At 39.2% G+C, this 144,179-nt stretch overlaps 3 protein-coding genes and 1 long non-coding RNA gene across 11 annotated transcripts in view; 3 read left to right on the top strand and 1 right to left on the bottom strand.

Moving 5' to 3' along the window:
* Positions 1–80,191, top strand: part of PLD5 (phospholipase D family member 5) — a 174,628-nt gene extending 94,437 nt beyond the window's left edge. For all 5 annotated transcript variants that reach the window (XM_027887319.1, XM_027887321.1, XM_027887322.1 and 2 more), the window contains exons 3-10: positions 17,820–17,988; positions 25,380–25,494; positions 44,097–44,224; positions 65,889–66,086; positions 69,585–69,724; positions 70,715–70,880; positions 77,763–77,877; positions 79,869–80,191. In XM_027887319.1, the coding sequence (XP_027743120.1) occupies positions 17,820–17,988; positions 25,380–25,494; positions 44,097–44,224; positions 65,889–66,086; positions 69,585–69,724; positions 70,715–70,880; positions 77,763–77,877; positions 79,869–80,104 (1,267 nt within the window). In that variant the 3' untranslated portion in view covers positions 80,105–80,191. The remainder of the gene's footprint in view (positions 1–17,819; positions 17,989–25,379; positions 25,495–44,096; positions 44,225–65,888; positions 66,087–69,584; positions 69,725–70,714; positions 70,881–77,762; positions 77,878–79,868) is intronic.
* A 3,488-nt stretch (positions 80,192–83,679) lies between these two features.
* LOC114059177 lies at positions 83,680–92,386 on the bottom strand. Its single transcript, XR_003571602.1, has 3 exons — positions 92,374–92,386; positions 90,237–90,239; positions 83,680–83,787 (listed from the first exon to the last, which is right to left on the bottom strand). It is a non-coding gene; the product is annotated as an uncharacterized LOC114059177 (long non-coding RNA).
* Positions 92,387–94,454: 2,068 nt separating this feature from the next.
* Positions 94,455–125,797, top strand: LOC114059174. 4 transcript variants are annotated; one of them, XM_027887327.1, is made up of 5 exons: positions 94,455–94,460; positions 96,095–96,100; positions 116,465–117,474; positions 118,103–118,216; positions 125,771–125,797. In XM_027887327.1, exons 3-5 carry the CDS (start codon positions 116,467–116,469, stop codon positions 125,780–125,782), a joined length of 1,134 nt encoding a protein of 377 aa, XP_027743128.1. In that variant the 5' UTR covers positions 94,455–94,460; positions 96,095–96,100; positions 116,465–116,466; the 3' UTR covers positions 125,783–125,797. The 4 variants fall into 4 exon arrangements, with proteins under 4 accessions (XP_027743128.1, XP_027743126.1, XP_027743127.1 ...); XM_027887325.1 differs by lacking the exon at positions 125,771–125,797 and adding an exon at positions 124,029–124,091; XM_027887326.1 differs by lacking the exon at positions 125,771–125,797 and adding an exon at positions 119,672–119,766.
* A 9,811-nt stretch (positions 125,798–135,608) lies between these two features.
* On the top strand, positions 135,609–137,606 carry MAP1LC3C (microtubule associated protein 1 light chain 3 gamma). The gene is made up of 4 exons (XM_027887293.1): positions 135,609–135,699; positions 135,794–135,849; positions 135,982–136,088; positions 137,065–137,606. Exons 1-4 carry the CDS (start codon positions 135,642–135,644, stop codon positions 137,273–137,275), a joined length of 432 nt encoding a protein of 143 aa, XP_027743094.1. The 5' UTR covers positions 135,609–135,641; the 3' UTR covers positions 137,276–137,606.
* Positions 137,607–144,179: the final 6,573 nt, after the last annotated feature.

The following is a 144,179-nucleotide window of genomic DNA, read 5'->3' as shown; positions in this document are numbered from 1 at the left end:
GGAAAGGCAAAATGATTAATTGGTAGAGAGATCTAACTTCATATTAAAATAATTCTTTTAGGAAAGCGTTGTAAAGTAAAGAAAGTATTGATGAGTGGTGAACCGAGTCAGAAAACAGCTAATAGGATAGTTTGTGGTCAGTTCATCACACATTAGCTCTGGCACTTGTTCTTCCTCAGGCGGAGAACTCCTTACACTCTTCCCCTGCTCCAGTATGGATCCCTCCCACACGGTGCAGTCCTTCAGGAACAGGCTGCTCCAGTGTGGTTTCCCTGCAGGGGTCGCAAGTCCTTCCAGAAAACCTGCTCCAGCACGGGGAGGGCTCCTCTTTCTATAGGTTCACACATCCTGCCAGGAGCCTGCTCCAGTTCCTACAGGGCAAGAGCCTCCTTTGGGCACATCCACCTGCTTTGGTGTGAGGTCCTCTGCGGGCTGCAGGTGGATCTCTGCTCCCCTGTGGACTTCCACAGGCTGCAGGGGAAGAGCCTGCCTCACCATGGGCTGCAGGGGAATCTCAGCTCCAGTGCCTGGGGCTCCTCCTGCCCCTCCTTCTCCACTGACCTTGGTGTCTGCAGGGCTGTTTCTCTCACATTATCTCACTCCTCTCTCTTGACAGCAGTAATTTTTCCCCTTCTTAACTATGTTATCCTCGAGGTGCTACCACAATTGCTGAGGGGCTTGGCCTTGGCCAGTGGTGGGTCTGTCTTGCAACTGGCTGGCGTTGGCTCCATTGGACATTGGGGAAACTTGTAGCAGCTTCTCACAGAAGCCACCCCAGTAGCCAATCCCCCTTCTACCAAAACCTTGCCACGCAAACCTGATATTATTATAGCAGCATCATGTTGTTTTTAAAATTATTTTGAGAACTCTAAGTGGCTTGTGATAGTTCCGTCCTCTTACTTTGGCTTATTATAACATTTGCTAGAAATGACCTTTGAAAACTCATGCAGGTATCCCAAACCAAACCTTATGTACTGAAATGCAAATTTTACGGAAATTAGGAGCTGAAGTTCAGAACATAATCCATTAGAATTACTTTTTTTAAAAAATCTCTTAAAAAAATTACTCCAATAAAAAATATACCCCAACCAGGCAAGGTTTCTTCTATTCTGCATTTCTAACACTGCTACCATTTTAGCAGAGTTCCCCATCTTGTCCTTCATCAAAATTTGGTTTCACAGTTAAAGTGTTCCTCTGGGTAATTACTGATCTGGGAGACATGCTCAGACAGAACCAGGCAGAGCTTACATCTTACCAGATGAGGATGTTTGTGCCTCTCTTTATAGAGGGAGCAGTCGATGGAAAGAAGAGCTGAGCTGTAAGCTTTTCCATGCTTCTTCCCTGTCAGACAAGGATCTTAATCACCATATCACCACTTAATCACCGCATCACCAGCTCTGTGTGTGGTGCTTTTTGTGCTGTCTGTGAAAACTGTCGGTAGGAAATAATGCAGAGTTCATAAGACCCATAGAATGAGCAACTGTGTAAAGAGAAAGCATGTGATTTATTACATTTTGTGTGTGTGTGTGCCCACTGATGAAGCTAGTTCCGATAGATACTGCCCCTTACATCAGATATTAAACAGCATCAGATGTTTTTTTTTGTAAAATACTTTTGATCATCAGTAACCATTTAAACTAGGCTGTTAAAAGCATTCACTTGTAATTTTCATTCCTGCAAATTAAACAGTTGTGATCCTTCTACATGCTAATTATTTATTCTTTTTTTATATGCATAAACTCTTGAGGCATGTAAAATCACTGGGCCAGAATTAACAAAATTTGAGTATTAATGAGATCAAACAGACAATTAATGGGTTTAAAAAGTGAACTATGGTAGAATCCCTTATGTGCAGTCTTTTTTGGAGGTTATTTAAAATGAATAAGTTAGAGCTAAGTTCTGTTCCAACTGAAGTGTTAGGAATTTTGTTATTCACTTTAGGGAGTCTGGATTTTAATTTGTTTTGCTTCACTACAGTCCACCATCTGCCTCCTCAGGTGAGGGACACATGAGGAATCTGTGAACAGTTTCCATAAACAGTTGGCTTGCACCAGGGAGGTCAAGAGGAAATTATCACTTTTGTGAGAAGTTCTTGCTTGACAGTGGACAAATAGGGGAGGCAAAGAGCTGGTACTTTGTTGCTGATTTTCCATCTTCCATCACCCTTACTATGAAACTTTTTAGAGTCTCTTGTTCTCTGTAGCTTTATCTCCATTTCTCTCCTTGGAGCGTCAATAGGGAGAGCTTTGTTTTGAAGCTGCTGTGCAGCTTAACAGTCGTTTGTGTTATTTGTTGTGAAGCACTTGAGCAAATAAATAGAGATATACTTTAAGACATTTTTTGTGCCATAGCATCTCTGTTGATATGCCTAGTTTGGTTAAAAAACAAAACAAAAAGTCCTCAGAATTCTTCAAAAGAAATATTGTTGGAGCATTTATAAGCAGTTATAACTGAAATACCAGTCCACAGAAACAAACTCCTCCATTCCTTCCCATCCCTGAGGTTTCTCTGGTTTTTGAAACAGAGATGTGGAATTTTCAGATCAATATCCTCTTTTCAAAACATCTTCCTCTCGCTGTAGTGGTAGACCAGGGAAGTGGTTTTGAAAGATTGCATGTTGGAAAGATGGTGATAGGAATCTACTCTGAGTTGTAGGTTATTTATCGAGGGTCCAAATGTTTCTGCTGGTAAAGATTAGGAGTGATAAATTAATCCAATAGTAGCCTATTGGTTTTATCTGTCCTTGCATCTATTTAACTTCACATAATCCTAATATGGTTTGTAATATATCATTGTCCAGAATATCACAGAATCACAGAGTAGTTAGGGTTGGAAGGGACCTCTGGAAATCTTCTAGAATATGTTAGATGTTGCACAAAAACAGAAGATGACACAATCTGTACCCTAAAGAACTTAGTCTTGAACTTGTAAGATTGTTAGTTGTAGTAAGCTTTCATTATGTCTCTGAAGTATCCACCAGAGGAATTATGCTAGAGTGGATGGAGCTCCTGACAAGATTCGCATGGGGCAAGGCAATTTATATTTTAAAATGTTGAGTTTTCATAAGATGTTTCTATTTTGCAATGGAAAAATAAAATTTCATAAATTTAAACTTGTCAGTAAACCTGAAAAAATTGTTTACCATAAGATGCTGTAGAAGACAGTTTATGGTAAGCATCAGAAACAGAACAAGAAAAGAATGAGTGGTAGTTTAGCCCGTATGGGTGCTGCAGGCAGTCCCAATGAACTTACCTTTAGTTATGTTAACTTAGAAACTGTAGGTCCAGAAAATACTGGAAATGGGAAAATGAAATACTGAGGGTTTTTTCAAATGGAAAAGGAATAGCCTGAGTAGTGAGTAACCAATAAATATGGTGGGTTTTCTCTTTTTTGAATCAAGACAAGATGGCTTCATATCCAATCACTTAGTATAAGGTAATAGGACATTTTGTGTTTCTCTCTTCTTGAAACTATTTTTATTTAGAGATTTCTAGCTGTAAATGTCCAAATTAATTTATAAACGCAACTGCTGAACTGGAGTACATTAGGGAATATTTCTGCTTTACTACTTAGCGTTCCTATTGAAGTTCCTTTGAAATAAACTTTACTTTTAGTTTTATGTATGTACCTTTCTTGTCTTATAGTTGGTTTTGTTCTATAATAATTTAACTGATCATTTTCATATATCTCATTCACTGTAGCAAGTAAATTTTCCATATCCCATCTGTATTGCTTTAATTTACTGATTATAATTTGCTCATTAGAAATTATGATTCAGTAAAGAAAAATTCTTTTCATCTGTTGTGATGAAAGTCTGGTCCCTTTGGAATAGGTTACTTGAAGTTTTATGCTTTCCCAGGTTGGATTTTTAAGCTGACACACCCTCTGCTTAAAAAATAGAAAGATCTCAGCCTGTAAATCTTACTTCAATGTAATACAGTATTTTAGCACAGAGATGTTGGAAAGAGCGACAAATATTTCCCTTGATTTTGTAAAAGATAGCTTGTACCAGACTAATGTATTTCCATTTCCACTGATAATTTAATTGACTACTTAAGCAATATAAGCCATTAGATCTACTCTGTATTAGTCTGAGCAACCCAGTTGTTGGATGAGAAATTACATAACGGAAAGGCAGCAGTGGGTACTGTAAAATCACAAACAGGGAGTGTACAGCAGTGTTGTTTGAGAATCACTGATCCTCAAGATCAACGCCATTTGTGTTCTAACTAGCATGCTCAAAAACTAGCTTGAGAAGTGTAGTGACTGTTAGGAAGAACCTGGGAATTCTGCAAATGAATCGGGTAATATCATAGGAGGCAAAAGGTGATTTTATGGTCTGGAGTTACAGAAATGTTGCTTAATAGCGCAAAGCACAAAATCATTCATTTGCAGATGAAAAGCAAGAATGGGTGCTACAAATGAAGAACTGAAAGAGCATGGATATTAGAGAAGGGCATCTTTACTATTGGCCTAGGCTCTTCGACTTTTTGTAGAATAGGATTAAGTGAAAAGCTTTATTAGATTTCTCGGGTTGCTGTTCATTCAAAATAGGTGTAAAAATCACTAACCTTTATCAATGTATTACTCCATTGTGAGTGTGGTCAAATTTTAAAACAGGCACTGAGAGATGATTGCATAGTCTCCATCCTTGGAGATACTCAAAACTTAACCAGACAAAGTGCTGAGCAACCTGATCTAAGTAGACCTGTTTTGAGCAGGTTAGACTAGATGACCTCCAGAGGTGTCATCTAACCTGAGTTATTTAATAATTCTCTCTGCTGATTTGTTTCCTGGAATGCCAGTTGGTGCTCCATATTCCTTTCTGCAGTGGTGCTCTTCCTTATGGTCGTGTGAGCTTTTTATGTCCACTTCTCAAAGGGGTGCCTGCCTTCCCTAGGATTCAGTATGGCACAGGTGATTCTGGCAATCACTTATCTCCTGCTAAGGGTTAATCCTCGACCTTTCAGTAGAATTTCTTCAAGTTTTTTTTCTGCAGATCCCACCATGCAATTTCTTATCAGAGACAGGGTTAACACCTCAAAATTGTTCTTTGCAGACTTTCTGTATTTTCACCTTCTTTTTGTCGTCTCTGCTTAACAATATTTCTGATGTTTCATTTTTCATGGATTTATCACTCCTGATGTTCTGCAGTTAGTCTGGTCTTGAATTAGTTGAAAGTAATAATAAAACATCCTCAGAAGCACCTTTGAAAGAAATAGAGCTACATCAACTGTTGACTGTTTTGTTGGACCGTGCTACTTAATGTTTTAGAAAAGTGTTGTGAAAAGATTTTTTTCTTATGCCCATTACATGTTTCAACAGTTATCTGGCTTTTAATTCGTCTGTTTCTTTAGTCTTGGTATCTTTTTACTTTGTTTTACTCTTTGAATTTCACAAATTACAGCAGTCATATGGAGGTAGGGAATGACAGAGGTCTGGTTTAGTCAGTTTTCTGACAAATACGTGACAAAAATAACAACTGACTGTAGAGCCTCCTAAAGGTACATTTCCCTACAGAGATCATTAGAATTAAATTCAAACACGAAGATACATGATCTGAAGGCAGAAAATAGTTGAGTGATCAAAAAATGCCCTTTCCTCAGACTGAGAATGGAAAAACACTTTTTAAAATTTGTGAGGCTATAATGAATCTTGAATGTATCTTTTGGTTTCTCATGGGGATATAAGTACCAGTTTGATTTTTGTCACTCCCAGGCATTAGTCCAACTGCAATTTTGCTAGATTTTCCATCTTTATACTCTTTATGGGAAACAATTCCTTAGGGAAACTGTAACAAAAGAAGACAGAATTGTTTAGAGATAGATGCAATGCTATTTACATCAGGCAGGATGTAACTAGAAGTGCCAAGTATTTAATGCCATCTTGAAAGGCATTGATAAGTTTTAATCTGGAATAATATGTGTAAATGACCATCAGTAATCAAGAAGGTTGAACTCGTGCCTAGTGGGAGAAGGTTTTAGGAATGATAAGTCACTATAATAAAAAAGACCCTTAAGGCATTTGGCTGTGCAGGGTGAAAGCTAAAAAGGGAAATTATTGTCATCTATGAAAATACAACAGGAGAGAGAAATTATAGGGTGGAAACTGGGTTATTGAGGATAAAGGATAGAGCAGGTAAAAGAATATCAAAAGAATCAGGTTTCTACCTATGAAAGCAGCAGGATAAAAAATATTCCAGCATGACAAGTGGTGGTAAAATCCCTTCCTTGCCCTACTATCTTTTCCTTATCTGGATAATGTAAGAATAAAAGCATATGAAACATGGTCTGAAGTAGCAAAGAGAGAGACTTGATCACCCAGGAAACCTTTCCCATTTGAGTTTGGAACTTCTACTTAAAAAACTGTTCATGGCTTAGATTTTTAAAGCACTCTATCTATATTTCTATTTTCTATCCACAGCTAAAGGTAAGCTGCAACAAACTATCAAAGAGTTATCATTAGAAATAGTACTTAGAAATCTTAGTTGTCACTGCTGTGTCTCTTTTTTATTAGGAAGCTGCCAAAGTATCTGTAAACTCCCTTAAAAAACTAAACCAACCAACCAACAAAACCAACCAAAAACAAACAAACAAAACAAAAAACACCAACCATCAAAAAGCCCCATATACCCAAAACTCTCACCCAAAACAGTAAGCCAAATTAGATTTGCATGAGGCCTCTGATGTAAAAAGTTTGAATGATGACAATTTAGGTAGCAGTACTTAAAAGTATGTCCCTGGAAATTTTATATTGTCAGTGGAATTTTTCAGAGCCCCTGCTGCTTCTGAAAAGCTCAATGCTGCTTAATGCAGTAATTCCTAGGAATTTACTAAAGATGAATCCTACTGTGTTTGTCACTACTGCTTGACTAACAAGAAGTGCCACTAATTAAGAGCTTTCAGTCTACCTGGACAAAATCAGATATGGTGGAGGAACAGGACAGAATGCACAGAACTGTGTCTTGAAGGTTTAATACCAGTACTATGCTTTCTGCCAATTAAGTAATTCTACCAATCAATTTAGAAGAAATTTATTGAGAGGAAGACTAATCAGAAAGAGCAAAACAAAAGAGGTCATCCTAGATGTAATGCATAGAAGAGAGAGTCAAGGGGAGGAGGAACCAGGGAAATAGAAGAGTTCAGATTAGGGAATAGCTAGAGCAAAAGATGGTGGGGAAAAAAGATGGCACGTGGGTGGAGCAAGCTTTTCTGATGCAGAAAATGCCCAGGAATAAAATTCAGGAGTAGGTCTGTTGTCTTTAGAAAGCCCAATGACCCCCACAGAAGGATGCTGTTGATTCTACTCTGGCTTCTTCTTAGTGTGTTTTTTCTCAAGAAAAAAAAGAAAGAAAATCTCACAAGAATGAACTGTTCATTCAAAATGATACATTTTTAACATTGATACATTACTGGCAAAGTTTAAATTTCATTATATAAAACATCATCACAGTGGAGGGTAACCATGAGAGGATTGTCTTTGTTCCCTATCACAGAGTGCTCCACAATGAGCTTGAATGAATGAATAAACATCTGGGAAAAAAAAATTAGGGAAATGATGAGAAAAAAGAGAACTGAAGAATGAAGTTGTGAGGATTGTAGAGAATCTTTTTATGCTACTTGAAGTTTGACAGAGCAGATATGAGCTCTTGCAGTGCTGTTGTGACTCCAAATAAATTTCAGTCTGCAAATGTTGATACAACATTCTTCTTTGTCAATGTATTTTTTTAATAAGATCAAAACGCAAGCTGTTTTCCCTCTGTTGTTTTTAAACACTATTGTGAAATCACAGTCTAAAGGGAAGTTATTTTGGCGCGCGATAAGGGGCTGAAAAATTTTGTAGTATGTTTTAGACATGATGAGGACAGAGGTGTACCACAGATAAATTTTAGAGCTTCTTATCATGATTTGCCATACCCTAACAATAGTGTAATGGGAGCGTCTTACAGAAATATATATGAGGAACAGATGGCAGTTTCTGTTTTTAGTCTGTGTCCATTAAATATATTTCACACATATACCCAAAGCTTATGTATGTTGTGCATAAAGAGAGCCAGAAGCAGAACACTGCAACTTTTAGCCTCTGTGTGGGGCCTTCTTGTATATGAAATTCAGCTTCAGCATGCTCTGAAGTGAATGATGATTAATGTCTAGAGATACTTTTGCTTTTTTTGATATAAAAGTGCCTCAGCGTTTCATTTGAGAAAAACTCTTGAGTATTTCAATCAAGTGATAGTTCAGTGAAATAAGATTTACTTGAACCTTAAGAAATTTTTTTCTGATTAAAATATAGGAATTATTCCATTAAAAAAGGGTGCAAAACAGAGCTTTGACATCAAGCAAAGAATAGCAAGGATCTAGAAATGTGGTATATGATGCCTTTTCTATTGATTATGAATTTTGAAATGCCAATTTCCATCAGAAAAGTCAGATGATGGATGTGCCAATTTGGTTCAAATTACATCTTTTTTTGACATCTCTAGTGGCCTTGTCAAACAATCCAGGCACATTTTTGCATTACAATGCAATGTAAATAAATGTATTTTTCTCAGTGCTGAGCACGGGGGGCTTCAAGAGCTGCTGACACAGGCTGGATTTAGAAATTGATGACCAGATGCTCATCAGTTCTTGCAAGATTTCACCTGAAATTAAACAATTTAATAAGACCCCTGAGTGTTTCCTAAAATGAAGCTGCGTTCTGTCTCTTGGGAATCCAGATGTAGGTGTCACTATTGCAGCCCTTTCCTCTAGCAAATAATTCTTTCCTCATAGAATAGGGCACTAGTTCTCATAGATGAAGATGGGAAAGCTCAAACCATAAGGCAGAAAGTTTTCTTTGGAATAGCGTAGTGGTTTTCTTGTCCAAGCAGCCGTGATTAAGTCTGTGGTTAATTTGTCATTAATTTCAGGTATTAAGTTGGGTACTTTTTTCTTCATGGACTGAATTCATATACAAATTTGAAATTAAGAGTAGTACAAGACCTCTATTGTAAAGATTTTAACTTTGTTATATTTTTACACTTGTCTTTATTAAATGTAGGCATCCTTGTTTCTGGTTTGATGGCTTGGCTGCTCACTTCATAATGTACTTCTCTTTAGCCCGTATCAAAAAAATTCTATCCCAATCATAAAAAATGAGATATTTAGAATTACTCCTATGATTATTCTGTAAAGCATTTATGTGTTCTGACATACTGGGTCTTTATCTGTTTGGTCTGAATGTATATAAGTGGTTAAAAAAGGTATAAAAAAGAGGATAACTTGTTCTGAGAATTTAGGAACTGTAACTATTCTGGGATTTATCATAGGATTGTGAAGCAGAAAGTTACAGTAAAATATTTTCATTTTGTTTATACTCAATGTTTGCATTTAAATCTGGAAGAATTAGATTTGCATGTTCAAGACCTGTGAAATATCTTGTCTGCTGAATTGCAGAGAAATGCCAGAAGTCTAGAAGGACAAAACTCCACATCCTGTCTGTTCAGTAAATTACAGTCAATTCAGTAACTTAAAGATTTCTTTGGTCCTCTGCATTCTTATGATGATAATTCTACCAGATAGAGAGAGATTTCAGTCTCAGCTGATGATACCTATTAGTGATTACTATCTTACTAAATTAGTTCTGAGCTTTATTTTGCTTATATGTGTAGACTTTAACAATCAGTAAAATTAATTTTCTTTTGAAATAGTTTAAAAATGTCTAAGTTGTCTAGGTATTTTCAAATGTGTGCTAGTGTAATGGTACAGGCATAACATAACAGAACTAGAAACCTAAAGCAAAGCACCTGAAGCAAAACCACATAGTATATTATCCCAAAATGGTCTTTACACATATCTTATTCTTTTATGAGAGATTTGTCCTTGAGTCCTAATGATACTAAATAGTTTTATACAATGGAAGCAACAGTCTTCATTGCAGCATCCAATTCCGGGAGCAAGGGTGGTTGATAAGGATTATTTTGGTATGCACCTGGATATGTAAAAGTGTAGGGAAAAGACCATTATTGAGCTGGACTGACCTGCATAATTCATGAAAAATGCTAAGCCTTCATAAAGAATACGAGAAGTCCTAAGAAAATCAATAAGGCTACTGAAAGGCTCGGTGCTCATTGCGCTTTATTTATGTGTTTTTTTTGAACTGAGGCAAATATCAGTCATGTCGGTAAAATAAATGAAGACCTTTACTGTTTGCTAATTATTCCTCCTTGTGCTCCTTTTTCATTTGATACTTTATATGAGTGCTGTCTTGGTTCCAGTATTAAAATGATCCTGACAGGCTAGATTGAATTTATGATTAAAGTTCAGATTTTCTTTGGCACCAGGGAAATACTGTCCCTAGTAGGGTGAAGTAACATTATGAAACATCTGGTCAGTTTTTTCCCTCTTTTGGATGCCTTTGAGAACTAAAACCTGCCTCTGAAATGTAACTGTGAAAACTTCATTTTATCACCTAAAATATGTTTAATTAGAGGTTTAAATGAACCTTGTGAATTTGTATAGTGGGTTCTTCTTTCGAAACTTATGTGTGTATGGTATGTTACAACAACACAAAGGTCTTCCTGATGGTATGAAATGGGGGAAGGGATCATCTCTTTCTTACCTAAGAATCCTTGAGGCAGTCCAAAGAGAAGAGGTAGTCCTGGAGTGCTTCTAGCTATTTATTTTAAAGACCAAGAGAATTGAGTCTATTCTTGAACTGGTAAAAACAAATATTGTTCCCCTGGCATAGGTGCTGGCTGAAAATCTTATTTTTTTTATATTGTACCAACCATGAATCTGGCACATGAAATCTGCCAAGCTAAATGGAGGCATTGTGCATGTCTGCATGCTGTATTTGGCTTGTAGACATCACGATGAGTGGGCACAAAAATCATTATGTGGGCACAGTAATTTCCAAGTTGATTATGGAAAATATAAAAAGGCCTAACTGGTGAGGAATTAATATGTGTTGGAATACAGTTAGGAGACTTCCATTTTTTCTGTGGACTGATAAGAAAAAATGAAAGGAGACTAAGTGCAAAGAAGAGGCAGCCATGGAAGGGGGAGGTTAAAAGGCAATTTCTAGTTGTAGGCATTAGCTGAAGAGCTTAAGGCTGGAGTTCAGTGAACACTTGAAGTTGTCAGGGCTTTTTATTCTCACTCTTGTGCCACAGCCACCTTCTGCAGCTGCATATTAAACAGCATAAGGCCACTCACTTGGCTCAAGGGGCCTGTCTTCTGAGTCCAGTCACAGATGGTACTCACAGAATTTAGGCCACTTTTTAGGAGATCTGTCAAAATGTTTGAAGTAGGTGTGGGCCAGCTTGAGTGGCTCTAGCTACATTTTACTTAGCAAAGCATCTGCATCTCTTGCATTTGTAATGTAAACTGCTGTGAACCTTTCTTCTGTCAGGGTGCCCTAGTGCCACACTGGCCCACATGAGCAGTGTGAGTGAGGAGTCACTGGCTGACTCCTGTGATGATGAGCAGAAGCCCAGGACCCGTGTGTCCTCCTTGGCTTAAGGAAGCACAGCTAGAAGGCGTGCTGCCTTGCTGTACCCTCTAGCCATAGCTCTGTTTCATTCTATGCTCCAACACAACAGTCTAGTAGTCCCAAACACATTCATATTATCAACCCTCTTACCCCACTGCTTTGCAGTTTGCGTGTCCAGGAACAGGGAAGTTAGGAAACTTGCTTTAGACTGTCTAGTTGGGCTTCCTGTACAACAGGTTTTTACATTTTTACCCTTCTATCTCATGACTGGTTACCAGATTCTGAATATAAAGACTATCAAAAAATGAAGAAACTTCCTTTAAAACAGAGACTGCTGCTATGCGTCTCTAAAATTCCAGAGCAGTTTGATTTCTCAAAATAATAAGTGTTAATATGCTCATTGCAGTGTTTTAGCATTGAGTGCATGGAACCATCTTGAAAATACGTATTCATTGTGGAGGTACTGAGAGTGGCCTTTGATTTTAAACAACACACTACTCTGCTTTATCACATATTTAGAAGCATTCAAATAAAGCTCTGTACCTCACATGCCTGAAGAAAAATATATTTTAATACCAAAAATCTGAATTTATCTACATTCACTGCAGATCTAATTCAAAGAATAATCTTGAACCAAGCATTCTGCATCCCAGGATTTTGTCTCTGCACATCTCTGGACTAACATTCAAGAAGCAGTCAACTCATGAATGTGTGCGTATACGAGCACACGTACATGTGCCTCACTAGTCGAGACTGTCAGTGTTAGAGGACTGTTATAGAGCTTGTGATACATTCTCAGGCGCTAATAATCTAGGTCCTTTTGAGTACTAAGTTTGAGCTTATGGTCCATTTTAAGTTCAGTCATAGCTGCTTTGCATTTCACTGTTAACTCTTGAGTTCTGTCTTGAATTTGCTTTAATGGGTGACACATATTTTGTTTAAAATTGAAATCCACAGCATAAGTATGTGAGAGCTAGCAGATTTTGTAACTTCTTATACTGGAAGAATTAGATGTAATTAATTACAGAGTAAATATTACATATAATGCACAGTTGGATTTTTCCTTACTGGATATACCATGTAATTATCCAAATACACTGCATACCTTTATGCTCTGCAATCTGATCTCGAGTAGAATTGTTGCGTTCAATCTTCCAAATCCTTACCACTGACTTTAGGTAGAATATCCAAATTTAGTTGAGGTGTACTTTCTTTTTTTTCTTTTTTTTTCTTTTTTTTTTTTAGGACATTTTCTCTCTTGCCCCATAAAACATTTTGTTCATCATGTTTTTGAAATCATAATTATACACTGCCTGGAAGGGTGTTTCTTAATCCCTTGCAGAAACAAGACCTGTTGCTGTGGTTCTGTTGCGAAGCTAAAGAGAAGATGTTCTTGGTCAGCACGACAGCTAATGAGTAGATCTGAGGGAGAAGAGTGGTAGGAGTGATGTAATGTAGAATGATGTGGAGGGCTTGAAAGTGAGATGGTGAAAGCCTTAATTGAAATTAAATGTCAAAGGCTTTGGTCATCTTTTATTTCTTTATTGTCTCATACAAATCACTGTAGAGATTTCTTACCACGTTTTTTCCTTTTAATGGTGAGTAAATTCAGGTGATGTAGAGATGCTCAAGTACATATTACCTGGGTTTTCTTTAGTGGATAACTCTGGATTGAGAGAAACTGGAGTGAATAATGTTTTACAGTTTATAATTTTAATATGGTTTGAAGTATGAACCATCAGAAAACCCTTTCCTTTTATATTAGTATAATTATTACAGCTAAACTTTTCAACAGAGCTATAGATTTTTGCCAATAGCCCCAAGTTTGTTCAACAGACACACATATAGCATCTGTCTATTTTCACTGTCCTAACCCTTTTTCTACTCTAATTAACCCATATGCTGAGTTAAGAGTCTCTGTTTCCTTCAGAGAAAGAAATTGGTGTGAGATCAGAAACAAATCTTCTTGCTTTCTGGTCAAAGAACTGTCAAAGATGAAGAAGAACCCTTAACCGGGTACAGAATTCACTTGGAAATGCTAAATGCATGTCTTGTGGCTGAGCTCAGAAGTGTCTTATTATTGAGGTCGTGGTCTATTCTTTGGTAGATGTTAAATACCATTCCATTTGCCACATTTCTGTTAGCTAAGAAGAGCTTGAATCTCAGCTCTGACCCTTGTCTCTCTCTCTAACTTCACAGAAATTGTGTGACATTACTTTCAGGCTTCTCAGTCTCTATGAGGTAGTTTTGAGAATAATCAGCTATAAACCTGAAGAGACTAGCCTATGTTGGCATTATCAGATGAAACAGAGCACCAGGAAATCAGAGAGGGAAAGGACATCTCATTCAACAGGTGTAAGGTTATCTGCTAATGATTTTGAGGGTAGAAGAATCCTGTTTTAATCACCATGGTACATTTGTTCTGTTTTGCTTTGTTAATATGCCATTTTTGCAGAATAAATTATGTCACAATATCTAACCTCCCTCAAGGTCTGTGAACAACCTTCTCTCCTGGAAGTTTTTATTAAACTAAATTTGAAAAACCTCTTTGTGGGTCATGTTGGAACAAAAATGAAAGCTAAATTTAGCTTTTATTGATGGAATTGGGACTTGCAAACTCAAATTTTTGCACAGAAGTTTTAACAAAACTCATCTTGACTAAGCACTGGAACTTTGCTATTGTGCCAAAGAAGAAGGGAAGATTATAAAGGCAAAATCACTTTGTGTAAAAACTTGGTGCTTGACTTTTTTTTATAACTTCTGAGCTTGCTGTTGAGTTTTGATTCGGTAAGGGAACATATTGTAAGGTTTTGACAGAATCAGTTCATTTTTAAAGGTATGTTTAAGCTCTGAAAGCAACTTTTTAACTACTGCCTCAGCTAGATTAAATGTGGGTGAGTTTTTTTAGGTTTAGTTGTGGGGTTTTTTTGGTTTGGTTGTTTTTTTGTTCTTTGTGGTTTTTTTCTGTTAAAGAACAAAAAGGAGAATCGTAGAATATGCTTAGTTGGAAGGGACCCACCAGGATCCTTGAGTCCAACTCCTGGCCCTGCACAAGACACCTCAAGAATCCACCATATGCCTGAGAGCCGTTGTCCAAATGCTTCTTGAATTTGGACAGGCTTTGTGCTGTGACCACTTCCCTTTGTTTATTATTTGGCTAAACAGAAGACTAGGAAATATAATACCAGATAATATCTGTTCTAAATTACAGTTCTGCTAACTGGAACGCATTTGCCTTCTACTGGATTATCAAACCCATATCATAAAATGGCAAGATTTGTGTAGTCACATGCCTTATTTAGTACTGGTGCTGTAGCCTACTGAATGCTGTGCAGATTTAAGAGCTTGGAGCTGTTGTCCTAGCGAAGAGCAAGTTCATTCCAACAGTCAGGATAACCTTCCTTATCAAGAGGCACCTTGTCCTTGACAAGGACCCTTTTAAGAGGGAGTTGAATTCCTCTTTGCCCAGTAAATTTGCCTTGCTACTTTCTTTGAATAAGTAAATGGTTTTAACCCATGAAACAGGAGAAGAGCCCAATTTTTTGCATATCTGGATGGTATCTGTACCAAAATATATGTATAGAGCAATGACCCACAACTATAGCTCTTTCTCCATTACATTTTAAGGTATAGATTCCAGTGACTTTTGGAATCAGTGTTTGTAATATATAGATACATTTTCCCCTACTTCAGACCTAAACAATGTGAAGTCACAAATGAACATGTATGTGTTTGATTGGATCAGGTCCCCAGTCTCAAATATGGTGGTGTTGGGACTTGGAGATATTGGAGATATGCAAAAACCTGACTGGACAGTGTCCTGATCAACCTGCTGTTATTGACCCTCCTTTGACAAGCAGGGTTGAGCTACGTTGTCTCCAGATCATCTCAGCCCTTCTGTGACGACAGTGTTACTTTTTTGGCAACTTTCAAAGATAGAGATAGGAAAAATGGAAGTTAAGCTGATGCTTTCCAGTGAGATACCAGTTCAGTAGGAAACTGCCCATAGGAAACACTGCTAAAAGCCACTGGAAATGACTGTGACAGATTCAGTCGTATCAGGTATTTTGTGGGCTCCTGTGTATTCATTTGCATTAGTTCCACTGGAAAATGCTGTGCTGTGTCAGACAATATTCTAATGTTGAGAAATTTTGGTCAGAACTTGTGTCAAGGGAACGATAAACACTTTTAAATTTTAGCTAAGTCAGAACTACGTTTGACAGATTACTTTATTTCTGTAAAATCATTTGATATGAAGAATGTCTTTGAAGAATATTCAGAAAAACTCTTTCCTCTATGTAGGCATGATTGGGTAGGGGATGGAAGATGTCAGAAAGATGTGGATTCATGTTTTATCTTTGCCATGGATTATTCAGGGTGTTTTTATGTCCTTGTAGAGATCACTTTAGCTTCTGAGCTTAAATTTCTTGCTCTTTGAAGGTGGCCATCCTACAACTCTCCATAAAATTCTTCTGGAAGCATTGGACATGCTACGAGCTGCAATATGATTATTAATGTTAACTACTGAGAAAGAACTAACCAGGCTCTCAAGGGATCTAAGTTTTATTAACTTTTCTAACAGGATTATAGGCAGCAGAAATAAGCCTAAAATCTTGAGTGTTAGAGTAAAATAGTTTTCTTTTTTTTTTTTTTTTAATGGCTTAATAAAGCACTAAATTTTTAGAGTACTAGTTATTTCAAAAAGTTTGTAAAAATGTGGGTAGGATATTTTAGAGTAAAATATACTTTCAAGATATTAAAAATTAAGTTGTGTTTTAACATTTTGCAGTCTATTTGCTGGTGTTACATCTTCATTTCTGTAACGTAGAGAAGTTTAATGTTAAAAAATAGAATAGTCTTCATAGTAAGTTGTGGAGAGCATCGCTGGTAATTACAGCTTAGTGCTATGTGTTGTTTGACAGATTTCAGGGAATAAGAGAACATGCTTGAATGTTTAATGAAAGGAAGAGCTGTGCCTGTTCTAATTTGGTGGGGGATTTTTTGCCAGGTCAGGAGATTAAGAATACTATAATGACCACAGGTTTACTTATTTACAATTCTTACTGGGTTTTCTTTACATTGTTTAAGAGTACTAATTTTCTATCTTTTAATGGGTTCACTTTACAAACATGCTTGATAATCTGAAATAGTTGTAAAAGTTCCCATGTAAACCCTTTAGGGTCCACTGGGTTAACAGAAGACTAGACACTAGAATTTTGCAGTAATAATTTACTTAAAGTTTACAAGTTATATTCCTATTGCTGGAGTTGATAATTAACTCTAGGAACAAGTACAAAAACAGTGTGGAAATGCTTGATGTACTTGGATACAATGAAGAGGAGTATTCTCCAAGTTCCTATTACAGCTTTTCTACATTTGGTTTGTATGATTCACAGTAAAAGCGGCAGATGTTGGGGGCACTTATAGAAGTGCCTCTTGGATAAGCTGAAAATTTAATCTTTTTACCTAAAGACAAAACTGGGGGTCTTGTTTGAATTGTGTTTAATTTTAAAATTCCTGTATTGAGTGTAGAGAGAAGTTTTATCTGCTGCATTTTAAGGAAATTCAGTGATGGGGCACTATGCTGAATGAAACACATCATTTCCCTGAAGCAGAGGAGCATATTTTCAACTGTCAGTTTACTACAATGTTTGTTTCACTTCTTGGATGTGATTGTATCCGTATGATTGTATGTAATCTCTTTTACAAATGTTTTGTGTACTATAGGCAGTTAGATCAAAGAGCCTTTCAGAAAAAAACAGGAAATTAGAAGGGCATAGTTCTTCTTTTTTAACCACTGGATCCCAGTTAGAGCCTTACACAGGTAAAAGCAGAACAATTAGGTAGCTTAGAACAACTGGAAAGGGAGAGTTCGTATTTAGAGACTGCAGTGTAATAAAATGTCAGCTGGAAAAGCAAACCTAAGAGAATGCCAAGTTTACATCTTGCCATATTCCTTAGAGAGAAGAGACTAAATGCAGAGATGAGAGGGCAAAACAAGAAAAGATTGTTTCATTCTTCCCATCCTCACTTTAAGGACTGATTCCCACTTAGTGTGTTAAAAAAGTAAGCTTTTCTACGTTTAAGCTAATTTTGCAGAGCTTCAAAAGCTTAATTGGCTTTGCTGCATTACCAGTAGGTCATTTCTCCACTCTATTGTTTTGAGAAGCGTGGAGTATGACAGTCAGCAACTTCAGAGGGAGTTGTGGGTGGCACACGGCTGAAAGCTTCTGGGAGCAGATGCTGAACTTCAGGCCTGAAACCTGACATTCTTTAAAATTTTGAATTTTTTTTAATAAAGAAAAGTGCTTTTGTTAAGTGGTTATTTTTTCCTTATCTATTCTCAGGGTTGCTCTTGTGGAAAATATTCCTGAAGGGATCAACTATTCAGACAATGCACCATCCCATTTGTCTCTTTTCCAAGGCTGGATGAATTTGCTTAATATGGCTGAAAAGTCTGTTGACATAGTATCTTCCCAGTGGGACCTCAATCACAGTCATCCATCAGCATGCCAGGTATGTTCTAGCCTAACAAAAGAGTGGGACTTTAACAGTCTGTTCTTGTTGCTACAGTATTAATTTTATAGAACTATGACCCTTCCCTGTAGCAGACCTATTTGTTCAGGTAGTCTAAAAAATCATTTTCTTGTGGGAATTTTCCTGCCAGTACAATAGTTTTCTGAGAGTGGTGGTGTGCTTGGACTAGATAACATTCAACATGTACTCATATCACTTCCATCTTAGGAAAAGATATAATTGTGTAATCTTAAGAAAGCTGCCAAATTGTACCTATATTAGCACATCCATAATTTAGGAATATTCATAAATCTATAGTTATTTTCTACTTGATGCAACCGATGAAATAAAAGAGCAAGCATGTGGATTAATTCTGCTGCCAAATAGATGGATAGAATTACACTTATAAAAAACAATATAGTATCAGATGATTCATAGCTTTTCAAAATTAATCTTGGGAGGGACTGGTATTCAAGATCCTGCAATTAAGAACAATAGGAAAAATCATAAATCACAGTGAATAAGACAGACATGCATTACAATGATGCTATGCCAACAAAAACTTAATTCTTGAGAGCTATCCTCTTAGAAATATGGTTAGGGCAGGTTTCCATTTAGTATCAGTTGTAAAACTAAGACATCAAAGAATTGATAGGCTGTGAGAATATCTCCTCTTTTCCGCTAAATAGATTTTTAGCTGAGAGAAGCAGCTCAACTGACATGAAATGAAGTTAAAATGACAGCCAGGTAACTGTAATGAATCAACTTTATTATACTGTGCCATAAACTCTTGCCTTTCCTCTCTAATTCTGTTGATGCTGTGCAGTTAAGAAAATGCCTTTTGGTGGATAATAGACAAAACCTGGTATTTTGAGCAACTAAATTCTACTTCTTTTGAAAGAGGCTGTAGCCTAGTTCCACAGCATACATTAACTTTTCTTCAGAATAAATTTGCTGCATGTCCATTTAAAATAGTAAAAATCTAAGGTGAGAAGACAAATAGAAAATTTAATGCAAACTCTTCCTTTTAGAATGCTTATAAATGTTGGAGTATAGTTTGTGAATAAGTCATGGAATATCAAAGTATTGACTTTTTCACAATGTAATTATGCAGCTAAACTTTATTTAAATTTATTGCCTAAGTAACTTCAAAAACCATGTACTGTCATTCAAGCAGATGTATTCAAAGAGACAGTGCCTCAGATGTTTCTAAGGTGTGCATGAATTGATATGTGCATGAATCTTTTAAAAGTGTTTTGTCTGAAAAAAAATTCAACGTGTCGTTTGCTTCAAAACCAGCAGAGCCTAATAAATCCCAAACAAAGGACAAGAAATAGGAAACTAGAAGTTGGGATTTCAATAGTTAAGTATCAAATCCATTCACTGTTCCACATTCACATGCAAAGTAAAAATTGGAAGATATTATTCAGCAGGGAAAGAAAGAAGAGACATCTAAGAAGTGGATTTGTTCTTTCATCCTCAAATACACAGTTAAAGCCAGAAACATGGAACATTTTTCATAATATTCTATTCTAGTTATCTATTTCTGTCTGCTAGTAGTCTTACAAAAGTGAGTAATTACTTCTGTTTAACAGCAATTAATATTCCAGTCATCTCCTCATTTGTACAGCAGTGTGAACTGAACAGCTGATAGATTTTTCTGTCAAGCTTGTCTATTCATGCTAAAACACTATATTGTTATTGGCTGGTCTGATTGCTAAAAAATTGCCAAGAAGCAATGTTTCTTAGCAAATCACTGCCCCAGAGAATGTACACAAAGCTTGGTCTGTGAAAGGGAAGGGAGGAAACTTGTATCCTTACATCTGCTTTCTCCACTTGTGAAATGAAAGTGGAGTTTCAGAGGAGCTTCACTAGCTGTAATCTAGTAATGGTCTGAATAATAAGTTGAATGGCCTCAAGTCTCTGCAATTTTAGGAAAATTTGCCCCCAAATAGCAGAAGCATTATGAAAGGTAAGGATATAGTACAGTGCTTAGTGAGTAAGTCTTAGTTCCTTGAATTATTCTCGTTTTTTAGAAATTAAGGACAAAATCATTTTCCATATGGACCCACACCCTGCTCTGTAACTAGCAATTTTCATTTTATGAATATTCAAGGCATATTAAAAAGCAAGGTTCTCCGCAAGAGCGCTTGAACAGACATGGATTTTTGGAAGAGAAAAGCAGAATAGGCTAGATTGCTTTTTTTCAGTTAGTTACAAAGTTTAACTACATTCTCTATATATCTTCGTGTAGTCAAATACATACATTTATATGTCCAATATACATCTTGAAGAAAAATACAGCAGGAAATTTTGCAACTTTATATACATGCATACATACATATGATCAATATACGTATCATCCTTATATATACATATTGTCTATCTTGTCTAAATGTGTATTGGACATATGTATATATGTATATATCTGCGTATATGAAATTGCAGAATTTCCTGCTCTATTTTTCTTCATTTTTTGTTTATGGGTACGTTACCTAGTGTCCTTGACTCTCACCTCTCCATATTTTGTTGCTATAAATCTAAATAAACATTTATTGCTGGTTGAGCTGTCTGGGTCACAACACCTTGCTCAGTCATCTGAGATCATGAGTCTTGCTAAATTGGATTCCCTAAAAGCAGACAGATGATGATACAGTATTTCTATGCTTCTATTGCATAAGTGGTCAACTAAAAAAATATTTGTTTGGCAAAAGAGTGAGTAGGCTTTCTACACTTGCCTTTCTCATTCAAAAGAAAACCACATATTTTGGCAGCTTTGTGTTGTCATAGCTGTGTTTTCAAGATAACAGGGTAGTTGTCATGTAGAAGCATTGAGGTTATTGTGGAATGTGAATGTGTGACTCTTCCTGTGGCAATCTGATGTTTAGAGATATTACAGGATAACAGAAAAAAATTGTTTGATTGCTTTTAATTCATTTGCAGTGAAAAGAGAGAGGTGAATGCAAGATCATGCCAGTTTCACGATTTTCACAGTTCATTTCCTCTGGCTCATCTCATGTTTAGAAACTTTAATTTAGAACGACCTTTTAGATTTCCAGCAAGTCCTTCACAAACTTTGGTTTATTTTTCATAAATAAGAATTAATGTTATTTTGCCTTATTGGTACTGCCTGTTCTTATTGGTACAGTTCTTCCTCGATGGCTATTTGGATGAATATAAGATGATCTAAGAGTAGACCTGTATCTGAGTTTTAAAATGATCACATAAAAAGTAGAGATTTCTAACTTTATTCACCCACCTGTTGTGCATCTCCCAAATGGTTTGATGGGAGAGGTCCCCCACTCCACCTGATACTCTGTCTCATGTAAGCCAGCTTTGTAGTGAGTCTCTGATGACGAGTCATGCGTCACTCACACATGCATTGGCCAAGGATCTTTAGTGATTTGTTTGTTAAAACAAATGTTAGTGCAAGAGCTTAAATTCCCTTCTTTGACAATTATTTTAAAAAATTACAAATAAATACCAAGAAGGACACACCTCCAAACCTAGCAGCTACCAGCAGAAATTTGCTGCCATCAGCTACAGAGATTGCAGTGTGTTTTCTTTCCCATAAGCTCATCTATACATAAACATCTCTCTTCTTGGTGGTATTTCCCTGGTGCAGCTGGTACAGACTGAGGCAGAGAAAATAAGTGCAAAAAGAAGAGATTTTAAAATGAAAGCACATTCCCTCCTTCTTCATTAGCTGTTTCACTTAGAAGAATTTGAGGAGAGCATTAATTTTCTCTATTCTGTATTAAACAGAAGAATTTAAAGTTAGGATTTCTTGATTTATTTGCTCTATTGGTTTCTGCCGGCATGTTACGATTTTTAGTGATGTTTTTAAATATACTCAGAGGCTTGATTATAGGAAAACTTTTTTAAAATATTAGTAAAACTTTAGAGAAAAACCTGAGAAGAAAAGTCTACAACATAACCAGGTTTATGTCTGTGGGAAGAAAAAGCTAGACATTGTTTAAACTATAGGAATGCAAGTTACTGAAGAGCACAATAATTCAGTTTTAGAGTACTTCAGTAAATACTGCATTTTCATGTTTGTATCTCCCCATTTTATTTCTAATAAGGAATGCATGCTGACAGAGACAACAGCAGGCAAGGGAAATCAGCCAGGCTAGAATCTGCCTGTCATGAGACTGCCAATAAATTGCTTTGGGGGCAATTTCAGGGTCTTTTGATAATGACAACAACAAGAGTTTGTGTGGCAGGTACAGTTGGGATTATGTTTGAGATGTATAGTAATTTACAGCTACCTTGTGAATGTCAGTTTGTTCATGTTATAAGTACATTTTACATCCTATTTTGTCACTTTTGGTAGGTTTTTTGAAACAGCCCAGTGAAAAGCGTATGAGAATATTTTATCAGGAGAAGCAGATTTCTGGTGGCAGTGTTTGTTAAAATGCAGATATGCTGTAAGGTAGCATGCCAGTTTCATAGCAGTTGGCTGCTACTGTTTCTCAGTCCTCACAAGCTGGATATATAGAAATGATTCTGATCATTGTCACGTAGTTGTGCAGCAGCCTGGTATTGTCTCGCAAAGGGAATGTGGTCTGAATGACAGCATGAGGGTTTGTATTCAACAGAAGCATTTCAAATGTGCTGACAGCAGTGACAAAACTCTTTAGACCTTCCATCCCTTCTTTTTTCCTTTTCATAGGGAAAAAACAGTAACATTGCAAGTAAACATGTCAGAAAGTACAGAAACTGAGTTTCAAATTAATATTAATAGGGACGGAGACCAGATTCTTCAGCAATGAAGGAAGAACTAAAGTGTGTACAGATTTTTAAAAGCAAGTTGTGAATTTTTCATAGTTTAGAGTGTCTTGATTAAACCTTGGTGAGGAAATGAATGCCTGCTGAGAGATGAGACAGAGGGAATTCTTTCCAATTCTGTCACTGGGTGGTGGGTTTTTGTGTACCTGTATAAATACAAATATTTGTGGTGTGTACACTCCTAGACTTAACCATCAGTACTTAGAGATACTTTGAATGTTGAATCAATTTTGAGGTTCTATCCCTTATGAAAATAATTGGAAAAAAAAGTATATTAACTAATAGCTTATAGTGTCCATGATGCAGAAATAGGTGTATTTGCAGAGAAAATGGCATCATTGGAATGCAGGGCTGCACTTCAAGTGATACATTCACCCATAGGATAGACTCTTCAGCAGGCAGCATGGCCTGTAAGAGACAGCTATGTTGATCACATCAGGGCATACTAAGATCAGGCAAAACTCAGGAAGAGGTGCCAGGAAGAGATACTTGTTTATCAAGGAGAGGCTTGTTTATCCAAGCTTTTGTAAATCATATGTAAATATATTCTTATGCAGGTAGAAGAGACAATAAGGTCCAAAAATAATTACCATAGGGAAAAAACTGTAAGAACCATCCCCTGAAGCAATTAATTTTATCAGCTTGAGAAGTAAACTTTCTAAATATTTTTTCAGCAGAACAGTTAATGAATTAATTTGTATTGATGATGCTAATCAATATCACTCAAATTTATTAACAATTTTTTGATGGGTATTTTTATATGCTAGACCTTTCTACCATGCTTCCAGACAAAATCAGTTTTTACACATAACCTAAACAAAAATAGTATTTATATTTCTACTTAGTAAATTAAATAAACACAGAGTACCTTTCTGAGTAGCTGTTTCTACCTATATGTATATTAATTCATTTCCATAATGCAAGCCTTTTAGTCCTTAATTTCCCCAGCTTACTTTTGCAAAGATATAGCTAAGGAAAATCAAAACTGCTGGTTTCTCCAGTTGGGGGACCCATATGTATGTCCAAAGGCTGGCTGAGCTCTGCCATACCAGGAGGCTCTCACTCTGGAGGATGGGGCATGGTTTGGGAATTCAGCAGACACGAGGACAGTGATTTCTGTTCCTGGATTTTCTTAGAGTCTAGCAGTGCCAGACTGCAGCAATTGCAGGAGAAACACTCTTGGAGGGAGCAGGGCACCCAGAAATACTGATCAGTGCTCCTCTGCTCTCCTAGAATCATGCTGGAGCTGCTGCATAACTGTATGTTCAGCATCCATCTCCTCCATGCTATTATCTCTTTAATTCTTACATTTTCTATTAACATCTGTCCTTTTTTTAAAAAAAAAGACTCAGCACAATCTGTGGTGTGAGAATTAATGATTCTTTTAGCTTCATGAGGTATGTGAGGGAAAGCCACTTGATTTGCACAGCAATGTGTGGAGAGGGCCTTTGTCTGGGGTTTTGTTGGTCCATGCTACGTCATATTGTATCATCCCAAATTGCTTTGTTTTGGTCATTTTGTTAAATAGGTTCTGTGAAGAGCTTTATCTTCTACCTGTTTGTTTCAAAGTTGATATATGACTGTTACTTTTTTTTTTGGTTTTGCTTTACATTCGGGCCAGCATTAAATTGAATCTAAAGTGAATCTAAAGGCAGGGCAGGCACTTTGTCAGCTGCATAAACCCAAAGTCTTTGTGTACTGGACTGCTAATTGAAAGTAGTGTCCACTGTAGTAAGCTAGAATGGCAGCAAGGAAATGAGATCTGGCTGTGGCTGTACTAACAGCACAGTAGTGATACGCTGGAGAGTTTATTTTTGACCTTATCTAGTTAGATGTTTGTAACTAAACTTTTTTATTTCATTGAAAATATTGACTCTAAAAATTAAGCATTTACTGTGCAATTGGAAGTTCTACTTGCTCTTTGTTTCTTGGATACGGAAAAATCTGACAATTTAAAATTTTATTTTTCATGTGAAGCAAGCATCTTGATTTCTGTTTTGACATATATCTAGCTCAGTATGAGATTCTCTTTTTTGTTCTGTGTTAGAAATTGGTCTTTACTATGTAAGTTTTATAAGAGTGTAAAAAGGAAAAGCATATAAAATACCCATAGATAATTGTTTTCCTTCCTGGTATAACTCATCTAAAGTAGAGCATGAAACCACTTGAAAATGTTGTATACTATGGTTAGAACCACTTACAAAAATATCACTCAACACAGAATAAGTGTAACAAACTATTTTCCTGGAACTTTTTGTCCTAAGTCAACAGAATGTAATTCGTTAGAAGTAAGTTAATGTCAAAATGTGCTTATGCAGCATAAAAAACCTGGACACTCTCTTCCGCCTGGCACCTGCAATGAATAGTGTTGTGCAATCTGGGCAAAGGAAGAAATCATTTTGGCCTTCAGAACAGTATTTCTCCAAGAAGAAGTATTTAAGTTGCTAACCTTTAGGGTAGGTTTGATCATATCTAGGAACATATTTACTTGGCTGTTGTATATAATGCTTTTGTTTTTACACCCCTCTTTAATTTGTTGATACACAGTTTGAACAATTCTGTATCTTACAACTTCTGCTTTCCATTAATGTTCTTCCCAGGGGCAGCGTCTTTTTGAAAAGTTGCTTGAACTGGCATCCCGAAATATTGAGATAAAGCTAGTGAGTGATATACTGCCCATGGAATCAAAGGTATTAAACGACTTGAAAACAAAGGGTAAGACCAAGGTCTTTATGTTGTTACTCCATTGACTGCTACAGGATATTGCTTTTACTTAAAATGCAGACTCAAGTGATCTATTAAATGTACCCTATTGGTATTGTAGTACTACCCTGCAATTACCTTCAGCTTTCTCTGGTTCATAGTTGTCTGAAACTGTTACTGTAGTTGATGTTTGCAGTTTGCAAGCAATTAAAAAGGTGTTTAAATTCACTATTGCCATTTTTAAAGGTAGGCAATGTAACCTGAGAGACTGCTGTAATGCCTTGCGGGACAAGATAGTTTCCTTCTTTGAGGAATATCAAATTAATAAAGCAACATGTCTATGGTATTGATGATTCTGAAGCACTGGAAAATAGGCCATTGGTCAGATTCAGCCAGCTGACAAGGTTTTCTGTGCTATGTGTGTTTCTTTGGTATCTGTTTTCCTAATCATTGTTTTTAAGGCTCAAAAATCCCTGTCAAAAGAGGGATTGCACACTGGCACTACATGAATAAATTTGTTTTATGTAAAACTGTGTGGAAAAATAGTAAAGAGAATTTAAGAAATGCTGAAAGAAATTAAACTCACAAGTTTTAGCTATCTCATACACATTTCTCCTGAATATGTTAGTTATGTATAAAATCTGATAAAAGCATGATTTTAAGGCTAGGATACACTTTTCAAAGGGCAAAAAGAGCCTATATATTTTGATGGTGATAATTTTTGACACAGATAACAATATGGATCACAAAGGGAACTCTCAAAAAATAGACTAAGGAAAGGAGTTGCTATGTGTAGTGGCACCCTAACACAACATGTCTGTTTATGGTAAAGAATAAAGAACACCCTCTTCCAAAAAATATCAATCTATATTTGTTTAAATTCCTTGTATCCTCCTCTATGACAGGAAATTTTACAATATTCAAATGAAATTATCGATATATCATGTGCTCTTAGCTACAAAGAATCAGAGAAAGTTGCTATCATTTAGTAATTCTTGTGAATTTTTCTGTCGTCATCTTTGAACCCTGGAATTGTAGCTTTCATTGTGTACCTTTTTCAAAGGTCGAAGTTATAACTTCTTGCTTTTCTCACTATGATTTTATTTTCTAATTCCATGCTTTGTTTTGCTTATTTCTACAAATTCTGATATTTTCATTAGAATGTCTTGATTATGACGTGGTGATTGCCAGCTCTGTTGCAAGTCTTTGGGTTTGTTGTTTGGCTTTTATCTCCCTGAAAGCCAGATAAGTCTTTATTTGTCTTTGTATTCCTTAAAAGAAGTAGGTTAGTTTTAAATTCTGTCAGATTAAGTTGTCTTAATTTTATGTTGAAATGAGCAGACCTTGTATGAATAGTTCATGGTATGTCCTGCTCACGTCAAATAGAAGCGAAGTGGTAGGCTAGCTTAAAAAAAAACAAAAACAAAAACAACAATGATAAAACCAAAACAAAAAAACCACACATAACAAAAACAAAAAACCACCAAAACTTAACATCAAGCTTTCCTATGCTATCCTGGAAGACCTATCTACTAAAATTATTATTCTCTTTGCTTGTGAGGTGATGCATCCTCAGAATTCAGTCATAATTGATCCTTGAACTTATTCATGAAGACATCTTTTTTTTCCTGCAACTGTCAGATTTGTCTGTAAAGAAAGAGGTAAATATATCAATAGTTCAGCCAAGCTGTGAAGCATCTCAAGATAGAGAACCAAAATGTATTTGTCTGAACAGGCTCAAACCCACACTTGTGGTATCTATCATAATTAGGCAGAGAGTCCAAGCACTACTCTGTGGTTCATCAGCTTATTAAGCTAAGCTGATTGATCCTAAGCAGCAAATATGCTTGGCACCTGAGCCATGGGCAGTAGAATGGACAGAAAGTGCATTACATAGCGAGTGGAGCTCTGGAAATTCCGTGCACTCCTGAGTCCACCTTCGCCTTGCTAGGTGGGCAGGGGCTGGGCTCTTCTTTCCAAGGCAGATTGTATGCAGGAGTTGAACTATCTCCAGTAGTGGGCTGTCCTACTAAATACGAGGATGAGTTGCTATTGCACGGAGAGGGTGGAAAAGCCTTGCCTTTCTTTTCAGCAGACTGGATGACCAGAACCCGTGAGCTATTGCCCTCATGTGGTACAGACTGGTTCCTAGGGTCAGGATGAGGGATAATTTGGCTGTCAGCCACAGGAGGTACATGTTAATATACTGATCAGGAACCTTGAAAGGATGCTGCAATTCCTCAGCCACTGATTACCTACCTCATGCTGCATCTTCAGGTAGCATGTCCTTTCTGACTTAAGTGGCCTCAACAAAATGGCATGGGTTTATCTGGAGTCGCTTTAAGAACTGTACTCGGGCATTCATAGTCTCATGCAGTGTTGGTTTTTTTGGACAAGGAACCAAAAAGATACAAGGATAGGCTACTGTACTGCTGCATCTCAGCACAGATGTTGAGACTTCTTATGCCAGCCAAATTATTCTAGCACATCTTTCGTTTTTCTAGACAGGCATGCCTAGAGCCTTGCCTCTTCTCCCCATTTCTGAAGTACTGTAGAAAGCAGTTTTGATAAACCTTTTCCAACCCAAGGGTTGGAAGAGCCTTCCCTACACATCCTTCCTCTCCAGCTGATTAACTCTCTCCTTACTGATTAACAGAGGAGAAGATTGAAATCTGACTTCAGATTTGAGCTGATGGGGTAAGATAAAGCATAACTTCTGTTGATGGGAGAGCAGAACTGAACTCACGTAGAGTAAAATAAAATTAGTAATTTGCATTTGCAATGTTAGTACAGACATATGAGCCAGCTGTGAACCTCCAGGTTTGTCATTACTCTGATGCCTTTTTTTGTCCTGTTTGTGCTATCCTGACTCACTTGAGCTGGCTGTTAACAGGGGAGCTTGATTACAGAAGTCCAGCAACTGCAGTGTGGAAGATTGATTGATTTACTGTGCAAACACATATCACACCTAGAGCTGCGGTGACAGGAGACTCAGAGTACTCAGATAATGTACATTTGTTAATAATTGCTAACTGTGGGAGTGTTATTTAGCTGCAAAATTAAGCATGTGGAAATGAGGAAATACTAGTCCCAAAACTTACATTTATGATAAACTTTAATTACATTATCAGATTCTATATTTTGCATAGAATACCTGGCTGGTACTTGTTACAGTCTTACCATATTAATCAGAGGTTTTTCCCTTGTGTGAGTGAGAATACATCAAACATTTAATGTCTGATGCAGTTGATGTTCATTCAGGGGATATTATTTCTGCTGGTAATGGCTAGAATCTTTTTTTATCTTCATATTTAATGTATGTCTCCAGGCTTTCTTCATTGCATATCTGCCAGATCCTGCGCTGAATGCAAAATGATTAATTTCCTCATAGGCTTTTCCATGCTGCTTCTCACTGTGGTATCTGAGTGCTCTGCAAATACAGTATTAATGAATTTCTTTTTACAACATCACTGTTATGTGAGGTTGCTTGCTGCTTCTGTCTCCTGGGGACAACCAGTGATTATTAATGGCAGCACAGGCACCAGAAGCTAGACCTGAACATTTATATTCTGTAGTCACAATGAAAAAGAAAAAGTATATAATAATTTTTAAAAAATCAGCCACATGTAAGTTCTCCCAGCTCGTGTTGTCTCAATCATTACTAAACAGATTATAAACTATGATGTTATTTTTACAGGAAATATGTATATGAGTCTCTTGTGAAAGGTAGGTCTGTCTGTAGGCAAAATTTGGCTCATTATGTAAACAAACATGTTCTTCTTTATACTCTTTGTGCTGTGACAGTAGATTATTAATGCTTGTTTTCAAGGTTATTGTTTTAGCTTTTTCTCAGCTGCGGCTCAGTCTACTAGATTGAAACATTTCTTGTAACCCTCCCCCTCCTTACACATAATTATGTACCAGTCTTTGTTCCTCAGCAACATTTGAATAGTATTGTCTCCAATTAGCAGGTTGTTGTATCGTTTCTTACGTATACAGAATATGAATCCCTTACTAATTATGATCTTATTTTAGCTGACAGTGTTCATACATTTTAAGACATACCAATGGATTTTCTTCCTTCAATTTGCATTGCTTCCTTCCTTTTCCATTTGCTTTTTTCCCCAATATTCTCTTTTCATGAAGCATTTTTGACATATTTGCAAGGAATGTTTTCTGTTTTGCCAGTGCTGGCTGAAGTAGATATAAGAAGAGGAGTCTGTCCATCTCACAAATATCTCTGTATTAAACACCATAATCAATCATAGTGTAAAACATCTTATTTTCTCTTATGAGTCTGAAGTGCACTAATTTTAAAAAGATTTAGGCATGGCCTGCCTTGTGTGAGCGAATTAGCAGTATGAGGCTGTCACATCCACAGCCAATAGAGGGAAAAAAACCAAACCAAAACAGCCCTCACTATAATTTAAATTCTGAAGGGCCTTGGGTTGCACTGGCGTGTTTTGCAAAGAGGGAGAGAGAAAAAAGTTCACTTAAGCCAAAAATTCTGTGTCTATTACAGCCAGATATGCAACAAATAAATTCTGATTCTAAGCTCTACAACATGTGTCTGTATATTTAGAAATTAATGCTTTTGCTGAGAGGAATAGCTGTGTACCCAAGGACAATACCTTCCAGCTGATAACGTGTACTTTTGCATTATGAAATATTGATGATGTGCTTTTCACTACCTGCAGTCACTATTTCAAAGATGCATAGGTAAAAAAATAATACATTTTTTTTCCTGTTGAATTAAGGCTAGAGGTACTGTGAGGCATGTTTAAGATGCTAGGTGTTTAGTAGAAACAATATCCTAATTCTTCAGCTTTGAAATTTGTAATAGAAAAGGTCTTTCTTGGTAGATTGATCAGTATTTAAGTAGATAATTTCAGTTTGCAAATATCATTTCCCTCAAGTCCATTTCTAATGTGTGTGGATTCATGGATTTGGCAGAAATGGGCACTTTTGTATTTGATAAGTTCCAGCACAACTAGAGATGTTTGCAATGTAGCCATCTTGTGAACAGCCAAAGTGCTCTTGTCTGGTAGTAGTTAGTCAGGTCCAGCATAGCAGGTTAGTACCACAGGGATCATCTCCAAATCTTGCAGGACTGTTTACACGCTGGAATGGATTTTTCCTATATGGCAGTAGTTAGTGTGAGCTGCTGACACTGTTTAGTACAGAGGAGCCAATAACGGATGGCATTAGCAGAAATTAGTTGTGACATTTTTAGAACATATGGATAGTATGCAAGTTCCTACCTACAGTTACTGAAAGAGGTGGTAAGAGCTGCCTGGGCCATCTGAGCTCAGAAAGCATTTGTTAGGTCGCTGTGCTCCCTTTGCAGAGATTTTGGCACCCCATGCTTTCTCCTGTATGCAAAAGCACTAACATTATCTCATCCTGAAAAGAGATGAATCGTCCTACAAAGGAGTCCAAGGAAAACAAGGTAATTTATTTTGGGTCAATTTTGTTTTGTCAGTTCATGTGATTTCCACATATTTCACATCCACTTTAGGCCTGACTGTCTTCCTAGTGCAGTGCCTTGGTCAGTCACAGCAGTCTTGCTGGCACAATTTGGTATATTATTCATTGCTACTGTTTTGCAAGCAGGCTTCAGCCTTCTCAGTGATGCTGAGTGTTTTGTCCCTCACCTTGTTCAAGTTTTTTGTGTCATCTAGACTGAAGTGTAACTTCAAATCTGGGCAGCTCTGAGAAGACCATTATCCGAAGTGACATGACATGGACACACAGATTACATTCTTTTAACTTCTTCACTGCTTATGTCAATCAATATAATATTTCTGCTTCAAACTTGTGATTAAATTATTGTGGTCTCAAAGTTATATAAGCATTTAAGGGCATTAATAAATGTCCAAACCAAACTGACGTTCTTTGAATGACACCATTTGGTTTTCATTTGATGAACACCTTGGAAAAGCTACTCAGCTGTGCCTTCTCTTGGGTTGTTGCATACAACACAATTATAGCATTTAGTAAACTCATGTGATCAAATCTTACTGGTTTATACAACATCAGGTACCAAACGTGATCTTTCTAAAAAGGATTTGCCACTGTCATGCTAAATAGTGATCTTTCTCTTAATCACTTACAGCAGTTTCCCAATTAACCTTAGGCTTGTACAGCACTTTGATGTGCTAAGAATTTTTACACAGCCTAGTGGCTGGAAAGCTGAATTTAGGCTTCTTCTAAAGGAATTCAACTGGAAGTGAAGTTCCTAGATTGATATCTTTGCATTACTCTCCATCATTTCCATCTCTTACTGTATGCCCTTATAGAGTCATTCTTTCTCACTTTTATGCCTGAGAACAGTGTGCATTCAGCCTTTTTTCCTTGCTTTGGACAGAATAGTAACTATATACAGTGTGTAAGTATTAGTAATTATGTAGTGCAGCAATTGACAGTGATTTCAGTGACTCAAAACAAAACAGATCCCTGCTCTTGATGCTTTGAATCTCAGTAGTCTTGTTTGTATAAAGTGATGGAGAAAAGTGCCAGCAGAGTTATAGGACCACATAATACCTGTACTACACTTCAGAATCATGTCAAAAGAACACTATGATGGTTGTAATTAGAAGATTTAAAAATAACAGTTCCTAAGCAAAGGATCACAGAGCAGCTGTTCTCAGCCAGAAGACAAGGGATTGTCACAAAATCCATGATGTGATTACTGGGACTTGAAGTGCACGGGCTGCCTTCTGGTCTCACTTTTGTTGAGATCTCAGTGGGCAGCTGCAAGCAGTCCAGTTACACAGCCCCTGTCCTGTACCTACTGTCATCCCAGATGGCTCTGTACTGGTCTGTCTCTGTCTCTTATTGTCCTCGAGCTAATTTTGTCTGTCCTGTGAGGTTTGGAGAAGACAAAGAAGTCCCACAGACCTGGTTCTCCACCAGTTCAAAATGTCACAGGGGAGTAATATACGTATATTCCTGTCCTTCACAGATAGTTGCTGATATTTACTCTGGAGAAAGGAGATTATATTTGTGGTCTAGTCCTTCTGGAACACTAAAATCCTCTGTTATTTCAGTGTGCTGTCACTTTTATTGACTGTATACTTGTGTGTGTCCTTCACCTGGCTAATAACATAGCATCCGTGGAGTTGTGGCTTCCTTTTATTTGCTTTCCACATTTCAAATAGGCTGTTTGGAGGAAAGTCAATCTGTGTTAAAAAGCTGCTAACGGACAAGGTAATTTTTTGTATCCCCTATATGTTTCCTCAAAATACAGCTTTTTTTCCTCAACCACTGTGTGGGTTTTTCTGCTTTTGACATCAGGCCATGTCCATTTGTCTCTTTAAAATGTCTCCATTTTATTATATGAAGTATCTGGGTGACCAAGCCAGTATGCTGAAGCCCTCAAAAATGCATCTGACAGGCTGGTCAGAACAATAGTGAATCAAGCGTGAGACTTTTCAGTGTGCTACAGCAGAACTGTAGTGTCTATTCTACATGCTTACTTTCATAAGAGGCTGTAGAAGTGTCTTGTTCTTTCAAGAACCTTAGACCCGTGGTAACAAAGAAAAAGCTCAGTTTCATTTGTTGTTTGGACTAGGAAAGCAAGAAGAAATTCCCAGAGTCCCAATCTGCAAGAACACTCAGTAATCTTTGTCTACTTTTGGTATATATATCATGAGTTAATACCTGCAGAAGGTCTAGCATGTGCTAAATAAAATTAGATTAGGACAAATCTATGTATCTCAAAACTGTGGTTAGCCTTAAAATTCTTAAGAAAATAAATTTTTTCTTCACAGAAATTTATTTGTAAAGGCTTGGAGAATATATCATAATGCTTATGTAGTTAGAAAATAAAATATGTTTCCCAAGTAACTGGAGAGTGGGGGAGTGAATGAATAACTGAATGAATATATATGATAAATGAAATAATGAGTGAGTAGGTAAGGACAAGAGTAAAATTATGAACTGAGTATGAAGTGGAAGAGTGTGAAAGAGAGGGAAGAAGAATGACATCAAGGGAAAGTAGTGGGGAAAGTGAAATAGAAGGGAGTAATGAATCAGATGAAAGAGAAGGGCAGAAAATGAAAACTGAGTAATTAATTTAGGAAAAGATCAGAACAGAGTGTTGTCAAAAGGTGAAGCATATTCTTGGTGGGCTTGTGACAACATAGATGGAGAGAAGAATAATTGGAATTGAGATAGGAATGAGCTGGAAAAAAAATAGAAAAGTCAAAGGCCAACTTGCCAGGATAACAGGATAAAATCAAAGGAAAAAGATAAGAAAATATGCTGGAGAGAAGGCAGAGTAAGTAGTAAAAGGAAATGGCTGCTCCACTGGCAGACCTGGGTTACTTCTGGCTGTGCTTCTGGTTTTTTTGTATGGCATGGCCAGGTCAGTCAGTGCTCTTAGGTTTTGGTAGCCTGCAGATAATAGTCTAGGGCTGCTCAGAGAATTAGCTAATGAAAAGCACAGAAAAAAAAAATTCTGTTATGAAGATATTGTAAAAATTAAAAGCAGTAGCCATCTGAGGAGGTATAATCCATTCTCACCTCTTTCTCTGCCCTGCAGTGTGCTTTCTTACCTTCTAGAATTGAGGTTTCTCCTTCAGGGGGAGGAAACCAACAGCACCCAAAGCAGAGCTCCAAATGTCTGAGGACCACATTTAGAGAATGATGCGCAAGTGTTGTTACTGCTCGTCAGCACATTTAGAAATGGCTATTGCCAATACTGATGGTTTTAGAATATATAAATATCAGAATGAAATCATATTGCTAAGTTAAAAAGACCGATTGGAATAAATAGTCACTGCATTTTTCTTGGTAGGGATTTAGCCTTGTTCATTCATAGAAGGTTGTGATTTTAATTCCTCATATGTTAGGATGAAAAAATGTCCCTGAATTCTTGGATGTTTCAGCTAAAAATATATATAAATAAATGTAGTGCTTCATAATGCTAAACTAAGTGAAGAAAAGGATCTTTGAAGGGAGGTGGAGTAAGCTGTGTGCAAGTTTAAAAATCTCTCTGTTATATTTAAAATAGCTTTCTAGTGCAAAACATATGCAATTAAAATTAGGCAAAGAAAGAAGGCCACAACCCGGCTTTATTAATGTTTTTCCTGGCTGTATTGCAGTCTTCCTTTAAGCAGTAATATCCTTTGTCGCCTGAATCATCTAAGTCAGAAAATTACTTTTCCCCATCTCTGAAGCAATCACTTTTATAGCTTTGTCTAGTAAATGAGCAGCCTACTCTCCAATAATGAGGGGCAAAAAAAAGATGTGGAAAAATTGTTTTAATATTCCAGCAAACTTTGTTGTACATTAGTTCTCTTACAGACTGTACCGAATCATCAGACTCTCGAAACAGATTTGTACTCATAAAAGGCTATTTAGAGGAATGCTGAGTTCTGCTAACGGGAAAGAATTGAGCTGATCATCAGTGCTCTCATTATTCAAAATTTTATTCAAATAATCTATGACTATTGATATGAAATACCTCAAATAGCTCAAAAAGAAGTAAAAATTTTATTGGAAAACACTGATATCAGAGTCAAGGCAGTATAAATAAAGATTTTTCACAGGTTTGCTACATCAGGCAGCAATACTTGTTAAAAGAGGAAGGAAATGTTTGCTACTTTCAATACAATTAATTAGAAGGAAAGGAAAAGCTGTTTGGAGCTTTTTGACTTACACTGAATTCTTGTGCACAGACTCAGTTGTTTTGTTTTTTTAAGACAGGCTAAAATGGGAGTCCTAAACTTTGGCCTGAACAGTAAAGGATACTATGGCAAATGTGGTACAGAAATCACTGACTTCAGAGGCCAAATCTAGGTGGGAAAGTGTAGAGTTGACGCATGCCTGCTTTCCTGTCTTGTTCTGTGTAGTGAGCTGTAGTGTTGGCTGCTTGCATTTTCTACTGGTGGCAGCATGTGCCTCTCAAGGACATTGGATTTTCATCTTTGGAAGGACCAGAGATCTGTAGTTGTATGAGTTTATTCCCTGTTTGCAGTCTAAAATTCTGTCCAGATGAAAAAACATACCCACACATTTATGAGGGTGGTGAGGCACTGGAACAGGTTGCCCAGAGGAGTTGTGGATGCTCCAGCCTTGGAAGTGTTCACGGCCAGGTTGGATGAAGCTTTGAGCAACCTGGTTTACTGGGAGGTGTCCCTGCCCACAGTAGGGGGATTGGAACTAGATGACCTTTAATGTTTCTTTCCACCCAAACCATTTTATGATTCCATTCACAGGGAAGCTCAAGTAGAGAGTGCCTGTGCTGTATCTATTCTGTGAGTAATGAGGACATTTTTTATCTCTATGGTGTTGAATTCAGGATTGACCCTTGGCATTTTGCCAGGGAATCAGTAACGAGATGTAGTCGAGTGGGTAAGTATTGCAAAGAAACATTGCCAGACCTCTCTTTTGCCTCACCTCTGAGAAGAGGTCGGAAGCACTTTCGTTATATTTCTGGGGTTTTTCTCTGCTGAGTAAATGAAAAGGGCTCAGCAGGCAGCACAAAATGCATTCACATGGTGAGAGCTGTAATATTTCTATGCTGAACTCCAGCTACACCTGGGTACTTAGCTGAGAAATCAGGGTTTTCATTACTTGGACTAGCAACAAAGGTCAGCATTTGACACCTTCAAAGCCACTGTGAGAGTATTTAGATAAATGTTACTTTGGGAACTAACTAGCTCTCAAGATGTCACTGAAGTTCAGCAAGCAATTGGAAAAAATTAATTCCGACCTTTCCTTTGTTCTCAAAAATTTGCCATTCTGCATCCAGTGAGCAAACTCTGCACACACGAGGGTCCTCTAACGGGTCTTTTCTGGATCTTCTGTGTCAGTGTGGACCCCTGTTTAAGCACATGGAAAATGTCATCCCAAGCAAATGCCAGCATTGCCCTCCTATTCACTGTGTTTGCACAAGGCAAATGGTTATACAAGATAAAAGGCAAAAAAATACTGGAGGTTGCCACCCAGAATTTCTGAGGCCTGATTTTGAAAGGAATGGAGGCTGAGAGTACGTGGGTGTACCTTTAAATGGCAGCACTGGTATATGCAGATCCTGCATCTTGTTTCACCCAGCCACAGCCACTCATTCTCACACGCTGTACCTTCAGTTGTGATGGAAAAATTGTTTACTGCCACATGGTGAGCGGGACTAGTGAATTGTTCTACATTTGAAACAACCTAGTTATTTTTATTAATTTTTAACCTGTATTGATTTTCTGATCTAGCTCATTCCCTGGACCCTGAGAAAGCTACTTTGGCACAACTGAGGAGGTGATGGAGGGAGGGAAAAGGGCTGCTGAAGATGAGACCTGTTAATCTGATCACTCGGGGGGAGGGGTTCATGTTGTGGTTTTGGTTTTGTGCTTTGTTTGTTTTTTTCCCTTTTATAAACATAACAGTTGTAATTCTGTATACTTCGGTTTCAGTCAGAGAGCTGGGTTTTTAAATGCTTATTTTATACTATTTCTTTTTCTTTCTGCTCTTTCCTGTCCCCATACTCAGCTCTTGGCTTCCACAGCTGCGTGTATAGAGCAGTGTCTGGCGCTGTTCTGCCTCGCAGAAATTATTTTAATCCACTGAATGAGTTAAAAACAGAGCAAAAAAAACAATAGTTGAGTGCAGAGGGTATTTGTTCCCCCTGACCGTGCAGGGCAGAGCCGAGCCCAACAGTGTGTTTACAGTCTGCTGGGGAGGGAAGGGAGCCAGGCAAGAAGCTGGCTCGGTGCCTGGAGAGGGGGCTGGGAAGTCAGCTGGCAGTGATGGAGACCTTTCTCTTCTCACATCCTCAGCTCCACGGGGAGATCCTTGACTGCAGCCTGTCTGCTTAGGGGAGCTCTCTTGTAGCAGTCTTTCTTCCAAGCTCCAGCCAGACATGGACACGTGAGCTGGCTGGGGAGCGTGCCAGTGGAGATGAGCGGTGGCAGCACGTAGGAGGCAGAGAGTGACTGCTTGTTGTCCCTGAACCACCCACGCCACAGCCCCAAGCATGTGAGCCCATCGACTGCAATTCCAGTGGGTGCTGCAGGCACCTGTGTCTTTACAGAGAGAGACCAGAGGGGCTCATGGAGATTCAGATTCCTCTCCTGGGTATTGATTTCCTCAAAATTATCTTTGTGTCAGTGATATCAGATGCTGTAAAATAAGACAATAAGCATTACGGTAAATTTAATGAAAAACAACTGCATCAGAAACAGCCTAGTTTTCCCAAAGACAGCATAAACTTTTGGGGGCCAGGGCAGTTTTGAGAAGCTGCATGTGCACCTAGCTAATGGCTGGGTGCGAGTACATTGGGAGTGAGTGCTTGTCATGCGGGTAGTTTGAATGCAACAGTCTAAGGCAGGCTACGGTGGTCTGAATGTAAATTGTATTGCAAAAGCTTTCTGAGGATTACTTGGACTTGTGCTAAAATGTAATCTCTTTAAATATGATTTCATTTTTTGCATGTGTGACAGTTGAATGTAGAGCTGCTAAAGAAAAAGCAGCAAGGTTTTTATTCCATGCTGGGTTGATTTTAAATTATTATGGGTTTAGACTGATGAATAGCACATAATCCCAGAGTGGCAGGATTCAGTCCTGGTGGTTTTTAAAAAGGACAGGGGTGTGCGTGTGTGAGAAGCAGAGGGCAATGTAAAGAAAACAGCTGATTCAAAGTTAAGGTATTACCATCAAAGATTTCCCTAAAAGTCCCCGAGTGTTCTCTCTTTAGAATAAGTCTGAATCATTAATCTTTCTGGGGCCAGGCAGACTTTTAAATTGCATTTCAGACCCAATATTCCATAAAGAGCACAGAAATAATAAATAGTCTAGTTTGTCTTTTAATCATTCAGAGACTTAGTAAAAATAACTTTGTTGTTAAGCTGTGCATTCCTCTGTTTTGTACATGTCCTCCTCTGAGTGCTGACAGGTCACACTAATGGGGCTTCTGGAACAACTCCATGCTTTTTCCAATCAGCTGAGAAAAAAGCATGAAAATTCATGGGGAGATATCCTCTGCCTGGCTCACTCGTGCCTGCCCTAAACGAGACAGCTCCTCTGCTGCTTGTGACCACTTGTGTTGAAAACTCTGAATCTCTGTTTCAGAGGAATAAAAATTATTTTTATTCATGGGTGTACTTTGTGCTAAGGCTTTTATCAAAAGCAAATTAATAAAATGAAAGTGTATATTGCAAAATGTAGGGAAGGAGCCATTTACTTTATGTATCTGCATGTGGACACATGTATATCCTAATGAGCAAATTGTATCTTGAAAAATAAGCTTGGGACCTCAGGGCAATAAAGGATCTTTTGTTGAACTTGCTGAGTAAGCACATGGCGATTAACTGCATCTATACTGATCTGAAAATGCAGTTTAGCTGAAAGAATACAGAAGGTCTATGGTGCAATGGCAGGTGCTGCACGTGCTGCTTCCCACCCATGTGGTAGCCCCCCAGAGAGGCCATGAAAGGTGTCATGCAGGCATCTCGAGCACTCTCTGTTCTCAAGTGGGCATGAGCTTGGTATGGACTAGTTAAGTCTGCTCTTGACTCTGACTTCACAGCTGCCCTCCAAAGTATAGATAAAAATATGTATCTATGTGTGCCAAGTGACTGTCACCGGTGGGGTGAAGCAAAGAGGCCACAGCTCACATTCTCAGACTCCTTTTCAAAGGTCTTGTTACTTAGAGTATTTGCTTGGGAACACACAGAATTATGAGAGGGGGAAAAACTGTGCTGTGAGCAAAGTGTACGGACATGGTGATGAGGAGCATGAAGGGATGACAAGAATGGGGTAAGCAGGGGAGGGCAGTTGTTTCTGTTGTGGCCAGTTTTGCGGTGACATGGGGAACAGTGTCTGGAAGATGCAGAGTAGATTGGATGTGCAGGTGCGTTTGTTAGGTTCAAACTGCAAATGTATAAGAGCTGTAAGCAGTGGTATTTTCACTGGCCAGACTCATTTCATATGAGAGCTTCCTTGTACCCTGCTGTCCCTTCTCCTCTGTGATCCCTCTACAAACTTCCCACTCCCCTGTCCTAGTTCCCCCTGCCCCAATGTGTTCACCTCCCTTATCTGCTGTACCTCTGAAGCCTGTACTTGATAAGCTTTGTTTTCCCAAAACAATTCTAAAGCCCTTGTTCTTGTCCTCCACCTTTACAACTTTCCTGTCCTAACAGGAGGTAGCAGAGCCTTGTCTGGCTCCATGACCTTTCTCCTAGGGCTCTGCACAATACACTCCCAACATGTGCCATCAGATAATGTATCTCCATCTCTCTTCACCCTCTTTTCTGCTGCAGCACTGTTTCCTACTGTCAGGGCTAATGAGGTCATGGCTCTCAGTGCTTTTCTCATCCTTGCTCTGGCTCTTATGTATTGCCCATCACTGTTGCTGCAACTTCCCAAATAACTCTGGCTCTTCTGTCACTCCTTGAGTTCTTCCCCTTATTTTTCTTTCTCTCTGCTTTTAAAAACACTATAGTGAAAGTAAGAAAGTTGTGAAGACAGAAGACCAATTTTAGCCGTGGTAAAAGCAAATGCAGCTTCTGTTTCTTGGGCGTTATGTTTGCTAACTCCAGAGTGAGTTTAGCCTGTAACTGGTGCTGTTTAAAACTGTGGCAGGCAGAATTTGCATGTTTGCTTTCAAGGCAGCTGTGATAATAGCAGCCTAAACAGTTGCTCTTTCTGGGTCTTCTTTGCAAAAATGCTTTACTGTATCCACTGGAGAGGTGATTTGGCACAATGATGTTGCCCCTGCATAAGGACAATATCCTAGGCTGCTCACAGGCACTGGATCCAAAGCCTCATGGTGCACCTTCTCCAGACTGTTGCATAAACTCAGATGTGGAGGCCAAGTGGCAGCCCTGTGCGTTCCAGCCTCCTGCAGTCTCCCATAAAGAAGAGTCTCCCAGTTGGTGTAGCTGCCTGGTGACTTTGCTTGAGCAGCAGTAAAATCCACAGCTAGGATATGCCACAACACAAGTGTGCCAAGAATGTGTCTTGATGACATACAGTTTTTCATGACAGTGTGTATGTGATGAGCTCTTAATTAAAGGCTCCTGCTAACAGCTTAGTGCTTAGACTCAAATACATTAAAAAAGTCCTAGCCTTAGGTTCACAGAATCGTAGAACAGCTTGGGTCTCAAGGGATCTTAAAGATCATCTAGTTCCAATCTCCCTTCTGTGGGCAGGGACACCTTTCACTAGAACACATTGCTCAGAGCCCTGTCCAACCTGGCCTTGAACACTTTCAGAGATGGGGCAACCTGTTTCAGTCTGTCATCACCCTCACATTTTCTCCTAATATCTGATCTAAACCTATTCTCTTTCAATCTGTAGCCATTTCCCCTTGTCCTTCCCCCTTTCCAACATGCCCTTGGAAAAAGTCACTCTCTGTCTTTCTTGTAGGCTCCCTTCAAGCACTGGAAGGCCACAACTGGGTGATCATGAAGCCTTCTCTTCTCCAGGCTGAACGATCCCAATTCTCTCCAAGCTCCAATTCTCGAAGACAAGCTTGCCCTGTAGCTTTCATGACACTGTTATTGAAGTATCTGAGAGCGGGCAGCTAGACCAAACAGGATGTTGAAAGCCTTGAAATAGTAAATAGCATTTGCTTGTGACATCCTTCTTCTTTGGGATTACTTTGGGAATTGGATTTTTTTTTTTTTTTGAAAGGGATGAAAAATCAGTCTTTTTTGCAGTACTACTGATATCTTGTTTTTTTCCTCCATTATGAGACAAAGCGAGAGTTTAAGTGGTAGCCTGGCACTTCCTAGGGCTGTGTTCACATTAAATGGAAAAGGTCTGGGTTGTCGGTGGCAGATTTCCCTCTGTGCATCCCAGACTGCATCAGTCATCTCCCTTTTACAGTGTGCAAAACCTCCCCACCTAGAAGAAAAAGTACTCAGATAAATATCTGTAACTTAAAACATCCCTACAGTGGTCTTCCCCCCCCCCCCCACCCCCGCAGAAAATGTATTATCTGTCCAACCTTTAGAATGTACAGTTTTACGGGATAGACAAATCTACTTGAGTTTTAAGTGACAGCACTGGTTTTCTCTAAGTTCTCACCCTGCATTTTAATCTTCAGTGAAACAAAATAGTTAGCTTTATTTGGCATGTTTATAAGCAATCAAGACTACCAAAGTGCTTTCTGGTTGAACTCAGTAAACCCTCAGCTTTGTGTAATTGGGACTGCAGCATGACAGAGAGTTCTGTTATGGCTTCACATATTGATCAGTCCAATTTAATTTCCTCAGGGGACCTGGACTACGCTAGGGATGGGGGATTGTGTTGAAGGCTTGATAAGCCTATTTTAACAAAGCATCTCAAGGGCTTCTGGAACAGAAGCAATTATCAATACTGATACATGTTTCCTTTCATCAAAAGGTAAGGGCTCATTAATAAGCTGCACAACAGCTGCTGTTTGCAACATGACTTTTTTTTTTTTTTTTTAATTAACTTGGAGATACTGCTTCCTCAGCTTTACCAGTTTCCAGAAAGAAAAGAAATTGCGTTGCAGGTTTTAATTTTAGTGGTATATGTGATAGCAGTATCTTCTGCATTTCTATATTCACTATTTTGGTAATTGAAGCCTAGATTACATTTTAGAGAGGTGGTTTCATTCCACTAATTCTGCCCATGTCTGAATTACCCACACTAACAAATTTCGGTGTTTTGCAACTTTTGAATTGTTTGTCAAGTTACTGATGGCGTCTGCTATTTTAATGTTAGTATTATTGATTAGATAGTCTCCTGTTACAGCTCTGGAAATCAGCATTCTTGTTTGTCATTGGATATTTCAAAAATGTTTTTAAATTGTGTTTATTTTAGGCTCTCAGTTATGAGAAGGAAGTTCGTTGTTGCTTCCCACTCTTTTATCTTTCCTATGCAAAAATCTTAGCATTTCATTTATAACCTATTTGATGTAGGTGTGTTGTGGGTGTTAAATTCATACTGCTATTTAATGTTGCAAATTGGATGTATGGAAAGAAAACATCATCAAGGCAAACTGCTATGTTAAACTTGATTTTAAGCACAGTTACTGAATAGAAGTTTAGTTCCTTACAGAATGGCTATCCTTAGCTAATAGCAGTTGCTTTTGGTTTGTTTATTTACCAATAAACAATTTAAACCATTTAACACCTGCTATAGTGTTTTCTGATTTCTTTTTCATTTCACACACATTATCTCAATAATTAGCGTGGTTCTGCTCATTAATGCATGGATTGAAAGTAGTAGCTATACATTCCAGGGAAATTGGAAAAAACCCTTTGTTTCTAAGCACAGATGAGTGTGGATGTGTGAAACAGAAAAAAAAGGGAAAGGTAGATGGATTACACCAAGTGTAATTGACCAATGAAGCAAATTCTGTACTGTGCTCAAAATCCTGTATTTCTTGTTTGGTGGATCATGCTAAGTGGCACCTTACCTGATTTTTCTTCTTGTCTTGATGTCTAAACTTCCAGAATCATTTGTTCAAGGGAAAATTAGAGTTTTTATGATAAAATAGAACTATTTAGCACTGGTAATTGTTGCCTAAAATTGCAAGTGTTTCTTAGGAGGTCAGAAATAGGAAGTTGAAAAGAAATACATTTTAGTTATTTATGTATTCTAGAATTCTTTTGAAGTTGTGACTCAACCATTACTGGAATTCCTGATACTGAAGATCCCATAAATGTTTAATGGGAAATGGCTAGAACCATTACTGTTTAGTGTCACTTCTCTCCCCCGGTTAGTCATGACTGAAGTGTGAAGATGAGTGGGTAAATTACCTTCAGCAATAATTAATTAAGAATAATTACCTAGTTTTGCAAACACTAGAGCACTGAAAGAACAATAATGGTGTGACAAATACCCTAAACTTACCTAATATTAGGTATATTCTGGATTCAATTCTTCAAACATACTGATGGGGCCAATTCAGACACTCTTAGTGATGTGATGGAGCCAACACGCCAACAAGTAGCTCCTTTGATTTCAGTGGCCTATAATCCTTATTAAAACTGTGCAGTTCAAAGTGAAAGTTCATTGTCCCAGATTAGTGGGATTAAGAGCAATTTCATCTTACTTTAGGCCTTTACTTACTTCCCTGCTCCTTAATTCTCCAGCCATGTTCCTCTTGTCGAGGTCTGTTCCATGCAACAGTCACTGTAGCTACCTGCTCAAACCATTGCACAGGGCAAAGGAGCAGAGGCTGCTTTTTAGGAAGGGGCTTTACTTACATTCGTATTTTAAAGGTCATTATTACAATATGTAGTTGGTTTGTGCTACAGAATAGATATTTAAAAATGAACTATTTTTATGAACATACAGTGCTGAAAAAGGATGGGAAAAATGATGGGAAAAAAATCAATTATCTGATTCTAAAATGGAAGAAAGATAAATATTATAATGCATGGGACTGTTCCCTATACACAGAACATGTGTTAATTAAATATTTTCTGTGTAACTGGAATATGTGTTAATTAAATTCTTACATAGTGGGACAGTAACGCTGTTTATCATTGATTTTATACCTTAATGATATGCTTAATTACATTCCTCACTAGTTTTAGAAACTGAGGCCATGAAATGTGAAGTTGTTTCTTTTTGTAATAAAGTAAATTACCTTATATTAAGTAATGCTATTTATTATTTTATCCTTAAATCTCTAGGTGCTGAAGTGTTGTATATGAACATGTCAGCATATAATGAAGGTCGGCTTCAGTCATCTTTCTGGATTGTTGATAAACAGCATGTATACATTGGAAGTGCCAGCCTAGACTGGAGATCGTTGGGACAGGTAATTTAATTGAAAAAATAATCCTATACCCTTGGAGGGTATAATGAGGAAAAAAAAAAAAAAGAAAAAGTAGTGTTTGGAAGCCACTTGGATAACTCTATTTTCTGAGAGTTTACTGGCAAAGGTGCCAGCATCAAAAACTGTATTGCCACAGTTCTGATGACTCTGCTGTGTTGGCTAAAGTATATTACTATAAATTTTGCTTCTCTTCATTGCAACAGCTCTCTTCCATGGTTATGCTTAGATTTTAAAAATTTGATTGCTTTTATCCATTTCTGTGTATTGTAAGTTCCAGTTTAGTTATTTTATTAAAGAAAAAAAAATAAAAATTGAGCAAACCTTCTAGCAAACAAACCACTATGGAAACTCTTAGGTCATATCATGTGAATGACCTCATCTCTCTGAACTGCCATTCAAAAAAGCAAAACTAATATTTGGACGGACTTCCACATAGATAGTGGGTATTGTCCTGGAATACCCACTGCTTTTGGAGAGGGAGGGATTTGACAGAAAGTCAAATAGTGTAATGTTTTTCAAGGCTGTATGTGTTAGAGAGAATTCCATATTTTTATTCTTGATAAACATCAGAGTTGAAGGCCTCTGCCAACAACCAGTGCTGCAACTATTTTGAAGAAGTAGTTCATCAGTGATTCAGCTTATTTGGCTTTTTGTAGGTATCCATGTGTTTTTTCTTTCTGCAACAGTCTCAGGGTTATTAACGGCTGTCATGTTCATTTTTGCTATACCACTGACTGTGTGAGGTTGCTGTCAATCACATTTATGGAGTGAAACCTGTGCTTTTAGGTCTCAGTAACTGAAATGCATAACAGAGGAGGGAAAGAAGCGGTCCTAGGTAGGTAGTTATTAGTTGCAGTAAAAATGCTTACTTTCTAAATACAAGCAGACTCTGAGAAGCACAGGAATAACCATGAACATAGATTCTAATGACTTTGTAAAGAAGAATGTGTGTTGATTGGGTTGAATGTTTTGATCTAAGAGACTGAATAAAAACAAATCACCGTTTTAGTAAAGGAAGAGTGGATACATGCATTTTTGCTGTTCCTATTATATTAATTTATTTAAAAGGTAACCTTTTGAATGTTTACAAAGGAATCTGGAATATTGGTAGAAAAGAGTATATTGTTAGCAAACTAGAAAAAATCTTGGCTGAGAGGATGTTGTATTTTCAGTCAATGTAAGAACATACAGTTTGGGCTCTTGGACAGTTTAGAAAATGTTTGTAAATTGTCTGTGCCTCATGAGCTAACCTATCCTCATGTCATAACAAAATAGCTTGTCACAGGGTTTATTTGGCTTATAAATATTTTAGCTTTGAAGCCCCTTCTAACTGAGGCTTTGAATACTGGTGAAAATAATAAATGTGAACAAAAGAAGCACATCTAACACACAGATTACTATTTATGTACTTATGATCTTTATCAGAGATGCTACAATTCCATATAGGATTGGTCTTCTCATCCTGAAGTAAATCTTAAACCTTGTAATATAACTATGTTAAATTTTGATGCCAGTTACTCGTGGGCCAGTGTTTCAAATGGGATTCCTCACTGTTAATTTTATCACACTTTTCTGCATGCATTTTCTTGAATCTTGTTGCCATATAACAGTATATTTTTATATGTAGTTATAAGATGAAGCCCAGAAGAATATTTGGTAAGAGCAAAAAGAAATCTCTCTGAATTACAGTAAAAGAGAATCTGCTTTCAATTAGTTGAGAAATGTATGCTGGGGCTTCAGAAGAGCCTAAGGAAATTAGATGCTTGGCTCCTGTTGATGTTAGATATGAGTATCCAATTCCCTTACTCCAGAGTTACAAGTTAACCTGTCAAAGAGATCTGATATGCCTTCCTAAAATAATAATCTGTCTTGAACTTTTCACATAAGAAGCAAAATAAGCTTCGAACTGTTGTCATTTTATTCTGAGTGCTTTCCTTAAGCAAAATGCTTCACACATGCGTGGGACCTTATCTTAAAACCCACGGTGAGCTGAGCCTTCATGGGGGATACACATCTCCCAAGGGTTCTCATTACCAGAGTCCCAGTGTGGCTGCAAATGAAGGATCCAGGTCCCTCTTTTCTTCTCTCAAAGCAACCTAAATGAGTTAGGACTGAGTACCTGGTAAATGGCGGAGCAGATAGTGCCTGTCCTGACCCATGTCCTTGCACTTGCCCTGCCTGCAGTAGTGGGATAAGGCTTCTGCAGTTTTGCAGCAAGAGGTAGGGGGCTCGCTGCGGATGCCACTGCATGTTTCCCATTACATCCTGTTTTGCCTGCAGGGAAAGGACCATGAAAAGACAGCCTGGGCTGTTGATTAGTTGCATATGGTCTCTTTGTTGGACTTGCAGAGTATCAGAACTGGTGATTATTGAAACAGCAAGCCACTTTGGCCAGTATTACTAGATCTTGACAGCAAATCACAGAACAAAGTAGGTCTCTCCTATTCTAGAAACATATGATACTTTGGCCTGTCAAGCACAGCAGTTGTCTTCTCACTCAACAAAATATCCAGTGTGAGTCAGTCACCTTGTAGCTAACAGTGTCTCATTATTTATCAGCAGAGTTCCACTGTAAATTATGTGACTGCATCCATTTTCACATCTAATAATATATAAAGTGTAATGAAAAGCTTCAGATTTTAACTGTACATGGTTGTCATATCTTTTCACATGCCTTCCCCTGTATTTTCTGCATGTGCTGCTTCCTCTGTGGTGAAGCTTTGCATAATTCAGGCCAGTGCACTGCATAATTCATACAGGAGCACTTACCTGCTTCACTGGTGTGGCAACCATGCTAAAGATGCAGCAGGTCTCTATGGTACCTCACCCTAGGCTATAGTTCCAGAGTAGACCTACATCTTGCTTCCCAAGGGCCTGAGATGTAGAAATGCTTCTGTGACGTGGAAGGACAGAGCGTTTGACATATGCGAGTGCTAGAGAATATTTACACAAAGTTACTGCAGGAGATATGACTGGGGCTCACTGTTATTTTGTCCCTTTGCCTGGGCCTCAAAAAAAAAAAAAATAGTCTGTTAGCATAATTTGTCTCTTATGAGGCTAGATCTAAAGCTTAAACAGCGATTTAACTTTTAACAGCTCCTTGGAAAACAACATCAGGACTTACATGCTTTGGCTTTGCAGTGTTTGTGGAGAATTCTTCTCTGTGTTTATAAACTGGACACTAGAAATCAATCTCATATGAAGCTCACTGAGCTTTGTTGCCATTTTCTTGACTTGCCAGCACTGACAAGAAGTAATACAAGTATTTTCTTTAAAACTAAATTTTCCACATCAAGGAGAGATTTTCATATGCTGCATATATTACTTAGGAATAACCTTTAAAGTTACATTCTTGTGCCTCCACTGTCAAAGTTTTAATACTTGCCAGACTCTCAGCTTTGAAATTATAGATAAGGCTGAGAACACTTCCTTACTTTTCAAGTAAAACTATGTTTCAGTTCAATTGTCAGTTTGTCAAAACTAGTAATTCTAGCTGAAATCATGTGTGCCAGCTATCTGCTTGAGTTTGAAATCAAATCCCATAGGCTATGGGGGTTTAGAGTCCCTGAAAACAGGATTTTACAAAAACTGGATGTTTTTTCATTCGTAGTGAAATATTTTGATCTTTTCCTCAAACAGGTCTAAATTTTGTGTCAGGAAGGCATCTTTATCTGTTGTTATCAATATAGCCAAATATTGCCCAATTACATAATTGATTGAAAATTGAAGGTTATGAACAACCAGAGCTTTTTGCCCCTTTCTTAGGTCTAGTAAGCTAGGTAAGATTTTACCAGTGAAATAATCTGGTTTCTTGCTGGTAAATTTTTCATAAACTGATAAAATGGTGCAAAATTTGTATAAACAGTGTGTCTTATGAGTTTACCAGCTTGATGAAGGACATCTGGAGAGATGGTCTCTAATTCTTTGTGGTGCCATTCTGACTTCAATATGTCATTTATGGGGGGCACTAGAAGAGGAAAATTATTAAGCTAACATTTTAAATTATATTTTGAGCTTTTTATTTCATGTAGGAGATGTATGTGATCAACTGTACAACTTCGATCTTGCATTTCACTGACATGCATTTGGTAAGGGATGCAATTGATAAAGTATTTTCCCAGAGTTCCCAGACTCTCACCTACTAAGAAGTTGTTCTTATGACCACTGAACAAGCCAAGGAACATCTTTGGGCCATAGCTGTGCAACCTACTTAAGTATATATTTAAGATAACAATGTGTTGAAGTCTTTGTGGCTTTTTTCTGCAAAATGCATGCATCTATGTTAAAATGTTTGGCTGAAAAATGAGATCACTCAAACATGCCTAAAATTGAGTATGTATACTGATTAATTTTTGCCTATAGCTTGAACTAATAACAATCGAGATAGCTATGGTGCTATATTGTAGTTATTAGTTCCTTGACCTTAATAAGGTAGCTTGTTAATATATTTAATAAAAGAAAATTGTTACATAACAATTTTTATAATCTATAATATTAATGCAGCACAATAGTTAATAAAATTTTTCATTTATATCGTTTGTGCCATGACTCCCTCCAACAGTTCCAGCAAAGCTTGAAAATGCATTTCGCTCCTTAATTCAGTTAACGAGCATTAGGTTTGTAACACATACCCAGTTTTAATCAGCTCAAGAAACACTTCTGGAGCTCTTTATACTAACAACATTTTTGGAAAAGTTTTATTCACACATGAATAATCGAATCCAGTGGGCAAAAAACTGTAATGGATTAGCTGAACCACTTCAGAAAAATACATTTATGTGCAACAAATAATCAGCTCTTGGAAAATTCTGCTACTGAAAATTACTGAAACAAGTAAAAGTAATCCAATTGTCTTCACTTGAAGTGAAATCAGGCTACTATTAACTTGTCTTGTAGGGGGAAAAAAAAAAAAAAAAAAAAAAAAAAAAAGCTTAAATCATGAATACTAACAGGTTCCGGGTAGTTGAGTGTATGTGTGGAGGTTAGTATCAAATTTGAATGTTCAAGGTCTCAAGTAGAAGCTTGCTGATTGCTCCTTGGAATTCTGGAGTCTGACTGTAAACACATGGACTGAATGAAAGTGTCATATCAGGAGTCCTCCAATTCCTGAAGAGACATGAGAGAGAACCACAGAGGTAGGAAGCTGCTCAGGCCCTGTGCTTGTGAGTAGAAACTGTTTAGATTGGGGGATGAGTCTTGGGGTACCAGAAAGAAGTGGTCTTGAAGCAAAGAAGGGGACCCAACCAGAAGAAGGTGAAGTTCCTGGCTGTGGGAAAAGTCCTTGAAATGGGAGAGATCCTGGAGATAAGAGAGCTGTGGGGAAGATGGAAGCCTGGGGATGCAAAAAAAGCAATGACTGGTGATGGCTGAAACAGGTAACAGTGAGCAGCCGTGCAGCAGGGACAGACCCAACTTTCTGCTCAGTATGTGGGGCCAGCAGCCACCTCCCTGCAGGAAGGGAAGGTATGGATGGAAAGTGTGAAATATAATCAAGTAGTTGCAAAAGCTCCCATCTTGTTGGTTCTTAAACAACCTCAATATCCAGATCCACTGCAGGTAGCCATTTACTTTATCTTGCCTGGGACATCTTAAAGCATTATCTCAAAAATTTCTGCTTAAATTTTGGCTCATCTGGTATTGAGGAAAAGTTCCAAAGCAGACCTGTTTTTTTTCTCTTAGGTGTTTAAAAACTGCTAGCAGAGGATTTTTCTTTTTAAGATGCTTATAAAGTCCATAAATTTTCTGGAATGTTCATTCTTCTGATTGGTTTAAATTCAGATCAGATTAAGCTGAATGGCTGTGAGACATAATTTTTTTATTAATAAAAAACCAACCGGTTGTAAAAATTATGATTTTTAAAGGACAGAAAAATAACCAGGCTGGAATATATAAATTTTTATGGACAAAAAAATAGCCATGGGCACTTGTTCTTATTTTCCCATTAATTTTATGTCTCGCTTGGATTCTTTGTGTGATTTGTTCACCAATAAAAACTAAGGCTTCAGAAAGGCATTTGATTTCTCCTTGTCTTGAAAAAATCTGTCAGAAGGAAGACTGGAAAAATAATACCTAATGTCTTCACCTATGTATTTATTTATGAAGACATGTTAATTCTTGGTAAATTAGGCTTGGTCTTACGAGTAGAATTTTTTGACCTTTCATGAAATGAATTAGTGGAAGTTTATCTCATCATCTCTGTTGCAAAGGATCAATGATTTGTTCCTGCTGACGCTCAGCAGTGCCTTGGAACACTTTCTAAAGTGTCCCGTGTGACAGTTGGGTTTCTGACAGGACTACTAAACAACGGTATTTCCTTTTCAGGCAGTTTCCTCTCCATCCTCCTGTGACTCTCTTGTTGTTATAAGTTAGAAACTATCAGTTGTATCAGCATAATTTAAGGCAATTAGAAAATTAGATAAACTGTCCCAACAGTTTTTATCAGGTTGGAAACAGAGACCTGTTTTGTCTGGGGTGATAGGTTTTTACTCGATGGGCCTAAGATGTCAAATAAATTCACAAAAGGGTCAAAATACTGTAGAAGGTGAGACACGTGACAGTGCATGAATGAGAAACTCTCTGTGGATTATTTATTCATTATGGTTGTTAGTATACAAAACGTACTTGTCTCTTTAGGATTTACTCCTACAGCACATGAAAGTTGTAGCAATTATCAGTTATCAGTTACACTTGAAGAATAAGGAATAAGTTGCCTGATATGTTTATTCTGTTTATAATTCAGTTTAATAAGTAATCAAATTAGCTGAGATGGAGAGTTATGAGAATTATTCAGTAAGATTTATTAAGCATCTGCAGATACAATAGATAAACAAATTTATGCTTTTATGATAAATATGAATAATCTAGTGCATATTTACAGTTAAATTATATTGCATTCTGAATAATTTTCTGGAATTAATAACCCAATAGTCATGGGGGGGGGAGAAGAAGGGGGAAAAAAAAGAAAAAAAAAATCAAAACCTTAATTGGTCAAAAGACACACTTTTTGTGTATGTCAATTTTAAGCGAAAACTGATGAACCAATATTTTATTTGTTCAGTATGAATTAGTTTTTTGAACTTAGCTGTAGGAAGGCTTGCAGCAGGATGTCTCCAAGAGTGCTTGAAATGTTGCTGCATGTCTTGCCTGTTATCACCAGGCAGGACAGAACTGGCTTGAGAAATAATGGGCCTTTCAATCTAGCTGTTCAGGCTCTCCTCCTTTTAACACAGAAAAAAGGAGACAAAAGCAACTGTCTGAATTCATCTGTACCACCTTCCCCTCCTCTTGTCTTTTGTGCCAAAAGGAAAAGGACTGATAAAACCTAAACTCCTTGTCTTCCTACTCTTAGATGACAAAAGTTGCTAGATGATGGTATCTCAAGTATTAAGACTTGCATCTAAAAGGTCAGGGATGGGGCAATTTAGGATTGTGGGAATATTGGAGGAGCAACCCTTTGATTGCTTGTGGTGGATAAAATCAATTGGAAACAATCCACATGGTTCTTTACTCAAAAGTCTCATCCCACTTACATTGAGGAGACTCATGTGAAGGAGACATAGCTCAAAGGCACACTTGTGAGTGACCAAACTCATCCTGGAATTATCCCTTCTTCTCTTGGTCTTCATTTCTGGGCATATAGATCCTAATAAGAACTTCCCCAAAATTCGAGCGTTTCTGGAATGTTGCCAGGAGCAAATGCAACCTATGTTTCTTTTTAAGTATCTCTCTAAGGGAAAGGGGAATGATGTTTTGCTCAAATTACATCCTTGAATGCTGTATTTTCTATTTATTTGTGTGATCAAAATTGTCCTCCTATAAAACCAATATGTAATAAATACTGGATTTCTGTATGTCTCACACTACATCATGATTATCTTATTTGTTTCCAGTTTCCCCAAAATCTTGCTGTAGTGGAGTCACTTCTCAAAACTGATCACTGAGACGGGATCTGCACATTTGCAGTTTCTGTTGATGACAGTTGCATCCCCTTTTTACAGAACTGCATAGAGCAAAAGCACGCTATAATCAGTCTTTTTTTTTTTAACTGTTATCTAAATGAGTCTCTTGAAGTTATGTAATGGCGCATCTGGCCCTTTTGAGATAAGATGCTTTGTCTGACAGTGGAATTACATCTTTTCAGTCAAGCAAAACTTATATTGAGAGTTTCCATTTCATACAATGTTGTTCTCGTTTGATTTGTCCCTACTGTGCACTTTGTCAGTCTTTGCTATCTTCTTCTAATAATGTGCTTAATTGTCTTACTATCCCAGTGGTGTTCAGTATCACATCACTATCAGTAAATTGAGCAGAGGCCTCTTACATGACACAAGGCTCTTTTAGCTTCATTGTCCACCAAGGTTCAATCAATCTCAGATGGGTTAATACTTGACTGAAAGTACAGGCAACATAATACCGGTACATTCTATCTAAATTTGTATTTCTGGCTTAATAATTCTCTCTTATATAAGACAGAGAATATCTGGTTCTAAAAAGCTTTGATATGCTGTTATCCATGTGATCCAACCCTTAAAAAAACCCAGACTTCATGTGATTTATTTCTATGACATTATTTCCGGAACTACCTAATATTATGAAGATAACATAAAAGTGCATCCCAGATCTTTAAACATAGGTGAATGAAGTCAGTATCTGAAGAAAACACGTATAAGGAGATATTACAGAGCTGTATTGACAATTAATTACTTTTTTAGTCATTTATTACTTGGAAAATTTATTACTTTTTTATATTTCATGCTGCATAGAAAGCTAGTTGTATTTTCAGATCTCTTCTGTGAGGCTATTACAGCTTGTCCTTCAAAGGACAGGCTGAAAATACATTTATTATTTTCACTAAGAGCTTTTGGCTAGGGTTTCTATCTTTGACCAAATCTAGAACAGTTTAGTGGCTGATACGTATCTCTAAAACTGCAGATTTTCTATTTTCTTTCCTCTTTTTTTTGGGGGGGGGGGGTGGTGGCGGGGGAAGATATGTTGCTCTTGGAAATGTGCAGAACTCACAGCATGCATTTATCACAGTGTAAAGTTTGTATTTTTGGAAGTATGATGTTTTGTTTGATTCTTTAACTGAGACAGGCCGCTTTTTCTCTGTTACATCCAGTAAATCAGGACAGTCAGTGTTGCCCATTAGGCTTACTCTGCTTGAAATTTATTATCTGTGCATCCAGTATTTAAAACTAAATACCAGTGAAGCAAATGGGCTGTTTGTCTCTGCACTGTTAACAGAGGGCTGGCTAAAGCTGGAAAGAAACATGGGTAATGTGGCTGCTCCACTTGTGTCTTTTGTGTGCTTCATTACTGCCTGGTAGCACCCTTGACTCCTCCTTACTCCTGTGGGCTTCTGGTTTTGTGATTTAGCTACTGAAAACAGCATTAGACTATATATTCACCTTGCACTTGGAGCCAAAATGTCTTCTCATGCCTCCTCAGAGTCACTGGTTTCTTGATGCAGAGCTGATTCCCAGCTCTGAGGTGCTAGGAAGCTATTCCTGTTTGTCATACTTCTCCCACTGTTGTGCTCCATTCTCACATGCATCATCTGCATTATGTGTTTGTATTTAGTGTAAGAGAGGGCAAAATATGGCAACAGCTTGCTGCATATTTTTATTTGATTTCTGTTGACTGTAGGAGTATGCTCATCACTCTTTTTCTGACCTCTGAAATTACAGATCTTCTCTCATCTTTTTTTTTTTTTTTTTTTTCAGTTGCTGGGAAACTTCTGTAGAACAGGTTTATCTAACATTGGAGTAATCAGTAATAAGTTGTAAATCAATTAGTAATGAATCTGCAGAGCAAAATGATGGAATATCTAGTTTGAACAGATAAAATCACTTCTTTCTGAAGCCGCATGGCATATTCAGGTAGTTGGATACCTGAATACCCTGCCGAAAGAAGGTATATTTAGATTGGATATTAGGATGAAACTATGTACTGTGAGAGTGGTGAGGCTCTGGAAAAGGTTGCCCAGAGAAGTTGTGGAAGTGTTCAAGGCTAGGTTGAATGGGGCCCTGAGCAATCTGATCTAGTCAATGGCATTCTTGCCCATGGCAGAGGGGTTGGAACTAGATGAGCTTTACAGTTGTTTCCAACCCAAACTATTGTATGATCCTATTTTCTTCTTATCTTTTTTTTTTTTAGTTGCTGTGGAAGTTCTGTGGAATAGGTCTACTTGCCATTGTAAATCAGTAATAAGCCTGCATAGCAAAATAATGGAATATCCAGTCGGAATAGATAAACTCACTTCTTTCCAAAGCAGCATGTGATATTCAAGTAGTTGGATCGCCAAAACCCAGAGGAAAAGAGAAATTTCTTTCTCCAGTAAAACTAACCTCATAATCATTTGCTTGTTCTTTAATACTTTCCACACCATGTCTTAATTAAGAGTCACAGATGTTGCAAAGAGAGTGTTACCAGAGGTTCTGCTTTATGATTAGTCCCTCAGGTACTTGACAAATAGTATCAGTATATTAGGATTATCAGATTCAAGAGTTTTGGATGGGTTCTAGAAGTGTTTAGGGAACTGGAGGCATGAAGGAATTTGCGACTAGAACACACGCTGTACACCACTGCACACAAGATAGAAAATCATCGATAGAATGGTGTGCAAAACAAGACAGCTTTAAAGACATCTTCTGCTATCTCGAAGCAAACCAGCAGGCAGTGTGGTGAATAGACAGCACTGGCGAGATGTGCTTGCCTGAGTCCATGGTCTAGAGATAAGACTAAATAGTGTAAAAGTTAAGCTGTTGAACTTGCAAAAACTAATTGGGAGGATCTCCCAAAGACTGCATCACAAACAGCTCATCCAGCAACTGTCTTACCTTAAAAAAAAAAAAAAATAATCAAAGGCTTTGGTCACAGTGATGAGAATGATTTCCAGGCACACCTCTATAAAGCCTGTCTGCAGTGATCAGTAAAGCAGAAGGGCTCAAATTGAATTTATAGATCCTCCAACGAATTGCACTTGTACATCTTATAGTTTCATTTGTGTTGAGTTTATTAAGAAACTCTGAAATTCATACAATGTAAATCAATGCAGATGCTGCACTAGAATGTTTTTTTTTTTTGTTTCTTTACTAGAGCTGGCTTACAGACAACCTGCAAAAAGTGGGGGCAGCAGAACTTGACCTGTTTGCGCTTATCTCTCCTGTCCACTGCTGTTCTCAAGACCAAGCCAGATTGCATTGGAGAGGGCTAAAGTTTGTGCTGCATGTCTGTACCAGAGCCCAGTGCTGGAGTTCAGGAGCATAGAGGTGTAGGCATGCCCTTCCTTGAGAGTCAGAGCTCATAAGGATAGTTTGGCCTTTTAGAATCATAGAATCATTTAGAGTCCAGTTAATCATTTTGTTTTTTCCAGATAAAAATACAGACCACACAGTCTGATCCAGTATTCCAGCATCTGGCTCAACAACTGGTGATAGAGTTTGAAATAATCAGGAAACTTACATGGATATAAGAAAAGCAGTAAATCCACCACTTTACCAAAAATGTGATTTATGTTATGCTGGAAATGAAACTGTTCATTAAAACCCAGCTGAATCTCTGAAGGAGAGCTAATGCACCACATCTTCCACAAGAACTTGCTGGCAACTAATCTTGGTCAGTGATGTTAATGGATGGAGGCAGGTTCTCCACAGAGGGATTTAGTGATTAGCATATCCCATCAGATTAATCTTGTTCAACTGAACAATTGAAATAACATCATGAAAATAATCGTGAAAGTTATGCACACACAGTTTGATATTGCACAGATGACAGTTCTCCTCTAAAAAAATGTTTTCATTCAGACCTGCCTCAACTCCAAAATGTTCCCAAATGCAGCCTGGTCACCTCCTCCTTTAACAGTTGAAGCCTTTCATGGAAAACTGGATTTAGTATTGTCCTGTGAAAAAAACACACAGTGAATCAGGCTGAAATACCATGCCGTAAATCTCCATGAGTCAGGGTACGGAAAGACAATCATTTCAGTCATTCTATCAAAGAAAAATGATTCTGCAGTTCAGAATAAAATCTCATCTTTCTATACCCATAAGTCATCAAGCAGAACAAAACAGGTTCTGACAAAGCATTCCTTCCATATGAATGTGTAGCATTAATGTCACCACTAACCTTTTCAGATTTTGAAATTGTCGTCATAAGCATCAAGGTCTGGTTTGGAAGTCATCCTGCAGTCACCTTTCTTAACTTTTCTAAGTAAACAGTAGTCATCAAAACAGTTAAATCATTGATGTTTCCCTGGAACTGTTCAGCGGCAAACTATTAATCCTTGCTTGAGGGAGGTGTATTGCGCAGGCAGCGCTTGCAAAAAGAATTGTCAAGTGTATCTTCAGAAAACTGCACAAGTCATGAAAATCATAGTGTTGGACAGGCCAATTTTGCTAATCAGGTCGATGACTTATTAGGCATTTTTTTCAAATTTAATGCTGGAGCACCTCACCTCACAAGAAAAAGGTGAGGAAACTGGGCCTGTTTAGCCGGGAGAAGAGATGACTGAGAGGGGACCTCATCAATGTCAATACGTATCTGAAGGGAGCATGTCAAGAAGATGAAACCAGGCATTTCTTGTCGGTGCCAAGCAATTGGACAAGAGGCAACAGGCAGAAACTGATGAACAGGAAGTTCCACCTGAACATAAGAAAGCACTTATTTACTGGGCAGGTGTCCACACTTGGGAACAGATTGCCCAGAGGGGTTGTGTCCTCACTGGAGATATTCCAGAACTGTCTGGATGCAATCCTGTGCCATGTACTCTAGGACGACCCTGTGTGAGCAGGGAAGCAGAACTAGATGACCTCCAGTGGTCCCTTCCAGCCTTACCCATCCTGTGATTCTGTTATGTGTTCCAAATTTCACTGCTAGGGTCAGGAGGCACAAATATGATGTATTAATTTAATTAAAAGTTTTCTACCTTGGAGCATATACCAGGATGATATACTTACAGGAGATGTTGCTTCCATGTTGAAGCAGCCAGAAACCCCACAAATATCTAAGATAGCTACTCATACGAAAAGGACAGAGAGCAACAGTGGATTTCTGAAACAGATTTTCATATCAGTTAGCCATTGTCTTGGGGCTGTCTGTGCACTGTTTTGCTAAATTGAGTTACCTATCTAAACTGCTTTGATTTCTAGCTTACCTCAAGGTCATGTACACTGAATTTAATCAAAGCTTAGTCAAAAGTTGATTAGCACCTTTGCCCCTCAGCTTACACGCGTTAAAAAAGGGTTTGAATTCTGATCAGGTAGTCTGGCAAAGCTTAACAGTTATAGCAATAATTCATATGCAATGTCACAGTCCCAGCTTGTGTCCCCAGCATGCCTGCCACCAATCTCTATTCAGTTTGCAAAAGGAAAACCCGCTGTGTGTGTCAGCAGTGTTATAAATAATGCATCCAATTAGTCAACTACGTGCTGTTGCATTTCCCTGAAGGCCAAGGATCTGAAGGCCCCTAAGAAACAGTGTGCTTCGAGAGAAGTGTTTAGATATAAATACTGCCCTTACTCTGAGGTCAGACCTTTGCACTCTCCTCTCTCTGTTGTACAGCAGGAGACATATGGAGGCTGCCCTTTGCAGCATCACATAGGATGAGAACAAATGCTAAGAGCTCGTGCTGCGATTTCCAGCTGCGTGAAGAGAAAGCAAGATAAGGGCTGACAGGACAGGTTCCAATGCAGGGAAGATGGAAAGAGGCTGTGGGAGGTAGGGGTGTGTGTGGGGAAGGAGAGGCCCTTTCAGAAGCTAGCAGGATCTTTCACTTCATCTTTTAGGTTTCTTACGGCAGTGAATTTTTTAATGTCATATGAATGACACCAGGACTGAAATGTGATGCAGCTTGCCAGCAGCGAGATGGAGGCCAGCACAACGTGGTCCTTTTCTTCCCAGCCTGCACTTTTCTTTGATACAAGGAACAAAAACTGTGTTTCAGAAGAGGAACAGAATCAAATTAGAATTCACATTAATTAGATTTCCTGCACTAAAACAAGAAATAAATCAAATATGATTCTGGAGAAGTGTTTTCTTGCAGTTGCAAGCTTGCATTTCCCCTAAAGAGATACTTGTGCTTGCTTTGAGGGGGTAATGAAACTGTAAACTGAAAAGTCATTTGAAAATGATAAATTAGGCTGTGATTATGCCAAGTGATATTAATTATGCTGATAGATTACATAGCAAGGAATTTTTAACTGATTCAGCTCTACCTTCTGGCTTGCTCTGACACTTAGCAACGTGTCAGGCTTGATTTTTTAGTGAGCTTCATTAACAGCAGTAAGAAAGACTAAATTTGCACTCCATTCTGTGATGGATTCTATGTGAACATCATCACAGAGTGGTTCATGGTTTAAACAAATTATATTTGAATTGTTTGTGCAAACAGATTTATTTTTGCTGAGTTTTTCATATCAATAGAGCAAAAGGGAAAAAAATGTAATGGGGCTTTTTCCTAATATGACAAGGACATGGGTGATTTCTGTTTTTCCGCTTTGAAGATGCTTTGCTAGCTCTTCCTCACAACATTCTTTTTAAACCACACCATTTTAAAACAAGCCCTCCTTCTGCCTGGATGTCTAGCTTGCTTTTCATCTCAGCAGCCATACCTTTCAGCAGAAATGAAATGCTGAACCTAATTTTTTTTCTCAGCATGGTTTTCTTAAGATCAGGATGCTATGCAAAATAATGGTGGGACTGAAATGAAATGGAAATTAGTAAAGCATTACTGTGCAGTTTTGTGTTCTTGACCTGTGAAGCAGCAGAAAAAGGAAGGGGACTAAAAAATTAGCAGCTCCTAAAAGATCTCCTCCGTTGTATTGTGGCAGCTTTTTGCCATCAGGTAATATTAGTAAAAATAATGTATGAAGTTGTAACTTCACGGGACTTTTATTCTGCATGAACTACAGACCAAAATCTATCAAATTTCTATCAAAAATGTTCTTTCTAGAGGTGGAAAATAAAGTCCAGTGGACTGCTAGTAGCTGCCAATTCAATTGTGCTTTATCAGCTCTAGTGGGGTACAGTCAGTCCACTAATGTCCCTGCCTTTCCCTCAGTGAAAACGTGTCATGGCTTTACACCGCCATTCAATGCCAAGGTTGGGTACACTCTCTATCAAATGCATCATCTCTTCTTGGTCACATGCTCAGTTATTTCCAGCATGGTGGCTTGAGTGACAGTTTTCCATTTTCAGTGATGAGATTGAGTTCTCAGCTCAGGTTGAGACTGCAGTATTTTCTCAAGTGGAAGGGACTTTTTTTCATGTTCATTAGAAATTCTGCCTGGTGATTATTTCAGATCACTTAAGACTAAGACGATAGAAAATTAACCTTTGGCCTTAGATGAAAGAAATGTAAAATGCACACAACTGTGGGACATAGGCCAGGCACAAGAGAGATCCAAGTGCAAGACTCACTAAATGATTAATTGGAGAATGGTTAAGAGTTGAATGTAGAATTTTCAAAATGCCATTTATTCAATAAAAGTGTGTATAGAAAAACGGAAGAGTTACACAATTAAACAATGAGACAGTTAATCTCAGAATTTAATCTGTTTGAGTTCTCTAAGTAATCTCTAAAAGCAGTTTGTGGTTGTCAAAATATGCCCTACATGATTTCTGACAGCCAAAGATGCTGTTAATTTAGGTTTATTCACTCTCTGATAGTTTAAGCTAGATGGAGTTTTGCTAACTTTCTGAGAAAACAGTGCTTTCCCATTTGTATTAACCTTTCTATTCAGTATTTCCCAATATCAGTGTAGCTCCCATGTTCTTAACAACATGGAAGGAAAAAGTGGAAGTCAGAGCAGAAGCAGGACTGTGCTGGATTTGGATTTTACTGAATTACTTTTGGTTTCAACATAACAAAATGTGAAGTCTCTGCACTATTTTACTGTCCAAGTACTGAGAGAGGATTTGAGCTCAGGAACACAGGGGTAGGTTGCAGTTTCTAGTGAAATGTTAGCTGAGGTTCATTCTTTTGCATGTGATAGACTGTAGTATGTGCATATGTTTTGTGAGAAGGAGCCAGGCAGCGCTACAGCCTTCTCAGCCTCTTCAACTTCAGGCTGCATTTTTGGTTTACATCAGAAATGATGTATGAATGGGGCCATTGCACTGGATGCATTTTTTACAAGCACTACCCCTCTCATCCTGTTACAGCAAACTGTGCTGCAAGTCACAGCAAACAATACTGCACAGATAATCACTTTTGTCTGTCTCAAATCTCTTCATCTCTCTCCCACCACTGCTGATGGTCACTCCCATCAGAAGGCCCTTCTCCTCCTGCACTGCTGCCACAAGCCACCCCTTGGCTGTTACCTGTGCCTGGCATGGGGTGGGCATGCATATCTGTCCAGCAGGTTTTGGTGAGCAGGGGCAGCCTTAAGATGTTGCTATTTATGATTGGAAAATATTCACTCAGTATTACATGGTACCAGATGAAAACATAAGAGAAGTCTCCAGTAGGGATCAGGAAAGACTGATAACAAAAAAGAATGTATGTTTGGAGTACAGGCTAACCGGATAATTAGAACCTATTTTATGAAAAGATGAGTGTAGCCCTGTAAATAACTGTGAATTGCTTTATGATAGTAATTAATACATTGCATATCATTTTTCTTTAGAAGCTATTGGAATCTTAGCTCCTTTTAGGCCTTACAAATTGATTTATTAGTACTGTATACTTTTTATTACTCTGTTACTCTACCCTGTTGTGGTTTTGGCTTTACTCAGTCATTCATTTAGAAATTGGTCGTTAAAAATACCAGAGGCTTGAAAGCACAATTAAATACATTTTCAAACACAAGCAAGTGGCGGATGCACACAGTCCTGTATACAAAAGGTCTGTTTAGTCAATTTAACATGCAATAGGCTAGCTGTAATTAATCCAGAGTCTCTGTAGCATAGGCAGTGGACTCTGGCACCTCCAGTGGCCAGAGCTTTTGGGCAAGTGGTAGTTAATGCCTGAGGAGAGCTGCCTGTTGTTTGAAGGATCAAATTCGAGTGCAAACAACTGCTAAAAACTTTTTCTTTAAACAAGAGGGTTTCTAAAGCTTCCTGGTACATTTGCCACAATTCAGATATTGCAAGCTGTGAACCAGATTGTGCCACTCTTATGTAGGTCAAATAGTACCTTGCCTACACAGTGGGGTTGTCTCTTAGAGTGTAGCTCAAGGTAAATATAAAATGTGCTGTCTAGTCTGCACAGTGCAGGGTAAGGACACATCGAACACCTTGTCTGACCCCTGATCCAAACGTACTTGAAAAGTTTGGCTAATGCTGTTTCTCGGATTAAGAAGCTTACAGTGTTATGTGTCCACAACTTGGGTTGTTCAGGTTCTTTTCCCATGTTTTTTTCTTCATTTTGCATATGATGCCTGCAAATGTACACAGGAAAAGAGTAAGCAAAAATTTTTGTCTGTGAAATTCTGCTTTTTGCCCATTCTAGTAAGGAATTTCTCCTCTTGTCATGAAAATTACTATTTTTCTATCTAGGCCACATTTATTACTTTTTGCAGCTTAACTGTTTTTTGTGCATCACTGTACAATGGGTTGAAGCTACATTTGTTGAGTCCAGTGTAGTTATTCACTTTTCTGTTTCTTTAAGAGAACCCTTCCTGACAAGAAAGACAAACAATAATTTGGTAGTCTTTAAAAGTTGCTCGGCAGAAATGTAAACAGCACAGGGAACAACAAGGAAAACCAGCTTCCACATTTTTTGTTCTTTGAGAAGAGCACGCATGGTGGTTCTTAACAAAGAGGGGAAGAAACCTGCTCATGAGAGGACACAAAAGTCTTTGTGCAAATAAGCATTCCTGTCTCCAGTCCCTAGCACGTGCCCTGGAAATGTCACTCACAAGCAACTTTAGCATCCAAATATTTCTGTTCCATTCTGAGGTAATCAAATTTGAGACTCTTCATTTCAGATTTATCTTCCTTAGTTTTATTAAGATTTTGATTTCTTGAGATCTTCTTCACATTAATTTTTCAATGATGTTTTCATTACTGTATTAATTGCTCTTAAAACTCAGGATGAAGAAATACTTTGCCTTAAGAGCTCCTGCCCTGAAGGATTTTACCTTAACAGATACCTCAGATGATGCTTAGCTGCAAGTTTCCATCATGACAAGCTGAGGAGCAACATTCAGATTTTGATTCTCCCAATATAGATGTTTTTCTCTTCTTCTCATCTAAGATTACTTTTTTAAAAAGCCTAGTAATGACAGCAGCTCTCAAACCGAAGAGAAAGTCTTTTTCCTTATCTAGATGTCATACTGCTTCATACTAAATTTGTCACCAGCACATCCTTGCTGCCCCCTATTGCCTCCAGGATGATAGGCTTTGTGATCTATAGGAAAAAGAGCAGTCTCTCCTCACCTCAGAGTATGGGAGTAAAAATAGTCTCAGTGTGGAAGACATTTCTCAAACAGAGGGGTTTTTTTGTCCTCAGACATATTTGGGCTGTGGTACAAGAAAGGAGATGGGTGGGGTTTTACTGCATACACATATTGTTTGCATTTCAAGGTAATGTATCATACCCAAATGGTCACAAAGGCTAACCTATAACCTGGTTTCTTAAGAAAATTCAGTCCACACAACAAGCATCAGAGTTGCTCTCTGCCCTCTTCAGCTTCAGCTTTGAATCTGCTTTTCAGGTTCAGTCAAATTTGAACTTAAGTTCATAAAAACTTAATGAAAATGGGCAGCTGAGTAAAGAGGATAACTGTTTTCCCAGCGAGGGAAAGGAGGAGCCCTGTCTGTATCGTGTTCTAGGGAATCCCCATGGGGGAGAGCTCTTATCATGGCTTCAGAAGCAGGAAAACCTTTGATCAGTGCTTGCTGCCAGAGAAACCAGCTGCAAGATGCAACACCTTGGGCAGGCAGGGTTCATTACTGCACCATAAATACATCTCTTGGAAAGGCTTTGTTCCAGCCTGCAGTCTGAGTGCAGGCACTGCAAATGGGTGAGCAGCAGGGCCTCAGCCAGGGCACCACCTCGGATCCTGCTCCCACAGGAGAGTCAAGTTCCTGTGCAAAATGGGCTGCTCCTTGTGTGCTGCTTGTTCGTGGGGAGAGGCTGGCGGGAAGGCATGGCTAATGCTTCGTTTTGCAGTCAGACTAGGTGGTGATCTGTAAAAATTGCATTTAGCAAAACCCATTAGTGCCCCTGGCTTCCTCCCTGTCTCTGTACATGAGGAAGCACTTAGGCAGAAGGGCAATCCTTTAATTCACAGGGAGAGCACACAGTGCAAGCACTCCTGTTCAGAGGAGAGCTGCTCATGCAGATGCAATCCTGGCAGCTTCTGGTGTGCTGTGAGGACACTATTTTATATTTACTTTTAATAGAAGGGATAAAGTAGAATAGTAATAATGGGACTGATAAATGAAAGAAAAACTGTAACCACATAATTATGTCAGAATCAACTAACAGCCGTGAAAAGCGGATTAAACCACATTATGCAGATAGATGTAACAGAATACTATTAGTAAGTCCTTTGCAATGGCATGCCTGGCAATTAAGAGAGCCATATTGGCAGCACACAGTGAAAACAGTGATAATGTATAGTTAAAAATGTTTGGAGACAAACAGTGCACAGAGTACAGCAACAGCCTAGAAGCGAATACTGAGGAGTGTCCTCAAAGATACCAGCACCCGGAGGAAAACCAAAGATGTTATTCCTAATAGACCCTCTAACTAGGATGTTGGTCATATTTGTATTTATCATCTAAATTAATTTACTGTCTTATCTATAAATGAAAGGCTGCAGTGCAGCAAGTAGTCTGTCTTTTCTGACTATCCGCAAATTTCAGGTTGTGCAGGCTAACAGAGGAATTCCATTTTTTCTTTTGAGTTAAAGAACCTTGCAGAAATATTCTGTTTAAGGCATTAAAAATATTAATGTTCCTGTTATTGCAAGTATTAAGAAAATATTTGGGAATGAGATACCTCAGTATGTGTGTATTCCTTATGTATGTGGTATTTCCAGGTTGGGGACCTGAGGAATGTGTCACCCATGAGTTTCTTTCTTGCTGAAGTATTGGTATTTGTTGTTTCCTCTCACCCACCACAGAAAGAGTCAAAGTTCAATTCTATCCTTCACTTTCCCTCTGCCCACTCTTGCAGAGCAGTTCTCATCTGTAGTCAGGGAGAATTGCACAGGAACAAGCTCTAAGATAACATCAGTGCAGGTTCAGAGTTCCCACAGGCTTTATGGAAAGATACACTTCTGCCAGAAACTAGTCCATGTGACTGGGCAGATCTCATCTAAGGGAATCAAACCTGTGGGAATATTTTGGTGTCAAAGGGTGAGCATGCTGGAAAGCTCATACTCCCTTTATTTTCTTCATCATGCCAGGCAGACTTCACAGGCATGTACCAAGAGAGTTTGCTTGCAGAAAACGAGCATGGATACTTTAACTATTTATCCTACCTGTTGTTTTCAACAGGTTTGTGCAGATTTTCTTCTTGCTTTGTATTAGGAGATGGCTAAACTAGTGTGAAATGCAGGTAATGAGAGGTCAATAGCATCTGGGCCAACAGCAGTGCTTTCCTGAGCTGTTCTAAAGCAAAGAAAGGGAGAGAGTGTGCATGTGGTCACACTTTGATTACAGAAGCCAGGCGATATGTTTGTAAATGAAATTCTGTCAAAAACTTAAGTACTAGGGAAATAAAATTAAAGAAATCTCTGCCAAAACAAGATTTATGATGATTTATGACCAGGAGAAATGCCTTTACTTAAATGAAGAAGTGAGACTGTAGGAGAAGACTGTCTGTAGAAGGCTATAAATGTAATTGTACTCTGATGTTTACGTTTACTTGAACTATTTTTCCTCATAATTTTATGTGAGAATGTTGATGCTTACAGAGTACTTTTCATGAGAGATGAGTTTCATTATCTCCCTTTTAACACATGAAGAAACTGACACCCAGAAATTTGGGGTACCCTAGGTGAGGTACTATATCATAGCCATGAGGGAGGCAAGAACCCAACCTCTTGGTGTCCTAATTGGCTATACTATTTACTGGATCACGCTGGATTTAAGAGCAAAGTAAATTTAGCTACTGATAGTATTAAACACCTGTTATTTCATCCTTTTATTTGAAGCTGGAGCATCATTTCTTCTCCGGTAGCAAAATAACTTCAATCTGTTTCCTTTACCTTTTGCAGGACTCACAGAAAACAAATTGTTCCTGAAGTAAGAAGCTATCACTGATAGTGTGTACTCCTACACAATGCAGAAGAAAGGCTGCCTTTCCTCTAAATAAAATATAAAAAGAGAGTAAAACAGCAGTAAAACAGCCCAGAGTAAAACAGCAACAGCACCTATAACAAACATGGTGTCACTTCAAAATTGTGTCCATCCATGAAGTGTGTTATATTCTATTATGGCATACAGCTCAGTCATACCCTGAATGTGCAAATCCTGTTACAGCTTTTGCCTCCTCTTGGCTTTGAAGATAGAGCTTGTGTGTTTGCCTTTAGAGGACTATTGGTAGGAACGTTCTTGTCATTGGCAGTGATGCTGATGAGCTCAAGGCCCACTTCTGGAAGAGTACCCCTCAGGGACTCTTAGATTCTTGCTGCATACTTCCACAGATCCGTCAGCCAAAATATCACTAACGATATAACTTTTAATTTCATAGATGAAGGAACTTGGCGTCATCGTATACAACTGCAGCTGCCTAGTCCTGGATTTGCAGAGGATATTTGCCCTGTATAGCTCATTAAGATACAAGAATAAAGTACCTCCAAGTTGGTCTAAGAGACTATATGGAGTGTACGATACTCAAAATAAACTGACACTGCAGCTGAACGAGACAAAATCAGAAGCTTTTGTATCGGTAAGTTCTGAAATGAGTTGCAGAGAGGGAGGGGAGGGAAGAAACTTATTTAACCCACCAGATTTTTGGAAGACCTGGAAATTTGACAAATCAGAGTATTTTTTTTTATTTAATTCTGATTTCTGTGACATTTTTCATACATGCAGTTTGCCAGGACTGAAGATGCTGCAGGATTTCATCTAAGTGTTATTCTTTTTCCCTTTCTCTGTAATGTTCACCACTTTTCCACTTGTGTTCAAGAATGATAGGGAAGCCCTTCAAATTAGATTCTTTTATTTACACTAGTAGATATAACATGAATTACTTAGGAGTAAATGAACCATTAATCAGACATAGAAAATAATACAGAATAAGCTTGATATCAGAGCCTGCATTTTTATCGGTGTAATTTACAAGGATTCACCCTGTTCCATTGAAAGCATTTGTACTTCTGTATAACAACATCTACTTCAGCTTTATTTTTAAATGATATTTTAAAACTTCAAGCAGTGATCCCCATGGAAGCACTGTCTGTGCATGTACTTTTAATGGAAAGAAACCGATCAGTCCTCCATCTCAGCAGCGATGTAGCAAAAGTGGAAAAAAGTACACACTGAGATAGAGATGATAAAACATGTGGAGTGTCTTTCATTTTGGAGGTAATTACACAGTATAAAGAACCACTTCAAAATCAGGAATTTAACGAAGTTGCTAAGAGTTACTTTCCATTCTTTACAAATCAAGGGGCAAAACCCTCATTGCTTTATAGCCAGTTATGTCTAAAAGAACACAAGGCATGTAACACACTATTAAGTTGTACAGCCGCTAGCATGGGATATTGGTGCAGATGAGTGGTTAATAAAGGGCAGGGTTTACCTTCACCTGCTGGGAGCCCAGCAATTTTCCACTGTCCAGGATTTTTCATACTCCTACAATCAGTGGAGAGACAGAGAACTATTTGAGAGTGAAAACTTGGAAGTGCCTAAGACAGCCAGAATTAATAGCTGTTTGAAAATATGGACACTTCCATTGATTCTGGAGAACCTTAAGGACTAGCTTAAATGAGAGACTGACTTTTGGACAGTTAGCAAATGTGCTGTGAAATTAAATCCTACTCCTTTCTAAGCAATGTGCAAGAAATGGAGAAATCCTGCTGAAAGTCAGTCCTGCAGAGGCATACAGAATGGAAAGCTGGTTAAGGCCAAGTTTAAGGAATCCAGGATCCTAGACAAAGGCAAGTGGAGAAAGACTCTACAAAAACTGATTTTTTGCAGTTTACAGAGTGTTCACTTCCTCCCTGTTATTTATATTTTCCTTTTCCTTTCCCTTCTATTCCTGTGAGTAATAGAAGCTGCTTCTCTTAAAATTTCACTTCACAAAACAAAAGGAAGGACTTGCTGGTACTCAGAAGCTCAGATCATTGAAGTCCAACTCCAAGAGTGATCTGAATTTGTAACCACAGCCCACTTGGGCTGGTTCTTCCTTCTTGAAAACAGGCTACTATATTTATACATTTAACTGTATTTAAATCACTTTACACTTTTTCCTTGAGTCAGAATTCATTCTTTGAAAATATATTTCATTTTCAGTGTTTGTGCTGTATAAAACAACCATGACACACAGTCATTAATTTTTTTTGTTGTACTTGGGAATCATCGCTTAGTGTTTCTTAGCAACAAAATCATCTTCCAGCCTGGCTGATAAAGTGTAAGAGGTTTTGGTTGTTTCTTTTAGTGTTCAAGAATGGATCTGGAATATTGGTCTTGAAATCTTGCTACAGTTAATTTTCTAGTATTTTCTCTGTTGTAAGTGTTGTTAATCCTTAAGAACACCAGTCAGTTATTAAGAAACCACTGTAACAGGCAGTGTATTGAAATAAAGTAAGACTAATAAAAAAAACCTGGATCTGTCCCTAAAGGAAACATACCAGTCTGGGTGTCATCTGGGACCCAAGCAAGTAACAAAGGTGAGAAGGTGATACAGCACTAGGAAGGCAGCAATCTGCCTTTAAGAAAAAGACAAGTGGCACCTGCTCCAGCTGGTTAAAGTGCCTTCAACAACCTCTCTCCCAGGAACGCTGTTGCCTGTGAACAACTTGACAGGTGGCTCCACTTTCCTCTACCTGCTTGTGCAGAAGAGTAGAAAGTCCAGGGCCTGTCTGCCACAGATGGGCAATTTCTGCTGGCTTTACCTTGCTGCCTGACACCTTTGACAGCCCTTGATACAAGGCAGAAAAGCTGAAATACAGGCTTACCACTCACTGGCTCAGTACTGGGTAATTTATGCCCGAAGCTAGGTTTTAAAGATAAGTTTCTTGCAAAACTGCAGCATGTCCCTGCAACAGTGCCTGAGTAAATGGGGACTCTGTGTGGAACTTTAAATAGAACTAACATAATAGACTTGATTCCTGCTCACAAGTGAAGCATCAGGCTCATGTGGCAAGAACATATAGACACTCCAGCCAATAGTAACCAGTCCTGGGGCTCTTTGGAACAAAATTCTCTGAAATGTGGTTATGCCCTGCTCCACTTGGCAAGTTTAGCAGAAGGTTGTTTGATTTATTCTGGGTGGTGCGTGGGACAAACAGCAAAATTCTCAGGAGGTTAATAACAAAGTTTTTCTTGCAAACTTGAGAACATCAGGGTAGAATAAGCTACTGGAAAATTTTGAAATGTAACCATTTTGGCTGGAAATGTAAGAGCATAAAAAAATTAAGAAAATGTATAAGGGAAAAGAAAGAAAAAGAAATGATAAAAGTAGAAAACTATATAGACACCACCCATGGGTACAGTGATGAGACTTGATGGTTGGATTTTACTGGTCACAAAGTCCAGGGGGTTAATATTACACCCAGGCTCGGTGGGAAAGCCCAGGTACCTCCCTAGATAACTCCCTGGGGCAGGGAGTTTTACACTGGATGATGTAATACTGTGGGACACTTCAGGAGTCTTTGACGGTTCATGTCACCGTCTAAGATGTTACAGCTGCCTCTTACATCAGCATAGCTGAGTCAATTATGGCCTATTGGACAGGATGAATACCTTCAGGTTTATGGGGGAATACCCCAGTAGTTCCCTGGAAGCAAGTTTTCACAGTTAAGCCACTTGTGTAGGGACACTGGCATTATGAAAAGCAGTATCTCACCTCGCAGGATTGCCTTATTACTGGCCTCTTCCCTTATCTGGCTCAAAACCCAGCTTGTGGCCTCTGATGATGGGTGTCCATCCCGTCTCCACCTGGGCAGTTACTTTGTGAATTGTCAGCAAAGCACTGGGCTGCTTTCACAAATATTTGAGTCATTAACCATTAACACTGCAGTCTCTCACAAAGGTGTACTTCAACTAGAGCTTTCTGATGACAGTTGATGTTTTGAAGTTGTGTCTTTGCATTTTCCCCACAGTTACATGTAATAGGTGAGGCTTTTGAGGGGCAAGTAAGCAAATACCTCTCCTTTGTAGCTTTGAGTATTCTAGCAGGACAGTTGAAGTTCTCAGTTAATAATAACTTTTCCTTTCACAGAATTCACCTAAACTCTTCTGCCCAAAGGACAGAGTCCTGGATATTGAAGCTATATACAGTGTTATCGATGATGCCAAGCAGTTTGTATACATAGCCGTCATGGACTACTTGCCAATCGTCATTGACACCAATGCTAAACGGTGAGTGTCCAGGACCAGCTAGTTATCATGATGCCAATAAGGTCTGCTGGAGACAATGAACCCACAGGAGATTAGTTACTACTGTGGACCAATTTCTTGGGGCCCAATTCTGCTCTTATTGAAATCAGTGAGAGTTCTGCCATTGACTTAAATGGGAGCAGAATGGGGACCTAAGAAGACAATTCCATTGCTGGGTCCTGAGCTTTGGATCTGCCTGTTGAGGGAGATCAGAAATTGTCTAGTCTGACCATCTGGACTGGGACCCAGGAATACAACAATCTGTTTATACATGAGTCCTATTTCTTACACTATTATACTCCTTTTCTTGAGACCACAGCTACTGGCATTTTATGAGTATCATAGATATTCATATGAGAGACAGAGAGAGTGCGTGTGTGTGGTAAGAGAGAAATAATGTATTCTGAGTTCTTGTATACAGTGTGGGGGATGTCATTATTTTATTGATATACACATAAAAGTGAAAATTCCAAATTCCCAGTTCATAGAAGGGGGAAAAAAGGTGGCACTCAGGAAGAGATTCGGTGATCCAGTTCCCTTGCACAACTCTCAGAAAATCCCTCTGTCTGGGCTGGTCAGCAGCGCCCTCTGGTTGTGGCTCCTTGTGCTGCTGCTCCAGCCACAGGCAGAGAGGGGACACGGGAACAACTCTCCAAAACAGCGGTGGAAAAGGCACCTGTATTTTGTGAAAATGTCTTGGCACATACGCAGGTGGAAGATGTACTCATCTATCCACCATCTCGCTGTCCCCACTGTGATGGTAACAGTTTTGGTACAGGGCTGAATGACAGAAAAAGGGATGCTGGCAGATCTGTTTAGTGAGAATCCCTTTAAATAAGAGCAGCGTTCCTTCAGTGGACAGAAAATGAAATTCACATGTGCATTTGTTTTCTCTATAATGTCTAGACTTAGCTGCATAAAAATCCAATTTTTAAAACATTTCTCTGAATATATTGTATTTTTTCTCCACAGGTACTGGCCATATTTAGATGGGAAGATAAGAGAAGCATTAGTATTACGAAGTATTAAAGTACGACTTCTCATAAGTTTCTCAAGAGACACAGACCCCCTTACTTTTAACTTTGTTTCATCTCTGAAAGCTATTTGCACTGAAGTTCCAAGCTGTAGTTTGAAAGTTGTAAGTATAATCCATATTGCTTTAAAAGATAAGATATTCTCCACCCCCCAAAAAGAATCAAGAGAACAACTGAGAAGCCTTTTCTGTTGGTATCAAAGTCTTTGAGTTTAATTAAATAATATAGGAAATAATATAATGAACTCAATTTACTCCTAGTAGTAACAAATAGAAATTAAGACAGAAAAATAGATTGATGTCAAAAGGTAGTCTGTGTGGTGGACAGCCCATGTAAAACGCTTCATCTGGTCTTTCGCAGCAAAGCTAAGTGAGCCATAGTCATAGGTCATGTTTATGCTGTCTGATAAGAGTAAATCTAATAGTACAAAAATAAGTTTTAGTTTGGATTCATGTAACCTTGCTGTTCAGCTGTGTAAGCATCTACTTTTCCTTCAGTGAAGTGCAAAGTATGGGAAAAAATAATGAAGATTTTACATTAAATTCAGTCTATAAATTCAGACTTGTGAAGACTAGAATAACCATTATGCGGCAACATTAGACATGCAGTACAGGAAAGTGAGAAATACCATACCTATTACATTTGTATTAGAGAGAAGAATATATGGTAAGTACTACTTTCAGTTTGCTACAGTTCATTTTTATGAAATTAGGGCATACTGGAAATCCACCATCTTGGATCAACCTTTTTTTTTTTTTTTCTTTTTTTTTGGTGTGTGTTTTTTGGGGGTTTTGGTGTTTTTTTTCAGGTAATTCTCTCAAATAGTCTGAATTATTTAGATTTCTTAAACTGATAATCCATTTAATAATTCTGGCTTTTTGCAATCAACAACTGTAAAAAACAAGTACTATGTGTTATACACATTAAGTGGCATTTATGCACATCTAGAATTTTTCTTATAACAGATGTTGTTATTACAAATTTCCTAAGTAAACAAGCAGCATAAAGTGTGATTTAAAGTCAAAAAACTCCTTACATGGCTGACATTGCTTAACATGCTTCAATTTTGAGTAACTTCTAGCTTATTTCATATTTATCACCAAAATTCTACTTATGGATTCAAAATCATTTTTTATTTAAGTGGTACCTAATGCTCAACATACTTATATCCATTTCCATCTATTTTCAGCAGATAAAATCTTTTGTACAGAATTTATCTTGTCAAGAACTACATGCTAAAAGGAAAAAAAAAATTTACTTCTAGACATCTACTCTGGGTAGATAGTCTAGCTAGAGTATCTGCAGTTAGAAAATACAAATAAAACTTCCAGTAAAAAAAATAAGACCACCCCAGGTATAGGTAGTTGTAAAGGTACAACACACTTCAGTTACCTTTGCTGGGCATCACATGTTCCCCACTCTGGGTAAGTCACTGTCTTAAATAAACCTTGATATGAGCAATAGGCCAAGGCTCTGAGTTTGCTGGTATCTATTTGATTTTGACTGAAAAGTGTGCCATAGGCTCCATATCAGTATTCTTTTAATTCAAAAACATGTCAGATGAGCAATGTTTTTTTTTAAAGCTGTATTTCTTTTGCCTTCATCTGTTATAGCCAGGATAAAAGGGAAACAAAACTGTGTGTGTGTGTATGGAGGATGAGGATTAGGCTAACAAAATTAAACTTAAATCTTTTGAATTACTGGAAAATTCTGCTTTTCCCTTTTGGTTCTGCCTTGGCTATGAGAAAACATAAAGTCAAACTAAACTCTGTACAGAAAATACTGTCATTCAGACACACAATGTATGTGTTTATATACAAGATCACTGAAATTTTAAGATAAACTTGTTACAAATTCTGATTGAAATTATAATTGAAATTGCTAAGTTGTCCCAATACCTCTGTATTGTTTTGACCAAAATGTCACACACACATGCACCACATGACCTCCTATCCCCCACCCGTTGTACTGTTCTTTTGGGAATAATATATTCAAGTCCTACAAAGCATAATCAGTAACTTTTTCATTTAGCTTTTGATTTTTGATCCCTGTGATATGCCTTGTTGCGACTGATTTTATATTTTATTTTTTTTTTTCAATCTCTATGGAACAACCAGTTTGGTTTTAAAGTTTCCAGTGAGTGCCAATGGCTGGCTGCAGCTACAGGGTTACACTGGTTTGCCAATGGCAGGAGGCTGAGGTACACCGTCATCTTAGAGAAAGGCGATGCAGATTTAATTTCTGTTAGATGGGAATCTTTTCCTTATTTCCCTTGTTGTCTGAGCAGGCCAGTGGAAGTTTTGGCATGCCCTAACTGCAAGTATGTAGTTAGAAACAGGGCACTGCAACCTTATTACACTTAGCAGTGTCTTGATCAAAGCCAGCCACCATCCGCTGTGGATGAATTTTCCAGTCTGCTGTGGAGGTCAAGGATGAAAGGGACTGCAAGGCATGGTTTTCTGGCTGTGAACACTGAGTTAGTTGTAACAGTGTGCTCTATCTAGAAGCAGGGATTTTTTTTTCTTTTCCTTTTGCCACAAAACTTTGATAATACTCGACAACGATGTCATTGCAGTTAGAAAACAGTCCCTCATGCATTTCTCAGCATCTCAGAGTCCAACTCACATAAGCATTAATAACTACTGGGGTCAGCTGAAACTGTTTTGAGAGTGCAAACTCAATGGAAGTACTCTGAAGAAAATTGCTGGGAAAAACTTGCACAGAGAAAGCTATGTTTGAGAACTAAATAACACTATAAGCACACAGCCAAATGGCAAGGAATAAACTGCACACCAAACTGCTACTCAGTCAGGGAGCTCTGTCCAATGCACTGAACCAATGTGATCATGAAATTAAAGCTTGAACCATAAAGGGCAAGATCAAGGTGAAGAGCTCACCCTTGTACTTCTTGGGACCTTAATTACTGTACTCCTTAAGTTTTGCACACTTGACCCCATAAATGTATCTTCTGTGCACGAATGCCTAGTCCAGCTCTCAAAGGAGCAGTAGAAAGGGGCCAGCTCTGTTGGATGCAATGCTGAACAGAGTGTGTTTTTGAAAGACCTGCAAAAAGCAGGACCTAGAACAAAATGTCTTTCGACAACTGGAAACCACAATGGAGTGGCATGGAACAGCTGTGTATGTACAACACAAGTTATTCTTGAGCCTCCACATGAATCTATTTTTGAGTTGTGCAGTGTATTCCTGCTCAGGTAAGAGGAAGGTAAAACTGAACCTTTCACTAATTCTCAGAAAGACAGAAATGCTCTATGAGTAAACAGTGTTATGAATTAACTATGAAACCTTTGCTCCTAAGCACTGATTTAATTTTAAAGCTCAGAACTCCTCAAATAAGAATGGAAAGATTAATGAAATGTTAGGAGTAGGTAGAGTATTATTAACACAGTACTTTTGCTGAAGGCACGTCGGAGAACATTACACTGTGCTGCTTAATGCCAATCCTGGTTCACTTGCTCATCTAAGTGACATTTGTGTTTTCTGTTTGTGAGGGCAGATGATTTTCCCTAATGGTGTCCATATTCCCAAGGAGTCAATGCCTTCTCTGCTATTGCTGGAGAACACATTACATTTCCAAGCCTTCTATCCTTTCCTGCCTGAAATTTTCTCTCTTACAAAGTTATTATACAAACAGCACACTAATGTATCATATCTCAACTCAGCACATCAGCTCAATCTATCTCAATTTGACACCTCTAAGCTTATGTTATTATTTTTACATCAAGGTATGTAACTTTTTGCTAAGTCTCCTAATACTGCTGAGAAGACAGCTTGTTATGTTTTTTTTCCTAGCACTGAATACTTTGCCCATTTGCCTGTTCTAGACTATTCCCAGCAATGTTAGTATTGGTCACACCATATCATCCGCATCCCTGTGAAGAGGTACTGCAAGTACCCCGATGGATACCCTTATGGCTGCTGGCTGTTTCCATTCCAATTTTGTTGTGCTGGAAAAAAACATGAACATTTTCTTCTGGCTTTTTCCAAAAATTTGAGACCCTTTCAGAAAGATTCAGACCCATTTCTGGCTTTCAGTGTGGGCGCATGTTTGTAGAGCAGTTACTCAGGCACACAGTTGCAGTCTGGATGTTGTCAAAGAACATAATATCTAGCAAACTCTCCTTTATGGCTGCTAAGGGGGTTTGTTCTAATCTTTTAAGAAGTGTGATGCTGTAATTATTATTGATTATAAAAATCTGTAATTAAAGGTATGATTTCTCCAGGCAGCTGAGTTAGCTGTGAATGTACAATATAAATCTAATTTAAAGAAAAGATAATAGACTTTTACATAGAATATTCTTTTTTTTTTAATGCCCTTTATAAAGCAATCACTCAAGCAATTTGCATTGCTGTGCTTGTTTTTGAATTCATAACACTATCTTTGGAATTCTGCTAGCATTTGAACTCATTACAAAAATTAAGTGTGGAACATAACAATGCCATATACAGGTAAGTAAGCATGGAGTAGCATACAAATTTCAGAGACTTTAAGGTAACAACTTTGTGACAGCTATCAGTCACAAAGCTGCATCCTACTGCTATCCAGTATTCTGCACTGAAAAAATACTGAATTTATTTCTCATGCACTAAAAACCTGCTTCAGTGCTGTTAAACAAATTTCTTTGTCCTAGGTTTCCCTCAGTAAAGTCTTACACAACATCTGATTCCAGGAAAAAATAATTTGATAATTGAGTGGTACAGCAATGGGAACATTTCAAGCTAAGTGCCTCCAGAGAGGGACCCAAACCAAGGGAATCCCTGGGCTTTGATACCCTTACAGTCTATGCACCCGTTCACTTGCCTGGCATGCACCTTCTGGTCTGATGGTGAATTTTGGTTTGGGTTTTCCAATGCCTTATTGGATTCTTTCTCTGCCGAAGCAAGCAGGCTGTTATCTCCTCTTATCTTGTGGAACTGCAGCCTCCTTATCTTCTAGTTTATACTTCTTGTGCACTAGCTTAGTTGGCTAAGCACAGGAAACCCAAAAGTCCTTGATTTAGAGTAGGCTCTGCTTAGCAATAACTAAAACATCCGTATTATCAGCATTATTCTCCTGCTAAATTCAAAACACAGCACTGTACCAGCTACTAGGAAAATTACTGAGAAAATTAACTCTATTCCAGCCAAAAGCATGTATCTAGGTGAAAGTTCACAGCTTGTGACCCAAGGTTTCAGCAGATCTTAGCTAAGCTACTCATGCTAAACAAGTAAAGCTAAGCAAACAGCATACTAAATCAAACAAAATTGTAACTCTGACTTAGTTAAAACTTACTTATTAAACGAAACAACTAGTATTTCTCAACAAGCCCTAATAAACTTCCATCATGGCAGGTAGGGGGGATGTGTGTCAGTCGAAGCACAGAGACTCTCCTTAGCGCTGAAATCAGCAGGAGCCTGGATTGATCTTGGTATTTTAGACAGAGTCCTTCTAAGCACTTTTGGTACAACCTCTGACACCATAAAATTTACCCCAATATATTTTCCAGTGGGAAGGGAGATACTCTAATGGAGTCCACAGCACAAAGTGCTAGGTAAACAGCAGCCTCTGGGCTACTCTACTTTTTGTCTGCAATTAAATAATTTTGATTAGCTTTGGTAGTAATAATTGCAGATAAGTCTGGTCAGAACTTAAAACAGAATTCTCCAAGGAAAACCAAACTGTAATGACCTTGACTCATGATGAAGTGGATTTTCTGAATGAGTATTTATATGCAGTCCTGAAGCAACCAGTTGTATAAAACCTAAACTTGGTGTTGCTGTTCATTGGTAACAACACATTTTGCAATAGTCAAGCAGTTTACTGCAAACAAGCTTGAAACCCACCTACATTATCAGCCAGGTAAAGAATCCTTTCTAAAACCAAGCACCCATGTGCTGTGCATACAGCCATACTTGGATTAATCGAACTGAAGATGTTGTGTACCGAGGAGACCACCACAGTGCAATGAGTTTGGCGTTGGACACTTGAGCTATCCAAATTAGTAGGACTATTCTGAAAGACATCTCTGTAACCTAAAAGGATTTGTTCAAGGTTTATATCAAGGTTTAAGAGATGAATTGTGGAAAATAGACCCCTAAGAACGATTAAGGAGTTTTGGGATGGATTCTTTTCCACCCCAAAGTGTGTGCACTCTATAGCCAGTACTTTCGCCAGTCATCTATTGTGAATTAGGTTTGTTTTAAGGATCTCACCATCGCTTCAGTCAAAGTTTTCCAGTTAGGCAGTAAATATTTACCTTCACCTTCACCATGTTATTCTCTACTTCGGGTTTTGGAATCTATGTTTAGCTATTAGTTTTCTTGCTGAAATAAACATTACTTATATTGGTACTGAACAGAAAAGGAGTTCATATAGCTCCAAAATGAAAAATAAACAAACACACAATCAAATAAATAAATAAATCTTGCTCAGACTTCATCCTCCAGGGTAAAACAGATGTATTTTCCTCTTGTTGCCTGCTACATTTGATCTCTTCATATCAAATTTAATCCTGAGAAGCTTCTAAGTTTCTGAAGTTTCCTGTTGGAAACTATGCAATGTGTGATGTAGAGGTATTAGCTACTGCTGTACCTGCCAATCTAGATCCTGAAGCAGACTTCAGACTTCAATGTCCTTTGACAAATGAGGAAGCAAACTAAAGAAAAGTTCCTGGCTCCAAGCAGAACACAAAGATGGGGGTTTTTTGTTCATTTCACAGCCTTTACCACCTGGCACTGTATTTCTTTTCACATGCAGTAGCCACATACCTTGTATAGATCAGAATGCCAAGGCAAGAATATCATAAGCTGTGAGAATTTACTACGAAATACAGTGTGCAGTGTTTTATTAAAAAACAGTTGGCTAGAAAAACTCGAGCTGTTCTGTAGCACTAACTCATTTTCAACAAAGATTAGAGAACAAGCCGTACTTTTTTTGTCTCTTATAGAGCAATGCTCATTAACCTGTGCTCCATTCTATTTTATGGCAGAAATTCTTTGACCTTGAGGAAGAGAGTGCATGCTTTCTTAAAGAACAGAAGAACACTTCCCTTCCCAAATTAAATCGTAACAAATATATGGTGACCGATGGAGCTGCATATATTGGTACGTAACCACATTTCAAGAAATTCTAGTTAGTATCCGAAAGCCAAAAAAAACACTTCTTTGTAGATGAGCAATCCACAGATGATTCGTTTATTAATAGTTCATTTCTTTGGGAACCTGGATGAAGATTGAGCTTTGGGCCTCTTCCCATTTAAAAACTTTTCTTCCCCTATGAATCAGTTTCTCAAAACACACATTCTGTTTTTGGTATTTTAAAACACACCAAAACCACAAATATAGCACCATTTATGAAGCAGAAACAACTTGGATTATTAGTACATTCTCTTGTTTCTGCAATCCAGTGAGGATGGAGTGTTCTCCATTTCCCATGTTTTGGGATATGGTCAATCCTGCTAAATATTGTACAGATGCCTTTCATCTTCATCTTCTGAAGTCTTATTCTGTTTCCTATAATGACATTTCAGACACCCTCCTAACATTAGGTACATGTGCAATTGGTATTTTGGGTTAAAGGTGTATTTAAGTAAAGTTGTTGTATGGCAGCTAGCAAAAGTTCGTCACCAGTCAAATGCTCACTGAATGCAGGCTGAAAACTCCCCTTTAAAAAATCTGAGTTGTACATAAGCTTACAGGATCAGAAAACCATTGCTGAATTAAAAAGCAACTCATGACATTTTAAAAAGCCAGGAGACAAAACATGCATTCTGATATGCTGCAGCTTGATGCTTTCGGGATCTTACTGACTCACTGCAAAGCGCTCACAGCCTGTGATGGCAGAGGCAGTGGGGAAGGGCAAAGGCTGCAACCCAGAAGCACAGCCCATGCACACACCAACAAGTTGTGCAGAGATACAACTAAAATCTACTCTGAAAAGCCCACCTTGATGGGCTCTAAACACACACACCTACCTTAACTTATCCAAATCTTAATTTTGACTGCAAATACTGCAGCTCATTCCTCTCATCTACCAAAGACTTTTTTTGAGCCCCTCCCCCAACATTATTTTTCCACTACATTTTAAATCCCTTCACACAGGCAGATCAAATCTCAGAACCTTGGAACCCATCTACACAGCATGGATTCTTAGCCAAGTTAGGGTTTTTTTCTTTCCCATTGTCCTTGCATTCTTAGCTGCAGATAAATAAAGAAAAAGGAATTATCAAAGCTTTGTGAAAGTAGTACAAATACGTGCTAAGGACATGATATATCTTTTACTTGAAATCACAGGAAAAAACGTCCTTTACAATGAGGCTTCAATTTACCATCCTTGACAACTTTAGAATTCTTAGCATTTTCTGCTGAAGTAGCTGAAATAATGCTCAAGGGTATAAATTTCTCAGATACCTTCATGTTTTAGGTACTATTTTAAAATATGATCTCTAGTTAACAGCATTGTTTCTCCAAAATACTGCATGTGTTTTGCATATATAATTTAAAATACTTACAGTTCTAGTGAGATGAAAAGAAGTAACCACAATAGTTAGTTTTCCATTAGTCCAGTTATGCTCTTTGCCTTGCTATCACCAGGATTTGAAGTGCTCATTTGTTACCTTAGATTTCAACGCAGGTGGTAATAATTGGCATAAAAAAATAACACCTATTTTTCTTTCCTGAAATAGTATCTCTCAGTGGGTAACCTGTAAAAGATCTATTGGTTTGGAACTTAAATTGTTTATACAGCAAAAAAAAAATTCATTCTTGGCACTGAAACGGCCAATGAGGAAAGTAAATGGAGTAATAATACAATATATGCAAAAAGAGGAGCAAAATAGTTTTGAATAAATAGAAGAAACTGTTTTCACTTATGAAGGCTTAGAGCTGTTAAACTTCCAGAAACGACTTTCACTATGCAAGGTATTGTAATGGAGTTTTTTCTTTCCTGTTAATATAAAAACCTCATTTCTGTCTCTTCACTGGGGGAACTGATAGTGTTTCATGCTGGATTGCCTTTAGGGAGATTGGGGTTTTTTTGTTTAGTTCTTTGCTTTTAACGTTAGAAACTCATTGTATATTCCTGCCTTTACTTGTAGGTAATTTTGATTGGGTAGGAAATGCTTTTACGCAGAATGCTGGAGCTGGCCTTGTTATCAACCAAGCAGACACGGGGAACAGCACAAGCATCATTAAGCAACTCAAGGCTGTTTTTGAAAGGGACTGGTATTCACATTATGCCAAAAGTTTACAACCAACAAAAATCCCAAACTGCTTTAATCACAAACTTAATAAAGGAACTTCAAATAAGACTGCCATGAGCAATGCAAATTAGAAAGACTATTTTACTGTTTAGTATGGCAATGAAGAATTACGTTGGGGTGTAGCCTTCTTTCATATTTACAGACAAAAGACTTAAAAAGCAAAAAAAAAAAAGTTTGGTCGGGGGGGGTGTTTTTAGGAAAAAGCACACTTATAATAAAACTGTCTAAACTATATTCTCTATATTGAATTATTTAAGATGTTCAAATTTGTTACTTCTGACACTGAATGTCATTTCCACTTCCATGTTAATTTTAATGTTCTGCATTTGAATTCAAGAGCGTATATCAATCTTTCTGTTTAAGGACTTTCCCTAATTGCCAGGTTAGGCTAGAACAAACCTGGAGGCAAAATGAAGATTCAAGATATGAAATGGCATTCTAAGATCAGTTATTATTGACATACAAATAGATGGTAGGTTTACTGTATTAGAAAATATAAAGGAATAAGCAAATTTTCACCCATATAAATCATTCCCTTTAAATAACTACCTAGTCATACAAATACTTCCCAGTTTCAAGCATTTTGTTTGAGTATCACTATTCCATGTCTTCTAACTAGCCTTAAAATACATTAGAGTTAGGACTGGTAATTCATTCATCTGCTAACAGAATGAGAAGATTTTGAGGGATTGGGGTTGGCATCATTGAATTTGTTATATTCCCTAAAGCCTCTCAGATAAATGGATTTTTTATTAAAATAATGTGGATTCCTTTCAGCATAATAGTTATTTCCAATTACATGCATTTCACCTAACAATGAAAATCTCTGGATTAACAGCAAAGACCTAGGACTGTTTTTCTTTTACCTTTTTGTAATCTCAAGAATATTTTTTCCCTAAATTAAATATTTATCAAATGTGAGTCAGCAGTTGCATGATGACTCATTATCAAACCAATGCACACCTAAAAATCAAATACTGCTTTTTTTAGAAAGGTCAAGGCTTATGCAAAATCATGCAATAATTGTTGTTAAATGATCATATAGAAATTTTGTTTGATTTTTACACCTGGAAGTGTTTTCTTTTCTAGCTTTTAAAAAATAAAACTTGTGAAATGGCTTCTTTTGTTAAAATATCATCTATATAGGTAAATATATCTGCATGGACAGAAAAGTGATGCCTTCATTTAGGCCACAGTTTCAATTGATGTCAAAAGTGTGCCTCTACAATCACAACTCACTTGCACCAAGAAGCAACTGAGAAGTTCTGTAAAAGTGTGACTTTGCTCTTTAAAGAAATATACAGAAATGCTTGACAACAGATTCTTCTCCACTTCATCACAGTTTCAGCATAAAAATGTTTCATTACTATCCCTCTGCTTCCAATGAAAAAATACAGCTATGAAAGAAAAACTGCATTCTGCATTTTGTTAAATATTCACAGAACCTTTTCCAAAATGGCAACTTTTCTGTCTCACCTACTGAAAGCACACTTTGAAAGCAGTGGGCGAAAAAGAGAAGGAAAACCAACCATGTTCCAATGTATTATTTTAATCTTAAGAAGAAGTTAAAAATCTACCTTGATTTTCAAAATATAGGTTTTACTTACAAGGTAATAAATACAAATTTATTTTATAGTGAGCACAGCTTAGGAAATTCTAATCAGGCAACATATACAAATTCAAGTTGTCAGCTGGAGACACCCCACAAAACTAATTATGACCTCAAAAGGCACACTTTTGACAAAGAATGTTTCTTTTGCAATCGCAAAGATTTACATCATCTTACTGAAAACAATGGCAAAGAAAAAATTTTTAAAGTTGTCAACTTTTACAGAAAATAATTTGCACAACTCTAATACACAATAACATGCTCTGGTATTCAGATAAACACATGCCATGTATTAGTCTCACACACCTAGAAAAGTGTATATTCTGGCATTCTTATAAGATACAAATATTAAAAATGAAAAAGTTTTTCTGAGTTGCTATGAGGAAAGATCTTTGTTAAGAGAAGTTTCTGGATTTTCTTCCTTCTGTATATAACTTAAGAGTATGCATAGCAAGTGTGGGAGAGAGATCCTCAGCACTTAACTTACTTGTTCTGGGGTTTTTTATTTGTTTAAGGAGTTAATATTAGTCCAGACTAATTTATGGTGAAAATTTCAGCCAAGTTATACCATCAATAAATTTAATATTATGAGTCAAAAGTTAAAAAAAACTAACCAAAACAATCAAAAAGCCCACCACATTTTTAAAATCCAGTTGAGATAGTTGTACAGTTTCTGAGATGCCCATGGATGGGTGATTTTAAAGCTTCATATAAACTTCATGCAACATTCTTACATAAAACAGAAAATAATTCAAGCAAACAAAAAACCCCACTGTCTGGATTTGTTAATCATAGCACCTAATGGCAATAATATACAGGAATGAATCAATGTCGGGTTTTTTCCCTATTGCATTATGAATACTGGAAATGTGTGAAGTTTTTAAAATGACATCTTGTATAAATAATGGAGGATCTTGGTGGAACAGAAATTTGTCAGGTGATACAGCTAAGCTATATGTTTACAAAGCAGGATTTAGTAATGAAATCAGACTGTGGAGTTACCCCTGATTGATTTAGTATACCAAATGAATGGTTCAGATACAGTAGTTTTACTGCATCGATCCTAGAGAAATACAATCATGAATACTAACAAGATCCATTAATTTATAAATGCATTCTTATTGGCTTGATAAACAAATTATTGGTGCTTCAATGACCCCCCTGAAAGAGATGATACATAAGCATGGTAGTATGTTTTGCTTTTAGTAATGGTAAAGTTTTGGTGGTTTTGAACAACTTTTAATGTGAAATACCCATTAGCCATTCTACAAACAGACTGGAGACTCAAATTTCATTTGGTATAAAATATGGATTAATACTTTAGTAACTGTTTAGAATGGCATCAGCTCCAAAGTTGTACAGACAGTTTTGTTCTATTACATTAGCCAAAAGACAAAGTGCATCCTTGGACTTCAGCAAATATGAAATTTAAAATACCAGATTCTTTTTTGAAACTGTTTAAGGGGATTATAGCCAATTATTTGGTTTGTGTCAGTGCTGTTACTGCTTAACTAGATTTGCCACAACAGCCTCGATTCTGGCTTTAGACCCTTCTACCACTGTAATAAATCTGGAGCAAATCCACTGCAGTGATTTCACACTAGTTTAGCAGGGATCAGAATCTAAACTAGTTTCCTCTTGCTTTAGCTCTCCTGAGTATCACCATTGCCCAGGCTATTTCCAAACGTGATGGAGATTTGCATTCAGTGGTTTCTCACAGATCTCACAGGCATAATCCAAAAGATGCACTTTCTCTAGTCCCCTTCTAACTGGCATTGGTAACTCTGTCATATTAAAGGCATTTCCTAAACAGAACGGTTTTATTCTTAAAGAATATAGACTGTAATGGTTGTTTGCTGCAAACATTTACTAGTGCCTTATTCATACAAGCTTTTGTTTAACTGTTCCTCACATGAAGTCCTGCTAAAGATCTTGTGTCTAGTACTGAAGCATACAGTGAACTTCTAAAGTAAGAAGACTACATATTGTGATGTTTACAGTTTAATACCTAAAACTAGTCACAAAAAGACAAAAACTGACTGCGAGATGTTCCTCCAAACCACAAGCATATCTAAACCAGAGAATTTGTATGGAATCCCAGTTCTAGAACTGAATTTCACAAGTTACTCCTGGCTTCATTATCAGCTGATAATTGAATTATTCTGTCCTGCCAAGGTATAAAACTAAAATCTGAATTCCTCCAACATCTGGCTGCTATTAAAACCATAACCACAGAAATTCCTGTAAGCACAGGTTGAAGTACAAATACCACATAGTGGCTACTTTAAAGATCTTGCATGTTAAGTCTTAAGTTGCTTTGCGCCAGCCACCACTTTTTTCTGCCTGAAGCATGAACTAGTATCCACAACTACTCTCACCTTCTCTTCGAAGACCAGAAGGGCATAGATTATGTGCTACAACATAATGGCTGTAATTATATCCTAACAGGAAAAGATTTAAGTTTTACACCATGAAGGGCCAGGTGTTCCTCCCAGTAAATTCAAGCTCTGCTAGTAGTTCAGGAGAGAACTTGAGAAACAAGTAGAAAAGCCTCAGAATACTACTTTTAAGACCTATTCACTATAATACCTGATACCTAAATTCTACTACTTTGTTGAGATTTGCATACATAAAAATTGAACAACTAAGCTCTGTGTTACATGCCATTTAACCCATTCTCCATCTATGGAGAAATCCAGACAAAGAAATTATAGGGTTCTTTTTGTAACTTTGGTGTGTACTTGGTGAAAATAGTGTAGGCTTTCTTATCAAGATGGTAAAGACATCAGCTGGCTTATTCCAGTTCTTCAAACTGAAGTCCTAAATATCTCTATCTTGCATTATCATTATTCCAATGCAATCTATGTAAAAAAAAAACTCAGAATGAATCCTTAGTATGTTTAAAATTCACGATACTTCTTGATTCAAGGTACCAGTAAACATACTCCACTTTTTTAACACTGCAGGGTATAGTAGCTCAACTGATTCTGTAGGATGATTGCTTTTCTTAGCCGTTGTTTTTCACTTTAATTACTGCTGGATGTTATTTATGAATCTCTCAGTATTGAATCAGGTTGCTCTTCCATCATCACTTTGCACAAATGCCTTAGAAGCTTGCCAAACTAGCATGGAAAACAGACCTTGTTCAAAATAGTTTAGACAAGAAAAAAAGAACTCGTGCTTTACGCTCTGTGGATGCTGAAGTCAATAGATAAACTCCAGTCTTATAATAAAGTGGAGCTTTCTATTGCACCTCCTGTTTAGATTAATCCTGCAAGGGCTTCAAAGAAAAAGTGTGTGAGAATTGTGTGTTTATGTTGTGATCACAAATTTACAGAGAATATGAATGAAGAATCCAACTGTACTGAATGGTTCAACACAGTAACTTAAATTGGGCTTTCATGAAAACACATTTATATTCCATGTCCATATGATACAACTGCATTAATATGCTAAACTTAGGTTATTCCTAAAATTCAAAAAACATGAAGGATAAAAATGAAGCTACTGCAGCCTATTTCTGAATTAAAATCAGATTTTAGGAGTGTAATTGAACTCTGGCTGCAAATTATTCTGCTATAGTAATGGAGTCAGCTCTGTTATATTCACAACAAATTCTACACTGCAATTTTACAGGAAGACTCGATAATTCTTTTAAATCCTGTAAAATTAACATGATCACTTTCCCTTTAAGAACATAAAATATAATAAAATGGCTGACAACCGCAGCATTCCAGAGGATTATTTTGTGTTCTTTTATGTTGCATGGCCACAAATGTGAACACTACAAATTACATGTATTGCAACAATGTTGTGTGAACACATGGTGGACATTGCATCTCACACAGAGATATCCATCCCTCCTGCAGCAGCATAAAATGTAGTAAGGATAGAGAGGAAGGGGCAAAAAGAGCTAGAGGCAAAATAACTTGGATCAGCCTGAGTTAATGGACTAAAAGCTCTGGGCTGCATTCTTATTTTGTTCTTTTCCCTGCAAAATCCTGTATTTCTTATGCATTCGCCTTGCTAGTCTTTATATGAATGAACTCCCATGATTGTTTTCAGACTGAGGAAAGAACCATGAATAAAAGCCCATCGATCTCTATGTAGCAGGTACTAAGTACTAAAGCAGTATTTGAGATGGGGCTCTTCCTTGTACATTACAAATTTCTAGTGTAACATGAGCAAGGATTTACAACACAGCACATGCCTGCAAATTGCACATCACAGGCGGCCTTTGAATGTGTTCTCTCAATATACAAATATAGTCGTCAGATAGACGCCATTCTGAACTACTAATAAAATCGTGAAAACTAAGCACCAGTATCAGGCAATCAAACTTTACAAATTAATCACACTCAAACAAGGACAAGAATTCCCCCCAAAGGTGATAACTATTTAACCTAGAATTATTTTCAAATGTAACTTTGAGGGACTTAATGGGGAATTTAATGTGGAAGGAATCTTTCTGTTAAAGATTAAAGGCATGCACCAATATACGTAGTGTTGTTTAAGCAAGACAGCATATAATACACACAATGAGATACTCTTCCAATGGAAGTGTGTGTACCAACATTTTATCAACTGACTTGTATTTGAAAACTATTGAAAACTATTGAAAAATAGTATTTTCAAGTGGATGTGCTCAATATTCAAGTACTTCAAAACATTCTCTTAAATTACTACACAAGCATTCCTTATTTGTATTGCCTCAAATGACAAATTCAGTATTCAGTGTTTTTCTTGAAACTTGACAGAAAAGCAGGATGCTTCTGGAAGTGACAGTTGTATCTTTCTAAAGATCAGAGGGCTGTTCTCCTCATCTAACCTGTCCTCTTACTGTCTCCTACTTCTTCAGCAACTCAGTCCCGGTTTACACTTGTCACTGCCTGAGGAACAAAGAAAATGAAGTATTTTTAGCTACCTGCTCTCTCTGAAAACTGCTGGCTGCTCAACATGCTTTGCCCTATGAGACATCCCCCGAGATACCGAAAAGTATAAATGGAGGTCAAACACATAATTCCAGGTGCTTCGCATAATTTTTTACCTGGAAAGACACATATGCAAAATCTGGGAAAAGAGATGGGGTGTGAGGAGAATGCTTGGCAACTTTTAAGTGAGGAAGAGGTTCTTCTGTTGATATAAATACCTCTTCTGGTAAACTCATTTTAGAGCAAACCATTCTTTACCACACAACCATATTTGCAATGACTAAAATGTGTGGCTGAGTTTAGCATGAAAAGGTAAGAGGTCAAAAGCCCCTTATCTTTATGAATTGAACTGATGTCTTTAATATGTAAGAGAGGTGGAAGAAGCAGGTGAAAAAGGAAAATACATTGCCTCCTCTTTCAAAGGAAAAGGACAGGTTTCTACTAGAAATAGAGCTGATAAGGTTTCTAAAAAAAAAAAAAAAAAACAACCCACAAAGATCTTATGCATCCATATTCTAATAATTCTCACAAGATGGTGCATACCTGTGGGAACTTTGGACTCAGCTTAGTACCAACTTCTTTTGTGGCAAACTATCAGACTTCTCAGGAGAGCTCCTTTTCCTCCTTCTCACTATACTCAAGACAGCTGTGACATCTGCTTTTAACAATCTCCAGATTCTTCAAAGAAAATTTTAAAATAGAATATAAGAATCTTCCCTGTGGAAAGAAAAAATGAATAGCAGGTTCACTGAGGACCTTCTTCACCAAAGAACCTAGTACAATTATTAAATTACATAAGAAATCAGAATGAAAACCACAAGGCATTCTCTTTTTTGTCAGCATTTTAAAAAAAATGAAAATTGGAAAAAGAATAAGAGGCTAATGCAGTACCTCAGATGAATGAAACTGAAATTTATAAACCAAAATACTGTTACTTTTGTGGACAGCCCCCACATTTAAACTGCAGCTCTCAATATGACAGAGATGCAGTGAAGAATCAGTGAACCATTAGCTTTGATATGCTGTACCAAGGTTTCAGCATTCAAAGTCTTATGTCCATCTGTCTGTATACAGCTTAAAAGTTAGGAAAAAAAAAAAAAAAAGGGATTCTATGTATATTTATACAGCCCTTACTGCCAAATGATCATTAAAAAATAGACACTTCTCACCACATTTGTGTCTTCAGGTGTCACCACAGAGATCTTAGTGAACAAGTCTGGAGAAAGTCAGAAAAGCAACATCTGTGGTGGCAAGTAAGCCAAGTAAAATAAACTGCAAGCCCATTTTTCAAGTGTTAGTTCATACAATAAAAGTATTCAGATGCCCCCATATCCAGCTCAGATTCCAAATGTCTTTGTATCAGATTCCAAATGTCCTTGTATCAGATTCCAAATGCAGAGTTGAGGCTCCTAACACACATTCATACAGAGACATATCCTCAAAGAGAAAATGAGTATCTATGCCAGGAGAGCCTGGAACATCTCTAGCACAATAACTTGTTCTACTACTGTCCTACTCTTAAGACTGACAGGAAATCGTACAGCTTTATGGAAAGGGCGACATACCCTTCACCAGAGAATAGGAATATTCACACACAATGACTCAGAATAACAAGTAACAAAAGTGAACTCCTGGCTGCAGCACAGAAGTACATCAACATCACCATCCCTGATAGCACACAACCTTTTCATTCTCACGTTGCATGTGTGCCAAAGCTCACTTTTTTGAAAAACAAAGGGCAATGTTTCTCTCTGAATTAAACATTCTAGAGAGGACTATACCTTCTTTTTTTTTTTTTTAAAAAAAAAAAAAAAAGAGAAGAGAGAACAGCAACCACTGCCCCACTTTGCTCTTCCTTTTCCATGTTCCACTTTTCCATTAACAGATGTTTCTGCCATCTCTTCCTCATCTGTCTTTTTCAAGCTATTTCCTACATGCTGTTTCTGAATCCCTTGCTGCTCTGTAGACAGGGATGAATCCCTGCAACTTGGATTGTTGGTGCTGTAACATCCTACAAGGTTACTTCCACTAGCTTTACCTGAAGTGCTCAGAAGAAGGAAGTGCACGCACAGAATGTTGAAAAACACGCAAATTACTGTGTATGACGACAAGGGAAGTCAGGGCAAAAGCAGAATGCAGGCACTACTGGAAAAACATCTGGATGGGGAAAGGGTTTGAAGTCATACTCCTCAATTGGATTTCACCTTGGCACATCCAAAACCTGTATCAGGAGCTCAATTTTGCAAACCTTGCACAACTAACACAAGCCTTGCCTCCAGGTATTTTGTTTGCTGTTGTCCTGGAGTCACGTGCCAGGTTAACCTGCCAAGCTAGGCAATAACAAGCAGGTCAAAACCACAGACAACTTCAAGCCACATAACCTCAACTTTATCCTCCAGGTGGCATTCGGCCACACAGGGTGTCTAATCTGGGTACTGTCATCTTGTGATTGTTAAAATGGTCCAAGCTCACCATTGTATATAACGCCACCACCTTCAAAAGAGCAAATGAAGAAAGAAGATCTCTCTGCAAACAAATTTTAAATCTCTGACTGTGACTTTGGCACTGCATTGTATTTTCCTACACAATTTAAAAGTAGCAGGAGTTCCTTGTAAAGTTTGCAGAGCAAAAAGGGTATGTACTATATAAGTTTACTACTATACCTCTTCTGATGGAATAAATATCAAATAGAAAAAAATCTGTCTAAACTTATTTTGAAAACTGCATGGCCAGCTTATGCAGTAGCTAGATATGTGGCAAGGTTACAGTGTTACTCTCTAAGGAGAATACAATTGATATGCTTATATATTTTGTTCAATTCAAGCACTGTGTAGTCTCCAAGTTCTGCTATGAGAAGTATGGATAACTTCTCATTATCCTTCCTATTCCAAAACACAGTATTTATCACAGATATGTACAATACAGCAGCATAGCTTAGGCCTGTTATATAGGTCAGTATCTGCAATGCACACAAGAACATAGTTTGCCACTGCAAAGGAGAGTGGCTGCAAAATCTATTTTGGATAATCCAATTTATATTTGAGGAAATCAATGTGTGGTCATTTCTAGAACTGTGAATATAAGGCAACTGCTGCATGCTTGTATATTTGATAAGTTTTATTATACTATATCCTTATATGAATGCCTATGCAGTGTAAATGCTTTAATATAAGATACTGAATGGTTTTTTTACACATTATTTTCTAAACGTTGCTACATTTTACTGCATGTTTATTCATTTTTTGTGTTGGTACAAAGTGCAAGCAGGAAGACACATGATTTCAATAATTTATACAGTAGCTATTCAAATCCATTATAAAAACATGTTCTTATGTAAAGACTTTTAATTTGGCAAGAAATGTGCTTCCTTTAGACAATGGGCTTGGTTCACAGCAATACCTGTGTAATTAATGTTTATTTATTAAAAAACCAAAAAAACTGAGTCTGTAAATGGGGCTATTGACCCTGCTGCAAACCACTATGTCAGTATATTTTGATACCTTTGAAAATGTAAATCATCTACATTTACTAGGAAAACAGATGACCTGTCCTGATTCAAGCTGAAAAACAGTGCTGTAATTGAAAAAGACCACTCTTGAAAAAGAATTGTGTTTGGCGCTGCGGGATGACAATGTAGCAACCTTTTTTTTATTTAAACAAGACTTTCTCATGACCTTAATATGAAGAGTTCATGTTACTTGACTGTGAACTGGGCCCACTGTTTACAGTGTTATTATACGTAACCAAAGTTCAGTGTAATTAACAAAATTGATCGAATTCGTTCTTTTGGAAGAAACAAAAAAGAAGCTGACTGATTGTGCTGAGGTTTTGGAGAGTTGGCTTGGTACAGAGTGTTACTTCTGTACCAATGCATTTTAAATGCAAGGAAATCACTGGCTGAAAGATTGATGGCTAAGACAGAATTGTCAGTGGTAACATCTGATACTGCTGGAAACTAAGCTAGCAATGATACAACACTAAATCAAGGTAGTAATGCATTAAAGCTATGTAAATATTTCTTTTAATGCTGCAGCATCATAACTATCATTTTTCACTGCTTTGATATCCAAGGGTTCTTAATACTACACAAATGTATTTTATCTGCTTAATTTTTTAGTTTCAGTGCTTTCATTCAAAGCAAATAACTCCCATTTCTTTGTACTGCACTGAAATAAAGACTCTTGTTTCAGTACATAATGCTTTTCCTGTTCTGGTCTTTCTCTGTCAGTGTTTGTTTCTATGAGCACCAAATCATAGATACCAGCCCCTAGTGTCTAGTTCCTGGTACCCTGTCTCCCAGTTTTCTGTACATGCACACACCAAAGGCAAACCAGGCAACACTGACAGACTACCTGGTGCCTCCATCTAAGGCTCTGCGGGGTCTGAGCAGCACTGACACTGGTACCAGGTCACTGTGACTTCTGCAATATGATCCTCTTTTCCAGTAGATTGATTCAAATTAAGATTCTAGGTGGAATCTGGGAAAGCAGGCACTTCCCTGGATTTCTCATTTCTCAGAAGACCGCCATGGCCATTGTGATTTTCTGCTGCAGGGACTGCTGTCACATTCTGTTCAGACTACAGGAGTCCTAAACAAATCCCCTCTGATTTCCATCTAAAAAGCTTCTAACCAGGTCTACTGCTAAGTAATTTTCTCTGTGAAGAGAGATTCATGTTCCCTTAGTTTGAAAATGAGAACACTCTGCAGCAGATAACATTTAAACAGAAAAAGTAAAGACTGACAGGAGATGAGAGAAAGCTGAATCTCCTGAGATAAGCACTGGTCTTAGTAGCATGTGCTTTTTAAGAGCTGTTTTATATTTTGTACCAGAAAGGTGGCTTCTGACTGCACAGGACACAGAGAGGTAAACAACAGCTGCTGCACTTTGACCCACACTGTTTCCCATACAACACCTGAACAGATTTCAGGTGCAACTGGAGTGATGAGTTCAGAATAAGGAGAAAGAATCAATTCCCATGAAGAGAAGATTTACCTGAATTCCAAAATTACTTATGTCCCCATTTTATTCTAACAGTATCAGAGCACCTCACTTTCACATTTCTCATGCTTTTTGCAAGACAATTATTGTACCTATTACTTTAGTTCCCATTTTCACAGAAAATGAAGTATACACTTAACAAAAATCTGCATCTAGGAACTCAATATTCTTTTCATATATGTGGCTTCATAACAATCACATGATCACATGAAGTAGGAAACAAAATCTTAATCCTGTTTACAGACAATGAGCAACTTTAATTACTTACTGTGCACTGTATCACAAAAGTTAGTTTGCAAAGCACAAAAAATTTAAATTCAGCTGCTGACATCTATTTCCATATTAGATTTCCTTTCCAAATATGCATTCTCTCTAGAGAGATATGCATGGAAATATTTAGAAGCGTTCCACGAGAAGACAAAAATATTTCAATCCCAGTAGCTGAAAAGAAACCAGCTCCAGTGTCACAGCTACAGTGCAGGCCACTGTCACTGGGCTAATTCACTGAAAAGAAGAGGATTTATCCTATTTCTTGCCTTTGATTGAATCCAATGGGGTTTGTGCTCCATTGGAATGAGATGGTGATGGTGACATGGATGGGTCCCCTCCATTCAGGATCATATGCACTAATATATAACGAACAACTGCTTTTTATTAGACTACCTACTCCTACACAGGCCACATTTCAAATAAAACATGATACTTACTTACAAAACTATAATATTTTTTATTAGGATAGATGCATCCTTTTCAGACTTGATCCCCACCTCCAAAGAAGCACTGATGCCTAAGATGTTGACATCTACAACTCAGAGTTTTGCGGTTCCCTACAAAAAGAGAGCGTTTTCCTAATCTCTGATTTGGTTTTGAGTACCAATATTCATTTCTCACTGAGTGCCACATATTCAAGCAGTACACTGCACTGAAAGAACCCAGCAAGTGACAGCACATGTAACCTAGTAAAAGCAACAGCAAATTAGCTGTGGTACGCTCTCAGGCTTTGCTAACATCTTTGGTGTTAAGTAACACAATAAAAAAAAAATTAAAAAGTCATTTAATTTCACATACTGGTTTCTTAACAGTACTGTCATGGTTTAGCTCCAGCCAGCAACCAAGCCCCACACAGCTGCTCACTCACTCCCATACCAGCACAATCAGGGAGAGAAAACTGGAAGGGTAAAAGCCAGAAAACTAGTGGTTTGAGATGAAGAGAGTTTAATAGGAAAAGCAAAAGCCATGCACACAAGCAGAGCAAAACAAGGAATTAATTCACTGCTTCCCACGGGCAGGTAGGTATTCAGCCATCTCCAGGAGAGCAGGACACCACCACACGTAACGCTTACTTGGGAAGACAAATGCCATAACTCCAAACATCCCCCCCTCTTCCTCCTTCTTCCCCCCGCTTTACATACTGAACATGATGTCACATGGTATGGAATATCCCTTTGGTCAGTTTGGGACACCTGTCCTGGCTGTGTCCCCTCCCAGCTTCTCATGCACCCCCAACTTCCTTATCAGTGTGGCAGAATGAAAAGCAGGAAAGGCCTTGGCTCTGTGTAAGCCCTGCTCAGCAATGACGAAAACATCTCTATATTATCATCTCGGTGTTCAGCGCAAATCCAAAATATAGCCCCATAGTAGCCACTGGGAAGAAAATTTACTCTTTAAAGCAGCTGAAATGCATAGCATGCTAATAATATGCTGAGACACACTGTCCCTGGTTAAATAACTCCTGAACAGTATATAGTTGTTGGCCCAACGCAATACTCCAGTACACTTAGAGAATTCCGCTAAATGTAGCCCAGGTTTTGGAACTGTATTACAAACAGGAGAAGAATATTCTGAACAGGTGTTTGGCTCATTACAATAAATTTGCCAAATCACTTTATCCTTACTGTCTGACAACCAGTGGTGAAACAGTGCCCTCAGTATGATGCACAGGAAGTCTGAAAGAGTGCACAGGAGTCACTGAACAGCAATACCCCACTTCACAGAGCTCTCGTGTCTCAATGTTCTCTTTTGAACAAAGTACTATTTTGAGACAGAGAAAGGATGGCCTTCTTCAGCCCCTTCACAGTCTCCTTCAGCTGCAGTTTAAAATTCAAGATGTATACACTAAACAATGTGAAGATGAAAAGACAAATCTTGGTGCAGTAGCAAATAGTCATGTTCCAGTCCTTACCCTGTATCCTCTTTATGAATACAGCCAGTATTGAACAGGTATGGCAGTAAGCCCTTAGGCGAATTTTACTGCTGGTGTAATATAATACTCCCAAAGACTATGTTCAGCCTGCCAACAGCATGCTAGCACATCTCCAAGGGTTTTATGAGCTACCAGAAAGGTCACGTCTTCTGTAGCAGAACCAGCTTAGTGAGCTCATTTTAAAGTCTTATAAATGCTTAAAGCATCTCAGCTCATGTAGGGCTATCATAACAGTAGTCCAAGAATATCTGCAGGGCCAAACTGAGGAGTGAAGGATCTGGTCATACAAGCTCATTTCTAACCAAAAGTGCCATTTAAATAAATGGCATAATCCCATAAAGCACTGAAGGGTCAGCACAGTCATTTCTCTTCATATTGATAAAGTATTTAGAGAGTTGCAAATACTCAAAACCTCAGGGATGGCACTTTCAAAATGTACCAAGGTTATATTAGTGGCCCAGCAAATACTTCACAGACAAGTAAGTAAAGCAGCAAAGTCTACATCCAGACATTTTCAGTCCAAAAATACACTCTTGAACACCTTTAGTTTTACAAAAAATGTCTTCTGATCTACAAGCAGAGAAAACAGAGATGGGTAAGGATGTGAAATCAGCTTTAAAAAAAAATAAAATAAATAGGCAATAAATAGCATTCCAAGCCGTGGCTACCATAACATCCTAGAAAGTGTGGTCCCCAACTTTTAAGTATCAAACTGTCAGTAGAATGATCTTTTAAAAATATGATGTTCTTGATCACCTGACTTGGAGAAAAAGATTGTTCTAACTCAATATGAGGGATTCAGCCATGTCATGGGACACCTAAAATAGACAGAATTCTGCAACCTGACCTCTTCAGTTCTGCACTTGCAAGGAAATGGTGTAAAAGAGTAAAAGTCTGTATCCCATCAGTGATCTACACTCTGACCTAAGTCTGTACAGCAGAAGTCAGTTTTCACACTGAAGTGTGAAATTTATCTCTGTGTCTCAGGCTTTTACAATGCCTTGTCAGAATTAATGGTTCCACAATGTTTTTATATAGAGGGAGGTATTTGACACACATCCTTCTTCGCCTTGATAAGTCACTCACACAAGTAAGAAACCTGTATGATACAGGGCAACAAACATGTTACACTTTACTGAAAGAGCAATCCAAGAAAAGAAGCTGAATCCTCCACTGCACCGTAAGTGCAAAGGGTATGGCAGCCTAACACAAGTAAGAAAGTGGGAAAAAATAACAAGCTCAGAGGAAAAAGTTGTATCCTGAAAATTCCTAGCCTCAGTCTGTCTGATCTCCTGGCAAGTTTTAGAAAGATGGAAGTTTCTTCAAATCCTCTTCTTGGAGAATTCCCATACTGGGAGTCATCACAGAAACAGCAGCATAGGACTAACCACCGCAAGATAAAGCTCCACACCCACAGAACAGAAGCAGTAACATTTTGGCTAATGAACTGACAGCTGCAGCTCTAACTCCAGCAATGCTGCTTTGGCAGACTTCAGCAAAGACTTCTAGGTATTCACTCTGCCAGTACGTTTCAGTCCTAACATACTGAGAAGTCCCAAGCCTTCTCTAAGATACTTCTCCAAGTATCCCAAAAGCTCTTTAATTGAAATGTTTTATGGAATGAGCCAAGTAAGAAACAGGCAATAAGAGAAAACTACTTTTCTGTTTTGACTATAACCGTGTCTGCAATACAACAAAAGATGAAGCAGAGACTTAAAATCTTGGTAAGGATGAAACACTTTGAAGATTGTGGCTTATTTACGTTTAAACAGTCAAATTTAAGATTCAGAACAGCAACTAAAAAGCATGCTTTACAGGAAACTGGTTTTAAATGGTCTGGTTTACCTGTGAACCTAAGGTAAAAAATACACCAGAATTATTTAAAAAAAAAAAAAAAAAAAAAAAAAGTTAAAAAAATGGTAACATTATGAACTTTAGTACTTAAAGTGCATATTGTCAGGAATCCACATTACTGCCTTTGGCACACTGTGACCAGATACATAATGTTAATAATAAATGCCAGGAGTAGAAGTTCAAACAAGTTGGAACTTGTTCCATTGCCATTTTTATAAGGAAGAAACAAAAAAATCAGTTGTCACAAGTTTTTTCTATATGCCCTATAAAACTGCTTATTTGCAATTCCACCAAATTTTGTTAGCCTGTTAGCATTTCATTAGATCAGTAATGGGGGAGAGGGGTTTACTACCATTATGGCTTCCGGAATGTGTACAGGAATTGAACGGGAATGATATTAATAGCAAAGAAATTAATGAGAGAATCAGGAGCTCCCATCTGCAAGTCAGAAGCATTAATTGAAGATACTGCCCAAGTGGTCCTTCTTGGTCTTCTCCCCACCTGAAATTATGCACCTGTTGTACACAGAAGCTTCCTTCAGAATAAAGCAAATTCTGTAGCAAAGTCAAGACCTGGAGAAGGAAGTGAACAGATCAGTCCTGACATAAATTAGCATTTTCACAGGACCCGTACAAGGTTACAAACAACAAAGGAAATTCTTTGCAAGGACCAGAAAGGTTTCATTGCCAGAGTCAGGTATTACAGTGCAGGTCTGGATGGGTCCTGAAGAGTCACCACAGATCGTGGCAAAGGGCCCCAAGAGATACAGCTGCAGTCTGGCCAACCACCAAAAGACTAAGTTGTGATGTCAAATGCTCAGAGCTCCATTAGACACATTGCCTTTGAATCAGTGGCTAGAGAAGTGCACGTCAGTAATGGCTCCCTCCAGAGGCAGAACCCTCTCCTCCTGCAGCAAAGGCACCTGGTAACATAATCTGAAACAGCTGGTATACACCACATAAAATTAATATCTCTCTCTTTGTCTCAGTTAGTGATATTTTTCTCAGAACTGCATACAGGCTTCCTGATTTCATAGGCATCGTGCCCATAAGTAGGCCTGTTTGACCTCATAGCTAGCAATTTAGTAGCCAAAATAACCATTTTAACACTTTAGCTCAGCTCTGAGGTCATGCCAAAGATCTTTGAAGCATCAGTCAATCAAAATCAAGTCCCAGTTGCCCAAATGACCTAAACAATGTGCATAGCAACTGCAAGCCCCAGTATACCATCCTGCTAGATCAGGAATTGTTTGCTCTGAAGAATAACAAGAGATTACCAAAGATCAGTATTGTCGTTGCTCAAAGGAGCAACAGCTCACATCAGGGATCTCCGTCAGTAGAGTACTCTGTGAACAAAAGTCTGAATAAATTCACAGCACATCCTTTAATTTATGTGTCTGTGCTAGTTCTGGGCTACATTAGGTCATAAAAAGCATGAGAGAAGAACCCCAACAAAATTTACTACATCTCATGGTACCAGTCATTAGAGAGCTGACTATAATTAGACAGATGGAAGCAGAGAACAGGCTTTTACTGCTCTTTTAGTCTCTCCCAAGAATACTTCAAGAAATTGTCTCTTCTTTCAAACAAAAAAAAAAAACTGGAAAAAGGAACTGTAAAATGGTACCATCAGAAAAATAAACAACATTTGTTGTAGCAGCAGTGTGTATACGAATTACCAGGATGTCATCGCCAATATAAGCGGAGCCGTTTATCATGCTAAAGTGTTCAGGTACTCCCAGATGGCACAAAGATATTCTTACATACTTTGCTTTACCCTAAAACTAGACAAAGAGCTTCATCTCATTTCAATCTCTCCTCATCTTGCCATAGCAAGAGGTACCAATTTTCTGACAGCTGTTCTAGACATACATAACTAGTAAAACTCTTTTCCTCAAATTTGCTGGTGTTCCCAGCAGGGGCAAATATACAGTTAACCAGAATTACTTTGTACCTGTAACATCAGGGGAAAGTCATAGCACTGGCAAAATGAAGGAAGCAAAGTCAGCAACATCAGAAATCAATTTAGCCACAGTACCTTAGTATCAGAAGCCTGCACAGTCCAATTCATGAGATTTGGTATTTTTAGGTAATGCAATGCTCACCTCTTGCACAGATTAGTGCAAATAAAAGTCTGCAATGTCCCTGAAAATATCTTCTGCCATGAATGATCTAGTGCCTCAGCTCTACTACAAACACACTCAGAATATTAAACCTGTGAATTTAGGAGGCAAACAACCTCTTTCCTGGGGTAGGGCTGATTACCACTGCTGAGGAAAAAGTGCACATTACAAACCCCAGCCCTGACGGCTCCCTCTCACTCCCATGCAGTGCTGCTGGGGCCAGCCAGGTGCCGTTCCAAGGTGCCCACCCCAGTCTGCTCCCCCACTATGCGGCACAGACAAAAAACTGCTGACAGGAGCCAGGTCCTGCCCAGCTCTGCTTCCCATTACCAGCACACACGGAGCAGACCAACTCACCGTGCTACGCAACACCAGGCTCTGGAATACTCTGTGGCCATGCAGCAGAGCTGCAGCATTGCATGCAGCCGCTGCCATGTTACACAGCCCACCCTGGTGTTCCCCTTGTGGGGTGCTGAAATGGCAGCAGGTGACTCCAGTGACCGTGACCATGTACACTCATGCTTTTCAGCCATGGTGCCAGAGCTACAGGAGGGAAAGGAGGGATGCTTTCTTTTGGCTTCCCAGGTATTTCCTGTCAAAAAATGCAGGTATTCTGAGAGGCAGTTCTCAAGCCAAATGAAAAAACAGGCCAGTTTCAACCTTGTGCCAGAATTTTCCTTCTCCTGCCAAGCTGGTGAAAACTGGCTTTTACAGCAGAAACTTTGTGTGGAGAATAAATGATTCTCAGAGCATGGTTATTTGCCAGCTTGTGCAGTCCACCAACCTGGGTACGCATCGCTGTAACAAAGAAATCCGTGACATGGGAAAGCTTGGGATCTCAATCATGAATGTAAAGAAAGGAGAAACCTAAATGTACCTGAGCTTCAAAAAGGCAGCTTGATGTTGTGAGAGTGAGGGTAATGGTCACTTGGCTCCCACGCTCCCTTCAGTGCCTAATGAGGGAGCAGAGAGCAAGGCACAGTCACTATTTTCCTTGCCCGGGTCTCTCGCAGTCTGGAGCTGCATCCAGTCCTCTCATATCCCCTTGGAGAGGGATAGAGCACTGTCATACTGTCATTTCTCTGTGGGATAGGTTCCTTTGTTTCTGGCAAAAGATATGTTTGTATTTTATTTCACTGCGAAAGAGCAAAAGCAGTTTCTCTGCAGGGATTTAATTTTAGATCATTTCAGTCCCCAGACTTCTCCAAGCTTTTGCTTTGGGCAAAGAATAAGTCTATGGGAGAGAATGTAATGAAAAGCTGGCTTTGGTGAGGTCTATTACAACAAGCAGGAGGCTCTGGAGGAACACTGCAAAAGATGAAAAAAGCACAGGAAAAACACAAATTGGGAAAAATCTTTTGTTGGTCAAGATAACATCATATGTCATTTGCATCTATGAATCTGTGGCCTGTGCAATCCTAGTGCCATAGGGGATAACATCATAGTAAACCTGGAAGGCAACTCGAGAGATTATCCAGAGCATTCCTCTTCTCTACAAGATTAAAAGTCCCTTTAATTCACATGTGCAAGGTCAGAACTCACTACCTTTACCCCAGCAGTGACCAAACTAATCCTTGCTTATTCACACACCTCAGTGTCTTGATTGAGACAATCTGAAAGATTTAGAAGGAACTGGAGTGAATTTGTTTCATTAAGTAATTTCAGAAAGTTCAACCTGAATTTGTAAACCCCTTCAATGATGCTAATCACTTTGTTACTGCTGTCTGTGTTCAAAGAATCACAGGATATGCTGAGTCGGAAGGGACCCACAAGGATGATTGAGTCCAACTCTTAGCCCTGCACAGGACCATTCCCAATAGTCACACCACATGCCTCAGAGCATCATCCAAACACCTCTTGAACTCTATCAGGCTGAGTGCTGTGTCCACTTCCCTGGGGTGCCTGTTCCACTGCCCAATCACCCTGTGGCTAAAGAACCTTTTTCTAGTATTCAACCTAAACATCCCCTGACACAACTTCAGGCCATTCCCTTAGGTCCTTGTGGTCACTACAGAGAAGAGATCAGTGCCTGTCCCTCCTCTTCCCCTCACAAGGAAGTTGTGACTGCAGTGAGGTTTCCCCTCAGTCTCCTCTTCCCCAGCCTGAACAGACCAAGTGATCTCAGCTGTTCCTCTCACAGCTTCCTGTCAAAGCTCTTCACCATCTTCTTTGCCTTCCTTTGGACACTTTCTAACAGCTTAATATCTTTTCCATATTGTGGTGCCCAAAACTGCACACAATATTCAAGGTAAGGCCACACCAGTGCAGAGACCGTGGGACAATCACACTTGCTTTGCTTATCATTTAAATGCAGAGATTGTTTTCACACCAATGACTCAGCTGTGATAACTCCCCTTGGGGAGGGATTAGCACCTTCACACCCAGCCTGAGGGGTCATCTCTGCTAATGGACCACAATGGACTGGCATAATAAGCAGCAGCAACCACCTGGAGGATCAAAGATTCCAAAAATATCCCATGATTCACATAGTTAAATCACCCCCTGTGAAACTTCCTGGAGGAGGTAGTGGGTATTCCCACCTGAACTTGTGCATAACAAATTTTGGGGTTTGGGACTTCTGGCACCACTTGTTGGATCCAAAGGAGGACCAGAACTCCAACAGGACTGCAACTGCCACTCTCAACAAGACTGTGACCATCATCTGGACCAACAGGTTTTCCTTTCCTTCTACTTTGCACCCAGGGGGGCCAAGAGGTGCTCAGCACAGGGGTTGACAAACACTATTCTATTCTTTTCCCAGGGTGTGGGGTTTTACGTCTGTCAGGGTTAAAACCAGTTTTTCTCTGTATCACTGTATTTCTGGTAATCTTTTTAGTAAATTGTAACTCTGACTTATAATCTCTCTTGAGATGGCTTCATTTCTCCGGCCAGTTTACTTTTAAACCAGCACAAATTGCTATTAACTAGATGCAACCTTTCTGTCGCATTCACTGCAACTGTCTCAGGACAGTTATAAGATAAGAGTCTCAGTGGCAGATCTGCCCGATGCAAGAATCTCCACTAAGCTGAATGCCCTCTGCTATCCTAAGAGGGAAGCCCAGAAACCCTGAATGCTTCTCTTGCATTTACATGCATTGGCCTGCCTTAAAAATAGCTAGGGGTTAGCGTACTTGCAGAACTAAACGTGAGGCTGTGCCATTTTTAAATTTCAGAGCAAAATTCTCTCCAACTCACTAAGCAGCCTCACATTTCATCCTTCTCAAGCATCTGAAATGGCTTTTCCACCTGGAATGTCTGTATGCATGCCTTAGAAGAGGTAAAACAAAGGCTTCTACCATTATTCACTTTTGAGTTGGGAATTAACACATTAAAAAGAAGAAAGCTGTTCAAAAGATATAAGAGGTTTCTATTAACAGTATATCTTTTCATTTAACCTTTTTGGTTTTATACCGTGCTTCTGTTCACACAGATGCAGGGCGACCCACAGATGGGTACTGTGCTGCTGTGATACAGCCCATAGCCAGGAGAAAAATGAGCTTTCAGAGAGGGTTCAGTGCAAACCTGTGCTGTGTTATGTGTAACTCTCTGCAAATGATCCTTAATAGCATGGAAATGAGTTCCATTTGGCATGAATCACAAGAACTGCTAAGCGAGGGCTTCTAAAACGGGCCTGTTAGAAATAATGAGCTGCTGTACTTTTTTTGACACTCATTAAAGTGGGACAGCTGTTGTTTAACAGTTAACTGCAGAAAATAAATGCCAAGAGTCATAGACAACTGCAGGTAAGGCTACCTGCCCTTTATCTGAGCAATTTGCATATTGGGTCTGGCTGAGCTGGAGTTCATTCCCCACAGCAGCCCTCACAGTGCTGTGCTTTGCATTGGTAGCTAGAAGGGTGTTGATAACACTGGTGTTTTGGCTACTGCTGAGCACACCATCAGCACTGTAACATTCCTTCCTCAGTTGAAGGCAAGATCCTGGGAGGGGACCCAAGTAGGCCAGCTGACCCAAACTGACCAAAGGGATATTCCAGACCAAATGACATCAGCTCAGATATAAAAGGTGAGAGAAGGAGCAGGAAGGAGGGCATTCATTGTCTCCAATGGCTGCCTGCTGAGGAACCGTCACACGTACCAAAGCCCTGCTTCTCAGGAGTGACCGACCATCGCTGCTCATGGGAAGTAGAGAACAAACCCTGCTATCTTTCGCTTCTCTGCACGCAAGCTTCACTTTACGTGTTGCTTTAAATAAACTGCCTTATCCCAACCCACGAGTTTGGGTTTTTTTCCACCTTACGCTCTCCCGTATCCAGCTGGGAAGGGGAGTGATAGAGTGGCTGAGTGGGCACCTGGTGTCCAGCCAAGGTCAACCCACCACACATACCTGAAGTATCACACAGTCAAAGGTTGGCATTTTTTGAAAACTATCTCCTTATGACAGGTATCATTATCTGTCACTAAGAAGGCAGCAAATGGATCATATCAAGGACCCAAAAAGTTCTCATGGCAGGTGCACTACAGCTAAGGTATCATGCTATGTGCTGTTTCATACCCGGTAGAATCACCATGGTTAGAACCTCTGGAGTGATAGCCCCTAAAGCACATGCAACAGGCTGCTCGTAATCCCTTAACCATATGTCCCATGACATGGGAAGCTTCTGCTGCAGGTGAATAAACACTGCACCTTGCTTTCATTGCAAGTCACGTCTGTGTGCTGTTGAGGATTGCCTCCTTTACCTTCTTGGTGAATGATAAACACAAGGCTGATTTATCTTCATAATATATCAGCTTGGAAGTCCAGCTATAGCTGGGCAGGGGCTGTGATTTCAATTCTCACAGGCAAGGGCAAGACAGATCTTCTCAGCTGCTTATACTTTGAACATCACACTCTTGAATTAGAGTGTGAGGGGAGAGGCAGCATTACCCTGCAAGCAGCTGTTAACAGAAGCAGCAGGAGCTCTGTTCTACACGAAGCACAGTGTGCTCTGAGCATCCTTTCTAGGTCAGACCTCTGAGGAGAGAGAGTACCTAGTTTGAGATGTTTGTAGGTGTGCAGTAATGACTAAGCTATTCCTCCCTAACAAAACTCAGGCAGCTGAGGCAACAGAAAGCATGAATTTATAATCCAAGAAAACTTCATAGGTGTTTTTAAAGCGGGGCCAGGCATTTTGAAGATCATGTTCCTGGAACAAACTGTTCTTTGAACCAAAAAATTATATAGTTTATAAAACTGGTGTGCCTTCACTCCCAACAGTGCTCTACTAACTGTGTTTCAGGGCACTGTCAAACAGCTCAGCTTAATCCTCGCTAATTTAAATAGTTGAGGGACAGTAAGGAAAGGCTCAGGGTATGACTTACTTTTAAACTGAGACACTGCATCACCATATTAATTATTGTCTCAGACCAACTCAAGTTGGGGTGCGGGGGATGGGAATAAAGGGAGAGGACAAATTTCATGGGTCTCATGCCCTCTCACACACCCAAGCCCCTGAGAGCCTCCCAGGGCAGCCCCAGAGCAGCCGTCAGAACTTGGACTCTGGGAGCACTCCCCCATTCCATACCCTGGAGCCTCTAACACAGCCCCAGATTGGATGGCACAGTGGAAGTCCCGCCTGGGGGTGGGAACTGTGGCCACAGGGGCCATAGCACGTAGAAGAAGCAACAAGTGCTCTGCATCGGTTGGTTTGAACCTTCCATTTTCTGGACTCTTGTAGCTGGACCTGTGCTGGTGTGTTGGTAGCTATATGATGGTAGCTATAATTCTCTTTTATTCCTCTCTTTCTCTACTTCTTCTCCTCCTCCTCCTCATCTCCCTTATTAATATTTTGGGTAGCTTGAGACTGGATGGGTTGGATTTTGCTAAGTTATATGGGTTAGTGTGTGCTAAGTCAGTGCTTTGGGGAATACTTTATTTTGGTTGAATATTACCCTTTGAACTTTTGCCAAGTATTAGTATTTTCTAAAGTTTACAAAGTACCTCCTGAGAAAAGGTGCACCTTTTCTCCTATGTGCTCTCTTTACGGTGTTAAAAGAACTGAAGGCTCTTCTAATAATCTGGAGGGTGAATATTGTGGGAGCCTTTTAAGTTTTCTAATTAAAAACCCTTCAGTGAGCTCGTAGCTCGGGGCATGGAGTCTTGCAAGTTGCTATAATTACTTCTGACTGCATACAATTTGTGTGAGAATCTGTTTTTTTTGCCATCTCTGTCCTTTGGTAGATATTATTCCACCACTTGCTAGCACTGCATAAATGAAGTGGAGAAGAGGTGCCTTTCGTAAGGACCTAAAGAAAATAATGATGTCATATAGTGGGGAAATTTGGAGGGAAGCACCGGTATATAAGGCCCTCTTTGCTGTTATCCACCATATTTGACAGTATGATCCAAACAGCATTGTTTAAAGAAAAATTGTTTGAAGATTGTTTAAGGATTCTTTGCTATGACTCAGAAACCTTACCAACACCTTGGAAATCTTAAAAAGACTGGAATTGTAATGAGTGCAGTCTCACACATTCATATGTTAACGTTGACTGGTAGCTTTTAATAAATGACAGGTAAATGTCATTTTACGAATTGCTTTGTCCTTGCATGACCACAAAACAGAACTAAGCAGAGTATACATTCACCATACACTGTGACCAAAAAATGGTCCAGACAAATATTTCAGACCAATAAACTGCTCTGTCTGTGTCTTAGTGTAATCAAAATATAGTTGACCAGGCAGAAGTAAACTGTATGGCAGCTATCAGCATTTTTGGGGAATAAATGTTCCACAGCAAAAATTCTCAGTTTAATTCACCAAAGTACATTCAGTCATTACTCATGAATCGAATGTAGTTATGCCTTAAATTGTATGCTTACACTGAATGCTTTTATGGCTGAAATAGTGGTTTGGATCTGTTCAACATCAGATCTCCACAAATTAATTCAAGTCTCTTTTAATTTAACATTTGTGAGGACAGAGGAGTTCCAGCATACACCTGTAGCATGCCACAAATGTAGGTGGTCCAGACAAGATGCTATAAGTATTTTCTTTCTTAATGATTTTAAGCTCAAAGGGGCTCTCATCAAGCAACATATTAGGCATCCTGAAGCAACAACTCTAAACAACCTGAAGCATTCAGCATGAGAGGTCACTAAAGTGTATGCTTCCCATGGGATTTGCAGGGTACAAAGATATTTTAAACCCAGAAAGATGCACAGCCATCCCAAACTTGTTTTTAAAGAACTGTCAAATTCACAGTCAATATTAACACATCCATTACAGGAATTAAACAATTTTTTTCTAGCACGTGTAACATTCACAGGCAGTGATGTCGCAATATGGTAGGCATCTCATTGCAGGAATAGGATTCCAAGTCCTGTTTTTGAAAGAGACTGAAGCCTCCACAGAGCGTATTAGACTATTCAGGCACCCTCTGGAGCACTCAGCACCACTCAGGGCCACCCCTAATATTAATCTCATTGGATACACCAATGAGAAAGGATATTCCAAAATAGGAAAAAGGAACATATTTCAGCCATCTGAAACAGTTGAACACTTAGAAAACTCTCAAACCCCCAAACATCGAGGTTGCCTAAAACCATCCCTCCTCAGCAACAAAAAACCCTAAAAATACAACACCATCTGCATTCAGGGTAGTTTCCTCCCAGTTTGTTGCTATCAAACACAACCTATATGAACAAATGGGGAAAGTTGCCAGCTCCTCATCTGTCTTCATGCTACATGGCAGTCACAGGATAGGATTTGAACTCAGACAAGTCTGGCACCATCATCTTCCACTTCCAATCATAGAAGTGATCTCAACCAGCAAACAAGTCACAAACAAACAGGCCTCCAGGATCATACCTTTGGGAATCACATTGAGTAGGAAATCCTACTTGCTAGTCAGAACATCACATTCATGGACAAGTCTATCCTGCTGTCTGTCCATTGCATGAATGACAAATGCATAGCTCAGCATGTCCTTGACTTACAAGTGACGCAGCAGTGAACCCAGCAAGTATCAGTTTCTCTGTCATGACACAACATGTTGGGTTTTCACTCTAGAGGGAAAAGCTTACAGCAGTAATAGCCAGTTCGAACATGTTGTAGGATGTATATACCCTGTCCTACTCCATGGCAATGTATTAGGCAGTAAGGAATGAAAAATCTCTGAAAACTGGTTCTGTTTAACCATACCTTGTTGCTAACTGCAAATGTGATCACATTCAGTCTGTGTTGACATGGCCGTGAGGCAGCATGTGTCTTCTAGCCTTATTGGACTTGTTTATCCCAAGTTCATTCGCACTGCCTCGTCTGCTCTAGCAAGTCCCAGCAGGTGGCATTGTGTTATAAGACAACATTACCCTGGTGCCAGTTGCCTTTCTCTCAGCTCTACAAGTTCAGAGAGGAGTTTTCAACTTCTCTTTCCTTGAGCGTATTCTTACCTTCTTCTTGCTCCTGTCGTTTTGCCAAGCCTAGCATATAGTTATGACATTTCAGCTGGGTGGAAACAAAGCCAGAAAGAGATAGGAAAATTTTATGTGACTTTTATCTTCATTCTTGTAGCTCTGTTTCCAAATGCCTCCTTTTGCTCCCCAAGGCCAGAATAATCTTCATGTCAGCCTTGGCACTGTATACAACAGGCTGATAATAACTTTCATCTCTCCTGTTATGCTGTGGTCTTGTCTTTTCTAGGAGACAGATACTAAGGCAAGAGTAAATTCAGTGCTGAAATACCTCTGAATGCAGGTGCCAGTTTAAGGTTTAAGCACAGGCATGTGAATGTAGTTGTCTGTAGTTCAGGAGAAATAATCCAGAATGGCAGATTGAAATAGTGGAGGTTTCTAGACTTATTAAATAATGAGAGCTGGGAGTGGCAGGTACAGCAGACCCTCAGAACTGTTGCAATTGCTAACATTACTATTCAGTTCATCTTCATCTGCCCTTCCATCCATTTTTCCAGTTCCCTGCTGAACCAGCTCTTTGTCTTCAGGACTTCTGCATGGCTGGCTTTGTTCCTAAGATTAGAAGTCATATCAGGCAGATGGAGCAAAGCCATGCTGTGATTCAAGGTTACAGAGGTTACAACAGGAGTCCTTAGCTCAGTCCATGCTCTTGTATGCTACTGAGTCATGCTGAACTGTTGTGCCCAAGCACGTGAAGCTGGACTTAGAAGTATGAAAATCTGGTGATAAATTCTGTAATGCAGTGGTTCAGTGCCATACAGGTCTGCCAGTGTGAGATACAATTCCCTCGTCTTTATTACAGAGCTGGTGACCATGAAGCATCCAGCTCCCTAGTGACTGTAGCCAGGTAAAATCAATGAGGAGCAGGCATCAGCGAAGAACTGGAATGAGTGGAATCATTTAAAAAGGAAGATATTTGAGTCTAATCAATCTGTTCAACTGTGGAAGATGCATAGAAGCAATGAGATCAGGTTAATTATGGTGCACTAAATAGAGCTTCTTCAGCATCTTCTTTGCTTAGTACCCTGCTAGTTTGCATGCCCAGCTGTATCAATGCATTTGTACATTTGAGAGCCCTTATTCAATACGTTACTAACTGTTCCCTGTTTAATTGCTGGAAGGGTGCCATTTCTTTGCTTGAGATTCTGACTTTTGATAATTATTGACACGAGCAGGAGTTCCTCTGTCACTGTTTCCTACAAAGGAGATGGCATTTTGTACTTTTTCTTGAACCTTCTGTTATCCAGTGACAGTCTGATCCATATGTAATCATGCTGTGTGTGTGTGTTTGTGTGTGTGTGTGTGTGTAAAGAAAAATCAGTACTGTGCCACGGGAAATCTGGAGAGCCTTTGCTCCTGATGGAATACGTTGCTGACGGTTTTGGAGCACAGACTCGGCAGCGGCTGGCCAGACATTTTAAAAGGTCGGTCCGTCTTAGTCTCGGCAGTGCGGGCAGCCTGCGCAGTCTCTTGTGCCACATGCTGGCAAGAGCCGCGAATTACAGCTTCCCAAGAACAGGGACACTGCCAGCGGGTAGCTGGAATGTGGAGCACAGGTGCTCAGGGTGGTGGAAAAGTCCTGTCAGAGGAGGTATAGGAGGATGTGCTCGGACACCACCCAGCTGTGCAGGACACCTTGCACCCACGGAGCTTACATCCGACACAGCTGGTGCACTGCAGTGTCTGCACTGTGCTCTGCATCGCGCTGGCAGGGTGTAGTTGCTCATATGAAACGCTAAGAAAGTATATTTTTCTGGGGCCTCTCTGCAGACTTTGGCTGGCTCCTTGGAGATCCATATGTCTGTGTGATGTTCCCTGTTTTGCTGCAAGTGGTCGTGGCTTAATCTCTTGGGCTGTACAGGCTGTGGAGGGGTGCTTGTTTTTCCATTCTTCAAGTTTCTCCTTTGAGGCTATGAATTGCTTCCAAACAGGATTTATCACAAGCTGAAGGAGGCCACCTCTTTTCAGTATCTGTGCAGTATAGCATTTTTATATGTCACAGATCAGCATCTGAAACAGATAAATATAGTGTGTTATTAGCAAATGCTTGATATGCTAGGACTTGGTCCAGAATGCACTGAAATTAGAATTTTTCCCTAGGTGTTTAGAGAAAATAGTTAGGGGGGGGAAAAATCAAGATTAAGTCTAACTCAGTGTCTGTGACATGCTGTGTCAGTGAACTATTTCCTAACTAATTAGTGAGTTCCCAAATCAGTGTGGAAAAGGCACATATAGGGTTGATATCAAAACCTTCTCTCCCCTGTAAGTGGGTAAGTGGGTAAGGAACACAACCTTCTAGTTTGCAGCCTCCTTACCAGACGGATAGTCATAGGAATTCACTGGAGAAAACCCTGACATTTCTTTCCTCTCCCTTTGTCCTAAAGTAATTTTTTTTGGCAAGGACATAAGGTAATGAATGATTGCAAGGGGATAGGTACCAAGTGCTGTGGGTGAGGAGAGAGGGTCCATTGCACCAAGTTTTCCAAGGTTATAACAAAATGGTTTTCAAAAATCCTCATACAGCTCCCTGCTGTGTCTCCATTTCTGATATGTGAAAGGTTGGACTGAGCTTTGAGTAGCACAAAAAGACAAAATTCAGTGTTTCAGGATGCAAGAAGAGGCAACACTAGAGGAAGGTATTTGGTTTTTACTTACATTAAAGGATTTTGTGGCAGCTGAGAGGTAATAGAAATTCTGGTACAGTGAAGGGATTGTTTCTTTAAGATGTACAGATGATTTTCCCCCACATAATATTCCTCCCTCCTACATGCACCCACACACTTGTAAATAATCTGAACACCCACATCCTTCTTCGTAGCCATTTAGATGTCACTAGCTAGGGTTAACATCTCTGCATCCTTCTCTCCTGCACTGGGCTTCAGTACAGCTCTCATCCTCCCTAAAATACTTTGAAAGCTGCACGTGGGCAGATGACAGCCAGAGTGTTTCTCCTCCTTTACTTTCATGATCTCTCAGCTTGCACAAAAAAAATCTGGTGGCAAAGAAGAGACGAGAAGGAAGAGCAAAATTGTCAGCAATTCACTTTGCTCTTTATCTTGTCTTTCAGCCTGTGCCTTCGTTTCCGTCTTCTGTTTCTCACCTCTATCTGCTGATGAGCACATAAGTGGTTAATGGTGAATATCCTGTCAGAGATAGTGCTGAAGGTCAGGGTCACGCCTGGGGTTGCCAACAATAAAGCATTTATATGTGCTAGAGCCACATATGTGCTTTATGCTCCTTGCTCCTCCTGTGTGTATCACAGCAGGATATCATTTCAGCAAAAGTCTGTCAGCAGGAACAGAGAAAAAACCCTGTTTATTCTCTCTCTAACATTTCTGCTTCATAAGCTCTCTGGGGCAAGGACCATGATTTTTTATTATCTGACTGGGAGGAAGTGGCCTTGATTTCTCAGGCAGCTTTAGACACTAAAAATAAAGAACAAATACTGAACATCAACAACCTTACAGGTATGGGCAGCCAGAGGCAGCAGGTGTTCACCTCACACAACAGATATGAAACATGTCCTCTAACTAAATGTAAAAATCCTTAGCAGGAGGTGGCTGACAATGAACAATCCCAGGAAATTCACGTTTCATGTTGAATTTAACCTAATGCCTGGTGGAGAAATTCAGTGAAGGTGGTAACACTTTAAAACTTGGAGTGCCTGCTGGTTATGGTCTGGTGGTACATTTCCCTCTCCTCTTTCTCCTCCTCAAGATGAACTGTGATCTCAAATGCTCATTAGTTCTCAGCCTTGATGAACAGCACTAGGGTTAATCTCCTCTTGAGCTTATCAGAGACTCTGTCTACTCCCAGGAACTTAAGCTGTCTAATGAGCTCCTGATTTTTAACAAACAGCCTTGGGAACTTTTGTTGCCTGAAAAACAACCAAAGTGGAACAACATTTTTATTTATCAAACTTCCAAAGAAAGTTACTGACCCAAATTGTGGCCAGGATTAAAAACTACTATGACTAAAGCCAACTCTCTTGTGATTCTATAAACAGCAGTCCTTAGTCAGATTCTCTGAGCTCTCCTGGACCACAGCAGGTTACGACCAGCAGTCTTCATCTGAGTGGGACTCTCCTGAGACCTAGCAGACTTTCAAGTTTGCAGTATTTGAAGGACTACCACCAAATGCCGAGGACAGAGCCTGGGCTGATACCAAGGCATCCTACATGAGTCCTTCATTGAATTTGAGGGGAATTTTTTACAGGTATATACTTTGCACATAGTCTTTAGGTCTGTGTGCATGCGAGTGTGAATATGCTGTAGCAAATGTACTATGGAGAGTGCTCTCTTAGATTCTTAAGTACATTAGATTTGTAACTAAGGTTTATAAGTGAGTTACTGTTGTGCTGTAGTAAATTCTATATGTCATCATCATGGTTAGGCTTCGCAAACGAAGATTTGAGAAGGGCTCTACCCACGCTTGCTGCAAGCGCACTGATGGCTAAAAAGGCCAATGCGAGATAGACAAGTCCGGTTGCAGAAGGCACAGCAGAAAGACTCCCCAGGTGATATCAACAAGATGCGATTCTTTCTGCACTGTCTTTTCTCCTCGAGAGTGATCCTGCGTGTGTTCTCAAAAGAAGCAGCAGCGTTATAGATAGTGTGTCACCAGGCCTCCCGATTGGAGGCCAGGGTAGACCAATGGTGATGATCAGTATGGCCAAGGCTGAGAGATTGTTTCAGGAAATTCTGTATGACTGTGTTGCTAAATTGTTTAAATTAAGCTACTCATTAAGTGGTGTTAAGTGCTGTTGAACCTTTAGGCCTAAACTGTTGGTCACTGTGGGAATAAGTTTGGCAAGGGAGTCCACTCTGAACCTTGTGACTCAGTGGGAGGGTCTCCCTTATTCCTTTTTATGGTTACCCTTTCCTATCCATATGCTTCCCACCCCTCACCCTGCCTTTCCTATCCTTATCCTTCCCCACCCTCCCCTTAGCCTCCATGTAGATGATTTTTTGATTGATTTTGGTTTTAGATTGATTCAGTTTGCTTTTCCTCTGTGTGCTTTAACAATCTAGTAAGTGGTAGAGTGAATCTTGACAGTGAACTTTGTTGCGCTTCCACTTTTATATTAAGCCTGCTTTTGCTGATATCTTTGCTGTGATTCTTTAAGCAACCTAAACCACTCGTTCGCTACATATGGTTATCAACGTCATGCATCTCACCGGCCACTATATCTCTGTTTTATATTTCTCTAGTTTTATTTCACTCATTAGAGTAAAATAAAGGGACTTGACTTTGAGCCATTTTCCAAGAGGAGCTACTAACAGGAGGGGAACAATAAAGCCAGTTGCTCATTTCCAGCCCTTCTGAAACTGCAGGCTGTTTCAAAGCTCATCCTGCTGCCAGGCCACCACTCATTGCATAAATTCTTGTGCTGTAGCAGAGTGGGACAAGATGATCACAAGAGGACCCTATTAACATAATTGATTCTGCGCTTCTGTGAATACCTGATAAAGTATTTCAGATGAAACTGGCTGCTTATTCAAATTTTTTGAAGTTTTCTGGCACTGTTCCCAGTGTGGCAGAGCAGCAGAGAGCACAGACCCTGATCACAGAATAGTTAGGGTTGGAAGGGACCTGTGGAGATCATCTAGCCCAACCCCCCTGCCAAGGCAGGGTCATCTAGAGCAGGTTACAGGGGAACACATCGAGGTGGGGTATGAATGTATCCAGAGAGGAAGATTCCACAACCCCTCTGGGCAGCCTGTACCAGTGCTCTGCCATGCTCCTACACCCTCACATCCTTGGTGTGTTGTGGAGTTGCCCAGCAGCCATGCCTGGGGGAGAGGCCTTCCTGGCGGCCCCTGTGCCTTGCCATCTGCACTATAGCCCCTCCATGGGAATGACTCCTGGCCCAGGGCTTATCAGCTGAGGAGAAATGGCTGGGACTCAGGCGAGCAGCACCTGTGGCCTTGATCACTTCCTCAGCACGAAGGGTCTGGGATAGGCTGGGGCAGCCCAGGTGTGCCCAGGATGGAAGGCTGAGCGCTCACCTGTGCCGCAGTGGGGTGGTTTTGTTTTTCCTTTGACTCCTGAGCTCTGCCTGGCAATGGTGGGGAAAGAGCACTGAGGAAAGGCCAGGAGGGAGGTTTGGGCCTGGTAATTTCTCCCCTCTGGACCCAGTGACGGTCTGGCTGGAGAATGAGGACATCTGAAGGAAGGGCGAGATGCCCTGGCCATGGAGGAATTGCAGCCAAGCTGTGCAGTGCAGTGGGCTTGGGGAGGGCCTCTTGGACCCTTTCCCACTGTGGGGACTCGTCAGCTGCAGCCCTGCAGAGGCCAAAGCAGCCGAAAGGTGTGGGGATGCAAGGGTTGGTGCCATGGTAGAGATGATGTGAAGGACGCTGTCCATCAGAGGCAGTGGGCACAGGGGCACAGCTCGCTGGGCTGGCAGGGCAGGTGCAGCCATGCGGGCACAGCCCCAGGGCCTGCGGGCAGTGGCCGATGGGGCCAAGAGTGCCCAGTGTCACTCGCAGGAGCTGTTGAAACTGCCGGTGCCCGCCGGCCGTTGGAAGATTCCAGTGGCCAGAAGGTTCTGGAAGGCCAGAAGGTTCTGGAAGGCTCTCTGCAGTTTTGGCAGTTGCCACAGCAGTTGCTGCAGCAGTCGAAGGTCGCTCTCCCAGCCTGGCACCCGCGCTCTGGCTGTAATGGTAACTAAGCCCCACCTCTTTTTGCCATTCCCCCAGCCCACACCAGCTTTACTGGGAAGGCCAGGGTTTGACCCCAGACTGGGGACTTGAGGAGGTTTTGCTGCTGTAAGTGACCGGGCAGGCACCGCTGCGGGGTAGAAGCTGCTGGGGAAGGAGTGGGTGTTACACAGCAGGGCCTGGTGCCAGCAGGAAATCCACTGAGAAATCATTGCTGGCTCAGGAGGGCCCTTCGCCTCCCACTCTTGGAGACTGGGGGTATCCAGGAAATGACTGCTATGTACACGGACTCTTCCCATATTATTGCTGGGCCTCTTCTTTTGGCCACTGTCAGAGGCAGGGACTGGACTAGAAGGACTCTTTTAGGAATTTTAGGAAGCTCTTCGAACTGCTCTCTCCCTGAACATCACGGCATATTTTCACAGCCTAAGTGCAGATCACTTGTCGCAAAAGGAAAGGAAATATGTACATTAAACCATATAACAGATCTAGCGGCCTGTGCCATACCTGTATTTTGTTACATACATCACAAAGTCCTAGACAATTTACAGACCCACGTGAGTTTCCATGAAGAACCAGTGTTGAAATAAGCGTACCTAACTGAACAGGTGATGTGTTTTAAAAGAATTTTGATGTAACAACTGAAAGGCATTTTGTCTATACCTTGGATCAAGTCCAAGCAAAAATAATATATGCCACGCTTGCGGCAGTCATGCCTGTATTTCAGGAAATTCAAGTTTTCTCAGGGCTAGCTTTGGAATCCCTGCTAGGGATTGTTGCTGTATGATAAGAAAAAACAAAGATGCCAAGCCAAAGTTTTACAAGTGAAAACCTAATTAGAACAAATCTTTTCCTACAAATTGATGATTGCAATATTCATATGCATTTTTATAAAAAATAAGGAAATTTGAAATAGAAATTTTAGTATTTTTGTGAGTTCTCTTAAGATTCTGCTGTCTTCATCTCTGGTGAAGATAGGACAATGGTGAGTCATAGTCATAAAAATTAGATTGTAAGACCACTTCAGATGGAAAAGATTTGTATACATAAACTAGAAGTAATAGGAGAATCTGTGTGCTTATGTCCCAAGTCTGAGGTTCTGCCTTGCACTCAGTGAGTTTTAAGGTGGAAGAAGGAAGGAGGATTTCCTATAAATTTCTTTTGTTGTGTGTAAATAAGGACATTTTAAGGTATGTGAATATGGTCATTGCTTTTTCACTTGTATTGGGGGACCTTGAGATCCATGACACAATTTGCGATCTTATAAACTCAAGGGCTGACAAAATTACACAACTGAGGTCACTGCTGTATATTAAGACGTCCACTGTAAGGTACTGCATTTATAATCAGTGTGACTTGATGCTATTTACCGTCAATAAAATGCTGGAATTGAGACTCTTTGGTTCTTCCAGTGCTGATAGATAAGCTCAGTCTACTGGTTGCTGTGCATAACTAAGATTTAATGGACCAGTACTAATGAAAAGGGTGCAAAGGCTAATGCAGAGGCCAGTAAGAGACTTTCTGAGGCAGAAGACCAGACCTAGCTTTATCATATGGCAATGCTGGACGTAGTAAAAATCCCTAAACCCAGAAGTAAAACAAAACCAAACCCCCCTACTCATCAGATAAAGGAAAAAATTTGATTTAGAGTCTGCTTCTACAGAAGGCCTCAATCCAACTGTACGTACAAGCAATGATTCAAATAACTTGTTGACAATTGATATTTTCAATTATTCTTGATTAGAGTCCTGGAATGATGTGATTACATCTAAGTGTGTGCATCATAAATGCAGGATGTACAGGATAGATGAGGAGAAAATATAATTTTACTTTTCAATTTATTCATTTTCACTAGGTAAAAGGACTTAGGTTAATTTTCATGATCCTAAACAGACACTCCCTGAACTAGTCTTTATTATATTTCTTTATGTTTAAGTAGTAAAACCTTCTCAGTTATGGAGGCGAAACTCACTGTGGTTTTTAATATTTAGGAATACTAAAAAACACCTTCAAGTTGTGTGATTGACATGCAAGTCATGTGAGTCATGTGAGTGTTTATGTTTTCTTTCTACAAAATCAAGTCTGTAGTGCAAAGATAACTAGATTATTCCTAGGAGAACATAACCATTGGAGAAGCAGCAGTTAATTCAAAGATAATTTGTTTTTAATCCATCTCAGAGTTATTGCCTTTCTCTCATGATACAAATTTAAGTTTCATGTTTTCTTCTGCTGTAAATTCAACTGTGTAGTTATGGTTGTTTAGCATTTTACAGTTACACTGGTGCTTAGAAGGCTTTAATATGTACCAGATAAGCATCTGAACTTGATTTTTCTTTTTTTTTTACATCTTTATTAAATACCATGAGAAAGCTACTGGGTCTGATTCTGCTGCAGCTGAGAGGAGTGTAAGCTAGGATTGATTGCTGAAGTCAAATCATTCTGCAAGCAAAGTACAAAACTGACTGTAAAGCTCTTCGGTAAGACCATTTTTATTAAAAATGTGCGTTGATTTTAATGGCATTGTATCTTCTTACATGAGGGAATACTACAACTAAAAAAAATAGATCCTGTCCACCAACAGCTTGTAATATTGGGTAAATTCCCATGGAAGCAAAGAGAAACTCTGTAGGAGACCGGAGAAATAATTACTGGCTCAAAACAACTGAAGTGTGTGTGTGGGGTGGGGGGGTAAAAATGCAAGTTCTGCTGGGATATGGCTGTGCACTGCTCCACACTGGAGCCCCTGGTCCAGCCTGAACGTGGCTATCAAGCCAGTGGCACAACAAAAGTCCCACCTGGGGAGAGGGTCCTGGAAAACCAGAGCAGATGAAAGGCCGTGACATGGGGGTGACGCTGACAGGCCCCACTGCCCTGGACATGACAGCTCCTGAGACCTCGCTGGATCCAGGGTAGTGACTGCTGATCTTCCTCTCTCCTTTTTTCTCTCTTTCTTCTCCTAACATCCTGTTCTCAAAATCTGGGTATCTTAAAGTCGGACTAAGTCAGTGCCTTTCTTTGATTGGATGTTTGCTTTAAAATTCACCAAGTACCTTATTCTGTAAAGTTTTCCAGTAAAAGTTTACTGTTCAACCTCCTGAGGAGTTTGTTCTTTTCTCCTGTGCACCACCAAAGGAAATCGAAGTGCCTAAGCCCCTTTAAAAACTTGCCAAGCCAGCTTGGGGTGTAACAAACTCACTGCCAATTTATGTCAAGATTGGAAGTATCTCACAACAAATTACTATTACAGAAGAATCCTACTGGCTAGATGAGCTTTAGTTGATACTTAAATCACAAATATATTTCTGTTTATTAATTTATTTTGAGTTAACAAAAAAAAATCACTATGCATTTACAAATATGTAATCACATTTTAATTTATATCCACTTTTATTTTAAGCATGTCGGGGTGCGTAAGTGAAGCTCTTCAGGAAAGAGATAAAAGTAAATGAGACCTACTGAAACTCCTTTTGCATTCCCTTTCCTCTGGAAGCCTTGTCATTGTATACAGCTGCCCAGTCACAGAAGCTCATCTGTCTAAACAGAATACATTAAGTCAAGCCACGGCACTTTTTTGGAGATGAATACCAGTACTACATATGCTCTTACGCTAGAGAATCAGCAGTTGGAGAGTCAAGATTTCAACATGACCTCTGCTGGCAGAGGAAAGTTCTCAACAGATTGTAATGCTCAGAGTAATGAAACCTCAGCTGAAAAGCACTCTCTGAGAAGAGGCTTCTCACTAACTCATGCTGACCAAGAAGGCAAAACATCCATTTCTGGAGTCTCTGATCCTCTTGAAGTTACTAAAGAACCTCGGGCACGGATTTTAAAACCTGATCTAGAGATACCATATCAAGCCAAAATCTCATCAATACCCCTATCTTCTTTTCCATCTAAACTACAGCAACTACTGGTAGCTGCAGCAAAAAATGTCTCTGAAATATGGCAAGCTACAGAAACAGACTCTGTAATTTATATATGGCCATTAATAAAGTTAGAAGAGGCTTCCAGCTCCTTTTGGAACAATTTTTCAAAGTCTTTAATGCCAAGCAGCCAAAACTTTCCAAGACACTGTTCTAGTCCTGGTATAACTGAAGATGTGAGATGTTCCCAGATAACGCCAGAGAAACAAGAGCCAGCCAGAAAGATAGCAAGATCCTATCCTCTTATTGTAAAATCATCTAACATGGTTGTTACAGAAATTTTAAAGTCACTCATCAGTATGAAGAATAAAGATTATAAGGATATGTTACCACTTTCATCTGTTAGTCCTATTGGAGAGCAAATGGACATACCTCTCTTTAAGGGAAATGCTCTAATGATCTATAATAGGCAAGTCTATCTTCTGTATGTAATGAGGAGTGAAGATCTGGCAGCAGGAAGGGAAATGGTTTGCCACCATCATATGTTGCCTATGAAGACCATGGTTTGGCTCATTACATGTGGTTCTATCTGCAGTCTACCTTTTAAAGTTCAACATCCGCTGCTGTCAAGAGAGGATGCTGTGAAACAGGACATAAAATGTGTTACAGCCTGTTCTACCCCCACATGCCAAGACAAAGCATCAAATGAAACACATCCCTCTTCATGCGAGATGACTACCATCTCTCAGCCCAGGAACTGCTCCCCTTTTACTGCAGAAAAGCAGCAGGTAATAACCTATGATGATCAAGTGATTGTCTGTGTATGTACAGTAAATTACTTTCCTCTTAGATATAGCTGAATGCAAAGTGCATTATTCAGAATATTGGTGTGAAAGATGAGTGACCTGGTTTTGTTCACATTTTTGTGGGGAAGCCAAATACAAATCACAGTGGACACAATCACTGTAGAGTAAACTAAATTAAGGTTTTCAGGTCTATAAGACTTTACTGTTTAAAAAGAAAATAAAATTAAATAATGCTGAGGAAAAAAATAAATCTTGAGATATATAAAGATTTTTCTAGTATTTGAACAGGACAAAAGCAGTGCACTTAATGGAAGCAGCCTGTTGCTATTTAGAGAACATTAGAGCAGAATTTAGTATAATGGCAAGATATTTCACAAGGGAGAAGGTGGGGTTTCTGAAAACAGGTGATGAGTCCCATCATGATCACTTTTTAAAGTATCAGTGGAAGAGCAGAGAAGGGCTGGCTTACAAGGTCCCTTCTGGCAAAGCCACATCCCCAAGGTAAGGAAGACTGCAGAAGAAACACTGTGAAGATAAAAATGGGGTGGGAGAAAAATTACTATCCAACATTCACTTCCCAACAGTCAAATTCTACTCTTTCCTGTTTCAGTTCCTCAACAAGACTGTGTCTCCATCCAGAGAAAGCTTGGAAAAAAGAAATGAGGAAGAAGCACCTCAGGCTAAAGACAAAAAACTAAGAAAGAAATTTGGTATTGTTAAAGATGTAAGTGTCGTTCTCAACAGGCTAAGTCCCTCTGAACCTGAGAAGTATACTGGGAAAGCTCCTGCATGTAAAAGGAAGGTAACAACTACGACAAAGAACTGAGGAAAAGTTCCAAACATACTTACCTAGCCATACGAAGTATGCTTCACCTTGAAGTATTCATTACACAGTATTAGCACACTTCTCAAAAATTTTGAGCATTTGACCTCATGATATAAAATATTTTCTATTTGAGAATCTCACCACAGTTACTTCTAAAATGTCAGAATCTGTCTGTCTTCTTTTTTCTCTCCCAGTTCTTGCAAAAACTGCAGACAGAATGCCAGCTGTTGCTGAAATCTTTTCTGGGTCTGTATTCTGTTTGGCACTCATACAACTGCAAGTGAAATTAGAAAAAGTGCCTGCTGACCTCTTACTGATAGTAATGGTTGCAGTCTGTGCCAATGTGTATCTCATAGGCAGAAACAGTAAGCTCTTCATACCTGTGCTAGGCTCTTTCTGGTTTGGACATATTGCTGGTCATTTTAAGATGCCGGAAGCACAAACCACATTTATAGTCATTGACCTGTTTTTCAAAGAGTTTTGCCCTATGGCCTTGCTCAGAAATATCTTTTGGCCGTTTTGCCTGATATCATCAGAGACTCTGGGAATAGGCATTGCTTTCTCTTACCCCTCAGATTTTCAAACTCTCAGTGCAGAGTGGCCTCTTATATCCATTTTTAATTTTCCTAAAACAAAGCTCTTAAGAGTGTTTCAGAAGACAGACTGGACATGCATGTCCAAAAAAAATACTTTTTTCAAGTTCTTATTCTACAAATAAATTAATGATCAATAGTGAATTAGTATTTCTCCTAGATCTGTCTATTATCTCTTGTTCAGCATTAAACTTCCATTTCTATCAACTGGGTTTTAAACCGTCATGACCCAGCCTTCCCAAGATATCTGAGAATGGTCTGTTTTTGTTTTCCCTGAATGGGAGCGTCATCAGCATTCATGGAAATATACTATATCTTTTTATGAAATATTTCAGGGCCAGGTAAAGCAAAAATTTCCAAAGAATATATCAAAAAAGCACAGGTAAAACACCTAGATTTTTTTTTCCTTTGTGTAATACCCTAATGAAACATCCATTGCAAGAAAATTAGTGTTGGCCATCTTTTCTCCTAAATATGCTGAGGCAGACTCTGAGGGTATTCGAATTTTTATGGTGTTTTCTCCATCTATATATACTATAATTTCTCAGCATATGTTCCAGAAATCAAATAGGATCAAACACCTAGTGAAACATTTTATGTTTGGATTTATTTTACAGCTGTTTTACATAGATGCTTCCACTTGTTGAACTGCAATGGAGCACTTTCAGTTACATCAGTGTTATTAGTATTTCTCATTAACTGTAACAGTTATTGTGACTGCTTTCCAATATTTTCTTCTGCCATGACTTTTTCTTTGCAGATTACATTCACTTTGTTACACTCTGTCCTTTTATGCAGACTCTGATCTTTGCAGTTAGACTCATTCAAGTAATAAAAAGATGCTGCATCTTTAAATTGTTCCTCATTTCTGTCTTTCTCTGCTTTGTGTATGTAAAGGTTATGACAGTGAGATTAACCTACATTTGTTGAGTCTTGATGGAGGACCCTCCAAATGCAAGTGCTCCTTGCTAAAAGGGAACACCTCTGCAAAATATTTTAGTTTATATACATGATTTTCAAGAAGAGTAATAACTATTATTGAAGTAACTGGAATACTAGAATTTCTAGAAAGACAAACATCACATTCCAGTGTTGAATGCAATGGAAGAATAATTGGTAAGGATATAACTAAATACATAATACATATATGATTCAGTATACAAAAAATAGTACTCAAAGAGAAAAGGGGTTGCTGGAGCAAGAGAAACATGGTAAGTAGGTTATATCCAGAGGGCAAGAGAATGACAGATGCTAGAAGATTTTGGAACATGGTGATAGGGGAGTAAGAATTAAAATGTACTGTGAATAGTAGATAGAAATGACAATTCAGAAGTTACAACATAACACAAAACTAATATCTAAATTGTTTTCTTGATTTTGGTATCCAGTGTGATTATTAATTTTAGTGGAGGTAGTGTGCTGCTTCACAATCCTTTGGCTCAGTCCTATTAACAAAGTACATAGGAGCCAATGGCAAATGTAGTCATGTAGCTTTGTTGGGAGCTCTAATAGGCATCCTGAGGGCAAGAGTCCTTAATTTTCAATCACATGATGATAAAGTTGAAAATACTGACATAAAAAATTACTGGGAAAAAAAGTGGTTTTAGATTGTGAAGTATTTTTTGAAGTTTTGAAATACTGTGCTGATTATTATGTCACCAAAATTCTGAGATAAACTGTAGCCAAGGAAATGTTAGGAATTCGACAGCTTGGGAAAATGAGAGTTCAAAGCCCAATGGATATTGGGGGGGTGGGGAAGGCCAGGAGAGCTGTATGGGAAAAAAAAAAATCACATAAAAGAGGAAGGTGAATCACTGACAACTTATGTACTATACTCAATATTTTGCCTTTTACATTTTCAACAAAAATGTACTTTGCTAAGAACTATTCTTCTTGCTTCAAGGAGTAGCAGAGCAGTGGCAGGGAGACTGTCACCAGGGTTTTATTTGCTTCCAGTAAACAAAGACTGATATTCATCCTTCTGTTACTCTCTTCTGCCTCTCAGAAGCCTATACTTAATTAGAGCCTTTTCCACTATGCAGTCTCTGTTCTTAAGCGTCCAAATAAGATGCTGTATACATCAGTGGATGGCTTTATAAATAAGACAGAATTACAAGAGTAGAGTGAAAGACAGCTTTCTAGGATTTTTATGTTGACAACTTATGGTTCCAGGAAAGTACATGAATAATTTACACAGTATAAAATCAACAATAACTCTCTGGGTTTCCTAAATCAAGGTGTTGTTAAATCAAAAATTTGTAATGTGCCTCAGTAATGGCTCACGTATGTGCTTTCAGTTATTTGCCTATGTTTATAAATCCAGACCCCAAGGCAAAAAGCATGTGAAACATTCCCAAGACCAACCCTTTGGGGAGTCACGAATGATTCAAAATGAAATACTTCGTAAGTTCTTCCACATAAAGAGTTACCTCTGATTAGCCAGCCAGCTACTAGAGCTGATGATTACTGCTTCTTGGTGCTAACGTGCTCATATTTTGTTGTTTTACGCTGCAAGAGCTCAGCACAGCGCAGGAACTTTGAGACTGCACGTGCCTGGGTGTCCTTCCCATTGCAGCTTCTGCGACTTCCTTGGCTGCAGGACACAAATTGGAATTTGAACAAGCACACTGTCATCAGGATCTGTCATGGATGGCATTGGATGGAAATATTTCAGTTGTGAAGGGACACCATTACTGCCTTCAGCCATGAGCTGTTGTCAGGACTGTGCTGTTATTACTCAGGCAGTGGCTCTCACCTTGAGGTGGCATGTGAAGCCTGACTGGTTACTAACCAGTTTGGGGTCATCAGATCTTCCATGCAAAATAGTATTTTAGGTGTCCATAGCCACTTTCCAAACCATTTTCATTTCAAACATTACATGGGAAGTAATTTTTTAGCACATGGTTGATTTATCATTATTGATTATATTATCGTCATTGATATTAGCAAGCTCCACCAGGATACCTGATGCCTGTGGCTCCTGCAGCTATAGCCTGAGACTTAAGGAGAAGGCTAATATCTTCTTTCAAACAGAGACACAACCATTCTTGGCATCTTCTTGTCCGTTTGCACTGTGGAGGTTCAATTATGCTGTGCACTCAGATTCAAAAGTAGACTGAAGGATAATGTGCTTAAATAGCAATGCCTTTTCTGTTGGATGACTGCAAGGGCTTCACTAAAGGAGAACACATTTCAAAAATTTCTCTGTGTCATCTTTCCCCTACTTTAGAAGATGGATTGAGGGATGCCTCTCTGCACCTTAAATGTTTGTCTGCTTCTTTCAGCCTATTGTCCTTTAAACAAGAATATATATTCTGGATCTTTTCTCTAGCATTCTGTGCCGGTTTTTGGCCTTCATGTATTCTGCTATGTGCCCCTGATGGTGACTTTCTTAAGAAACCCCAAGAAATCCTGACCATGTTTAGGAGGATGCCAAAGGTGAGGAGCGCAGCTCAACAGTCCTTGCCTTGGAAGCTGACAACTTTCACATTGGGGGTGGGAAGTTTGACAAGCAATAGAAAAAGGCTGATTTGTCCATGAAAGATGGAAAGGTGCCAGATGAGAGCTTTTGTATCATCCCCCTCACACCTTTTTCAGCTTTGGCTGAAAATCTAGTCAAGTGTGACTGACAAGCACAGTGGACACTGGTACCTCGTGCTACCAGCCCCACTTTTTCCTCCCAGCTTGTCCTGAGCTTAGCAAGCACTGCAGCTTCTGAGTTCCCCCTTTTGGCCTGGGGCCAAGCTGCTGCCTCCTCCTCCAGTTCCTCCTGCCCTGCTGTGGAAGGTCTGTCCTCTCCCATAACAGCTACCACCTTCACTTTGCAGGAGCTTCTTGCTGTAAGAATGGGTGCTGTAGCACCAAGCAGAGCCAAGATCTGCTATCTGATTTGCTGAGCATCTTGAAGGAGCCAAGAGGCATTTTATGACCACAGCCATTAACACTGGCCACAGTAGACAGTGGTCTTAAGAAGTATACCTGGATAAAACCCTGTCTGGGGTCTTCTGCATGGTGCAGGGAAGGTACTAGGGGGAAAACTCTCCTCTGGATTTTCCTGTGATAATCCTGTAATTTAAGGCACAAAAATCCAGTTGAGTGAGAATTAGTAACATCTAGGAAGTTAAAAGCAACAAATATTTATCCTAAGTTACCTATTTTGTTCTCAAATTCACATATGCTAAATGTTAATGGGAAGTGTACGAAAGACACCACTTCACTGCTCATTTAATTGGCCCAACAGAACAGAATTTCAAGCTACAGTTACAAAAATTTAACTCAATTACTTTTTCAAACCAAACTAAGCACAGTACAACAGCTGACAGCCAGTCGGAAGTTCAGGAGTAGAAGAGAAACTCGTTTAATAGCCTCGTTACCATGCTGGGAAAAAATGAGCGAGTTATTTTCCTTGAAACTTGGGCTATCTAATAATACACTGCATTGTCTTTGCTGATGACATTTGAAACATTCACAGTGCATAATAAACAAGAAGACCCGGAGGTTTGGTGAGAGATAAGGTAGACCTTAAGAGCTACCTAATAATGTGTTAGAATCTGCTGACGTATAAGAAGAGGCTTAAGGCAGAAGAAACCAGGTGAAAAAGTGTTGCCTGTGTTACATGTGGTGTGAGAGTGAAAGACCTAACCTTTGCTTCTGGCCTACACATTGTATAAATCTATGAAATTGCCACATATATTTTGTTGACTTAAAAACCTGTCTAGTCTCTGAAAGAGTGAATTCCCTTCCAACTACAGTAGTCAGATGATTTGTTTCTGGAACTGTATATAACACCATCTGTTAAAATCTAGTCTGATTTTCCCAGTGATTTAAGAGAGAAACAGTGTTAGGAGACACATTAGTAATTTAAATGTAGGTAATTCCCTTCTGCACTTCCCATTAACATCAATCATTATAATCAGCTGTCTTTATATATCTCTTTTGTGTACTGAAAATACAGAAGTCAAGAAGCACAATCATCCTGAGTTTAGATGAGAGGATCAAGTCATTCAGGTTAGAACCGAGGACACTCAGAAAAGGGGGTTTCCTGCTAACAGGAGACTTGGTATTTTTCAGAATTGGGTTTCAGTTTAAATTAGATGAAATCTCTTTATTCTTCCCAGTCCTTCAGTCAGCAGGAAGCTGCTCAGACGCTGGAACAGCTCAGCTAAACTGCCTCTGTCCTAATACCAACAGCAAAGCTAAGTATCAGCATTACTGAAGGCTGGGGCTTCCCAGACTCCCTGGCCAGTCTCCCAGGGGATGGCTGTGGGCAGACATGTGTGGAAAGGAAGATGGGGTTATCTCAGGACTCTGGAAATTCAGCAAAAGTCCACTGAATGCAAGAAATTTCAGTTTCTAAAACATTGAATTTAACAAAATTTGTTCCATGCAAAAACTTCAGACCTAATCTTTTAATCTGAAAGCTCTGTCTTAAGGCACCAGTTTTCATTATATAAAGGAGAAAGGTGATGAATACAGAATCATTTGTGCAACAACAATGGGAACTGAAGTTTTGATTTACGGAAGCTCCCATAACATATCTCAGTGTCAGCAGTCTTTTTCTGGTCTCTTTTCAAGTGTGATGCCTGACTGCACTCCAAAACCATAGTCCCTCATAATGCCCAGAGATATCTTAATGTTTCTTTTGCCCCCCATAAGTGACTTCTCCACTGCTCAGGCTGGAAACTGTGGCAAGATGCTCCACTTGTACAAGGTGTGTTTGGCACCCAGCACAAGACAGGCCTTTAGCATTCAGCTGACACTAATATGAAGAAAATACAAATAATACCCTCCCTCCCCATTAAAACCATCATCAACATATACAGTTTTGTAACAGGTGGTTATTATTATCTTTGGAGTTATAAAGAATCTTTTTGTTTAATTAGCAGTCCAGCTGGTCTGTGGTAAGAATATTACTCATTGGTATAAGAATGAAGTCCTGCAGATTTCTGACTTCTATGAAGACAGGGAAAATTGAGGGTATTTGTTATCTTGACAGAGGTACTCAGAAATATTGAAAGATGATACTGCTTTCAGATTTTGCAGTGCACTCTGGAAAGGTAGAACTACCCTGCTGCGCAATTATCCTAAATAAACCATGCCTGAACCTTGGGCTGCAGCACATTTGTCCTGGATTGTTTCAGCTTGCATCTGACATGCTGTATTGTACAAAACCTGTTTTGTGCTGTGTCCTTAAAGACCTTCATACAATTCTCTGCTAGGCAGACCTTTTACAGCCCTACTTTGTACTGTCATATGGTGAAAAAAAAACATTAGTCACTGCATGCTTGGAGCCCAGATCAGTCTGGAACACACTTGCATTTTGTTCATATCTTTCTGGAGTTGCAATGACTGCAGGGAATAAACTCCCAGCCTCTAAATGGTTTTCTGCCTATTAAGCAAACAAACAAATATCCCCTGTAGGGTTTGCACAGAGCCAGAGGCTGCCTGAAGTTTTTCGAGTTGTCATTCTGGTCTGTCATAGTGTGGTTGAGGTGAGAAAACAGCTTATATGAAAAACTACACCTTCTCCCTTTGCAAATAAGCTTCTTGTGTGCCTGAGTCAGCACTGATAATGTTATGGAAACCCCAACCTCCCCCCCTTTTTTTTTTTTTTAAATAACTCTGAAAGGCCAAGCAAACAGTATACAAAAGTCTTATAACTCAGGCACTCAAATTTACAAAACAAGGAAAATACCTTGTACCTAAATCAACAAACTTATATGGAAGCTGCAAAACAGCAGGGCAAGCTGTGAAAAGGCAGGCCACTTTGTGTTACCTAACTTGATCGTCCAAGGTAGAAAATATTTGATTTAAACGGTTATTTCCAAGAATAAAATCAGTGTTTGTTTTCACACTGCAGGAACATTTATAAAGATGAGTGGTATGTCAAACTGGGTGATCAGGGGATGATTGTCCTTTCCTTCAGTACCAGAATGAAGGATCATTGGATGAAAGTACTAACTATTCAGAAGGTTCAGAATAAACAAATGGAGGTGGGTCCTCACACCACATGTAGCTAAGTTGCGGGAACCACTGCTAGCATGTTTTTGCAAATACTTTATATCAGCATGAATTAAAAAGGCTAGTGGACAGAGTCACAGAGGAAAGTATATCTGAGGATATTAAGTACTATCCCCCCAGCTCAGGAAATTATTATGCTTCACTTGGCAGAAGATGGACAAGTATCATTTCATGTTCTCATATTCTACCTTAGACATTTTAGTAATTTTAGGACAAAAAAGGTTGGGGCAGACCAAAGGTCCACGTAGCCCTGTAGTCTATTCTCAACATTTTTGGTAGTGAATGCATAGTTCAAATGCAGTCCATTTATATTAGCTGCATGTGGCCTTTTGTACTGGCCACAGCTGGAAACTGGAGGGGGGACTGGACTGAGACGTGGGTCTTGCTGCATTAAAGGCAACACACCTGAGGGAGAGAGACACAAATCTGCACTGAATTGACTGTAGGTCAGCCAGGAGCATCACTGACGTGAAATTCACACAGGTCTCGTATCAGAGTGGAAGACCCTCTGATAACAAGGGATGTAAATGAAACATTGGGTTAAAACACCGAAAACCATGGTAAACCTTTAACTTGACAAATTGTGCTCTTGCATCTTTTCTGAGTAAATTTCAGTCCCCTTGCATTTATTCAGTACTCAAAGCAATATGACAAAAATTACCTTAGTCCATAATGTGAAAGTACATGCACAGTGCACAACTGTAGCTTTTAATGGAGAAATACCTCTCTCAAAATCATTTTTCTACAGAGAATAGGATTTCCCCAATTCTAAGCATAGGAAGTAATAATATCTACTTCTTTCTCTTTGGATTTCAAGATATCAAGTATATTGCAAATGAGGACAAAGCAGTACTGTGCTAATCATTGCACAAAGTACAAATGAGGCACCTCTCTCTTGTAGATAGGTTGAAAATCCCACCAGAAGTAAAAGAGGCTCCAAAGGCATCCAGGATGGCTGTGACACAGCTAGGAAATCAATCCAGAGTCTCAGAGTTCAGCCTTCACAAGAGGCAAACCTTTCTTGTGGTAACTCTTCATTGGTAGAAAAAGTATCATTTTGTAATGATCACTTTGGAGTGCCAGAACATCATAGCCAGCTCACAGACAGCAGGCTGGAACTGGACCAGGTTAGTTTCCTGTACTTGCAGTTATGGGAAACTTAAAAAAAAAAAGAGCCACACAAAAGTGGCAAGATGCCCAGCTCAACGAGGTTTAATGGTAAGAATATTTTCACTAGGAGTTACCAAACTGCATTACATTGGAGATTGTGTTGGCATGAGAGAGGGGAGGTGGTTTCATGTATCCATATCCTAGTGAGTGGGACTTAACTATGCACAGGACACTGACACTCTGAAGAAGAGATATTGAAAACAATAAAGGATGAAAACCTTCCACTTCTTTTCCTCTGGGCAGAGGCTTCCTCCTGCACCTTCTACATCCTAGACCAAGATCATGTCTCACCATCACATTGACAATCTGCCTCACTCTGACCCACCTCAACATTTTGGTTTTCTCAACACACATCTGTTTTCATCAAAGCTTTAAACACATTTTGATTCTGCTCCTGTTCAGGGAAAAAAATCTCAAAAGTTGTTCTGCTTGAACAAGATCTCTTCTGAAAAGAGATTTAAGTGTTCATGGAAGAAGAGGATTCAGACTGGGCAGTTGGCTGCCTTGCTCTTCTGTGAGTCCAGCTCAAGTAATTCTTGGTTAGTGACTCCCTCACCCTGCTTCCTCTACTTTGTGACATTAACATACTAGACACTAACTCACCACTCTGAAGACATATGTTAGAGAGGCAAAATATCTAGTCATCTTTAGGCAGTTTGCCACCATCCATCACCAAGCCCATTTCAGAGACAACTGCAGAAAGTTGGATCAGAAAGTAGATTTAAAACCACATTACACATGGGAAACAAATGCTATCCAGGAAACCTTTTTACAGGTCTAAATTATAAATCATTCCTTGGAAGAATTTAATTTTGGAGAAGTGTTTGGTGAGATGCTGCATTTGACCACAGACAGCTGGGCTGTTTAATCATTTAGTATCATTTACATCCATGGCAACTTATTTAATCCACTGTGTGTATCTGACAACAAACCTACAGTAGAAAAGAAAAAATACATATATACATATTTCCCTGTTTATAAGTGTATTCTTAGAATCATATATACTAATAAACATATATATCAATATACACACAAAAAACCTGCAATGTCTGATGTGATTAAAGCTTCTTGTCTTAACAATAAAAAACATATAAACATAAAAACATAAAACATAAAAACAAAAAATACAAGACCAGAATTAACTCAGGTCACAGACAATACTGAAACTTTAAGGGCAAGAAGAGTTCTTATGTTAATAAAACATTTATTTTCAGCTTTTGGACCTAACAATTGCATGGAGCCAATGCCACATAAGGGACAGGGACAATTAGCAAGAGTGAGTCTGAGTAACTTAGTTTGATCTTCCACAGAAAAAAAAAAAAAAAGAGTGCAAATGAATGCCTCGGCTGTTGCAAAGCTAGCTTGGTTTCCCACTAAGATCTTAGTGATATATGGAAATAAACTCCACTATTTGTATTTCAGGATACCATTCAAAATAATTCAGCATAGCATGATACAAATATTTACACAAATAAATGTAAAAAGATAAAGAAGCAATGGAAAAAAAAAAAAAAAAGCTGTTTGCAGGAGAAAATACTATAAACTCAGAAAAGCACCTGATGAAATATTGAAGGATATATTGAAACAGAATAAGGGGGGCAACTCTTGCTTTTTCTGTCTAAAAGTTCAGTGTGTCCTTCTACAGTCTGATCACAGCCTTCTTGGAGTTGTTTGGTTTGAAGGAAAAATCCCAGCCTGCAAGCAGAGACAGTTTTAATGATGAACACCTCTGGCTACCGAGCCCAAGAGTCTTTAAGGGAGCAGCATAAAACATCCATCATGCTGGTGTGAACAGCCAAACGTGCATGTGTGGGAAGAGAATTTACATTAGACAGAAGGGTCTATGGACCTAATGCTTGTTCACAACCACAAACAGGCAACTCCAGTGGTTCCCTCTAGAAATTTAGGACAAGTTTGTTTCTTCTGAAGGACCACTATTTTCAAAGTGTGGTTCAACTGTGTGTTCGAGAGATCCTCTTTAAAACTAGGAGAAAATTTACACTTGGTGATTGTGCTCTATTAAAAATGATGCTACTCAGGGAGAACTCCACAGCAGAAACTAAAATGACAGTATCCTACGCATTTGTTCCAAAAGTTATCACAGACAAATTGATATGAAATATTGACAATACACAAGATCCATATCAGGAACCTCATCCTGAACAACCTAGATACCAATTCTGTGAGTCATTTGATCCTTACATATGGGTTCCCTGAGGTTACCAACAAGAGCCATTCGATATTCCACAATTGCCATCAACCACATCACCCTGTTTATCTGTGTCTTTATGTGGGATGAAACTTTCACTAGGTCTCAGATCTGCTTTACTTAATCTTTAATTTAAAACATGGAAAAAATCCTCTTGATTTGCAGTAGTCCCATGTCAGTCCATAGCACTTGTCATCCTTTTTATATCCAATAAATTGGTAGCATTTCTACAGAGCTTCGTTCATAGGACGTGAGTATTAGCTGAGCTCTGCAAAACATTTGGCATCCAGCCAAGCATATGATATGGCTCGGGGGTTTCACCATGGTTCCAGGATTTGTTTTAAGATCACAGAATTCAGCAGACCCACCAAGAATAGTTATCTAGGGGTCCCTCTTCGCAAATAGCTGACCAATGTCCCTCTCATTTACATCCATTAATCCTGGCATTTTTCCTAACATTTTACAAAATTCCCTAAAAAGGGATTTCTGAAACAAAGCAAAAGTCTTGAATTTGTAGGCCAGGAACTTAATCTTTCCTTTATACTTAGACTTTTTTTGCTACAGTGTTGGGATTTGGACCTGTCTAAGTCTTAGACATTTCTGCTGAAAGTATTTAAAAGGAACTTCAAGTCCTGAGAGCCACAGTTTCTGAGGACCTTAAGAGTCCAGATTTTCACTAAGGCCAGAGCAATTTCCCAGTAGGGATGACACCTCTTTAACAGGCACCTGAAAAGGGAGGTATCCAGGGGTCCCAGCCACTCTTCAAAACTGTGCATTGCCCTCCTGATGAGGCTTTCAATTCTGAAAAAGGGCTTGACTCTCTTGACCCTTCTGCCAAAAGGGTCAAACAAAAAAGGGTCAAACAACAAAGCTGCCACCTTCACAGGGACATGTTGAAGCTATTTTTAAAATCCTGTACTCTCTGTCAGTTATAACACTCTTTCTGAAGGTTAAAATAGAAACTAGTTTCCAGAATCTAGAAACCAAAACCCAATAGATACTTTTGGCACTGTCTGACACATTCTTTTGAGTCTCAACAGGGAGGCCAGGAACAAGCTAGATATAAAGCCAAAGACATGTTATCTGAAAACAACTCAGCTATCCTGGACAAAATACTTTAAACCCTATGTGGAAGGAAAACCACTTTAAGCAGTACTATCATCATATTTGGACAAACAGTAACTTTTATATCCATTTTTGCAGAGCAAGTGATGCTGTTACCTTGGTAGCAAATGTGCTACCAAGTCAAGCAGCAGACACCTTAACATAAGAGGGAAATTGTGTCCCATAATTCCAGCCCATAATAGATGTCCAAAAAGTTCAGATTTTTCAGATGCTTGGTTAATTCAAATCAGAGTTAAATTTGGAAGTTTTCCCTTTTTATCATGTTTTTGCATTAACAGTTGCTGGTGTGCATGTGAAGTACCAGCAGTCCCTTACAACAAGCAATTACATACATTCTCCTAAAATATGCCAACGATTCAGCAACAGCATGCATAAACCAGGCCCAATCCCAAAGAAGAGCCTTGTTATCAAGAGACTCTGAACAGCATTATTCAGTTGATGCTAGCTGTAAAGCAGCCATGACTGTGGAAGGCCATGGTATTTTATGGAGGGAAATGCATTAACTGAAGCACTAAACCTTCAGGAAAATCTATGTGTTTTGTCCACAGGAAAAACATTTCTTTGGTTTCTCAAAAGACAACTAAGGAAACTGGCTAGCAACAACATCAATTCTGGTTCTTTTGTAGATAAAGATTACATTATATCTTAGCAACGATAACAAGAAAGCAATATGCTTTTCCCTTTTTAGCATCTTTGTAGACTTTTAGCTGAGCCACTGTGGGACAGAAATCTGGTGAACCACTGGTACAGCAGGAAACAGAAAGTCAAAAAGGCATTTGCGGGGACCTTGGCCAACAGGCTGCCAGCTTATGCCAGCTTTCCTCAAAAAAGAGTAACTGATTTAGTTCTGATTTTATGTCTAGTTAGAAATGCCAGTTTGAGCAACACTTGCAGAAAAATATTGAGAATCTAGGTCTCAAAGTCTTGTAAAATTTAAACTGCTAAACCAGAAGGACTTACCATGTGGAAGAACTTAAAAGATACTGAGGATACCTACACTTCAGCCTACTCAGCTCTTTCAATATGGTTGAAAATGTAACAAATTAACGTTGAGAGTGGTCTTAAAAATCTTGATATGAAAGACAGAGCACTCAGGAAAAGCACAATTAGTGCACTGGAAACCAAAAACGAAAGGAAACTAGTCCAACACAATGAGCTGAAACCAGGCATACAGTTAAAGGTAAGAAAGAGAGGAGAGATTAAAGGAGTCTTACTGAAGTTTCTTTTGCAGAAGAGATTTTAGGATGAGAATCTCAAGCTCTGGTGAAATAGTCATGTAGTCTCTCATTTTAAAGTAACATAATTCATTTCTAATCCTTGTGGCTAAATCAAAAAGCTGTCAGAGTTCTGATCTAGGTTCAATATAAGGGTTAAAAAATCAGGAGAAAAAGAACCAAAAGTACACAAAGTCTAGGCAATCAAACCAGAAATACCACTTTTGAACTTAGCATTTTGAGATAAGTTTATGATCTGAGTGGGTGAGTTTGGATCAAAATCAGAGATACAGTAATAAGCATCCTCTTAAAAAACAGTACTCCAGCTAACTTTTTTGTATAAAGACTTACGAATTCAGAAATTTAGTTACTGGCAGTTAATTATTTCAGGCTTATCCACAAGAGTGAGTTTGCTTCTGTATCACAGGAGGAGATATAGACAGACTCAGAGTTGCAGAAAGGAAGAAGGAAGCAAAGGATTCCCTATCAGTAACTACCCGTGTTCAGGGAGCGTGCAAATATTCAGTATAGCCCTTCTAAAGCCCATTAAGTTGGCTGGCTGAGCCAGACTGCTTGAGGGCTCTTCAAACTCTTCTTGACTATTTTCACTTACAGACAACCCCCATGAAATCATGTATTTAATGTAACTACGCATAACACTTCAGAACTTCACAGGCTTTCGCAGTGTGACAAATAAGCCTTCATTCCGCCATCACATTTTTTCCCTAGAACATCACGCTGCAGTTTCTCTTTCTATTTAGTTAGGCTGCTTAAATAAATAAATATCAGTCCCTCTAGCGCTGGATCATTCATATTTAAATTATTAGTCTACAGATAACTGTTTTCCGCCTTCTGTATTTAGTCCCTGGGTCTCTCTTACATATCCACTTGTGTTCAGGATTATTAAGAATTTACAGCCAGAGCAAAGCCCCATTTGTCATCCAAATTTTGCTGTACTTGGATTAACTCAGTAGCACTTGCACACTGACTTAAGGAGAAAAGCTAATCTCAGTTCATGCCATACCAGAGTGCTTTTCACCATGTAACAGCGAATCTCTTCCACTGGAATGTGAATCACTTCTAATGCCATCCAGATTTTTACATTTATTGAGTTTTTCTTGACTAAGTCTGACCTTGGGTTTGCCTTCATTAGGTGTTGCACTGTTCAGCTACTTGGCAGTACAGACTAACAAGTTTCAGTTCACCTTCAGGCTGGGAGCCCTGCCTCCTGAGCTCTGGCAAGAAAGCTTTGGCTATTTAAAACATCACTGCCCTCACCTTTCCGATGTCCTGGATGTTACTGCTCTGGTGACAGAGTAGCAGGGCACTGCCTCCTTGCTTGTCTTTGGCCACTGGACTGCGCATTGACCAAGCAGGGGATCAGCTTTCAGGGACTGGCACAAGCTTCACCTGGGGAGGCATCCCCCAACCATGAGGAGAGGCAGGCAAACAGGTGTTTTGTTTTAACTCATGCTCAGGAGGCCTTACAGGGCTTTTACCCATGATGGCATAGGAGCATCAGAGAGCATTGGCAAGGCTTCTGAAGGTAGAATGCAGTGCAGTTACCACCAGATTTTAGCTGTATGCTTCCTAAAACAGGAAAAATCTTGGCTAGAGCCTCATAACACTCACACATGCTACTTGAAAGCCCTGATCAAAACCACCTTGGTTGTTTGGTTAATGTAGGCAGCTCTTGATCCTCACCTCCACAGTAGCTCACAGATCTATCTCAAAGCAAGGCTATTAGTCTCACAGAACTTGCAAAACGTAGATGCCTGCCTTTGGGTATGTCACTGTGTTCCTGGTACACATCTGTGTGTTGGAAAGCACTTGCAGAACAAATCACTTCAATACAGAGACAATGGATATATGTGAGAATTCGGTTACACAGCTGCCAGCTGGGTATTTCAGTGCAGGAGAAAGTGCAGGTGCTATGCAGACACGCATTAGCCATCCCATTCTCTCTACCTCCAGAAAATGTAACACATTTACATTATCAGTTGGCATATGCTCACTAAAGGCATGGTTTGTGCTCACTCTTAGCTCTCACAGACATTAGAGCTGTAGCTGATCACCAGGCTGGAAATTCATCTTCTTTGACTCACCCTCATATTAGGTATTCACTTTTCTCCCCAGAAGCTGCTGTAGGAGCTTATGATTATAAAGAGAAACCACCTCTCCCTGGGAGCAGGGGTGCTGATACTTGAATGGAACCATGCTTTTGTACTTCATCTGCAGTGAGAGGTGACACAGAAAGCGGAGCCCTGCTGTAGCATATTCCCTTTCCTATACACACAGTGGATCACAGATCTTTCTACTGGATCTACTGGGCAGAAACCAGCAGGAGCGTGTGGAAAAACCAATCCACTTCCTGAACAGCTTTGGAAAGCACCACTGTTGACCACTCCAAAGAAAAAACTGTGATCTCCACATATCCTTCTGCCTTCTGTAGGCTTTGTTCCTGTGCTGTCCATTCTGTTTCTTTATCCTTCAAGTTATTCTTCTGTTCCTTCATCTTCTGAAATATGTCTTACCATACTGAGTTATGGTGTCATGTCAGTTCTGTGGCGTGCATACTCCTTCACTCATGCTTCCCCAGTCCCCTCATCTCTACTCCAAACAGCTTAAGCTAGACCCAGCTACATAAGCAAACCCCTGGGCTTACCCTGCCCTGATGCAGAGGTCTACTCATGAGGACGAGCTGTATCCAAACCATTGCAGCACAGGCTTAAATGCTTCCTCGAAGTTCAGAGCTCTTGCTCATGAATCCCTCAAAGCAGAATGTCTTCTCTGCCCAATAAAATTTGTGGTGCCACATGGGGGAGCTTGTGCTGTGGCTAAAGCTCATCACTTCCAGATTGAGAGAAAAGGACAGCTCAGCAGTATTAACAATTTCAGCTGCTGAAAAAACTCTCTTCTGCACAGGCTGGTTGAAAATCATGACATATGCATACATAATGCACACTCATTTTAATAAAGGTGTTACTTTTCAAAATTATTGTAGGTGACAGTCGAGTCTGCCGTGAAAAAGCAGTCAAGCCTATAACTCATAAACTGTAACTCATAGCCTGGTAGAATCATAGAATCATTTAGGTTGGAAAAGACCTCTAAGATCACTGAATCCATCCATTAACCCAGCACTGCCAAGTCCACCACCAAACCATGTCCCGAAGTGCCACATCAAATAAATAGTGAGCAAAATGATAGATTTAATAAAATGAAAATTCCTTTATTATAAAGGGATAAGCGAAGCAAATGAGTAATGAGGATCAGTTCCAGATGTACACTGAGATGATTTATATAAACAACAACCAGCCTGGAGTTAACCCTTAAAATCACAACCATGTCTTAAGAGACAAAAAGAGAGTTAAAACTTGGCTCTCCAAGTCATTAAGAAAATAAGCCATCTGGTAGCTTGAGATAAAAAACGACATAGGGTTTTTGGTTGGGTGTTTTTTTAGTGGGGGAGAGGTGTTGTTAGGTTGTTGTAGTTGCTGGTTTTGTCGTTTTTTTTTTAACCAAATAATTCGACAGCAGTTTGTAGGTATGAAAAAGCCTGACCAAGTGGAAAGACAGATGGGGGCAGTCCAGTCCTGAGCTTCACCCTCCAAACCACCCCGCAGGGTGGTAGTCGAAGACCTCTTACAAAGTATTGCATTGCCTTGTACGCAAAACATCTCGCAGTTCGGACAATTTACATCAAACAAAGCACCGCACCGAAGGGACGCCGTAGGGCGGGCGGAGGGGTCGGGCTCACCATCGGCACGTTCCACATTGCCTGGGGGGAGGAGGGCGGCCGAGGAAAGCAGGCGAGAAGCGGGAGGAGGCGCGATCCCCCCCTCAGGGCCGCCCGGCACCCCCGGGCCGAGTGGGGAGGGCCGGGCCGGGGCGGGGCTGGGGCGGCCCCGGCCCCATAAGAGGCGCCGGGCGGGGGTGGCTGCACTGACAGCGGCGGGACCCGCGGCGGGAGGCAGAGAGAGAAGGAAGGCGGAATGCAGGCGGTGCCCGGGACCATGGCGGCCCGGCCCTTCAAGCTGAGGAAGAGTTTCGGTAGGGGCGGCGGAGGCGCGTAAGGGCTGCGCGGGGGCGGAGGGGCCGCGGCCACGCCTAACTCTCCTTTCCTCTCTTCGCCTCTGCCGCGCAGCCACCCGTCTGGAAGAAGTAGCAGGAATCCGGGCGAAGTTCCCAACAAAAATCCCGGTAAGTCCTCTATTTTGTTTTCGGGTGGTTTTTGCCAATGTTTGAAAAAGTAGCGTTGGGAACCTCTCTCGAAAATGTGGGAGGGGAGGGGATGTTTTAGGTTTGGTTGAGCATGACTCTTAATTGCAACAGGTAATTGTTGAGCGATACCATAAAGAGAAATACCTTCCTCTCCTGGACAAAACCAAGTTTCTGGTTCCCGAGGAGCTGACCATGACACAGTTCATAACCATCATCAGGTGGGTAGCTGGGGCTGGCTGCTGCTCTGCAGGCAGGTATTTCCTAGTGCTTTGCTGGGACATCTTGCTTGCCTTGCTAGAGAGGAGGATAAAGGTGTTACTAATGTAATGGCTTCCCTTTCCTGCAACTTTTCAAAGAAAATGAGCAGTTGTTTTTACAGGTGCATTTGGGGAAAAAATGGGGTCTATGCTTTTTTTGAATCCTAAAGTCTTCTTTCTTCTCACTAACTGTAGTGAATTAAGAGTCCTGTTCTGCTTTCTTCCTGCTTGATGGACTTGGTACTGGGGCTCTGTGATTTTGTTCTGTTTATGACTGTCATTGCCTTGCTCTCTTGCTGCATCTAGCTGAATGTGCTCAAGTTCAAAGCACTCCTAAGTTTGAGTGGCATGAAATGTGCTTCTAAATTGATTTTAATGAAACGTTACAGGGAAGAAGTCTCCCAAAATATTGTTATTTTCTGACAAAGCATGAAAGCTATGTGCTTTCTAGCACACTTCTTAAAGTATAGGAAAAGACCTTTCTAGATTATAACTCTTGTAAAAGATGGTTTTGGCTCTTGGACAGTTTAGATCTTGATCTTTGTATGTAATGTGTGCGACAAGGACTCTTCTTTTGAGGGTAGACTTTATAGTGAGTGTAACGGACTTGTGATGAAATCCTTCATAAAATCTGTACTGCAGAAGCTTTTGGGTTCCACTTGAGCTTTCCCCTGGTAATTGTGAACTCAAAGCCCATGCTCAGTAGTACTCATAGTCTTACCGTGCAAGCCTTTCCTCAGAGCACAAGCCTTTTGGCTTCCAAACATAGTTAACTTCCTGCTAATGAAGACATTAAACCACAAAATGACTTTATGCAGAATTTCTTGTACATAGTTCATGCAAATTGCTTTGCTTAATGTATTTCGTAGACTGAAGTTGAAACCATAACAAATTTGCTAATGCTTAATCCTTTATTTCTCCTCCCTTTTTCAATTAGAAGCAGGATGGCTCTAACTGCTACACAAGCTTTCTACCTTCTGGTGAACAACAAAAGCCTAGCCAGTATGTCTTTGACAATGGCAGAAGTGTACAGGGACTACAAAGATGAAGATGGCTTTGTGTACATGACCTATGCTTCCCAGGAGATGTTTGGATGCTTTTTACCCACTGCTCAAGGGAAAACTATGGAATGCTTTCAGAAAACTTAAAGTTGGGTCCATGTGCTGCAGCGAAGCAGTTTGCTATGAATCATGCCTGTGACATGAACCTTGGAGACGCTCCTTCCACTGTGAGCTCTTGAGCTCTGTAGTGAGGAGTTATGACCCCAAAGCTGGCAGGACCAGCTTAAGGCAGAAAAGGTGGTACACTTTTCCTAGGTAATAATTTGGATATATATTTTTATATTTGAAGACACTATGGGTTTTTTCTTTTTGAACTGCACCTCCACTTTTCTTGCAATATCAATCTTTGTTGTGTAACTGATTTTTAAGGTGTCCTTAAAGCCAAGTCTAAGAGTAAAATAAAGAAGTTTTTTAAGTATTGAGTTGCATATTAGTTTTAATCTGGGGAAAGACTGTTAAAGTCTGTCTAGGAGAAGGTCTTAAAATAATTCTGGGAATTTGAGCTCAGTGCCTTATAAATGAAGCACTGCTTGCGTAGCTACTCTGAATTTTTGAATGGAGTGTCAAAGCTTAAGTCGTGTCACACAAACAAAACCATACCTCTAAATGGTTCATTAAGCTATCTATCTGAGCTGTGAGATTAAGTAGGACTGTACTAGTGCCAGAGCAATATGAAGTTTAACACCCGGATAAACTACTGTCAGCTGTTACAGAAAACACTATCTGTGATATAGATAACTACTTGTTTAAGTAAGCAAACTGATTGCTAGTCAGCAGAACTGAAATGTGGATAGCATAACTTGAAGAGTAATCAAGTGTTCAAGAGTCTGTTCTTGCTCCTGAATGTTGCTGCAGAAATTATATCCATCCCTTACAGACACCTGCTAATCAGTTACCCAAAGGACTTCAGTGAGCCTTCTTTCAAGGATGGATAGAGTTAAGTCATGTAATTGTGCTTAAGAGGTATTCCAGTGTCTCTAGAAAATGTCAAATGTCATGTACTAAGATGCTGATTCATCTTAATATACAGTCTTGGTTCTTAAACATGTGTTAAAGGAACACTTGCCACGAGTCTTAGTCTGAAGTATTTCTCAAGCTATCTTTCCCGGTCCTCTCATACATGAGGAATGTATTGCAAAGTTGGAAATGCTCTGATGATGCACGATCAGCGTAAAACACCAGGTGATTTAAAAATCTGTCATGATGTGCATTTAATTAATAAACCTCTGGCAGCCTTAGTTTAGGATTGGTCAAATTGTTACAATATGATGCAATTCTTCTGTTCAGTACTAAACTGATTTGCAGAATGATTAATGTAGGAATTACTAGACTGCAAAGAAAGAAGTGTTGACAGTATTTAAATTATGCATAAGGAAGGAATGTATGTGTAAGCAGTGGTTCTCTTGCATTAATAATCTCTTGAACTTGAAGCTCTGAGCAGATCTGGGTTTGAGCCTCTAAACCAGGGGATTTAGAGGAGTACCTGCCTTAGTGAAGGTAGTGGTTGCCAACTCATGTTTCATGAGCTGAGGAACAAAGAAATCATTGAACTGACCGACTCTGTGGAAAGGCTAAGTCTATGTCAGTATAGGTTATGAAAACACGTGGGCTTTAGGATCCCAGAACCAGTTGCTTGGATATATTTTACTTCTGCTTGTCATGGAAACAGTTTCCATTGCACAAATTGAACTCAAATAGTCATTTGTTACCAGCCCTCAGGGAGGCAGAGACACCTGTTTGGCAGGAGCCCCACACAGCAATGTTGAACAGCTGTGGGAACCTTGGGATGGGGAGAGCAAAGGGACTCTTGCTGTGTTCAAGCTCTCTTGCCAGTCTAGAGGTGGGCAAATATTTTGCTTCCTTGGCTCCTCTGTCTTCCTGTCTTGTGTGATACTTGGTACATGAAGAGAGAAGCACTACAGATTTTTGGCTGGAGCAATTTTGTCTGACAGCCAACTTTCTTTGGTTTGTCATGTAGTGGCTAAGGTGTAACTGTTGATCCCTCCAGCACGTGTTGACATTAGGCTATGGTGTCTACAAGTTGAGTCACAGATCCAGCTAAAAAAGTTGCACAAGGAGAAGGTCAGTTAGAGGTAAAGAAGGTAAAGAGCATCATTATAAACCTGTTCAAACTGGCCTGCTTAACCTAGAGAGAAGTCCTGTGAATTGGGCAAGCTTCATCACTGGGTAATAGTAGTAGACTTGCCCTTCTACCAGATGTTGAAGCAGGTAGAATATTAAACATCAAAGACAGTTTTTACAAAGTCTTAAAATAATGAACTAGGATTTATATGCCGAAATAATTCTGTCCTGCTTGTGAAGTTGCTTTGGTGTACTTAGAAGCTTTGAATTCAGCCTATTCTCTCTTGAAGTAAAGAAGCAAACAGAAAAGCTTTGCTCTAATTGACATGCAGCTGAGATAACTGCAGCTACTTCCAATGTATCTGCTGTTTGAAGAGCTAATATTTGCTTGAGCAAGTACTTACTGGTAAGAGACAGGTACATGTTTTTGCAATAAAGGACACAATGCCACAGTAAACAAATTCCAAAGCCCAATATACCCCTAATATAAAAAGAGAAGGCAGAGATGCTATTTGTTTTTAAAAGTATCTTTATTTCTTAATTATTATATGGACTTGTACTCATTAATATAAAAAACATCTGCCAGAGGAAAGAAAACATTCTATGGATACCTCTGTTTATTTATTCCATAGACTACCAGCTAAATCCTGGAAGGTGCTCAGTGCTCTGGCTTCAAATCCAGTACGTGGTCTGCTAAAGTAACTTTATAGGTTGGGGTCCACAGCACTGAGTCCCTTGGGACACTAAGCACTGTGCCATGCTTTCAAATATAAACCAAATCAAACTCAAAGGACACTGAATGTAAATGTGGTATGAGGGCTGAAATTGCCCCTCCGTTTGAGATAGAAGTTTGAGTATTATGTAAAATAAAGTACTGAGAGAGTTGTGGAGTTATTACAGCCAAGTGGAATCATAAAGAAAAATCATTGAACTCTGTTTTCTTACAACTTTACCAAGGTACTAAAGAAGCTCTCATGTCAGAAACCACTGCTGAAGTTAAGAGGGTAATACAAAAACATCTGAAATTTGAGGCTGCAACCTTGCTGTGCTAAAAATGCTTTTTTAATGAAATGTGCCATTCATGTCTAATGTGTGCCTTCACAGTGATTGCTCTGGGAACAGGATCATTTTCTACCCCTGAGTAAATGTCACTCCTGAGGTGCATGCTGTAGGCTGTGTGCACTCTGAATGCTCATAAGGGTGATTGGAGAAGAACACAGTAGCATTTAAAAACAAAACAAAAGAAAAAAAAAAAAACACCCCTAAGCTCTCCTGGTAAAAAAAAAAAAAAAGGTCTTACCAATGCATTTGAATTTCAAGTGAGTAGAAAACAGTATGCTTTTTTTCCTATGCCTGCTAAGATGAGAGATTCAGCTATCTGTATTTTCCTTAGATGTCCTATGGCCAGCTATAGTCACAGTACAACCTGTGTACAATGATTTATGGAGTGCAAATTGGCATTTGTTGCTGCAAGGCAAACATTATAACCTCATCTTGGGCTTTAGCACATGAGCAACAGCAGGAGCTTTCCAAACTGTTTGGATTTAAAAATTACTTACTGTTATGTGTTGGTAGAATCAATAAATGAATGGGGATACTAATCTTCTTGCTGAAGTATTGCAGGCAACAACTCTTGTGAATTTAGATGGGCTTTTTTATTGTTTTCCCATGCTAACTATTTCCAGATGGTGGTAGTTTCAGGATAAAAATATTTTGAACAGATACATGGCTAAACACACTTAAGTGACAGGGTCTATCCTCCTCTGCAAAGGTGTTCCTTTGTTTATGTAAGGGACAGTAAATTAAAAACGTAGAGTGAAATATTAGGACAAAATATAACCTTCAGCATCAACTTGCCCTACTCTATTTCCCTTTCAAGAAAGCCTATGGAGAAACTATAGGGGGGATAACAAAATGACCTAAGCATGAGAAAATCAGTTTTTGAAAAACAGCATTCTAACTTAGGGAATATGAAGTAGGGGGGAAGAGAGGGGTTGTTTCTATGGAAAAACCTCCAAGGGGTCCCTGAAGGAGATTGAGAAATGCAATTTCATGTATATTATAGTGCAACCTACATATGAAACTTGCAATGGCATACATGCTTCCCTCAAAGATCACCGTTCCAGAAAGATTTCTAGACAAATCTTGAGATAGCACACTTTTTTTGTAGTTTTTAATCACTCTATTAAAAAAAAAAAAAGGCAACCGAGCCCAGATTTCTGCCTACAGGTATGTGGTTAGTTTATTTAGTTAGTTAGTTAGTTTAGCTTTCCTAGGATGCTTTGAAATAACTAGTTTTACCCACTTTTCTTCCCTGATGTTTTTAGGTTGGCTACCGCTCTTCCTATACAGTCCACAACATGCAAGGGTGGCTGAGTCCTATAATAAATAGCAGTCTGACCCTAGTTTAGAAGAAGAGGAATATAATTTTAATGAAGCTAGCTAATGCCCTTTAAGTTCCTCCCCAGAAAGTCATGATCATATCACTTTCTGCCTGTTGTTTCTCCTGTGATACCTCTCTTGTGACTGCGATGTTCCTACACACAATTGTAGCAGTGCAGTCCATGTGGGTTTTGAAGAACATAAAGCAAGTCTTGATGCCACAGTTTGAAAAGCAGCACTGTGCCTTCCCCTGCAGGGACAGACCCTCAGGAGGGATGGAGTGTGCCCAGCTGGGTGCACGTGGAGCTTCCAGAGCAGGCAGGTAGGGACTGAGGAGTGGCTGCTTGGGTTGCTCAGCACTTAAGTCATGTTCTTCAGGGACTGTAAAGGGCCTTTATGAGGCTGCTCATGATTTGTTGCAGGGTGGGCTTGGCTGATGGTGTTTATGTTTGCAAGTATTTTTAGACCCTGACTTCACTTTTTTTCTGTGTATAACAGTATTGTCTGGATCTTAATCAGACCTTCAGACCAAGCTTTTCTGATATCAGAAAAGATTGTCCTTGATGGCAAAAAGAACCAGCTTCATCTGCTGTTGACTAAGAACATCCCTAAAAGTTTGTCTCATTCTCAAGGATAGAACCAAGACAGCCTGCCAGATTGATTTGTAGGGAAATCTTTAAGTCATCTAACCAATGGGTGAGGAGAGAGGATGGAGTGAGCCAGGGGGTTAAGCATGCATTTAAGTGTTTCCACCCAAAGCAGCTGCAGCCATGCACTTCATGAGCCCGCTTGTGACTGCCTGGAAAGCCTGAGATTCAGTGTGACCTCACTAAGGCAACTATTAGACCCATTAACTCACAAAGAGAAGTTGTGAGAAAGAAAACTTGCACACACATGCTCACAGATGGAGGGTGGATACAGCGTTTTCCTGAATAAAAAGTGAACTCTGTCAATGGAAAAAAACCACACGGGAGGGTGCTGAAAGGAAGGCATGGTGAGTAAAGAAATTCTATTTTTGTCACTGGCGCTACTTCACAAGGCAACTTGGCCCTTACTCTGAGAACTTAAAAACATAATGTAAAGTGATGGATATGAGTATGGTCTCTGTCTGACCCTTCTCCCCGAAAATGCTGCATCTGTGGTCAAAAATTAAAAGTCGGATAGCAATGTGAGCTGCATATTTGAATGCTGACTGGCTGAGGAAGAGTAACTCATTTTCCAGCAGCTTGATGCGTTAGTCACCAGCAAATAAGAGCCATCAATAGAAAAAACAGCTGCTGTGCTGCAGGTGAGGGCAGGATCACCAGCTTAGCGCAGACACATCTGTACTGTCTAGACTGTCAGGGTAACCCAAGCATTGCAGAGGTTATGGAGATAATTTTGCTGAGCAAAACTCTATTGGCTCTGTTATAAACCTGTCAAAACTGTCAGGAGAGGCCTCAGGAGAAATGCTGCATTTTCCTAGGAGACAGCTGGATTTGGTTTAACCCTCAGCTCTTCCTAGGCATCCTCATGCTCACTGACTTTTGTTCCCATTCTTTTTTTGGAAAGGGACCAGGCCTTCTGCATTTGCAGAACCTGTGTACAAGTTCCAAGATTGCTGAAAACTATAAATAATATGTTCTTAGTTGCCATGTAACAAATTTGTATGAGAATTTATAGCTGTTATGCTATTCAGCCTATGTTGGACCCACAAAATTTGGCTATGCTTCAGTCACACTCAGCCTTTTAAGCCTCTGTCAGGTCTGAAGCAGTAGTTTAAATGGGATGGACAAGGCTGTTACTGCTATTTGGTTAGCTCCCCCCCTTCCAATGAATTTTGTTGAGACAAAATGTCTTGAATCAGCTGAAGAACAGCTGTTTCATCAGTGTGAACTCTTTTTGCTACAGGTACAATAAGGTAGGTTAATGTAGCAGCTTAATTTCATGCCCAGCTCATCCAGATGATTCTGCTGTGAAAGGAGGATGCCTCACATGAGCTCATTCAGAGGCAGGCTGGTGAGAGGTGACAATCTCCAGAAAAGTGTTGGTGCAGAGGAGGGCAAGAAACTGAGGGGGGGGAACTGCTACTGGTATAGGTAGATCTTGAAGATTGTATGGGTCTGCAGGCTAGTCCATCTCAGGACCTTAAAGGAAAGTTTCCTTTGTTTCTGACATCCAAGGCAGCTGGCCCATTAGGCAAGTGTGGAGCAAGATTACTGTCACATGCTTCACAGAAGAGCATCCTTTTAACTCAGTGGATAAAGAACTGGGGAGATCCTGCTATGATTCCTTTTTCTCCCTGAAGAGGCTGAGCCACAAAACTCCACACTGTGCACTCCCAGTAGCTCCTGTCTCCCCAGACCCAGCACAGAAAATTAACTTTCTACTGAAGCTTTCTTTAACTTTCTGCCCTAGATGCTAGGGCCTTTGTAGGTAAGCCCAGAGTGAAAGCAAAGGAGTGTGGCTAAGGGTTGAACCCAGCTCCCCAAATACACCAGCAGCCTACCTTCCCTTTCTGAAAATAAACTATCCAACTGCAATATCT

Source organism: Empidonax traillii, unplaced genomic scaffold (assembly GCF_003031625.1).
Source record: "Empidonax traillii isolate 1590-97213 ecotype Southwest subspecies unplaced genomic scaffold, ASM303162v1 scaffold206:size1282135, whole genome shotgun sequence".
Lineage (NCBI taxonomy): Eukaryota > Metazoa > Chordata > Aves > Passeriformes > Tyrannidae > Empidonax > Empidonax traillii.
This window is presented reverse-complemented; position numbering and strand designations above follow the sequence as displayed.

Excerpts from the sequence above, each read along its gene's own strand:
- MAP1LC3C (XM_027887293.1), top strand. The coding sequence starts at position 135,642 with ATGCAGGCGGTGCCCGGGACCATGGCGGCCCGGCCCTTCAAGCTGAGG. Across the intron at positions 135,700-135,793 it reads CAAGCTGAGGAAGAGTTTCG|CCACCCGTCTGGAAGAAGTA; the intron begins GTAGGGGCGGCG and ends TCTGCCGCGCAG. Across the intron at positions 135,850-135,981 it reads AGTTCCCAACAAAAATCCCG|GTAATTGTTGAGCGATACCA; the intron begins GTAAGTCCTCTA and ends TAATTGCAACAG.
- LOC114059174 (XM_027887324.1), top strand. The coding sequence starts at position 116,467 with ATGACCTCTGCTGGCAGAGGAAAGTTCTCAACAGATTGTAATGCTCAG. Across the intron at positions 117,475-118,102 it reads TTACTGCAGAAAAGCAGCAG|TTCCTCAACAAGACTGTGTC; the intron begins GTAATAACCTAT and ends TTCCTGTTTCAG.